General features: G+C 45.2%; 1 protein-coding gene and 1 pseudogene across 1 annotated transcript; both read right to left on the minus strand.

Moving 5' to 3' along the window:
- Window positions 1–16,145: 16,145 nt before the first annotated feature.
- On the minus strand, window positions 16,146–97,733 carry LOC146808920 (ly6/PLAUR domain-containing protein 5-like). Its single transcript, XM_085614804.1, has 4 exons — window positions 97,658–97,733; window positions 84,991–85,173; window positions 82,703–82,849; window positions 16,146–16,372 (listed from the first exon to the last, which is right to left on the minus strand). Exons 1-4 carry the CDS (start codon window positions 97,731–97,733, stop codon window positions 16,146–16,148), a joined length of 633 nt encoding a protein of 210 aa, XP_085470930.1.
- LOC146808921 (cytochrome c oxidase subunit 6B1 pseudogene) lies at window positions 68,556–68,833 on the minus strand (annotated as a pseudogene).
- Window positions 97,734–144,179: the final 46,446 nt, after the last annotated feature.

Raw genomic sequence — 144,179 nt, forward strand, 5'->3', positions numbered from 1 at the left:
GCATCATCCAGGAAGTGTCTCGCAACGCCGAAGAAGCGTGTCACCATCGCAGCCATTGTAGCTGACGCATTGCACCGCATCAAGAGAAGAGTCTCGCATCGAGGAAGAAGCGTGGAGCCATCGCAGCCATCGTAGTTGTCGCATTGCACCGCATCAAGAAAAGCGCCTCGCATCCACGGAGAAGCGTGCCGCCGTCGGAGCTGGTGTCGTCGCATCGCGTAAAGGGGTGTCGCCGCTGCAACATCGAGCGGAAGCGTCTCGCAAATGTCGGAGAAGAGTGTCGCTGCCAAGACCTCTGTCGTCGCATCGCGTAAAGTGTGTTGCCACTGCAGCTGAAGCATCGAGTCGAGTCTTCTCACAACATCGGAGAAGCGTATCGCATCTGGAAGATCTTCACGTCTTTATTTCTTTGCACCAAAAACTTCATCGCATCAACATCGTTGCAACACTTTCGTTGCCCTGCGTGTCGCATCTAAAAGGTACATTGACTTAAAGTGTCGCATTTAAGAACTTAAGAGAACTAAGCAAAATCCTACCATCTAAAGTAACAGTATAGTGTGTTTTTGTCGTTTAATGGTCTTGTGGTAAATCTATATAAAGAATACTTATTTTTAATATAAAACCTGTGTGGTGTCCATTTGTAGTGTTGTCACTTGGTTACTGTATGTGTTCACAAATGCTTTACACACTGCCTCTGAGATAAGCCTGTCTGCTCGTGCCAAGCTACCAAGGGTGTGAGCAGGGTTTATTTTAGGAGTGTACCCCCCTACCCTGACTAGAGGAGAGGGTCCCTATTTGTCACAAGTGCATACCTGTGCCAACTAGAGATCCCCAAGTCTAACAATCCTCCTGTCGACGGGGAGCCAGTGTCGGTTTCTCAGGTGGGGGGTGATGTGGCTGCGGCGGGGGATGTTGGCGATCAGTCGGGCGGAGGCGTTTTGGATGCGTTGTAGTCGTCGTAGGTGTTTGGCTGGGATTCCTGCGTAGAGTGCGTTGCCGTAGTCCAGTCTGCTGCTGACGATGGCCTGTGTCACTGTTTTTCTTGTTTCGGTCGGGATCCACTTGTAGAGCTTGCGGAGCATGCGGAGGGTATTGTAGCAGGAGGAGGAGATGGCGTCGACCTGTTTAGACATGGAGAGGGTGGAGACGAGGATGAATCCTAGGTTGCGTGCATGGTCAGTGGGTGTCGGTGCTGCTCCCAGTGTGGCCAGCCACCACGAGTCGTCCCAGGCTGAGGGGGTGGGTCCGAGGATGAGTACCTCCGTCTTGTCCGCGTTTAGTTTCAGGCAGCTGTTCTGCATCCAGTCGGCGACGGCCTTCATTCCATCGTGGAGGTTGGTTTTGGCGGTGTGCGGGTCTTTGGTGAAGGAGAGGATGAGCTGGGTGTCGTCGGCGTAGGAGATGATGTTGAGGTCGTGTTGGTGGGCCACTTGTGCGAGGGGGGCCATGTAGATGTTGAACAGCGTCGGGATGAGGGATGAGCCCTGGGGGACGCCGCAGATGATGTCGGTGGCCTCTGATCGGAAGGGCGGGAGGCGGACGCTCTGGGTTCTGCCGGAGAGGAAGGACGTGGTCCAGTCAAGGGCCTTCTCTTGGATTCCGGCTTCTAGGAGGCGTGTCTTTAGAGTGCGGTGGCAGACCGTGTAGAAGGCGGCTGACAGGTCCAGGAGGATGAGGGCTGATGTTTCGCTGTTGTCTCGTTGGCGCCTGATGTCGTCTGTGGCGGCGATGAGGGCTGTCTCGGTGCTGTTGTTTCGTCTGAACCCGGACTGGGACGGGTCCAAGATGTTGTTGTCTTCCAGGTGGTGGGCCAGTTGCATGTTGACGATTTTCTCGATGACATTTGCCGGGAACGGTAGCAGGGAGATGGGCCGGAAGTTCTTGAGGTCCTTGGGGTCCGCCTTGGGCTTCTTGAGGAGGGCGCTGATTTCGGCGTGTTTCCAGCTTTCTGGGAAAGTCGCTGTTTCGAAGGAGATGTTGATGACCTTCCGTAGTTGGGGTACGATGGCAGCATCTGCTTTGTTGAATACGCGGTGTGGGCACGGGTCTGACAGAGATCCTGAGTGGATGGAGTTCATGACCTTGCGTGTCTCGTCGTCGTTGATGTTGGACCAGGAGGTCAGGCGGTTGGCGCTGGTGGTGTCCACAGGGGAGGTGGAATCTGGCGTAGTCGGGGTGGTGATGGTGTTGAGGCTGTCATGGATGTCGGCGATCTTGCGATGGAAGATGGCCAGTGAGTTGCACAGTTCTTGTGAGGGCGGTATGTCGTTGGCGTTGGCACTGGGGTTGGAGAGTTCCTTTACAATGCTGAAGAGCTCTTTGCTGTCGAGTGCGTTGTTATCCAGGCGATCTTTGAAGGAGGCTCTCTTGGCTAATCTGATGAGGTGATGATGTCTGCGGGTGGCATCCTTGTGGGCTGCGCGGTTTGTCCGAGGGCGTTCGCGGAGCCATATCTTCTCCAGTTTCCGGCAGGCGCGTTTGAGGTCTGCAGCTCGTCGGAGAACCAGGTGGCTCTCTTGCTGGCGTGGTTGTTGGAGGGTTGGCAAACTGGGAAAATAAGAAGGTCACTTAAATATCTAACGCTACCACAACATCGAGGAGGCTTAGCACTCCCTAATATGGTATTCTATCACTGGGTGGCCTTCCTCCAACAAATGATTCCTTTATTTAGTATCTTAACGCCAGCTACAGAGAATATTTCTTCAAGAATCCCTTCCATCTATGAACTACTGATGGGAAAAAAATACCAAGACTGTCTCTTAATCCAATTAGAGCCCAGTTGTTTAAAAAAAATTAAATTTAAAATAATTAAGAATATGTGGAGTGTCTGGTGTAAGATCTTAAGGTTTTTTAAAATCCCTAAATACAACAGATACACCCCTTTATGGTGTTCCCCGTTATTGCCCTTACTAGCAAATGATGATATGGCAACAAATGGGAAAGGGCAGGTATAAGAACAGTAGGGGATTTCTGTGGGAAAGAATTAGGGCCCGATTCACAGAACTAACTTAAGACAAAATCCTAAACTTACTACTTTTGGTCCTAAGTTTGACTTAAGACAAACTTAAGACAGACTTAAGACAAACTTAAGACAAACTTAAGACAGACTTAAGACAGACTTAAGACAGACTTAAGACAGACTTAAGACAGACTTAAGACAAACTTAAGACAAACTTAAGACACAATCCTAACTTAAGTCTGTCTTAAGTCTGTCTTAAGTTTGTCTTAAGTCTGTCTTAAGTCTGTCTTAAGTCTGTCTTAAGTCTGTCTTAAGTTTGTCTTAAGTTTGTCTTAAGACAAACTTAAGACAAAATCCTAACTTCTGTGAATACCAAAAGTAGTAAGTTTAGGATTTTGTCTTAAGTTAGTTCTGTGAATCGGGCCCTTAGATTGCAACTTCTCTAGGATTCAGAATAAATTTGGAATTCCTGAAACACATAGTTTTAAGTTTATGCAGGTTAAAATAGCTCTGAAATCAAGAAACCCTAAGATCCTATTAGAAAAAATACCACTTTTTGATACTCTCTGCATAAAGTCAGTTAAAATCGGGAAAATCCATGACTTACTCCTAAACACCCTATCTGATGACTTAGAGCACACTGAGTCCTCCTGGGCTCGAAGAATTGTTAACCCCAATGTGGACATCGATATGAGTTTGTATTTGATAGCTAAAATATTAATGTCGTCGAGCCTTAAAGCCCAAGCTTACAAAACTATTTTTAATCTATACTTTACCCCTGCTAAGCTGTTTACATGGGGAAAGAGACTCGATGATCATTGTCCTAGATGTGGACTAGGACCCGCGGATCTTAGTCACATGCTTTATAACTGCGATAAATTATCAGAGCTAAAAGCTGGAATAGGTAAATATTGGGAAGAGGTACTCGGACACTCCTTAGTTATTTCCTCTTCACTGCTTATCTTAGGCTTCGATAGCTCATTGGGGTTGAACAAATCTGCAGAATCATGCCTGTTTATTGGATCGGCGGTATTTAGAATTTTATTAACAACTAATTGGAAGGAACAGATTCCACCGTCTTTTCAAATGTGGCTTGCCAGATTTTTAGCCATATTTAATCAAGAAACTGCTATATATATAATCAGGGGTAGACATTACAGATCACGTGGTCAAAAAATCTGGCAACCCATTGTAAATTGGATGAACAGAGTGAAGGGGGGCTCATAATTTAGAATATATTCGTGATAATGGGTTTTAATATTGTATTCTATTTATAACGAAATTTGGAATAATAATCACCCTCTCCTGTAAAATGCTGCTATTACCTCAGCTGCTATTTCTTTTTTATACATGGTCAGACCTAACTATGATACATTTGTACACATGTATTTGATATTATCGCTTTTATTTGTACTGTGTATAATTTATACTGTTGCTATGTATTTATTTGTCGCTGCACAATAAAAAAAATAAAAAATAAAAAAAAAGAATTTGATTCATAAACATGCAATTCTTTAAGCTTTTGTAGAATGGATACCAATTCTAATTTGTTATGTATACCGCTAGCTGGCATTGTAATATTCTCTAACTTATCAAAGCAATACCTACAGATAATCTGTTCTGTGGATAAATCAAATCTTTCCTCAACAAATAAATATGCACCAAATTCTTGCCAAAAAAAAAAGGAGGGTTTCTTGAGCGGGGCAAGGGTGTTGGCGCAGTCCTCGATCCACTGTCTGAGGTTGCGAGCTGCAGTGTCTGGGTTGGTGGGGTCGGTGGGTGGGTTCTGGGCGAGGGTGGTGATCAGCTGGTCTTCGGTGACTTTACTCCAACAGCGGCGAGGCAGCTGTTGGGTGCGGTGGTGCGTGGTTGGCTTGCTGAAGGTGGAGTGGATGCAGCGGTGGTCGGTCCAGTGGAGTTCAGTGGTGTGGTTGAAGGCGACGTGGGTGCCTGTGGAGAAGATGGGGTCCAGTGTGTGGCCAGTGGTGTGGGTGGGTGCGGTGACGAGTTCTCTTAGGCCGAGGTTGGCGAGGTTGTCGATCAGGGTGGCGGAGTTGGCGTCGTTGTTGTTCTCGAGGTGGAAATTCAGGTCCCCGAGGAGGAGGTAGTCTGTGGAGGTGATGGTGCGTGGGTGCTGGCAATGTCGGCAATGGAGTCGCTGAATTGTGCTCGGTGTCCGGGTGGTCTGTAGATGAGTGTTCCTCTGAGGGTGGTGGTGGGGTCGGTGTGGATCCGGAAGTGCAGGTGTTCAGCGGTGTTAAGGGTGTCACCTGCGTGGGTGGCGGCATTGAGGGTGGACTTGTGGACGATGGCTATTCCTCCTCCGATTCCGTTGGCGCGATCCCTGCGGGTGATCTTGTAGCCATCCGGGATGGCTGTGGCGATGTCGGGTGCCAAGGAGTCGTTCCACCAGATCTCGGTCAGGACGGCCACGTCCGGGGCGGATGTGTCGAGCAGAACCCAAAGCTCGACGGCGTGTTTGCGTGCAGAGCGGGTGTTGAGGAGTATGCAGTGGAGGTGTTTGGGTCCGGTCCTTGGAGGTTTGGTGGTTCTGTCGCAAGTGAAGCTGCAGGTGCGACAGGTGAAAGGTCCGTGAGTGAGTTTCGGTGTGGCTTGGAACCAGGTGTGGTTTCAGCCGGCGTTGAGTGCGTGAAGGGTGCTGGCGTCATAGCGGAGTCTGGTGGTGTGGCGTTCGCGGGGTCCTGGGGTTCTGGCGCTGGGCGCGGTCCAGGTGCAGACGGGCTTGCCTTTGGCGCGCCCGCTGCACGCGGCCTCCATAAGAGGTCAAAAGTGAGGGAGGAGCAGCTGGGAGGCGGGAGCGGGGTGGCCAATGGGTGTCAGGGGTGCGGGGTCGCAGGGACGCAGCAGCGGGAACGATGGAGTGGGAGATGGTGGCAGCAGGAGCAACGAGGCAGCTGGCGGCTGTGTGGTGGTATGGGGGCGACCTGCCTGCGAGCAGGGTCAGAGGTCGCTCCTGCACCCCTGCACAGCCCCCTTTAGAGGTAGAAAGGGAGGGAGGAGCAGGTGGGAGGCGGGAGCGGGGTGGCCAATGGGTGTCAGGGGGGCGGGGCCACAGGGACGCAGCGGCAGGAATGAGGGAGCGGGAGACGGTGGTGGCAGGAGCAATGAGGCAGCTGGCGGCTGTGTGGTGGCGTGGGGGGCGACCTGCCAGCGAGCAGGGTCAGAGGTCGCTCCTGTGCCACTGCACAGCCCCCTTAAGAGGTAGAAAGGGAGGGAGGAGCAGCTGGGAGGAGGGAGCGGTTTGGCCAATGGGTGTCAGTGGGGCGGGGCCACAGGGACGCAGCGGCGGGAACGAGGGAGCGGGAGACAGTGGCGGCAGGAGCAATGAGGCAGCTGGCAGCCGTGTGCTGGCGTGGGGGGTGACCTGCCTGCGAGAAGGGTCAGAGGTCGCTCCCTGCGACCGTTCCAGGCCATACCAATGGCCTGGATGCACTGCTATTATAATTTTTAGCTTTTATTAATTTGTTAAACTGAGGTGACCGAAGTGCTCTACTGAAAATAGGCAGAAAGGGCCACCATTGCAATTACCCAACACACCACATACATCCAATCCACACCACAGAGTTCCACATCGTGCCACAAAATTGAACAGCACAATACATAATTAAACTACATAACTTACGACTACACAACATAAAATACCATTCCACATAATTACGCTCCATGACACACAATCACACTCCACATAATCCCAGTACACTCAAAAGTACATAATTACTATCCACACAATGCCACTGCACACCATACTACATAACTTCCACACAAATAAACTAAACACCACACAATTCCACCCAACACAATTCCACAACTAACAATTCCAACTCAACTCACATAATTTCACTCCAAACCACATACATCCAATCCAATCCACTCCAAACCAAAACACATACATAAAAGACATTGCCATTTACAAGTCTAATAATTCTTACAAATGCGAGACCTATTGCATTGCAAATTCATGTTCATTCCTAGCAGCATTGATAGCCGAATGGAGAGCACTCTGCAGAAAAGGCCAAATTGCTTGGGCCGGACTGATCTCTGCACCCAGACTGCACCCTAACAAAATGCAGCATGGGACGCAAACAAATTTATTACACATGCTATTTGTTTGAAAATGCAAGCACGCCAAGCAGGCGCAGTGCACATGATGGTAAAACATAACAAGCATTTGCAATGCAAATAGGTCTCGCATTTGTGAGTTAGAGATATTGGCATTGTAAATGGCAATGTTTTTTACCTACACGTTTTATTTTTGGAGTGAATGTATGTAGTGTGCAAAATCCCTTGGAAAGGTCCTGCACTTCGTAATAAATATATTGAAAAAGACGCAAAGTGTGGATTGTGTCAACATTTGCTTGGCACATACCTCATGGGTGAAGTGTCGCCACACATGCACACCGCGGTGCTTTACTAATGCGAAACTCATTAATAAAAGTAGTGCTTACAGACTAACCAACGCGATCGAGATTGGAGCATGTGAATCCGAATCCCGGCTTCTCTTTCATTTTCTAGACTATTTGACTCACTCTCCTGCGTCTTGGTTATCCCCCAAACACTGGGAGGCACTGAAGTTTGCCAAGTGGGCAGGGGGGCTTCGGGGGTACATGAAAATGTATTAATTGCCTAGTTGTCAAAGGTCGCCCGGTGCTATTAGTTAAAAGTGTGCAGATTTCATTAAGATATTAAGAGTACTTTACTCACATCTATGAGAAAATCGACATTAACTAAACAAAATGCCAGAATGCTTGTCAGTTTTTACAGTGTTTTAGACAGTACTGGTTGCTTAGTTTCATTACATTAATTTTTGTATTTACTCTTTTACACAGCATCCAAAGTAGGTTACCTAACCCCAAAGCCCTGAGTTGTTAAATGACCCATAGAAGGGAGTGTTTTACAGTTGAGCAAATGTGTCCAAATGTAATTTTGGTAGTGCCATGGAATGATCAGCCAATGAGGTACTCGATGAGCAGGTATTTAACTACACGTTCAAAACATACGGTATTGTAGCTGCTGTTTGTTTGTACACAACCACCTCTCTGAATGTGTTTATTAACACAGAGCTTCATCTACCAGACAGTGCTCACAGAGAGGCGACTAAAGCACAGAACAAAATGTATTCATTTATCCTGAGTGTGAAGGCACCCGGAAGGCTTAGTTGCCCGCCCGGAAAGGCTAGGGATCCCAGCACTTCTATAAACTCTGCCGTGCTCCTTTGCAACAGCAGGGCACAGCTTAGAATCTGCCGCTTTTGCTAAGAATAGATGAGGGGGATGAGGTTGGGGCATGCGGGAGTTGCCTGCAGATTTCAAGGTTATTGAAAGTGATGGTTCTGACGTGAGGCAATGGAGACTGACTTTGTCTGTTTGTCTGCACCAGTCTATTTATCTACCATCTACCAGGCTCACTGTCATGTATCCATTCATCTCTCTTTGTTAGAGGTGCGTGAGCCAATATATTAAATGTAAATATGTTGTAAGAAAGAACATCTTCTCACTGACAAGGGCGCACTTAATATACAATGAAACACGTTGGTTTCTTCTTCAATTTTCTTTTATTTTTCAAGATTTTTTAAATTCCAAATGATAAGTTGAAACTTTGTCAATTCATATTAACGATCATATTCATCGTTCATTTCCAATTAGGTGAAAACAAATTTTCATGACAACCTTAGATGTCCACCCAATGCATTTCGGGTCAAAAGAAGTCTGACCCTTCCTCAGGGGTCTAAAAATAAATGAGACAGGACCATTAGCTTCACTCAAGCATACAGTCTAATGCAAATTAATCAAAAGTTTAATATACATGTAACCGCTAATTCAATTACATTCTACATGATCGTTAACTCTTAAGGTCAAAACACTGAAGAAAACTTTAGTGGCTGAAATAATATAATACAGAGTGCCTAGTGGCTGCAAAACTTGTGAATGACAGTGAACAGGTGATATTGGTAATACAACAACCTGCATCTAGTGAGGGAACATCAGCAAAAATAGTGGTGTTAGCTTCACTCAGCGGTGTTAAAAAAAACAAGTGTAGAACAAAAAACAAGTCTGAAAAGCTAAAAACGATAACTATTTAAACTTACTTGGGACACAAAAGGTCTCTACGGCTGTTGGTGTTACGCACTCAGCGTGTAGCGTTCATGCTGAAATCAGTGGCTAGTTAAATTGTGCGGGATAGGTCTATTTATATCACATGGTGCAGCAATAGAAGTTACGCTGACATTGGCTCACGAATGAACCAATGCGAATGGGAGGCTATGGATAAACCAATCGTTACGCGCACCAAAAATAAAGCTATCATTGGCTCACGAGTGAACCAATGTAAATGAAAGAAGGCATTGTAATATACAAGAGGTATATTGATGACCTATTTTTGATTTGGAAGGGATCTCGTACACAACTTGAAAACAACATCACCAACTTGAACACACATAATGATCGGATTAAATTTACTCATTGTATCGAAGAAAAATCTATCGCATTTTTGGATGTCATTGTAAAACTTGATCAAAATCTAATCTCCACTCAACTTCACATCAAAAAGACTGATAAAAACTCCAGCTTATTATTCCAAAGTTTTCATCCTGAACCATTGAAGAAACATCCACCTACCTCTCAGTTCAAAAGAATGAAACGGATTGTATCTAATCAAGAAGATCTAAAAATCACTCTTGAGAAACAAACAATGAAATACAGAATGAGAGGTTACCCTGAAAGTGTTTTACTAACATCCCTTGACAAAATATCGTTGCAATCAAGAGATGACCTTCTTCAACAACGTATCACTAATGCTAAAGAAATGAAGAAAACAGTATGTGTATTAAAATACTCCACTGAATCACACAAAATACAGAAAGCTATCACCAAACACTGGAGAATCATACAAATGGAACCAGATCTAAATAATCTATATGATGACAAAATCACTTTCGCTTTTCAACGCTCTAAAAATCTTAAAGAACTGTTGAATATTCCCAAGAAATCAACACAGAATTGGCGTGGTATGCTTCAATGTCAAAATTGCACTCATTGTGGGAATGTCATCATTGGTAAAGAATTCACCCATCCTACTAAAGGTTACCCTATAGCCCTCAATCACACAAGCACCTGTGACACAGTGAATTGCATTTACGCTATCAAATGCCCGTGTGGCAAAGTATACGTGGGACAAACCGAGCGCAAAGTGAAAGTTCGTATTACTGAACATAAGAGCAATATCAGGATGAAGAATTCGAAATCATCTGTAGCAAATCATTGGATGGAAGCAGGTCACCAAATATCACAACTACGTTTCACTATACTTGAAACGATTCCACAACGCCGCGACATGGATCCCACTAAACAAAGACTACGAGCTGAATTTTTTTGGATTAAGAAATTAAATTGTTCACATCCTTCTGGGATTAATGATCGTATTGAATATACGTGTTTCTTATAAATCGCAATTTTATTCATTCTGCATTGGTAATGGGCATCCTTTGGTCCATACATTATGTTTTTGACATTCTCAGACATTGATCTGTTAACTCTGTTGGTATTTTTCATTTCTTTGTATGTTCAACTTTATTGTACACTTTTCCCGTACACAAGTGAGTGTAAGAATTCTTAGGCTACCGCAGTTTCAGCTTTACTTCGTGTGCGCGTAACTATTGGCTTATCCTTAGCCTTTCATTTACATTGGTTCACTCGTGAGCCAATGATAGCTTTATTTTTGGTGCGCGTAACGATTGGTTTATCCATAGCCTCCCATTCGCATTGGTTCATTCGTGAGCCAATGTCAGCGTAACTTCTATTGCTGCACCATGTGATATAAATAGACCTATCCCGCACAATTTAACTAGCCACTGATTTCAGCATGAACGCTACACGCTGAGTGCCTAACACCAACAGCCGTAGAGACCTTTTGTGTCCCAAGTAAGTTTAAATAGTTATCGTTTTTAGCTTTTCAGACTTGTTTTTTGTTCTACACTTTGTTTTTTATAACACCGCTGAGTGAAGCTAACACCACTATTTTTGCTGATGTTCCCTCACTAGATGCAGGTTGTTGTATTACCAATATCACCTGTTCACTGTCATTCACAAGTTTTGCAGCCACTAGGCACTCTGTATTATATTATTTCAGCCACTAAAGTTTTCTTCAGTGTTTTGACCTTAAGAGTTAACGATCATGTAGAATGTAATTGAATTAGCGGTTACATGTATATGAAACTTTTGATTAATTTGCATTAGACTGTATGCTTGAGTGAAGCTAATGGTCCTGTCTCATTTATTTTTAGACCCCTGAAGAAGGGTCAGACTTCTTTTGACCCGAAATGCATTGGGTGGACATCTAAGGTTGTCATGAAAATTTGTTTTCACCTAATTGGAAATGAACGATGAATATGATCGTTAATATGAATTGACAAAGTTTCAACTTATCATTTGGAGTTTAAAAAATCTTGAAAAATAAAAGAAAATTGAAGAAGAAACCAACGTGTTTCATTGTATATTAAGTGCGCCCTTGTCAGTGAGAAGATGTTGTTTCTTACAACATATTTACATTGGTAAAGACACGCTGGGACTTCGTGTTTCACAAGGTGCGCCAAAACTATAGTGTTAAACCGTTTACATATCTTGGAGTGCACGGGGATCACACATTTTTACCAATATATTAAATAGCAGGTAGAGCCACCCGGGGACGAGCCAAGCATATACGAGCCAGTGGGCGAGCTGTGAAAATTATTGGCATGTTAATCATACAGTAAACATGATGTAAATGTGCCATAATGTCTCAAAAAAGTATATTTCTTTAGCGTGTCACCGAAGTACATAAGATTATAGCACTGAATTGAGAGGAAGTTGTTAAAAGTGCTTGTTTTAAGCATGAGTTAAAACACTGCCGCTACTCCGGCCCGACAACGATGCCATTTGTGAACTAAGAGGCATCAGTTGCCATGAATACCCTGAATGTTACCTAGAGTCTTATTATATTTAGAGTAACATTAAAATCTAGCTCATTAAACACGAGACATTTTTGTACAGCACGCATCTTGAACTCGCATAATTCAAGGTGGCAATAATAAAGATGAAAACGGAAGTGCCGGCAGGCAAGAAAACACGAACAGGAGTGAGGGGGGTGGGGAGGGTGAGAAGTCAGACTGAGGGAGGGGCCGGTGGGGTGGGGAGACAGGGACGAAAATAGTGTTAGGAGTAAAGGGACTAGTAGCCGTGGAAGGATACAAATAATGAAGGAGGAGGGACTAACAAGCCTCAAACCAATCGGAAGGCAGCATTTAAAACAAAAGCTAATGGGCAGAGAGTGGGCGGAGCTTCCACGAAGCTTCCACACTACAGTATATACTGCATGCCTCGCAAAGCGATGGCAGCGCATTCGCGCTGCAACACTAGGCGAGACCTAAAAATAAAAAAACCATTCAGCATGGCACCGGTCCATGAAGCGGACACCGTGCAATGAAAGAAAGTTTGTTTACACACGCTATTTGATGGAAATACATGCGGGCGCTGTGCCTACGACGGTAAAACGTAATCATTTTTTCTTTTATATTAAACGTGGGTTAAATTAAAAGCGCGGCTAAGAGATAATGAACAAGCACAGTTAGAATCGACCTAGAAAGTGCTTGCTATTCGAAGGATGACTGTAAGTGTGTTTCTGGGGAAAGCGTTGTACGGCTGTGCGGAGGGAAGATTGATGTGGTTGCCGATGTAGGAATACGGAAGTGACTGGATACATGAATAGATCCGTGGGTGAGTGAATGGATGAGTGCGCAGCAGGGGCAGTTGTGTAGAATTGCTTCTTGCCTCCAACATGTCATACACCTTCCTCTATGCATGAACACAGTCACCCATTCTTTCATCTATACACCTCATATGAAAGAGAGGTATAACACCCTATGCATGTGTTTGTTAAAACAAGAATCCTTACAGGTGCACCCCAGGTACCTAGATCTAGCCTCATCTAGTTTGCCTCACTCACAGCTCATCTCACAGTGGTTGGCGAAACAAGGCTCCCTTGATGACATCCCAACAGCATCACTGGCTGAACCTGATTCTCATCTATGTAGCCTGTTGGCCACTGTTATGGTTTGACTCTATCCTGGGTGACACACAACATGCCTGCTCTTCTGCTGGGGTGCTCCCAAGAGCTAAAAGGTACTGTCCTCCTAGGAGGATCCCTTCACTCACCCGTGCCTCTTCAAACTCTCAACAAGTATCTTTTTCATGCAGAGTACTCTCACCCAACAAACTGTCCAACTAGGAGGCTCCCTTCACTTTCCTGTGCCTCGTCAAACTCTCAACAAGTATCTTTTTCATGCAGAATACTCTCACCCAACAGACTTTAGGCATTCCCACCCACCTGCTTGATCAATTGCACACTCACTCTTTTCAGAATTAACAGTCAAATCCTGCCCATGAAGCAGTGGCATAACACAAAATGATGGGGAGCTCCTGCAGAATGTGATGAGGAGACCCTGTGTCTCCCATATCTCACTGTGCCCTCATACGTATCTCACCAGGGTGTTGGGCTGAATGGGGGCTTGCTGGAGGAGTTGGGGGCTCCTGAAGCAAAGGGGGGCCCCCTGCACTGCAGGGGCAACCAGGGCCTGTATTATGCCCCTGCCATGCAGTCCACCTTGCCTTCCTTGCTGAGGGAATACTTCACTTTACCCATCAGTGATGCCTTTAGAATAAGGTAATAGTAAAAGTCAATATGGCAATGGTTTTGTTGGTTGATAGGTGCAAATGAAGGGTCAGAATCACTACCGTCCCATCTCTTGGTTCCCATTCCCAGCCAAAATACTTCCAAAAGCCCTCAGTCGCCAACACACTGAATGCCTGGAGAACAGCCAATCTGGACACTGCACTAACCACAGCACTGAAACTGCCCTAATCGCTGCCACCAATGACATCAGAACCCACCTCAACTGAGGAGAGACGTCGGCCCTGATCCTCCTCGACCTCTTGGAAAATTTCGACACTGTGTCCCACCCCACACTCAACAAAAGACTTCACCACATCGTAATCTAAAAAGACACCCTCAAATAGCTTGCCTCCTTCCTCACCGAAAGAGCCCAGAGAGACCTGCTAACTCCGTTCACCTCGGAACCCAAAAATATAATCTTCGGTGCTCCTCGAGGCTCATCATTCAGCCCCACCCTGTTCAACCCCTACATAGCCCCCTTGGCCCACATCGTCAAAGTCCAGGGATTAAACATCTTACCCTATGCAGACGACAACCCACTCATCCTGTCGCTCTCGGAAGACCCCAACAACATGACAGCCAACTTCTGCAGGTGTATGATGAGAGTCGCCGACTGGATGAAAGACAACTGCCTGAAACTCAACACAGTCAAGATGGAAGAGCTGGTCTTCTTCAACAACACCTCCCCTTGGAACGACTCCTGGTGTCCCACGGAACTAGGACCCTCTGCCACTCCAACAGACCATGCTTGGAATCTTGGCATCATTCTGGACAGCAGACTCACCATAAAAACCAAGATCAACGCAGTCACATCTGCCTGATGCTCACTCTTTGCATGCTTGAGAAAATCTTCAAATGGTTCCCCATCAACACCAGATGCACGTCAATCAAGCCCTAGTCACCAGCTGTCTGGACTACAGAAACACACTCTACACAGTAATCACCACTAACCTCCTGAAGAGACTGCAAACGATACTGAACTCCGCTTCTAGACTCAACCTTGGCCCCCATAATGGACCCACATTATCCCTCTCCTCAAAAAGCTTCACTGGCTTCCCATACAGAAGAGATGTCAATTCAAGATGGTGATCCACACCTACAGGGCCCTGCACAACGAAGGCTCAGCCTACATCAACCACCTCCTGATTTTTCACCAAACTTTCCAGACACCTCTCCCTCGTGCACATCCCCCACATCCGCTGAAGCAACAGAGAAGGAAGCTCCTTCTCCTATCTCCCGGCAAAATCCTGGAACAACCCCCCCTGTATCTCTGGACTGCTGCCTCTCTCCTGGAATTTTTAAAGGTATTCAAGAACTGGTTGTTCACCAGAACCCACCTAAAGCAGCATCAACCTCAGCACCTGGATACCCTCACAAGTGCTTAGCCGCAGTTTATAAATCCTGCTTGATTGATTGAATGGCAGAGTAGCCAGTGGGCATCATGGATCTCTGGGTTGGTGCGGGATGGTGGGTTGTGTGGCATGGCATTTCATATGTCATGGAATAAAATAAAAGAACTTTAAAAACTCGGGAACTATGGTAATAGAAGTGTTAGATATGTGACTCATCTTTTGTAAGTGCATGTGCATTTCTATACTTTTCAGATAAGCTATTGTGTTCATATCAAAATAATCAGATTAATTGAAATGTAAAAGAAATTGCTTGTTTTTAATGTTTATTGATAGGGAGACCATTCAGTGCCAAAGCTGTGCCTTATCCTTATGTATTTTGACAGGAAAGAATGATTCAATTACAATGACATATAAACCTTAAAAATCTAAACATGTTAAACAATATGTTACGCTTCCGACAATCAGACTGCAAAAGGATAGGAATAAATTTTAGAATTAAGATCAAAAAGCGAGTTGAACCAAATTAGTCTCTATGTTCCCTACAGTTTTCAATAAATACTGTAACATACAGTAATACACCTTAGGTTTGCAAGACATTTGAAGGGTCTGACAAGCAAAGTGTTTAATCTATAATACTTGAATGGATGACTTAACTAGGATTAACCTCAAATATTTAAAATACTCAATACTGAATAGTCTGCAGATGTTTTAAGGCTGGCCAAATATTTAGTGAGTTAAACGCTTAATGCTGGCATCTGCCGTGGATTTGAATCCCTGAAATCTGATCTCAGCCTTTCATCCTTAGGCATGAACCTTTCAAAGGTGCTTGCTCATTGATAAATCTGTCAAGTTCATCATGGTTTTGGTGTGCCACTGGCAATGAAATCTAGGAACGTGCTCTTATGTTCATCTTGCTGGTCCTGTCACATGTTTAAAGGAAAGAGTCCTACTTGATTTGAGTCTTGGTGTCCAGACAACTTGCTTTCCTTGCAATGCGCTTGACCGAATCTTCTTCACCGGTCACAGCTCGCATTTTACCGGTTAAAATGGGATTATCTTCTTAAAAATCATTTTAATTTTTTGGATCAGTTCCTTGTGTTTTCAGATGTCCTCTATAAACTGGTAATGGCCAACAGGGCAGCCGTTATGAATGGGGCAACATATATGGTTTCGCGGAGGCCTCTATTTGGAATGGGTGTATTGCAGAGGTTATCTTGACAGCAGGAGCCTGATTCATTGCGATTCAAATACTCGCCAATAACCCTGGAGAATCGCGCAGGGCACGGCGTGCTAGAGCATTTCCTTACAAAGTAGGATAGGGTGAAGTTGTGTTGGGTACCTGCAAGAATGGACCAGAAAGAAAAGTAGTTAAAAAAATGGTCTGTGTCAGAAAAGTATATATCCAACATGCTTCCATAAAGTACCCTTGGGTATGGGCTACTGGCGCCTTGAAATGTACCCACAAGATAAATGAAGCTTGACAACAGTAGTACATATACTTTTTGTTGTAATTATCTATATCTTTGTTTGTGAAGTGCCAGACTGGGATCCAGCTGTACATTCTTGGATCAGGGAAAACAAACATATACCCCTCATTGGCAGAGCCAATAGATCTTGGCTAATGAATATAGCTATTAGCTTTGCCAATGTCTTTTGGCCATGTTGCAGAGCAGCCCGGCGGCTGTGTAGTATGGCAAAAAGTTAGATAAAAGTGATACGATGCTGTCAGCACTGGCAGCGCCATTGCGCTTTTTTCTCATGGCGGGTAAGAGGGCAACACAGACAATGGGAGGGTGGAGGCTGCGACTGAAAAATCAACACAAACAATGGAGAAAGGAAGAAGATAAAAAAGAAGCAACATAGACAGGAGGAAAGAAGAAGCAGCAACATGGACAACGTGAAAGAATAAGCAGCAACAATGACATCAAGGATGAAGAAAAAGAAACATCATGGACAACGAGGAAAGAAAAACCAGAACGAGCAGTGGGAGGGCAGCAATTAAGATGAAACAAGCAGTACTTGGTCCTTGTTTCAGCGGAAAGATCAGGAAGTGAAGCTGACACAAGCTGGCCAATTAGGAGGCAGCAAAGAAGAGTGACAATGAAGGTAACAAATGGTAAGCAATTGGCAGCCTTTAAGCCCCTTGTAGAACACAGTACCCCTCGCTGCAAAAGCACTGGGGAGACTGCTACGGTGTCCGTCTGGGCCTTCAGAAATGTAAGATGTCTATATAGCAAAAGGTCCACAGACCAAACCATACCAGCACTGCGGGCTCATATTGGTCCCCTATGACCGGTCAGGGTGATTCAATGCACTGTATAGGGGGTATACAGCCTATCATGGGACTGGTCCTTGCTTCATTCTGGCAAATAATTACATGCATGTACTCACAGGAAGTGCCTTTTGTCATTGAATCTGACTTCACTGACCCAAACACCAAGATGTCCCTTCAGAGAACTTTGCATGTATTAAATAAAATGTTGGAAGTGTAGTCGATGGGCATGGGAACTAAATGGAGTAATACAAAACGAAAGCTTACATAGCACAAAAAGGATATTAAAATACCGATAATAACAGAATGGTTGTGCTAACTACTATGTTTTCCTTCGATGGTATAATGGGGTCTTCATCCAGCAATAGCTAGTATATCCTTTGTATTCATTTTAAAATGCAAGACCTGCTGATGTCACAGATTCCAGAATGGATACTGCATTGAAGTATTTTCATTTTCCATCTATTCCAAGGAGATCGAGAATTAAGGTATTTAGGAATGCAAGTGAATGTTTTATTGAAAACTGCCTGTCTTAGATCACCTCTCAACCTGTCACTCACTAAGTCCCTGTGGGATCCAAGCAGCATGAAAAAGCACAATAAAACATGGGGCATTTCAATATGAAAACTTAAGCCTTAAACTCCCCTTTTATTACATATAAATCTCCCCTAAGGTAGGCCCTAGTTAGCCCATAGTGCAGGGTGCTGTGTAATCAAAAGGTAGGACATACACATTTCATTTTTGCATATTCTGGTAGTGAAAAACACCCACATTCATTTTTCACTACTGTGAGGCTTACCCCTCTCATGGGGTGACATTGGGAATTCCTTATTACATTTTTAAACTGTAATTCCTGGTTAAGAAGGAGTGGATCTGTCATGGTTCATATCATTGGCATACTAAACTTGAATTTCTACCATGTTCCCTGGGATAGTTATGATTATAAGGTGTCATGATCAAACTGCCCATTCTGGCCTAAGAGGACTGGTAGCCTTGCAACAGTGAAAAACCAAAATGGTTGTAATTCACTATTAGGACATGCCACACACACCAGGGCATGTCCTATCTTATACTTACAATGCACCATGCCCTTGGGCCTACCATAGGGGTGTCTGATTTGAAGAAAAGGGAAGGTTTATGGACTGGCAAGTGGGTGCACTTGCCCAGTCAGCATGGCAGTACCGGACTGCACACAGGCTCTGCAATGGCAGGCCTTAGACACACTTTTACAGGCTGCTTCTGTGGATGGCACAACCAGTGCATTTGGATTACCAGCCCTGGGCACTCCTCGTGCACTGTACTAGGGTCTGACAGGTAAACCAAACCAGCCAATCATGGAATCACTAATCCATACATCAATTTATAATAGGGAGAGGATATGCACTTTAGCACTGATCAGCAGTGGTAAAGTGCCGAGAGTCATAAAACAGCCAACAGGTCAGAAAAAATATAGGAGGAAGGCAAAAAGTTCAGGGATGACCCTGCAAAAAGGGCCAAGTCCAACATCTAAGATAGTCCTGAGGTACCCCATATGGCAGGGTGCTGTGTAATCAAAAGGTAGGACATGTAGTTTTCAATTTTGCATGTCCTAGTAGTGAAAAACACCCAAATTCGTTTTTCACCACTATGAAGCCTACCCCTCTCATAGGTTAACTTTAGGAATTCCTTATTACACTTTTAAGCTGTAATTCATGATTGAGAAATAGTAAATCTATCATGTTTCATATCATCTGAAAGATGATGATAAATCGTCTTTACTGTTTAAGTCGAATTTATTACCATTTTACAAATGCCACTTTTAAAAAGATAGCAAAAGACACACAAATGATGGACAGAATGCAGAACAAATAAAAACATTCACCCTCAGTCAAGAAATCTGGGTTAAATCCATAATTCTTTTGCTCACCATGCCACCCCAGTTTAAACCTAGCCATATGCAAATCAGTCTTGACCCTGTGCCTCATGGGAACAGTCCAGCCCGAACTGCCAAGCCAGGTCCTTCCTGGACCGGAAACAAGCATTCTAGGACCGGTTTTGGGGTTTCACCCCTCATCAGCCAGGATAGCTTGATTCCAGTGGCACAGGGAGCCCAGGACCCACGTCTGGGCATACCTGGCGCACTTAGGGCGAGAAAGCAAAAGACACACAATTGATGGACGGAATGCAGAACAAATCAAAACATTCACCCCCAGTCAAGAGTTCTGGGTTAAATCCATCATTCTTTCGCTCACCATGCCACCCCAGTTTAGACCTGGCCATATGCAAATCATTCTTGACCCTGTGCCTCATGGGAACAGTCCAACCCGAACTGCCAAGCTAGGTCTTTCCTGGACCGGAAACAAGCATCCTAGGACCGATTTTGGGGTTTCAACCCTCATCAGCCAGGTTACCTTGATTCCAGTGGCACAGTGAGCCCAGAACCCACGTTTGAGCAAACTGGTGCACTTAGGGCGTGAAAGCAAAAGACACATAAGCGGTGGACGAATGCAGAACAAATCAAAACATTCACCCCCAGTCAAGAGATCTGGGTTAAATCCATCATTCTTTTGCTCACCATGCCACCCCAGTTTGGACTTGATCATATGCAAATCAGTCTTGACCCTGTGATTCATGGGAACAGACGAGCCCGAACTGCGATGGCAGGTCCTCCCTGGACCGGGAACAAGCATCCTAGGACCGGTTTTGGGGTTTCACCCCTCATCAGCCAGGATAGCTTGATTCCAGTGGCACAGTGAGCCCAGGACCCACGTCTGGGCATACCTGGCGCACTTAGGGCGAGAAAGCAAAAGACACACAATTGATGGATGGAATGCAGAACAAACCAAAACATTCACCCACAGTCAAGAGATCTGGGTTAAAGACTGATTTGCATATGGCTTAGTCCAAGCTGGGTTGGCGAAGTGAGCAAAAGAACAATGTATTTAACCCAGGTCTTTTGACTGGGGGAGAATGTTTGCATTGTCAGCATTCCATCATCATTTGTTTGCTGTAACACTTTTTGCCCTAAGTGGGATGGGTATGCCCAGACGTGGGTCCCTTGCTCAGTGTGCCATTGGATTCAAGCTAGCCTGGCTGAAGAAGGGGGACATACCCTGAAACCAGTCCCAGGATGCTTGTTTCCGTTCCAGGGAGAACCTGGCCTGGCAGTTCGGTCTGGACTGTTCCCATGGGGCACAGGGTCAAGACTGATTTGCATATGCCTGTGTCCAAACTGGGGTGGCATAGTGAGCAAAAGAACGATGAATTTAACCTAGGTCTTTGTACTGGGGGAGAATGTTTGCATTGTCAGCATTCCGTCCATTTGTTTGCTGTAACACTTTTTGCCCTAAGTGGGATGGGTATGCCCAGACATGGGCCCCTTGCTCACTGTGCCACTGGTTTCAAGCTAGCCTGGCTGAAAAGGGTGACATACGCTGAAACCGGTCCCAGGATGCTTGTTTCCGGTCCAGGGAGGACCTGGCCTGGCAGTTCAGTCTGGACTGTTTCCATGGGGCACAGGGTAAAGACTGATTTGCATATGGCTGGGTCCAAACTGGGGTGGAATAGTGAGCAAAAGAATGATGGATTTAACCCAGATCTTTTGACTGGGGGAGAATGTTTGAATTGTCAGCATTCCGTCCATCATTTGTTTGCTGTAACACTTTTAAAAAGATGACAATTTTCTGCTCTTAGACATGTGTTCCTGCAGCCTGTCTCCAATACACGTCTGGGGTGGGTGACAGCTGTACTTTGTGCATTCCTTCTAGTCAGAGACACACAAAGGGAGGTTAGACGTGCCTTATGGGCCATTCACATCCTGATGGGTCATCCTGGCCAGGATGGGAGGGAAGAGTTGACACACCTAAACAGGCTATGTCCTGCCCCAACACAAAGGCCTGCATATCCCTCTGCAGTGAGTCTGGAGACAGGGCTGAAAGAAAGGACCACTGTGCACTTCAAAGCGCCTTCTTTGAAGACACCCTCACTTCAAAGGCACAACTAGTTATAAGTACTGGACCTCTGACCCTACCAATTTAGACACTATTGAACGTGTGTAAAACTCTGCTAGAAAGAAGGACTGCGGTGCTGCTACAAGGACTGCCTCTCTGCTGGACTACTGCTCTGGAAGAACTGGTTTTCTGCTGTGCTGCCCTACCCTGCTGCTTGCTATCTTCTGCCATTCTGAGAAAGAATTGGGCTAACTGACTTGAGCCCAGAGGAATCTCAAAGGGCATGCTGGATTGCCTCTTGTTCTCAGACTCAGGGATATCAAAATGTTGCCCCTTGCTCCTGTACCTGATCGATCGTAAGTGGATCCAGGTGCTTGCTCCAGTGGAACTGACACATTCTCTGCTGCATGAAGCCGAACCAACGCATCACAATTTTTGTGGGAACAGAACTGGAGCATCACACTTGGAACCAGCGCATCACCATCAGAACCGACACATCTGGACCACTGCATAGCCGCAGTTGTAGCAAGAGCATATCTACGCATCCCCAAATCTGCCTGGAGAAACTCAATGCATAGGCTTCAGAACCAATGTTTCTCTGACCCAGCGCTTGGTCTTCAAAACCAGGGTATTGCCATCGGTGTGTGGAGAAAATCGATGCATCACCTCAACCTCGGGATCGACACTAATACATTGCCGAGCTGCACCGCACAATTCTCTGTTACGACCAGGACCAAGGTGCGTTTGTTCAGCAGGCCTTGCATGCCTCCCGTATCCGGCCCGCACTCCATCGCGGTCGGCCTAGACTCTTGACTTTGCCCTGGTCTGGGGCTTCCAGATAACCCTACAGGCGCTTATTGGTTCTAAGCGCTATTTTTACAATTATCGTTAACAATTCATATCTTGACTTCTACTTATTGGATTGTTGTCATGTTGGTCTTGATTAATTTAAAAAATCACAAACTATGTTTTCTAAACTAGAGTGGAGTTTTTTTGTGCTGTTTTTACCATGCTATTGTTTGAAGTGTTGCGCAAATACTTTACAGATTGCCTCTTAAGCTAACCCTGGTTGCTCTTTGCCAAGCTACCAGAGGGTGAGCACAGGTATGATTTATGACTTACCCAGACAAGGATTGTGGTTCCTGCTTGGACAGGGTGCAAACCTCTGCCAACCAGAAACCCAATTTCTAACAAGATATAGAAGGCTGTCGACCAGATGACCCCAAATTAAAACATAAAAAGTGCAAAGCGGATACCTTCGCTTGAAAGGGAAACAAACGATTCAATACGTTGAACAGCTGCGAGAATGCAGAGCAGGAAATGGCTGCCATCCTGTGGTTATATTTGGTATTACTGCTCACAATAGGTATTGTATTGTATTGTATTTCATTGTATATGGTTTTTATAGAGCGCGACTATCAGGCGACGGGTTGATGGAGCAGGGTTTTTTTCTTTAAAACCGAGTACCTGTTTCATTTTCGCATGTTATAATTAAAAGTACTACTGATTAATTAATAACTACTAAAAAGTTTGTCGAGTTTGGTTTAATCAATCTTATTAACAGAAGAATTACACGTGGGAACGCTATTGCATGGCTAAATTAATAAAATGAACTAAGTTAGTGTGCAAATTGACGAAATAGATGTTGCTTATGTGATGGTATTGTGTTTTGCGCTTATAATTAATATGCATTAATGGCTTTAGATGTTGCAAATGGCTAGATAAATACATACACATAAGGGTATTAGCAGGGGAATAACACTGTATAATCATTTCCGTGCAGTAATTCTGTTTTATGTCTTATTTCACTTAAGTTGACCAATGAGGCCTACCAAAAGATGGCTACCATCCGCAGCCTGCATTCGAGTAGATGGAAATTCTGCAAGGAAGCTTCACACTGCCTGTGACCTTGCACTTTTGATGAACTGAAAAGCCATGATCATGACGACAAGCTCAGGAAGTCTGCCAAGTGCCCTGAACATGGAATTTGTTGCAAACCTGAAATATTGAATTATGAACTTGTAATGATCCCACAACTGGGATACAATTTATCCAAAAGAGAAATCCGTAGAAGTAACGAATTAGTTATGGACCCCTTATTTTCTATTCATTATTTGGAAGGATCAATGTGTGAGAAAATCTCGCATTGTATTTCAATGTACCAAGACGACATTATTTTCCGCCATTCATCCGTTTTGCTCGATATGTTTCTAACATTTTAGAATGTAATTTTAGTATAAATATTAGTAGACTAGAGAGGTCTAGCGCCACTTCTTCCCGAACTGATGATCCGAGGTCCCGATGCTGACGGAGAGGACGGTGACTCTACATGACGGCTAGAAACTTTGATTGTCTTTCTGAGGACCGGTTCTGACTTAGGATCTGACATTTAGCCAGAATAGGTAAATATGAGAGAAATGGTTTTGCATTCAATTGGCTTTTCATACAATTTTAGATAAACAAATATTCTGTTTGAATTACTGTGTCGGGTGGTTATTTATGGTCATGTTTATTGAATTTATTTGTTTATTGTAAAGAAATGTTTTTCACCAGATCCATAGCAACTAGTAGATGCCATTGAGCTCAGAGTACATGCAGATTGGTTAGGTATCAGAAAGTGTTTCCCTTATACATGGCACGGATAAGAGTGGTAGGATGAATGTTGGTGTAATGGGCCCCACCAGCGTGTGATGTGTGTGTGCGTGTGTGACTGTGAGATCACTCCGTCCGTGGAAGTAGAGGGGATTTGGAAGCTCCGATCTGCACCAGTTTCTTGGTAGCAGAATGATGGTTAACTATTGTCTTGATCTGGTGAATTTGCATGTATATAGGCTTGTTGATTATTGATTGATATTTGTACTAACACTATATGTCGAAGTTGTATTGAATTTTATGTATTGTGTACGACTTCTGGGACGTAGGGAGTCGGTGACAGTTCCGTAGTAGGGCAGAGGGAGTGCTGCTCTCGTAAAAAGGCGGGATTGTTGGCCCTGCATGCAGACAGGGGAAAACGTGTGACAATTGAAGTTGTGCGTCGCATTGTCTGGGTTCGATGAGGTAGCATCGCCGTGTGTTGCCATTAGAAACATATTTTCTGTGTGAGAGAAGTGTATATGATAGCGAAGGTTATCTGTGAAGTTCTGGTCTTAGGTCTCAGGGATCCGTATGGCATTCCGTTAAAGCTTATCACTAGAAAGGTAATAGGTATTCTCTGAGCTTGTTAGAAGGACAGAGCAGAGGTAAGCGCTGTTTTGTTAACGTGTGATATAATTCTGTAGTAGGACAGACTGTTCGCTGTTCTCGGGAAAGACAGAATTCTGTGTGAATGTACTACATTTTCTGGTGCGTGAATGAGAAGGCATTCTGGTTAATTGTGAAACTATTAGGAGCATTCCGGAGAAAACAGTTAATTGGTGCTTGTTAGAAGGGTAGAGTAGAGGGATGGGCTACTTTATCAACGGAAGTAACGATTCTGTAGTAGGGCAGAGGTAAGCGCTGCTCTCGGGAAAGGCAGAATTCTCGTGGAAAAGGTCTTTTGCTGTTCTGTGGCTAGCGAAGCAGACAATGGAGATGTTTGTATGTTGTAACTAACAGACTCGTAGAAGTTGAAACAAAGTCTACCGAGTAGTTTTGTAAAGGAGGGGTAGACGAGAGAGACAGGAGACAGGAGCAGAAGCTACTGCAGCGACTGCTGACGTCAGGAAGACCGCGCTGTGATTGGACAGTGGGTTAGACCGGTGGAAGCACGGTGATTGGTGTGCTAGTGTACGCCGCGCTAGGATTGGGAGACATACAGGGTGACGTAGACGCTCCAGGATTGGTGCGCTGGTGTGAGTCGCGCTGGGATTCGTGGACGGAGTCAGTGACGTAGACGCTTCAGGATTGGTGCGTTGGTGTGAGTCGCGCTGCAATTGGACAAGAGATCGTACAGTTGTAGAAAGGACGAAAAGTTGCAGGAAATAAGAAAATGTATTACCACGCAGAGGACAAGAAAAAGAAATCCTTGTTTAGTAAGGTTAAGAACTGGTTCGACAAGGATAAGGATATTGTGACTAGGGAAGGACAGCTACTTCCCCCGATAAGAACCCCTGCATCCTTGATGGTTGCGAAGTATGGGTATCATACCTGTATTTGGTTAGATAACTGGGTGAAGTATACGAAAGAGGATGGAGTTTTAGCTTTCCCAGAACATGGCTCATTTAATCTGGCCATACTGAGGAATTTACGGGAACGGATGATGAGTCTAGAGCCTCGGCCTAGGCCGACGCAGTTTGAGGCATTGACTTAATGGGAAGATGAAATGCATGAACGAGAAAAACAGAGAGGTGGGGGAAGCTACAGGCATATGTTTGGGCGAAAGTATGATCGGGAAACCCATCATGACCGAATGAGACGATGGCGTGATGCCAGCATGACTGAGGGATTATATCCTGTAAAAACAGCAGAGGAGACGGAAGGGAGAAAGTGTACAGAGAAAGAACATAATGTAGAAACAAGGAGATATGGGGCGAATGAGTCTGATGACGATGTCCTAGAGGACATGCTCTATAAAAGACCACCCCCGTATAGACGAGAACCAGAAGTAGGAACAGCAGTGACCCCAATGAGAGACACCCTGCGGATTATTAAGACAGAGGGTACTACCCCTGGGTTGAAAAGCAGTTGTTCTCTGGCGGAAAGAGAAAGAGAGAGAGAGATAGAGAGAGAGAAAGAGAGAGAGAAAGAGAGAGAGAGAGAGAGAGAGAGAAAGGAAGAGAGAGAGAGAGAGAGAGAGAGAGAGAGAGAAAGAGAGATAGAAAGGGAGAATGAAATTGAGGATGAAAAGACCAGAGAACTAGCAAGAACTACCTTTGAACTGACAGAGAAAATCAGAGAACTGACTAAAAATCTTGAGGCAGTTACAGTGCCTGTGACAGTAGGCCCGGTTATGCCGATTTTTGACAAGCAGAGGACGGGCGAAAGTGGTTTGACAGTTCCATATGTGGGCAATAGATTGGTTGTTCCTCCGGAGCAGGCAGAAATGAGAACAGGAGAAACACAGTGGAGAACGGGAGAAAATCAGTGGAGACATACCATATGTGGAGGAGAATTGAGTGTGCAGACTAACTCAAGTTTGAATTCTGGATGTGTGGAAACGAACAGAGGATCAATTTTAGAACCACAAAGAGTGACAGAAACAGGGAGTGCAGAGAAATCCATGGGAATAACTGCTGAAGATTTGAATGATTGGCTGAAGGTTTTGCAGAGGAAAGAGAAAGAATCCCAGGGAATTGATGTAGCTAGGTTACGTATGGAAATGGAGGAGATGATTGTAGGAACAATCCCTACAGAAACGCTGAAAAATTATCAGGAAGGGGAGATCCTCTTCCTGTGCAAAAGCATCACATGGAGAGCAAAGAACATACATGACAGGTTGAAAGGAGTAGCCAGTGAACTGGTAATTGACATGGACAAGGTAAAAGCTTTACAAAAGCCTTACCGAGTAGATTTTACAGGTAAGGACATTGAGAATCTGAACAATGCAGGCCGAACCGGACAGATCAAGGAGATGATTGCTTTGTTGAGGAAATGGGGAGATGTAGAAAGATGGAAAGATAGATGGTACAGAAAGCGAGAGGATGGGGCAGATAGAGCTTACTCAACATTCCCTCTGAAAGAAAAGGAGAAATCAGTGACAGCTTACCCCATGAGGTAGATCCCAGGAGGTGGGTACGTACATGTCCCATGGACCAGACAGGATATTTTGTCCTTTACAAATGATTTCCCTCGACTAAGGGAGAAGCCCGTCGAGTGGTATAGACAGGTTGACAGATTTGTGAAGTTGTCAAAGGTGCTGTGGATTGACCTGAATAGTCTGTTTGATATAATTGTACCAGCAGACCTGTGGGCAGAATGTAAAATAGTCATAGACTGGCCCACTAAGGAATACCCAAGAGATCCAAAGACAGGAGCACCAGATCCGGAGGTCATGAAAAAGTACGAACAGGTTATGGCCTTCTTGAAAAATAAGGTACCCCCCAAGGAAACAGACTGGGTTAAAATAGATCGAACACATCAAGAAGTGAAAGAATCAGTCTATGCTTACTATGAAAGACTAATACTGGCTTTCAAACAGTTTAGTGGAGATGAACATCTGGTTGATAAGGACCTGAGGCATTTTGTATATAGATTTGTGTATGGCTTGCGACCTGAAATCAGTGAAATGATCAGGCAGCATACCGTAGACTGGCAGAGCAAAAAGAATGATGAGATCCTGAGACATGCAAAATACTTCAGTGATGAGATTGAGGCGAAGCAAAGGAAACTGAAAGAAAAGGCAATGTGGGCACAAGTGAAAGTTGCAGAAAGACAGGAAGCTCAGTTGGTTGAACAAGCAAATAACCCAGGAAATAAACCCAGGTTTGGTTCAGGAAAAGGGAAAGGAAACATTGAGGAAGCCAAGAAGAAGTTCCCATGTCACAACTGTGGAAAATTAGGGCACTGGAAATCCGAGTGTAAGAATCCACCGTCTACTAATGATGACAATCCATCATTGAATTCACAGGTGCAGAGTGAGGGGTGTGGTCAGCAGCAGCAGAAGGCTGTTAAGCAGCAGAATCAGGTGCCAAAACCACCCTTGCCACAGAGGAGAGGATCCCAGAAGTACAGCCAAGAGTCGGGGTTCTACGATGAAGAGCAGGTAAACAGGCCAAAACGCGCAAGCACTGTAGCTCAATATTGGCTGAAAAATGAGGGAAGTGACTCTGAGGGTGACTTCTGACGGTGCCGAAGAGAGGAGGAAGAGTGAATACTTGGCGCAACTCTAGAAATAGATCAGGCAGGACCTTTTGTAGACGGAAAAATCAATGGTGAAAGTGTTACTTTTCTAGTTGACACAGGAGCTACCACAGGAGCTACGAGATCAACTGTCAGGTCAGCTGATATAAAGAATCTTCCTCTCTCGGATGAAGCAATCCAAGTAGTTGGTGTGTCCAACACACAGATAAAGACTCATCTTACTGAACCAGTAAGGGTCAGAATAGGGAAATTCTCAGACATGCACCGATTTGTGGTGTGTGACACTAGTCCAGTGAACTTGCTAGGCAGAGACCTGCTGTGTAAGATGAATTGCACTATTTTCTGTACTCCAGATGGAATAACCTTTGAAACACCAGATGAGGATGTCCTATACAGAATGTCCATGGATAACAGGGAAAGTGAGGCTTTGGGGACATATGCTGTATTTAATACAGATGCATTACCCCCAGAATTGAAACAGACAGTGAAAGCAGCAGTTTGGGATTTTACTGGAGAAGATGTGGGCCTGATGAGAAATGTAGATCCAGTAAAAATTACTGTAAAAGAAGGAGTGGTTTACCCAAACATTCCACAATACAGACTGACACCTGAAATAATTGAAGGAATAACACCCATAATTGAGAAAATGATTCAGCAGGGGTGTTAAGGGAAATATTGAGCAGCCCATGTAATTCACCAATAATGGGACTGAAGAAACCTAATAGAAAGTTCAGAATAGTAAAGGATTTGAGAAAAATTAACAAGATTGTTGTGTCATGCTGTCCCATTGTGCCAAATCCATCAGTAATTTTGTATCAGATTCCCCATGATGCAGAATGGTATACCGTAATTGATTTGTGTCATGCTTTCTTTTCAATCCCGTTGCATCATGACAGCCACTCAATATTTTCTTTTAGATTTGGAGAACGGATTTTGGCATGGTGCCGAATTCCACAGGGGTATACAGAGAGCCCTTCAATATTTAATCAATTGCTAAAGAAATCTCTGGAAAGTCTAACAATGCCTGAAAATTCAGTCTTGGGCCAGTATATTGATGACCTGCTTGTGTCATCAAAAACCCGTGAAGCATGTGAAGTAGACACTATTGCTTTACTAAATCACTTGGCAGATGGAGGATTAAAGGTATCTCCAGCCAAATTGCAATTCTGCAAGAAAGAAGTCCAGTATCTGGGACATAACATTGAGAAAGGTCTGAGGAAAGTGACCATTGACAGGATTAAAATCATTAGAGGAATGAGAGCCCCAATGACACAAAGAGAAGTGAGAATGTTCCTGGGAATGGAGGGTTACTGTCGTCAGTGGATAAGTAACTTTTCCCTGATTGCCAAGCCATTAATTAAATTGACCAAAAGTGAGGTGAAAGACCCATTAGAACTAAACCCAGAAGAAATGGCTGCATTTAAAGAGTTAAAGGACAGATTATGTGAAGCCCCTGCCCTAGGAATGCCAGATTACGAAAAAGAATTTGAGCTGTATTGTAGTGAGAGAAATGGATGTGCACTTTCAGTGTTAATCCAGAAACATGGACGCCTGAGAAGGCCAATTGCCTACTTCTCATCAACACTTGACCCAGTAGCTGTGGGTTTACCAGGTTACCTAAAAGCAGTAGCTGCTACCTGTAAAAGTCTGGAACAAAGTGAGGGAATCATAATGGGATATCCTGTGCGGGTATTCGTACCTCATGATGTGGCAATCCTTTTAACAAGGAGCCGGACATAGTTCATGTCTCATAGTCGGCTGACTAAATATGAGAAAGTCATTCTTGGTGCAACCAATGTGAGCCTGGAGAGATGTGTGAATGTGAATCCAGCGACACTGTTGTCTGATGCTGAATGTGTGGGAGTGAGAAATGAAGTTGCTCATGACTGCCTGGATGTGCTTGATTACTGTACAAAACCAAGACCTGATATAAGAGATCTGCCACTGCCTGAGAGTGATCATGTGTTGTTTGTGGATGGATCATGCTTGAGAACGGATGAAGGAACATTGAGGGCTGCATATGCTGTGTGTATGGTTTCAGGAGTTGTGGAAGCATCACCTTTGAAAGGAGTTAAATCCGCTCAGGTGGCAGAATTGGTGGCACTAACAAAAGCCTGCAAAATTGGAAGAAATGTGAGAGTGACTGTGATGACTGACAGCCAGTATGGCTTCGGAGTTGTCCATGATTTTGGCCAGCTATGGCTACAAAGAGGTTTCCTGACCTCAAGTGGAACTCCCATAAAGAATGCTGAAGAGGTTGGAAAATTGCTGGAGGCGATACAGCTGCCTAAAGAACTAGCAGTAGTAAAATGTGCTGCTCATGGTCAAGGTGATGATTTTGTCACCGTTGGGAATAAATTCGCCAATGACATAGCACAATACTGTGCCAGAAACAATCATTCCATTAACCGGAGTAAAGAAAGAGAAATATCTTCTTGTTCCTTAATGTTTACTAATGAGGTGGGAACCTGGGAGGAAGTGAAACAGCTGCAGGATGAGGCAGGAGATGAGGAAATGAAAGATTGGGTGAAAGCAGGTTGTGCACCTAGAGAAAAAGATCATGTGTGGGTCTATAGGGATGGAAGACCAGTCATGCCAAATAGCATGCTATCAACAATGGCAAGGATGTATCATGGCCAAGGACACCTGGGGAGGGATGCTATGATAAGGGCTTTTAAGCAGACCTGGTATAGTCCAAAATTCAGGCTGATAGCAGAGAGTCTCTGTCAGAGATGTCTGATATGTCAGCAATTCAATCCTGGAAAGAAAACAGTGGTGAGCCTAGGAACAATAGGCAGAGAGGGAGGACCCTTCACAAGAATGCAGATAGACTTCATTGAAATGCCCCAAGTCAACAGATTGAGGTATGTCCTGGTGGTGGTCTGTTTGTTCTCCAGGTGGGTGGAGGCATATCCAACAAGAAGAAACGATGGGATAACAGTGGCCAAGCTATTGTTAAGAGAGTTCATCCCAAGGTACGGGTTCCCAGTAACCATTGAATCAGACAGAGGAGGACATTTTTATAATGAAATCATGGGTCTGATCTGTGAAGCATTGAGTGTACAGCAGAAGCTACATTGTGCTTACCGACCAGAAGCTTCTGGTGTGGTTGAACAAATGAATGGTACCATCAAAAACAGAATTGGCAAAATGTGCTTAGCCACAGGAAGGAAATGGCCCGATGTCTTGCCTCTAGTCCTGATGACCATTAGGTCTACTCCAGACAGAACAACAGGTTTGAGTCCACATGAAATTATCATGGGACGTGCTATGAGACATGCATTTGTACCAGTCAACAAGCTGATGACTATAACTGATTACATGATTTTGGATTACTGTAACGGCCTGGCTGACGCAGTTCATTCTGTGTTTCACCAGGTTGTAGAAGACGCCACCACACTTGAAAAGAAACCAGCTCATGATCTGAGCCCAGGGGACTGGGTAAGGATATAAGTCCACAGAAGAAGGAATTGCCTGGTTCCAAGGTGGGGAAGGCCAAGACAAGTCATTCTGACCACAACGACTGCTGTGAAGTGTGCTGGAGTGAAAAATTGGATACATGCAAGTCACACACTGAGAGTTCCAAATCCAAGAGACAGCACTGGAAAAGAATACTTTGAAGAATCAGATTCCAGTGATGATGCAGACAGCGAGACAGTAAGAAGGGAAAAGAATCCTGAAAGTGGGGAAAGTGAGTCAAGAGAAATTTTCATCCCACCAGAAGAGGTTCTGAAAAGGACAGTGCAAACCGCAGAGGCAAGTTCAGATTCTGAAGAAGTGCCTGAGGTTCTAACTAACAGTGACCAACACAAAAAGAAAGAAAGAAAAGAAAAGAACATTCCAACAGAAGTGACACCTGAATCAAATGAAGATATTTGACAAGTTCCACCTGAGATAAATATTGAAGGAGAAGGGACAGACAAAGTCAGAGAGGGACAGATTGCGGAAAAACCCCGAGGAGGTGTAGGGAACATTAACAACAAGCTAGGTGAAGGGACAAGTAGACAGCAAGAAGATTGCGTGTCGGAGACCCGAGGAGGGACAGAAGTAGGGAAATCTCAATTGGTGGAAAAAGAGACTGTTGGAGAAAAGGAAGTAGTTGGAGAAAAGAAAACTGTTGATGAACAAGAGGCAACTGAGACAGAGTCTGATGAAAGTGACAATGAGATACATGGAGGACGAGTTCTAAGGAAAAGAACTTGGCTTGGAGAAAGAAATAATAAAGAAGGAAGACAAAAGAGAAATGCTAAAGGAGATCTTTGGCACAATAAGATAAAGAGACTGAGGTATAGACTGACACGAGTTAACTCTTCGAAAGCTGAACAAGTGAACGAAGTGTCAAGTCAGAATCCAACGAAAGAAGAAGAAACAAAGATATCTGAGGGAACTAAAAGAAACAGAAAACCAAACCAGAGGTATAAGTCACCAGAATGGACGTATGTGGCACTGCCTGAACAAGGAGAAGAGGCAGACAGTCAAGGAAGTCCAGAGGTGGCTTTGCTGAAAGTGGTTGATGAAGAAGAAGCTGTGGGAATCCTGAGAGTTATTTTGTCCGACATTGGAGAAGAAACGAATGTTCAGGACTTAATACAGTTCGATGATGATGAAGAAACAGTGAAAAGTGATGAAAATCCAAATTGAATAGATCCAAAAAGAAGTTTGGAGAAGAAAGAAAATAGTAAAATTAAACTTGTAGATTGAAATAATCTGTTAGGTACTTGCTACCCTAAAGTTCGGTAGTGGAGTAGAAGAGGCTAAGTCAAAAGACACGGTCAAATTAACCAAATGGCTAACACTGAGAATAATAAAAGCAGATGTACCTTTCTGAAAAGATGGTGCAAGATGTGCTGCTGCTGTACAGGATTATTAATGCTGCTTTGGAGCGTGCTTGCTCTACTGATTTCTTTTAGAGTAACTATAGACACTTTAGAAGGACATACTGAGAACAGGACTAATATAGGGAAAAGTTCACAGAAAATAGTACCAACTAGAACTAGCAATGTACATATACATAAGGATAGGTCAATTAATGATTTTTCTAGCAATGTTTTTTCTAAACTGTTGTATGAATACGTAAAGACGATGGAAGTAAGGGATTGCTATGTTTGCATGCAATTACCTGCCTCTGTTTCGGAAGGAGTGACTTATCATCATCTTCCGGCTACGTATGGAATTTCATGTAGTGTGTTGATTAGTATATTTTACCAGTTAGGGAAATTAGATTATAATATGTCTAATGTAGATAATATTCTTGGGCAATTGCCTATGAATAAAGAACTGAATCCTGCAAAAGAAGCTAACACTTTAGGTGAGATTTTTTTAGAAACTAAAGAATTAACATTAGAATATGTATTTAGGAACAATTTAACTTGCAGTTTGAAGGGAGAAGAGAAGAATTTTCTAGACATGGTTGAGAGAAGAAGGTTGAACATGCACAAGAAAGCAGAAGGGCATAAAATGAGTGAAACCATGTGGGATATTGAGAAAGAAAAAGAATTGAAAAATGGAGCCAGTCCAACTATGGCTATAGATGCACCACAGAAAGGCAAACTATGCATTACCAGGAAGAGATCCCAGTATGATTATTATTTCATAGGGACTAGTGAGTGCCATGATACATACTTTATTGCAACCGGATGGGGATTTAGAGGAGGAGAAGATCCAGTTTTCCCGGGAGTTTATTATATTTGTGGGAACAAGGCTTATTACAGGTTGCCTGACCATTGGTTTGGCACATGTTATGTTGGCCTGGTCTTTCCAAAGATTTTTCATATGGATAGAGCAGAAAATGCTGAACAAACTAATCCATTAACACGCTATAGAAGAGAAACATGGACAGAAATTGTAGGAGATATTTTTGGAGCTTTAATTCCAGCAGTGGGAATTTCTTTAAATGCCTTTGGCATTCGGAAGCTGTCAACAGTGGTGGATCACTTGTCAACAAGCACCGCTGGAGGCTTTCTTTTGGTTAATACAGAAATGGTTGCTTTGCGCGCTATGGCAATGCAAAATCGACTTGCCCTTGACATTCTTTTGGCAAAAGAGGGTGGAGTCTGTGGAATGCTGAAAGTTCAACATTGTTGCACTTACATTCCTGACGAAAGCAAAGATCTAAAAGTTTATATCAAGAATATTACTGATTTGTATGAAGAATTAGTACCACTGGAAGCTGAAAGTATCTGGACTAAAATGGCTAATAAGATGATTGCTATTAAGAATTTTGTAGCTAAAATAGGTAGTACCATTTTTGGTAAGATATTATTTCCATTAACATGTGTAATTGTTGCATTATTGATCCTTAGATTAGGGTGTATGTGTTGTAGATATAGAAGAAATAAAAAGAAAATTACAAAAGAAAACGTTATAAAGAGACAAAAGAAACCAGAAAGAGATCCACAAGAAATAGAATTAGAAGAATTGAGGGAAAGCCTGTATATAGAAACTAAGAAAGAAGATGAGTTGGAAACAAGGGTTTGAAAAATGAACAAGAAGATATTTTGAATTCTTCCAAAAGGGGAAACTAAATTGATTTTTGGGGTTTTGATTTTTGTGGTGATAAGATATCACCAAAGGGGGGATTGATGAAGCAGGTTTTTTTTCTTTAAAACCGAGTACCTGTTTCATTTTCGCATGTTATAATTAAAAGTACTACTGATTAATTAATAACTACTAAAAAGTTTGTCGAGTTTGGTTTAATCAATCTTATTAACAGAAGAATTACACGTGGGAACGCTATTGCATGGCTAAATTAATAAAATGAACTAAGTTGGTGTGCAAATTGACGAAATAGATGTTGCTTATGTGATGTTGTTTTGTTTTGCGCTTATAATTAATATGCATTAATGGCTTTAGATGTCGCAAATGGCTAGATAAATACATACACATAAGGGTATTAGCAGGGGAATAACACTGTATAATCATTTCCGTGCAGTAATTCTGTTTTATGTCTTATTTCACTTAAGTTGACCAATCTGGCCTACCAAAAGATGGCTACCATCCGCAGCCTGCATTCGAGTAGATGGAAATTCTTCAAGGAAGCTTCACACTGCCTGTGACCTTGCACTTTTGATGAACTGAAAAGCCATGATCATGACGACAAGCTCAGGAAGTCTGCCAAGTGCCCTGAACATGGAATTTGTTGCAAACCTGAAATATTGAATTATGAACTTGTAATGATCCCACAACTGGGATACAATTTATCCAAAAGAGACATCCGTAGAAGTAACGAATTAGTTATGGACCCCTTATTTTCTATTCATTATTTGGAAGGATCAATGTGTGAGAAAATCTCGCATTGTATCTCAATGTACCAAGACGACATTATTTTCCGCCATTCATCCGTTTTGCTCAATATGTTTGTAACATTTTAGAATGTAATTTTAGTATAAATATTAGTAGACTAGAGTGGTCTAGCGCCACTTCTTCCCGAACTGATGATCCGAGGTTCCGATGCTGACGGAGAGAACGGTGACTCTACATGACGGCTAGAAACTTTGATTGTCTTTCTGAGGACCGGTTCTGACTTAGGATCTGACATTTAGCCAGAATAGGTAAATATGAGAGAAATGGTTTTGCATTCAATTGGCTTTTCATACAATTTTAGATAAACAAATATTCTGTTTGAATTACTGTGTTGGGTGGTTATTTATGGTCATGTTTATTGAATTTATTTGTTTATTGTAAAGAAATGTTTTTCACCAGATCCATAGCAACTAGTAGATGCCATTGACCTCAGAGTACATGCAGATTGGTTAGGTATCAGAAAGTGCTTCCCTTATACATGGCATGGATAAGAGTGGTAGGATGAATGTTGGTGTAATGGGCCCCACCAGCGTGTGATGTGTGTGTGCGTGTGTGACTGTGAGATCACTCCGTCCGTGGAAGTAGAGGGGATTTGGAAGCTCCGATCTGCACCAGGTACCTTGGCGCTATAGTACATGACTCATCATCAAACGGTAGGGGGAAAAACAAAAATACGTCAAGTGGGACAGTTCCAAGACCGTCAAGCTCTAGGGAACAGCCAGGTTTTAATCTTCTTCCTAAACTGCATTAGATCATGAGACTGTCTAAATTCCAAAGGAAGGCTGTTCCAGAGCGTAGCTGCAGCAAAGCTGAAGGACCTACCCCCTGACCTGACTCTCCGAATCTTCGGAACTTTCACCAGACAAGCAGTGGCAGAGCGGAGATACCTTGTTGGTGTATACCATGTAAAGGTCTCTTGAAGGGGTATGGGTCCAAGGCCGTGCAAGGCCTTAAAAACCAAGCATAAGGACTTAAACTAGACCCTCTGCATTGAAGGCAACCAATGAAGCTCTGCAAGGGCCAACGAGCCCGATGAACGTCGTGGTTTCATCAGAGCCAGTTCAGCCGCCACAGTTTGAACTCTTTGAAGACGTTCAATCATAATCTACTGAGGATGATACTACCAATGACCAGTGCTCTGGCCGTCACTGGTAGTACCGGGAGAATCTTCCTCAGAGCTCTGATCAGAGAAAAACAGTTCCCTACCACCTTGTTTACATGCATTTCCAAAGTTAAGGTAGCATCGAGCATAACTCCTAAATTACGTACAGCTTTGACCGGAACCATAGTAGACGTGGATGAAGGGGGCCAAAGATTTCCAGGAAAAGGGGGAGAAACCCTCCCTGTAGTACAGTATAAAACTTTGGTCTTATCTGAGTTAAATTGAAGTGAGTTAGCTCTTAGCCAACATGCAGTATCCTGCATGCAATCATGGAAGGCTGTCAAAGGAATCAACTGATTTCTCTCTAGGGAAAATAAGATTTGGGTGTCGTCGGCGTAGTTCACCAACTTCACACCATGTGCCTTTATAATTTCAATCAGGGGTCGCATATAAACATTGAAAAGAATAGGGCTTATTGCCGATCCCTGCGGGACGCCATGGTGAACATTGGAGAACTTAGATTGATATGGCGGGTGAGAGACCGCCTGACACCTATCAAAAAGATAGGAGCGAAACCTCTCTAGAGCCATCCCAGACACCCCAACTTCTTCCAGCCTGGTCAGCAAAATATCATGGTTGACCGTGTCGAAAGCGGCAGACAGGTCAAGCAAAATGAGAATGCCCAATTGCCCCCTGTCTGCCCGCAATTGGAGATCATCTAATACGGTCTTTAGAGCAGTCTCAGTTCCATGGCCAGGTCGGAAGCCAAACTGAACTAGCCTTAAGTTGGATTCCAGGAACTTAGACAAACTTTTGCTGACCAGTCGTTCAATGATTTTGATCGGGTATGGTAGAAGAGAGATTGGTCTATAATTAGCGGCGCAGGTCGGATCCAAAGTCATTTTTTTTCAAAAGTGGGGTAACCACTGCCCGTTTCCAACCCACTGGAACTAATCCAGAGGCTAAAGAGCTGTTACAAATCTGACGCAAAATGGGAAAGAGTTCAGAAAGAGTTCAGAACCCAGCTCCTTCCAGATTTTATGTGGAAAAGGATCCAAAGGGGATCCTGAAGACACATTTGCAGCAGTTCTATTAAAAATCTCCTCCGAGAATAGCTCAAAGTGGTTCAAGACGGATGTTAGGCCTATCTCTGTCCTTTTTACCTGTCCCGGTAAAAATAGGTTGATTATATAGTGACATCAAAAATATGTACACCAACAAAAATTGACACAAATATATTTTTTATACCCAGCACAACAGCAAAACAAAGTGGTGTTTACACTACATTGAGAACCTGTACCAGATGGTCTTCAGCAGGCAAGGAGAGTGGAAGAATTAGTGCTTCAATTCAGCATGATATCCCTAGACTTGACCCTATCATTAACCTATCTGATTATGATATGACCCTAGCAGAAAGGAAGGTGTTGGGAAAAGGTCTATCATTTGTCCCCACCGTGAAACCAGACTCCTTTACAATCAAACTGGAGATGCAGAAATTCTTTCGGAAGATAAGGTTGAAATACTACTTCAGTAAGAATATGTACAACCCTCTGCTCACAGCAACACCCTTTAGACCTACATCCACCTTCACGCCTGGGACGTACTTAATGAGCCAGAGGATTTTGTCCTTTGAACAAATTGTTCTCCAGAAAACTATGAAACTCTGGGAAGACAAGAAATACATTAAATACAATATTAGTAAGGACGGGAAGCTGGCACTGAACACCCTTCGCCAAAAACAATACCATCATTATCAAGGCGGCAGATAAGGGTGGAGCGGTGGTGGTATAGAACACTGTTGACTAGGTGGACGAGATTGAACAACAGCTGGGAGTAAGGGAAAGCTATCTTCCCACACCCCAAGATCCTACGGGTGAAATCAGATTACTAATTGAAAAGCTGACGGAAAAAGGAACCAAGGAAGGTTTTTTGAGTATACCTGAGAAAGAGTTCCTGAACAGCAAAGAACCAAGAATTCCCACAATATATACTCTCCCGAAGGTACACAAACACCTAGAGAAACCACCAGGGAGGCCGATTTTTTCTGGTTGTGGTTCTGTTCTCGAACCCCTCAACAAATTTATTGATCATTTCTTACAGCCCTAGTTGACGGAGACAAAATTGTATGTGAGAGATACGATGCACATTATCCAGCTCCTGGAGGGTCAAGCATTTGACTCCCAAAACCAGCTACTAGTGACACTTGACGTCTCCTCTCTTTATACATCTATACCCCAGGCTAAGGCTCTTGAGGTGGTAAGGATTACCTTGGATAAACGCCCAAGACCTATTGGATTCCAACAGACTTCTTAATTACCATACTAGAAATTGCCATGAAGAAAAAGTACTTTATATTTAAAAAACAGTATTATTTCCAATGCAAAGGCGTTGCGATGGGTGCCACCTATGCCCCAAGCCTGGCTAACGTCTTTATGGACAGTTATGAGGAGCAACACTTGTACAGTGACAATAACCCATTCATCAACTCTATAGCAGTTTGGAAACGCTATATCGATGATGTGGTGATGATCTGGACCGGTACTGAAGAAGAACTCAGAAGCTTTGAACAGTGGCTGAATGGCAGGTCACATGATATCCAGTTCACCATGAACTTCAGTGATGAGGTCATCGACTTCCTGGACCTGACGTTTCGAGTTGACGAAGGTCTTCTATACTGCGACCTATATCGCAAACCAGCGGAAAGGAATACGCTACTCAAATACGAGTCTAACCATCCCCGCAATCTGAGAGACAACTTGCCATATGGGCAATACTTGCGACTGAGGAGGAATTGTTCATGCAGAGATGACTTCTTCAGAGAGGCAGATTGTCTCACCAAATGACTAAGAGACCGTGGATACCCAACAGGTCTGCGTAAGCGAGCAAAGAAGCGAGCATGGTACTGTCCTAGGGAGCAACTATTGCAGCCCAAGGAGAAAAAGACTGGAACAGAAAACATTGTGTGTGTCACTACGTTCAACTCAAAAAGCAATGACATAAGAAAGATCATAAAGAAATACTTGAATCTGGTAGCTGATGACCTGAAAACCACTGAACATCCCCTGTTCGCATTCAAGGAACATCAGAGACAATGTGGTCAAAGCCTACCTTGAACCACCCAAGCCACTTGATTTGAGGAGTCATTTGGGTCTCCCTCTGATCACTGGACAGCACAAATGTGGCTCTTGCAAAGCTTGCCCACTCACCATTGAAGGGGCCACATTTGCACACAACAACCAAATACACAAGGTGTCAGGGTTCACCAACTGCAACAGCATCAATGTTGTGTACATAATCCTTTCTTCGTGCAATACACCTTCTGTAGGACAAACCACACAAAAGGTGAAAACACGCATTCTCCAACATATGAGTAGGATCAGGTGCAAAGTGCAGGGAGCACTCCTAGTGGAACACTTTACCACACACAACCATCCCCCAGAGAGTATCAGATGGAGGGTACTTGAGAAAATCTGCCCCCATCCCAGGGGTGGTTCAATAACAGCTACATTGAACCTGAAAGAATGCAAGTGGATCCACTTTCTTAACTCCGTTGTGTCTGGCTTGAATGAGCATGAGGAAACAGCGAGACAAATGGGGCAGTTATAAAAAAAAGGGGTACACTCTAGTATGTCAACACTGAATGGCCAGTGCATATATCACCACACCCAACATCACTTTCCCTTTGCACTGGAACATGACATTTGTCCATATTTTACACGTTGTGAACCACCCATGCTGAATTGCCAAATAATGTAATATAACTTGTTTGTATAGGTTCAAGAAGATTTAGCATATCTTGTTAAATTAATGCGCCATTTTGGCAGCCGTGTGCACTGACTACGCTGATGTTATATATGTTGACACACTGATAATACATCTCACGTTGTTTTTAAGCAGATGTACATGCTCCTTTTGGTGTTAAATCAGCCTATTACATAGACTGAATTGTATTTCTCCCCCTTTGTCTTCCTTTCAATTACATGATCAGGGCACATGCTTAATTGTCAAACAATGTATTACAACTTGTGTGTATAGGTTCGATATAATGTTGTAACATATCGTGTTAAAACCACTCGCTATTATGACAGCCGTGTGCACTGACAGCATTGATGTTATATAACTCCATGATCATGGCGCGCGATGTAATAATATGCCAGAAATGTTTTCCTGATTGTGATTTAGTTCTTAACATTGCCTTTTTAAAGTTTTGGCCACTCCATTGTGCCATCACTTTGTACATTTGCCACTAGCTCGTCTAACAGAAAGCCCTGACAATAGGATTCGGGAGCACCAAACTCACTCGATTTTCATGGTTGCTTAGCAACCGGCCTACACTTGACGTAACAGCAGCGTGCACGCTGCCTGGTACGCCGTTTTTGAGGTAGACTAGCAGCTCCTAGACAGTAGGATTTACCCTCTGTGTTGCAGCAGGACTAACGCCTGCTCCTCTGTAGCCGACTTATTCCGCCATTCAACTTGGACTTCAAGTGAGCCGCCGCATTGTACGAAGTTTTGTTAGCGCGGTTGTTCTATAGAGTGGCCAGTGTTTACTTCAAGGAGGAACACATATTGTGTACCAATTGTTACGCGCTCACAGGCTAGTCCTGGAAGAATTAATCACCAGTGCCACCGCAACGCATATATTTTGTTAGCATGGTTTTTCACTTTGATGGTTCACAGAGTAGGACCCGGTTACTACTCGTTGAAGTGTGGGCAGAGCTTACTCCCTGGGAGGATTTTTAGACACTTTAACTATCACTCCTCCCATCTTGGAATGATTTTGCCCCAATGGTCGGATATCATGCTAGGTAACCATTCACTATAAGCATTACCAATCCGACACTCAGGATGCCTGTAATTGTGCTTGGCCTCATCGCGCTGCACCCATTAATTTCGCTCGGTAACCATTCACTATAAGTATTACCGACCCTCATGACAGGCCATATCCTTCACTTAGGATGCCTGTATTTATGTTTGGCCTCACCGCACTGCACCCATTGATTTTTCTCGGTTGACAATGAGCCACAGCTCAGTGGATGATATGTGTCCTACACACACACCGCTGTACGCTGTTCTTTTACACTTAAATATTATGCAGGGTCACGCTATTAGGCTCCACTTAACTCACCTTGAATAATGAGCCCGCACCTGAACATTTTACATATTTATTCAACCGATCAGCGCTCCCACTGACGCAACGCACATCGTTCTATTTTACAGCCATTCACATGCCAAGGTCCTTGCAGAAAACTCCTGCCAGGAGCCACTTAGGGGCACACGCAGCCAGAACCAACTTTGGTCAAGACTAGGTGAGTGGTCCACCTGAGTCTCCCTTCTTTACACATCGCTAACATAAGCGATCCACACGCCTGACAATCATGTATCTTTTATCCATAGGCTGCAACAAGTTCCCCCCCTGCAGACAGTCCTGATGAAGACCCGTAGTGACTACCGAAAGGAGCACATCGTGGGTTGAAACGTCGACGATACAAGAAGGCTCAGCCCAACCAAGGCCCTACATACCAAAAGGAGCATTAATAGCAACCAGGGCTCATGGTTATGAGTATGGCCAGTAGAAACGTTGTCCTGTCCCCTGTATATAAATCCTGAGCCACCATGTATATACTGCACAAATTGTTTTTTCACTCAAGCACATATGTCACTTGAGCACCATATATTTCACCCATTGCAAACAGCCATTTTTGTATCTTTGAAAAATGAACATATTTGAATGAATTAATTTGGATAAAATACAAAGTGGATATGCATTAAGGTGCCGATTCCGATCCTGGAAAAATTTCCCCCGTACGAATCGTATCCGGATTTTTTTCCGTACGATTCGTACAAGTAGCGTACAAACTGCCAAGTACGATTCGCATGGGAAAAAGTCCATACGAATCGCATTGGGAAAATTTCCCCACACATCCTCGGGTCGGAAAATGTGTCCGACACATCCCCGGACGATTTACCGTACGAATCGGACAAATGAAGTCCGACCGCGCAAGTACGATCAGTCCCGTCCTTTCGATTTTACAACCGTATGGAAAAAACACCGTACAGACCGAACTCCTATAGCAACCATGGAGACATGTGCCCGCATACGCGATGAACACCCCACCCCAGACCCCGTATATACGCGCTGAACACCCCCCAGCCCTCGTATGTATGCGCCGAACCCCCTCCCCAGCCCCCGCATGTACGCGCCAAACGCCCCCCGGCAGCGGATGTATGCGCCAACCCCCACCAGTGTATGTACGGAGCGTACCCCCACCCGTGTATGCATGGAGCGTACCAACTCCCCACCCGTGTATGTATGGAGCGTACCCCCACCCGTGTATGTACGGAGCGTACCAACACCCCACCAGTGTATGTACGGAGCGTACCCCCACCCGTGTATGTACGGAGCGTACCCCCACCAATGTATTTACGGACCGTACCCCCACCCGTGTATGTGTATGAATGGAGCATACCCACAACCCACCAGTGTATGTACGGAGCGTACCCCCACCCGTGTATGTACGGAGCGTACCCCCACCCGTGTATGCATGGAGCATACCAACTCCCCACCCATGTATGTATGGAGCGTACCCCCACCCGTGCATGTACGGAGCATACCAACACCCCACCAGTGTATGTACGGAGCGTACCCTCATCCGTGTATGAATGGAGCGTACCAACACCCCACCCGTGTATGTACGGAGCGTACCCCCACCAGTGTATTTATGGACCGTACCCCCACCCGTGTATGAATGGAGCGTACCCACAACCCACCAGTGTATGTACGGAGCGTACCCCCACCCGTGTATTTACGGACCGTACCCTCACCCGTGTATGAATGGAGCGTACCAACACCCCACCCGTGTATGTACGGAGCGTACCCCCACCAGTGTATTTACGGACCGTACCCCCACCCGTGTATGAATGGAGCGTACCCACAACCCACCAGTGTATGTACGGAGCGTACCCCCACCCGTGTATGTACGGAGCGTACCCCCACCCGTGTATGCATGGAGCGTACCAACGCCCCACCAGTGTATGTACGGAGCGTACCCCCACCCGTGTATGTACGGAGCGTACCCCCACCAGTGTATTTACGGACCGTACCCCCACCCGTGTATGAATGGAGCGTACCCACAACCCACCAGTGTATGTACGGAGCGTACCCCCACCCGTGTATGTACGGAGCGTACCCCCACCCGTGTATGCATGGAGCGTACCAACGCCCCACCCGTGTATGTATGGAGCATACCCCCACCCGTGCATGTACGGAGCGTACCAACACCCCACCAGTGTATGTATGGAGCGTACCCCCACCCGTGTATGTACGGAGCGTACCAACACCCCACCAGTGTATGTACGGAGCGTACCCCCACCCGTGTATGCATGGAGCGTACCAACTCCCCACCCGTGTATGTATGGAGCGTACCCCCACCCGTGTATGTACGGAGCGTACCCCCACCAGTGTATTTACAGACCGTACCCCCACCCGTGTATGAATGGAGCGTACCAACACCCCACCAGTGTATGCACAGAGCGTGCCCCCACCAGTGTATTTATGGACCGTACCCCCACCCGTGTATGAATGGAGCGTACCAACACCCACCAGTGTATGTACGGAGCGTACCCCCACACGTGTATGAATGGAGCGTACCCACACCCCACCAGTGTATGCACGGAGCGTACCCCCACCCGTGTATGCATGGAGCGTACCAACACCCGTGTATGTTCGGAGCGTACCCCCATCCGTGTATGTCCGGAGCGTCCCCCCACCCATGTATGTACGGAGCGTACACCCAGCCCCCCCTGTATGTACGGTGCTAAACACCACCACCGATGGACGGTGCGGACCAACACCCTGCCCGTGTCTGTACGCACCCTACCCCAGGCCCCTACACCAGCACCCTCACCCAACATCGCGCATGTACGAGTCGTACTAAGCCATAGTAAAGGACAGCACTGTACAACAACATGGCCCATGTACGCACCGTACAGACGCCAAAAACACTCGTACTGAACCAGGACAAACCAAAACAACACAAGGAGAGTCAATTCGATGCACACAACACCACAAAACATGTCCAACAAGCCCAAATACATCCTATACACTGACCTGCAACTGCCACACAGCTAAACAGAGGCCCAAAACACAACCACTCCTTATAACACACCCACCCAAAGTTCAAACACAGCCACACCCACAAATGGACCAATAAAAAGGCCCAACACACACAAACCATGATCCTTTGCAACAGGACCACTACTGCCAGACCACAGAGACAACGCACTGCACCATACTACATCCATCAATACACCTTACACTTGCACTCCTTCACACAACCACCATCACAAACACCCCCTCATCACATTCACACACACACACCTTCACAACCACACTCACACACCCACAACCATCCACACCAACACCCCCACAACCATCCACACCCACACCCCACACCATGCCCACTAACAAGAGTCCAAAGTTCACAAAGGAGGAGCTGGAGGTCCTTGTCGACGAAATCGTCAGAGTCGAGCCACAGCTCTTTGGAACATTGGTCAGACGGACCAGCATATCCGAAAAATCAGCCATGTGGCAGAGGATTGTCAATGCTGTGAATGCTGTTGGGGCCACCAGAAGGACCATGCATGAGTGCCAAGCCAGGTGGTACGATCTGCGGAGGACGGTCCGCCGCAAAATGACAGACGATCACAACCAAGGGAACATCACTGGAGGAGGGCCGCCCCGCAGACCGGTACAATACCATCCCTGGGAGGAGAAGGTGATGGCCACGCTGCCGCCGGTGGGAGTAGACGGAGTAGAAGGAGTCCGAGAGCCTGGTGAGTACACAAACAACTCACCTCACATGGGGGGAACGCCATACACAACCAAAATACCAATCATGCACGCAACCCCCCCAAAGGCAGCACCGGACACAACCACACTCCAAAAACACACACATGCCACTAGCGCCTCCATGCCCCATGCCCCAAGCAAGGCCATGCCAAGTCACAGGCCACACAAAACACCAACACAAGACAGGATGTCCCCGATGCTAGGAGGGTGGCCCTTAAAACTAACATAGAGCAACTCTGAAGCACTCAACAATGCCCTCACCCCATATGGCCTAGGGCACAGCCATACAAACAGTGTGTCCCCACACAGTACTGTGTTGCCTGCAAATGGTGGCCGCGTTGCATGATGACATGGGTATGAAGGCACAAATTTGCACATAACAGCAGCTAATGAAGACGCATCACTCTGAAAGAGTGTCCGCACACACCGCCACAGCAGCAGCGCAGACTCAGAAACTCCGCCCAATGGGTGCCCGGAGATAAGAAACAAACCCACATGAACAAGCCAATGGCCCTTGAAAGACCTGCAAACTGTGTGTGCCCAGGAAGCTGGGCTGAGGTGACAGAGGGTGACACACAGAGGGAGGGAGAGGGGGAGAGAGAGGGAGGGAGACAGAGGTGGACACAGGGAGACAGACAGAGGGAGGGAGGAGGGTGACAGAGGGAGGGAGAAAGGGAGACAGAGAGAGACGGACAGAGGGAGGAGGGTGACAGAGGGAGGGAGAAAGGGAGACAGAGGGAGACGGACTGAGGGAGGAGGCTGACAGAGGGAGGGAGAAAGGGAGACAGAGGGAGACGGACAGAGGGAGGAGGCTGACAGAGGGAGGGAGGGAGAAAGGGAGACAGAGGGAGACGGACTGAGGGAGGAGGCTGACAGAGGGAGGGAGAAAGGGAGACAGAGGGAGACGGACAGAGGGAGGAGGCTGACAGAGGGAGGGAGAAAGGGAGACAGAGGGAGACGGACAGAGGGAGGAGGCTGACAGAGGGAGGGAGAAAGGGAGACCAAATCACCCTTGGGTGGTGTGGCCATGTCCGCTCGTCAGCAGGTGGACTGTGTGCATGTAGACAAGGTTTGGCAGTGCGTGAACCCCCCCTTTAACCTTTGATAAACACTGGGCCATGTGTCAATCTGTGCACGAGTACATCCCTGCTGCAGGCACAAACCTAACCTTACACCCAGTATACCCACCCACTGTGCTTGTCAGAACCCTGTCACAAATGCTTAAGTTACCTACCTGCATTGCCAAATAGCATGGAAAAAACACCATTTGGCCACGTACAGTGCAACACGTAAGGCGGCTCTGCATGGCTTGATATGCCCGCTCACTACACTGCTGACTGCGTCCCAAAAAGATGCATCAACTAAGATTGTGTCACACATAGGTAAAGTGTCGAAAGCTGTGGCCAAGGGACATACCCATGCACAAGTGCACTGTGAGAGGAATGCAAGCCAAATCCAACCACCCAGAGGAACTGTGCCAACTCAAAAATGAATGAAACATGGATGTCGCATATAACACAATTAACATTGTCTCTCTCACACACAGGTTAACGTCGTCGATCTCCCCCCAACCTTGGGGGGGAAAACTCACAGGACCAGGCTCTGCGTGAAGAGGACCCCACCGGCAGCGACGACTCTCACCACTCCGTGGATGACCCAGACCAACCTGGCCCCTCTGGTGTCCAACCACCTGCAGCACCTGCGTCAGGTACAACTGTGCCAACCACCACCCCCATTCCTGCCACATCCCAGGAGACACCCAGGAGCCCTGCCTGCACACAACAACACAGCCAGTCTGTCCAGGAGGGACAAGGTTCTCCGGGCACCCAGGAGGAGGCAGGCGACACCGCAAATGCCATCCCTCAGGGGTCCCGGAGACCCGATGTGCCCACAACGGCAGGCCAGGCGCAAGTGGGCAGGGGTGGTGGGAGTGGAGTATGGCGGAGGTGCGAACCTGACCAGTTGGCTCAGGAACCGGTAATGTCACACGTCAGTAACATCCTGGACACATACCGGCGTGACACCAGGGGCATGGTCCAGTTTGCGTCCACCCTCACAGACATCAAGGGGACCCTCGAGGAGATGAAGTCCCTGCAGGCCGAGCAACATGCCTGTCAACAGCGACACCAAGGACGGATGGAGGCAAGACAGGCTGAGCTCGTGGTGGTGCAAACGGACATGACCCGTGTACTCCGTCGGATTGCCGAAAACATGGGCAACCCTCCCTGTGCCACCAGGCGAAGAACATCACCACCCACAGGGAGGGATCAGGAGGAGGAGGATTCATCCGACGGAGCATCACAAGCATCGTCACGGCCTGCTTCTGAGGGTCCCCGCAGGAAGGTGGGTCGTCCACGCAAAAGACCGTGAGAGTCAGCGGAACATCACCATCTCCCAGGTCACCTGGCCTGGCACCTGGCCCTCTGGCCCAACAGCAGCACATCATCACATGACATTCTCTGCCACATGGACTTGCTGGTCACTGTCTGACCAATGTTGACAAAGACTGTGGCATAGACTCTGATGACTTCCAATGGCAAGGATACCAACTCCCCCTGTGAACTTTGGATTCTACACTCCCGCAAAGCACCTCTTGTCATCCCCCCAAACACGTACCCCACCACAAATAAAAATCATCACAATCACGAGATGATGCCGTCATTTTGCATTATTCCACTACATGTGTGTGTTGTCAAGTCAAACCATGCCTAATTGCAGAAGTAACTCCAACCATCCATACCCTGGGGTCTGAGTCTGGCACAGGACACACATGGGTCACAATGTATCATCCAATACAGACATGGAGCACCATACTCACCCGTGATGGGCCCAACCAGCTGAGGGGGTGCCCGCACAACTGTGCCTACAGACCTATTTAGAAGAGCAACAGTAATGGGCAGAGGTCAGGGGTCATGTGGAGTGTCCTGGGGTGCTACTCCCAGGTATGTGTAGACACGTGGCAGAACCATGTCCTGCAAGCTTGAGTCTGGTGGATGTGGAGAATGGTGGGCCGGCCAAGGTTGGATGCATGGAGATGGCACAATGGGGTGTTGGATCACAGTGCCACAAGGTTGTGTTGTGGTTGTGGGCTGCATCCTGAGTGTGTGCGTGGAATGAGAAGGTCATCCTGCAGCTGACAGTGATCCATTCCCCCCATCTCTGTTGGACGTTGATGTGGCCTGGTCGCCGGATGTAGAAGCAGAGCTGTGCAGATGCACCCTGGATGTGGACAAGTATCATGGGAGTTGTAACGCACATGTCCGTAGAGTGCAGGGTAGGATTAGACACGGATGTCGTAGTTGACCTGGGGGATGGTCTCTCTTGCCTTGAGGTGGATGGAACTGGGGATCTTGTGCATAATGCAGAGTGTGCTGCAGCATGAGGCACAGATGCTGCTGATCAGCATGGCACATGTCAGCAAGCAATCCATGATGAACACCAGCTCGTTTGCGTGGACACTGGGTGCCCTTGCTGCAGGGCCTGCAGCAGCATGCGCCATGTCAAGAAAACAATGCCACAGGTTGCACACACAGACAAGGATCTCAGGAAGGAACTATGCAAAAGGTGTATGTCAAGGAAGGAATGTCTGGTTCAACATGGCACACACACACACAATGGATGCACATGCAGCACAGTGGCCGTCGTGGAGACTGACATGCCACAATACCTACACAGCCATGGACATCATGCACAATACAGATTCTAATCCCTGACAAACAGCTTGCATCTTGCTACTCCACAAATAGACTCATATGCACCATCCCTGAGAACTATGCCAGACATGCCGCATGCACAGTGGCAACAGACCACCATTGACAGAGAAGAGGCACCTTGGAGGCAGAGGGACACCTTTATTAGTCATGTGTGTCGGAATGCTAATGCAACTCTGTCAACACATACACAGGTCATGTGGATGAACACGTGGGACCAACACTGGCACCCCCCTTTGCACCACAGATGCTGGAAATCCATAGAACTGGCACACAAGTGACGGGTTACAGCTAAACACCCCTGCTGCTCACGGAGAGGTTGCTATACACCATTGAACACCTAATGGGGAATACACACACCATGTCAACCCTGTGCAACCCGTATGTTTCCGAGGGCAGTGTTACACACATTGATGGCTTCATCACAATCCACAATCCCATTACAGATGACTGTCACCAAGTCTGACCATCAATTCAGGTGAATTCAGCTCCATGTCATGTGCCCCATGGTGATTCTACATGTATGTAAAGTATCCAAACATGAACAGGAGCAGTGCACACACATTCAAAACAAATACCACTCCCAAAATGCCGTGCTGCATCCCTTACCCTAAGGAGATTTTCAAACTTGTCCGTGCATGTAACGCTGATTCAGCACATGTTGCTGTGTTCATGAGGAATAGCAGGAGCACAACAATGCCACCAGCAGACAGCATGCGCAAGTACCTGTGGATGAGAGACACACCAGAAGTCAGCCAAAAGAAGCACATCTGCATGCATGTGCATGTACTCGACACGTATAAGGTTGTCAACATGCTAGGTGACAATGATGACTCTGGAAAAACATTCTTCTATTGCACCATCACTCGAGTGACACATCCAAACACACCTCTGACTCACTTGGCAGACATGCAGATGGGCACACACATTGCAACACATGCCACACACGGCCCAATGCGTGCACACTCAGACACTGGAACTCACCACTAAGCAAAGAAGTTGCGTATGAGCCGACTCCGGATGTCCTCTACCGCCTCCTCCTCCTCCACATCACTTGCCTCGTGACCAAGCCCTTCATCCTCCACGGGTGGATGGTCCTGCTCATCTGGATCCAGGATGAGTGGCACAGCTTTCTCCACTGCCATGTTGTGCAGCATGCAGCACACGAGGAAGATCTTGCAGACCTTCACCGGTGCATATGGGAGTGCGCCACCGGTCTTGTGGAGGCAACGGAATCGGCTCTTCAGGAGGCCAAACGTCCTCTCTATCACTCGCCTGGTCCGCCCATGGGCGTTGTTGTAGCGGTGCTCGGCAGCCGTGCTGGGGTTGCGGAGAGGCGTGATCAGCCATGGCATGTTGGGATAGCCTGCGTCCCCTACATGGAAACATCATGGACAAAAGTGGGTCAGGAGAAGCAGTAAGACAGGAAGATGACGTTAAATACAGGACTGCCAGAGTATACCCACCAACAATACATGCTCGTTCGTTGCGCAGCTGCAGCATCATTTCAGGCACCCTGCTACGCCTCATGATGTAGGCATCGTGTGCTGATCCTGGAAAACGAGCACAGACATGTGAAATCACCATGTTGGCAAGACACACCACAAGGGCATTAATGGAGTGGTAATGCTTGCGGTTCCTATACGTTACCTCCTGTGCCTGTGGTGGTACCAAAGCCACATGTGTTCCATCTATGGACCCAATGACATGGGGCATCACTCCCAGGGCATAGAACTCACGCTTGACACCTGTCAACTGCTCAGGAGTTGGGAATTTAATGAACTCATCCAGGTGATCCAACATGGCCTCTAAAAAATCATGCAGAACACGGCTGAACATGGTTTGGGACATGCCACCAACATGAGCAATGGTATGTTGAAAGGTACCCGTGGCAAAGAAATGTAGGGCTGCCATCACCTTCAACTTGGGTGTCAGTGCAGTAGGATACCTGTGTAGCGGTTGGAGGTGTGGTGCCAGCCGTGTCGTCAAGTCCTCAATCAAATGTTGGGGGAAGTGGTAGCGGCGTATACAGTCATGTTCCCTCAGGTCAGCCAAGTCCGGAATTGGTCGAGGGAGAGGCGGAGCCCTGCAGTGAATTTGAAGGGACAACGAAGAGTGAGTACTGTACACCACCAATGTCAATGTACTGAGCACATGTTCAACAGGCAATACACATATGCTACATACAGAGTCAGGTCTGTGCAATATGCCCTGGACACGTATGTCAGGCAGGTGACACTCCTACCAAGAGCCAGCTACAAAAGTTGATTCTCAACCTCAATATGCCATGCCATGAAACTAGCTGTGGGCCAGTGTAAGTGAACAGGCAGACGCATTACAGGAGTTACAGACATCCACATATGTGCAGAAAAAGGATGTTTATTGTACAGACAGGTTGCGGAACACTAGAGGCACAGGTCACATGTCATAAAAAAAGGACAGACCACACACCTTGCCATGAAGGAGTACATGTCAAGACTGATCACACATACATTGACAGTATGCAGATAAGTCCTTGTTTTGGAACTCCGTGTCGATGCATACATACACACCTTACGTCGGATTACACATGTGGGCTGGTGTGCGTAACAGTGTTCCATGCCCATCTACACACAGACACATGTTGGTTGCAGCAACTGCAGATGCATTTGACCACACACCTACAGCAAACCTATGGGAACACATGACACACACATGACATAGTCACAGCGTGCAACGCGGGCATTCACATGTCAGGGGTAATATTCCGTGTACCTGGCATCAGGGGACAGTTGCCGGTGTCGGTGACTGTGCCATGCCAGTGACGCATGGCACAACAAGTCTGTACTAGATGCACACAGGTCAAAGGAGTGAAGGGGATGTGTGGCACATAGGGCACCATCACACATGACATGTGTACACAGCTCATCATACTTTTATTAGCTTCACACCTCAGGAGTAAAGTGCCACATCACAGCCTGACCCACCTGTGCCTGACACATGTAGTACTGCACAGACAATGCCTTGATGTCCAGCCTTGGCCAAGAATGACAGCTCTATTCCTGTCTGTGTGCCGCCTGTCACCACTGTCAGGTGTGAAACGCACCGTACATATGCACTGAGGGCGTGTGTAGGGTCCCTATCACTATGGGAGTGCTGGCGTATGCGTACGCCATAGTGATACGGACCGTACACGCGTGTGTAGGGTCCCTATCACTATGGGAGTGCTGGCGTATGCGTACGCCATAGTGATACGGTCCGTACACACGTGTGTAGGGTCCGTATCACTATGGGAGTGCTGGCGTATGCATACGCCATAGTGATAGGTCCATACACGCGTGTGTAGGGTCCCTATCACTATGGGAATGCTGGCGTATGCGTACGCCATAGTAATACGGACCGTACACACGCCCTTACGGTCCGTATCACTATGGGAGTGCTGGCGTATGCGTACGCCATAGTGATACGGACCGTACACGCGTGTGTAGAGTCCCTATCACTATGGGAGTGCTGGCGTATGCGTACGCCATAGTGATACAGACCGTACACGCGTGTGTAGGGTCCCTATCACTATGGGAGTGCTGGCGTATGCGTACACCATAGTAATACGGACCGTACACACGCCTGTATGGTCCGTATCACTATGGGAGTGCAGGCGTATGCGTACGCCATAGTGATACGGTCCGTACACGCGTGTGTAGGGTCTGTATCACTATGGGAGTGCTGGCGTATGCGTACGCCATAGTGATACGGTCCGTACACGCGTGTGTAGGGTCCCTATCACTATGGGAGTGCTGGCGTATGCGTACGCCATAGTGATACGGACCGTACATGCGTGTGTAGGGTCCCTATCACTATGGGAGTGCTGGCGTATGCGTACGCCATAGTAATACGGACCGTACACACGCCTGTACGGTCCCTATCACTATGGCGTACGCATACGCTAGCACTCCCATAGTGATAGGGACCCTACACACGCGTGTACGGTCCGTATCACTATGGCGTACGCATACGCCAGCACTCCCATAGTGATAGGGACCCTACACACGCATGTACGGTCCGTATCACTGCATTTGGGGTGCCCTAGGGCCATGGAATGGACCGTACCTGTGTGTAAAATTGAAATAACATACAGGACACATGAGGGACAAGTATAAGGGCCTAAATGCATGCTGGTTGTCATGGAGACCGAGTTTAAAGTTTGAATTATTGCATCAGGTGGCCAGCAGAAGTCGGTTGGAAACAATATACTTTGTTGCAAAGTGGTTGTTGACTTGACATCATGCTCAATTTTTTAAGCATGCAAAGCCACTCACTGGGGTAGGTTTAAAGGGATTGGAGGAAACGTAGGATGCTAATGTGACTGACCAATCACTCTGTACTCCTGTAAATCAAACAGGCCAGCAAGGCAGATATAAGGCAGCCAGGTCCCATGAGAGAGCACTTGCCTGCACATCCTTTCATTCCACAACACTGCTGCTGCTCGTGATTCCTCTGGCACCATGTCCAGGTCTGTGGAGAGGGCCCAGCCATTCACCATGGAGGAGAATATGGCGTTGGTGGATGTGATCCTCCCACAGTACACCATGCTGTATGGTCGACCAGGGGAGCAGGTGAGTGCAGACTCCACTAGCTTAGCCTGTGCCCCTTTTTAGTGACAGTGACTTCTGGCATTGTGTCCCTGTGTGACAGACATGCAATGTTGTATAGAGTGGGTCCCAGGGTGGGGAAGGCCTCATGTCTCCCATGCAGCGCATGCTGTAGTTCCTGTGTGCACTCCTCACTTGCATTGTGCTTACTGTGACAATCAATGCATGGTGCATGCCACATTCTGCCTGGCTACTCCTCCTGGGAATGTTGTTGCTACAGTCTCGATGTGATTCTGTGGTCCCCCCAGTGTGACAGGTGACAGTACCCATGGATGTGTGTTTGTTTAGTGTACCTGTGCTGTGAGTGTCCAAATGATGTGTTGGTCCCCTGGACATTGGTGGTTGTGTGTGTAAGTTCCCTGTCATGTGGGTGAGTGCATATGGGGAGTGTTGCACACCAGCTGCATGAGGGATGGATATACCCTGCCCATGTGATGTGAGCAGGGAGCAGTGCTGTGTGACTGCTGTGCTGAGCCAGCCCCACACCTGTGACACCCCCCAGTCTAGTGGCACATGGGCAGAGTGAGGTTTGTACCCGCAGTTGGCAATGGCAGGTGATTGTCCTGTGCCTGTGTATGTCTGTGCACTCTGCTGAGGTTGCGTCAGTGGGCTGGGGCATGTGACTGCTTTGAGGTGCTGTCCATAATCCTTGTGTAGCTTGTGATACACAGTGTGATCCAGGATCATTGATTGTGTGGCACCCCTCATGCCACCTGTGTACTTTCAATGCCACGTAGTGCATTTGTCCTTCCCCAGAGGATAATGTCCCTATGACAAATGTGCAATGAATTGCCTGCATACCATGGCCTGTTCAAACAAGACAAATTGTTAATATGTGTGTCTCTGTGTCATTGCTCAGGTGAATTAATGTAATCTCACTTTTGCATCCTCACAGGTAGGCGTCCATGCCAAGGGGGAGATATGGAAGCAAGCCGTCAGTGCCGTAAGGAAGACGGAGGGTCGGAAGCGGCGCCTAGCCCAGGTGAGGAAACGCTGGCAGGATGTCCGGTGCTGGACAAGGAGGATTGCACGGGTCCTGCTGGGGGACTCACCTGAGAGCCACAAGAACCGTGGGCGCCGGCGTCTGACCCACATCCATAAGAGTGTGCTGGCGGTGGTCTTCCCGACTTGGATAGGTGCTTACAGGAGAAGCAGCAGCAGGAAGGGGGTAGGTACATGTGTGTTTGTTGTGTGTCACCAGCTTTTGGAATTGCGCAGTTGCATGGATACACTGCCAGGGTTCAAATGTGCAGTGCATAACCAGTTCCCCAAAGTAAAACGGTGCTGTTCTTCCTCCCTTCCCCTCCTTGCCATGTGTTCCCTGGTATGTGTGTAGTCACTCTTGCATAAGGTCACCTAGGCTGGCAGTTAATCCAAGTGCCCAATGCTTGCAGCATCATGTGTGGGGGTGGAGTGTAACAGGTTTTGGAACCTTGGCTGTGCCCTGGCCAGTTCAGTCATTGTGGGGTCCATGTCAGTTGGCACTGATGCAGAGTCCCAACATAGGAGTGTGTCTTAAAAGTGTACTGCCTTCCAGCATGCATGTCCAATGTTGTGCCCTCTGACATGATGTGCATGAGTGGGAGTAATGCATAGTGCAGGGACGGTTGCTTCAGTTGCAATCATACCCATCCAGGACCATGGAGGAGTGTGGCCACTACCGTGCCCTGGGGCACCTTTTCCTAGGTATCATGTGTGTCATCCGACAATGTGGACATTCTCTGTGTCTTCGACATAGGTTGGGCTCTGTGGCATTGTACCCTGGCCTCATCTGTATTGACGTAAACTGTGCTACATGTGTCCACTGTACAGTGTGACCCAATTTTGCTTGTGCATACTCACAGTGGGCAGTGCCTGTGAATGAATGAATTTTGGGACTTCTATAGCGCATGGCTGCCCGGAAGCGTCCCAGCGCTGAGATTGCAGACAAACACCTGAGGGTAGAAGCAGACGGGGAGAGGGGAGAGGTTATTGCGGAAAGAGGTGGGTTTTGAGAAGTTTTCGGAATCTCATGTGATTAGGCTCAGACCGGAGTTGGATTGGAAGAGAATTCCAGAGGGTTGCGGCGATCACCGAAAAACGGCGTCCACCAGTTCGAGCTCTTTTAATTCGTTGGACCTTTGCCAAGTTGCCCTGCGCTGATCGTAAGGGTCTGTTAGGTAGGTATGGGCAGATCATAGATTTCAACATTGGGGGTCCTTGATTTTGCATGGCTCTGTGGGTGGTACATAAGGTTTTAAATTTGACCCTTTCTCGGATCGGCAGCCAGTGCAATGCCTTTAGGGCAGGTTTGGCTGAAACTCTGCGGGATGTTCCCGTGAGTATCCTTGCAGCGGCATTTTGTGTTCGCTGCAGGACATTGAGCGTAGCTTCAGGGGCGGCCAAAAAAAGGGCATTGCAGTAGTCTAATCTTGACAGTATTAGACCTTGCATGAGCATTTTTTGTGAGGTTGTGGGGAGTAGTGGAAGAATCTTCCTAGTTGATCGAAGTAGACCAACACAGGTGCCGGCTATTTTTTTTGCCTGTGTTGTCATGGAGAGATTCTGTTCCAGCCAGAACCCTAGACTTTTAATTTCAGTCTTGGGCTGGGGGAGGGGTCCTAGGCATGAAGGCCACATCGCAATGGGGAGAGATGGTAGTTGTTGTCCCAGGAGCATAAGCTCGGTCTTTGAGCCGTTGAGCTTAAGCCTTGAATTGGACATCCAAACGTATATGCCTTCTAGGCAGTCATGGAGGTTTTTGATTTTTTCTTCTTCAAGTGAGAATGATACGATCATTTGGGTGTCGTCAGCGTAGGTGACGGCTTTTATCCCAAATGGGGTGACCACATCCTCCAGGGGGGCCATATATGTGTTAAAGAGTGTAGGGCTCAGTGAAGAGCCCTGTGGAACCCCGCACTGGAGGGAAAGAATATCTGATCGAACGTTCCCTTCACAAACCTGGAAGGTACGGTTTTCTAGGAAAGATGAGAGCCAACAGAGTGCAGTGCCTCTCACTCCTAGCTCAGATAGTCGTTGGATAAGGATCTTGTGGTCCACCGTATCAAATGCAGCGCTTAGATCCAGGAGGAGCAGTAAAACCGATCCCCCTGAATCCAAGATACATCTGGCCTCCTCTACCACTTTCAGGAGGGCTGTCTCGGTCCCCTGGCCTGGACGGAAGCCTGTTTGTGAGGGTCGAAGGAGATTATTGGATTCGAGGAAGGCTGACAATTGCTGGTTGCCTGCCATCTCTGCGATCTTACTCATGCCAGGCAAGAGGGAGATCGGTCGGAGGTTGGATAGATCTGAGGGGTCGTGGCCTGTTTTTTTCTGTAATGCCTTGACCATGGCATGCTTCCAGCTGGGGGGGACCACTCCTTGGCGCAGCGATGTGTTAATAAGGTTGGAGGCCAGGTGAGAGATGGTAGGTCCAACTTGTTTTAGGATTCGAATGAGAGCAGGGTCGTTGGGGGAACCACTTTTCAGGTCTGAGAGGGCTTTCAAGAAGTCCTCATTGGACAGTTGATTGAAGCTGTCCAGGGTTGGTCTCGGGGTGGGGGGAGGGGGGTGCAATAGGGGGTTTGTTGTCTGCTTTGGGCGGAAGTGATTGCAGAATGTTAGTGATCTTGTTCTGGAAAAAGCCCGCGATTTGGTTGCATCTGGCTACTGAGGGTTGTTGAAAAGAGGGGGGGTTGGGTATTTTGAGAAGTTCTTTGACTATTTTGTAAGTCTCTCGGGATGAGCTGGATGCAGTTTTAATTTTTTTGTCAAAGAAGGAGATTTGGGCTGATTTTCGCGCTGCTTTGTAGGTCCTCATTGCTGTTTTATACTCTTCCTTGATAAGGGGGTCCCACTTTTTCCTCCACTTTCTCTCATGGATTTTGCAGATTTTTCGAAGGTTCCTGAGTTCTTGTGAGTACCATGGAGATTTAAAGGAGTTATTTTTCTTTTTTAGATCTTGTTTAGGGGCGATTATATCCAAAGTGGAAGTGACCCAACTGGTGAAGTTCTCGTCTGCTTTTACCGGGTCGGGGAGTGGCTGAGGAGCGGAGCGGATTAGCTCCTGTGTCCAGCGCTCAAATGATAGTCTAGACCATATTCTATCGTGTACTCTGGGGATTGGTGTTTGGGCCATTTTTACTGGAGTTTTCCAGGTGAATGGGATGAGAAAGTGATCAGTCCAAGGGAGAGGGATCACAGGTTGAACCTCAGTTTTTGGCAGGTTAGTGAAGAGAGGGTCCAAAAGATGGCCTTTTGTGTGAGTGGCCTCTGAATTAATTAAATGAAGATCAAGTGCTTTTAGTTCTGAGGTGAGGTCCCCAGCAGTTTTGTCTGTTTTGTCCTCAAAATGTAAGTTTAAGTCACCGAGTACGATGAAGTTAGGGGTCGAGGTGCAGGAGGAAATGGTGGACTCTAGTAGTGAGCTAACAAAATTTCCTAGGCTGCCGGGTGGACGGTATATTAGAGTGCCCGTAAGGGATTTATTAGGAGTTATCTGAATGGAAAAGTGGGTGCTTTCGCAGTCCTCGATACCTCCTTCTTGTAGCCTGCATACAAAGGAATTTTTGTAGACAATCGCTAGTCCACCTCCTTTTCCCTCCCTTCTGTTCTGATATTGTATAAGGTGGTCCTGGGGTAGCATGTTGACAATGTCCGCTTCGGAGTGGGACGTTAGCCAGGTTTCCGTGAGAAAAAGAATATCCAATTTTAAGTCTTGGATCAGTATTTTGTCTTGGAACGACAATCTGATGATTGTTGATTGTCAATGATATATGTGGACAGGCGCACCAGGGGTAGTTTGTGTACAATCAGGATTTAGTGCAGCCCATGTGTTTTTATCCCAGAGTAAGAGGTGTAAGTACTTCCTCTGTCTCAATCACATTGTCTCAGGTAGGGGGTGGTTTGTGCGGGCAAGGCCTACATGTCCAAATCTGAAGTCTCCCTGCTAGGTCTGGCCTGTGCGTGATGTTTGTCTGGACATACACTCAAGGTGCAGTGACCCAGTCATGTTGGGCATGTTTTAATGTATTAGCTTTGCAGCATGTGCAAAAATTCAATAGACATGGTTCCTGCTCATCCCTTTTTTGGCAACGCTGTGTGCTACAGATGCTGTGCACGATTGTCCCCAGAGCCTGGCTCCTCTGTCCAATTTGATATCAAGTAATTTGCTGTTGGGTCATGCTCTCCATTGTTTCTCAGTGGCATGGTGGGTCAACCAGCTGTGTGTTGCAGGGCCTACATATGTACCTTGTATTGTAGATGTTACTCATGTTGCTTTTCAGGCTATGCACTGTGACCTATGTAGATTTGACTCATGTGACATATGTATACAGGTGTCTGATCATTTCCTGTCTCTTCACCTTGCCCACAGCATCGTCGGGGGACTCCGAGGGAGACACTGGCACGGACCGTGAGGAGGGAGCAGGCACCAGTGGCAGCAGTGCTGTCTTGTCTGGCGCATCGAGTGGCACAGAGGCCGAGGGGAGTGAGGCGGAGGACCTGTCCAGTACCACCCCCGAGTATGACGCTGACGGGTCCGAGGCTGAGCTCCCAGAGGGGGCGGAGGCTGCTCCCACAGCTGGAAGCAGCACTGGATCTCTACCCGCCCCCTCCATTCCCATCACCGGCCTCCCACTTGCTCTGGTCCCTTCCCGCCGTGCTAGTTCACCACGTGTCTCCTTCTTGCCAGGCACCGCACCCCCTGCCCCGGTCTCCACTGCTGCCGTGAATGCCGAGTCTGTGGACATCCTGCGCCAGTTGCAGGTTGGTCAGACTGCGATGCTTAATGTCCTCCATGGCCACACACGAGTGCTCACCCAGATGGAGGCATACATGGAGGGCATCTCAGCTGCGCAGTCTGACCAACGCCAGTTGCTGAGGTCCATAGACTCGGCACTGACTGCAGCAGTGGGTCTCCTGCAGCGCTACGTCCCCCCCCTACCCCTGCACCATCCACACTTCCCACTCCCATGCCTGTCCAAAGCACACCCAGACGTACCCCTGCACGCACCCCACCAGACACAGGCACCACACCACCAGGGAAGGCCAAGCGCACACCTCCTGTCACGCACACACAGGGTGAAGTAGGCACACCCACTGGGTCGGGGGGCAAACGGAAGACACGCAGCCACAGTGGGAGTACACATTCATCACAACTCACTCCCTCCAAATCCACTCCCCTCAGCTCTCCTGGCCAAGATTCCACCAAAGAATCCTTCCTGGCCGCTCTGTTCCTGAGCCCCAGTGTGACACCACCCCGCAAGCGGTCGAAGGAGTCCCCGGTCAGGGTAGTTGATTCCCCCCCTGTCCACACCCTCCCCCAGTAGCGCTGTGACCCATCCCTTCGACACCCCCCTCCTTGGGGCCTGTGGTTCCTTCGGGTGCAGGGGAGACGCTGGAGGACCTTGCAACCGTGTGCAGCGCCATTCTCACCTCCACCTGAAGCGCTGACAGGATTCTACAAACCAGCGGATTTAGCGCTGTTTGGGACAGCATTCTGTCAGGGACGCCATCGCTGCTCTTGCGAGGCCACGCCCACCTTATAGGCCACGCCCACACACCCCGCCTATAACTACAGCGCGAAGCACCAGCGCGTCAGTTGAACTTTGACCTCTGAGGCGGAAGCCGGAGGAGAAAACTCGCAGAATTTTAAAAATTGCTTAATGTTTTGTTGTGCTTTTAAATTCACTCGCACTCTCACCTGTGCTTTCTTCTGGGCTGAAGCGCTGACAGGATTCTACAAACCAGCGGATTTAGCGCTGTTTGGGACAGCATTCTGTCAGGGACTCCATCGCTGCTCTTGCGAGGCCACGCCCACCTTATAGGCCACGCCCACACCCCCCGCCTATAACTACAGCGCGAAGCACCAGCACGTCAGTTGAACTTTGACCTCTGAGGCGGAAGCCGGAGGAGAAAACTCGCAGAATTTTAAAAATTGCTTAATGTTTTGTTGTGCTTTTAAATTCACTCGCACTCTCACCTGTGCTTTCTTCTGGGCTGAAGCGCTGACAGGATTCTACAAACCAGCGGATTTAGCTCTGTTTGGGACAGCATTCTGTCAAGGACGCCATCGCTGCTCTTGCGAGGCCACGCCCACCTTATAGGCCACGCCCACACCCTCTCACTTCAAATGTGCTTTCCACGCAAGCGCAGCGGACGAGCGCAGCGGGAGCGCCGACTGCGCGCCGAAGTCGCGCACAAGTCAAGCCCGTCTGCGCCCATCCGCGACCAGCCGGGACCCGGGGCCACAAACCCTGGCTCCCACTCTATCCAGAGTAGGACTTACAGCTTGGCGGCCTTAAACAGCATAGGCAGGACTGCCACTTCCCAGTGTTCCCATATTTATGCTCCCACAGAGCTACCCGCCCGATGTCCGGGGTGCAAACACTCTTTCCGCAAATCTCCGTTGGCCGCGTCACAAAAGTACAGTATGTACGTGCTAAATTGTCGCTCCTTACCAAAACACAGCACACAGATTGCCATGCTGCTTGAGGAGAAAAAGCCAGACGCGGTTTTCCTGACTGAAACGTGGCTCACTGTTCATTCTGAGCCAGATGTGGTTCTAGCCCTACCCGTAGGCTACCATATCCTTAGACTGGATAGACAGGTAGGGAGAGGCGGAGGTCTGGCGATCATATTGAAGAACCAATACCGATGCCGCACTACAGTAGAAACTATCTCTGAGTGTGAAAGTGTAGCATTCTGCATAGAGTTCAACGCAAACAGCTCCTTCTCAGGCACCCTGATCTACCGCCCCCCTGAGCCTGTAAAAATGTTTCATAGGGTTCTTCCTGAAATTATAGCGGAAAGAATCCTCTCTTCCGCCAACTACACGATCATAGGGGACTTTAATCTCCATTTTAACTCCCCCTCAGACCACGTTGCTCAGGAATTACTAGACGATCTGGAAGCTCTCCAACTGTTCCAACTGGTTGCAGCCCCGACCCATGAAAAAGGCAACCTACTTGATCCTATATTCAGTAACTGTCTGGATATAACTGTTGATCAACCTATTCCTCTTCCATGGACAGACCATTTTTTGGTCCCGTTTACTTGGGTCACACCTAAAACCTCCAAAGTACCTCCTCAAGTCACCACTAGGAGGAACTAGTCAAAACTCCCTTTGGAAGTCTGGCTGCACAACCTGGACTCCACTCGCCCGGCACCCTGCCTAGACCCTAACGTGGCAAATGTTAACTATGAAAGTTGGATCAACCACTCGCTAGACTCGATCCTCCCGTCTCATAGATCCTCCTCGAAGAGACTACAGAAATCTGCCTCTTGGTTCTCTGACTCTCTAAGACAGTTAAAACGCCGTTGCAGGCAACGAGAGAGAGCCTGGCATTTAGACTTCCTCCCAGACAAAAAGGCCTCCTACAAAGAGGCGATTAAAGCCTACAGAGAAGGGATCAGAGCGGCCCAGGCAATCCACTACGCTGAGAAAATTTTAGAAGCGAAATCAAAGCCCAAAGAAATTTTCCAAATTATAAAGCAATGTTCCAGTGCCAATACGGCACCCCCTCCTAATAAAACCCAGGACCAATGCAACGAGCTTGCAGATTTCTTTTATAATAAAGTTTTAAAAATGTATTCTTCCTTTCCAACTACAGCTACAACCCCGGATGTGATTAATCCACCTCCTCCCAGACTACCTTTCCACCCTGACCAGCCTTCTCTCGATCACTTCCCTCCTCTGGACCTCGACACTTTAAGCAAAGTGGCACGACAGGTCAAGTCGGGCTCTCCCTGTGATCCTGCCCCTCCAGAAGTCCTGATGCAGGCTAGCAAAGCCACCCTGCCTGTAATTCTGGATCTTCTAAACTCGTCCATATCTGCCTGCTCTGTCCCCACAGCTTGGAAGCAGGCCATGGTACGGGCGCTTTTGAAGAAACCCAGTCTAGACCCAGATGACCACTCCAGCTATCGCCCCATCTCACTTCTCCCCTGGGCCAGCAAGGTGCTAGAGAAATATATAAATGCACAGCTGGTCCAGTTCCTGGAGGAGCATTCTCTATTACACACATCCCAGACAGGCTTTAGACCAAAGCATGGTACGGAAACCGCCTTGTTAGCGGTCACCGAAGAAACTAGAAGGATATTGGATCAGGGAGGATCAGTGGCAGTGATCCTCCTTGATCTAAGTGCCGCCTTCGATACGGTCAGCTATACCACCTTGCTGGACCGTCTCCATAACATCGGAGTTTCAGGTGATGCTTTAAGGTGGTTTGACTCCTTTCTGTCTGGGAGGTCGTTTCAGATCTTCGACGGTGAGACAATGTCCTCTACCAAACCCTTGAGCTGCGGAGTACCACAGGGCTCCTCCCTAAGCCCGGTTCTGTTTAACGTGTACATGGGGCCGCTGGCGGGTGTCGTCGAACCGTATGGCATTAAAATAGTGTCATACGCCGACGACACCCAGCTTGTGGTCTCGCTGGCAACTGGGAATAACAGGCATTCCCCAGCCAATCTGTTAAAATGCCTAGAGGACGTCAAGGGATGGATGACCAACTCCTCCCTTAAACTAAACGGAGAAAAGACGGAGCTCATGCTCCTAGGTCCAACCTCTCCTGTGCCTTTTACCTCCTTATGGCCCAGTACTCTGGGACCCCCCCCCTCCCCTAAGGAAAGTGTAAAGAGCCTGGGAGTGTGGCTGGACAACAAACTCTCCTTCTCCACCCAGGCCACAAAACTGTCTGCCTCATGTTTTGGTTTACTTAGAATCTTGAGGAAGGTTCTCCCGTTACTTTCCTTAGAGGCAAAAAAGGTGGCTGTACAAGGTCTCATCCAGTCTCGCCTGGACTCAAACAATGCTTTATATGTGGGGGCTCCTGAGATGACCCTCCGAAAATTGCAGATTGTGCAAAATTGTGCAGCACGTTCTCTGCTGAAAGTCCCGCGCACCCAGTCGGCTAGACCTGTTCTAAAAAGTCTCCACTGGCTGCCAGTGAGGCAGCGAGTGGCCTTTAAGGCACTGTGCTTGTCGCACTGCGCCTTCTGGAAAACGGGCCCAGCCATTAACAACGACCTTGTCATCCCCTACCAACCTAACAGAAACCTTCGTTCGACGGAGGCGTTCCTCGCCGTTGTTCCCAGAGTGAAGCGAGCCAGGTCTGGGGGCAGGCTGTTTTCTTTGAATGCCGCCAGGCTCTGGAATGCTCTCCCCCTTTCACTCCGTTCCAACCCAGACCTTCTCTCATTTCGTAAAAACTTGAAGACACTGCTGTTCGCCAAATCCTGCGCACCTTAGCTCCTCTTCCCTTCACCTCTCTGTTTAACTCAGCGCTTGGACGCCTACGGGCAGCAACCGCGCTTAATAAATATTCTTCCAATTACCTTTGGCGCTGCCCCACCCCCTGTGGTGGAGTCCTCCGTCCCTGCACCCACAACACCTACCCTTGCCCCTCCTGTCCCTGCGGTGCCTGGTCCTTCCCCCCCACATGATGCCCCCCCCTGTGGAAGCAAAGGAGGTATGAACTGTGCAGGCAAGCTAGGGAACACGCGTCCCTATGTGTCCCCCACCAGGAATTTGACTATGGACTGCCCTATGGGCCTTGTACATATTGAACTTTTAATAACAAATGTTTTTTAATGCTGAATAAAGCAATGTTTTTTTCCCTTTGCACACTACTGCTTTTCTGGTATTGCTGTTGGTGGTGCTGCTCCATGATTTGGGGTGGGGATAATGTGTTAGGTGTCTGGGAAATGTAGTGGTGTGCTGCTCATGGGGTGGACCCTGGTATCTGTGTGCCATCACAAGGTATTTGCTACATAACTTTGTTCATGTGTGTCCTTACTGCATGGTGACATTGTCCCAAGGTGTGTTCCTTCCTCTGTGGCCCCTGACATCTTCCCTGCAGGGTGTTTCCTTAATGTTGTGCTGCGCTGTGTCTACATATCCTTGGTGTGTGACGGATCCGTTGAACTTTGGCCATGCATGCTGGGCAATGTCTCCACCTGCATCATTTGTGGCATCCTTGGTGGTCACTGTACTTGTGTGTGGAGTATATTGAAGTTACTTCATGTGGACAGGTTCCCTTTTACACACTATGCATGTGTGTACTCCCAGCCTCGCACACATGTCACATGTTCTGCAGGGTCTTTGAGCACCTGACTGACAATTGTGGGCATTGTATCTGTGGGTACTGCACCCTTTTCTTTCCATGGGCACTGCTGGGGGGACTCTGCACCCACCCCTCCTGTGTCTGGGCACTGCTGGGAGGACTCTGCACCCACCCCTCCTGTGTCTGGGCACTGCTGGGAGTGATAGCCACCCACCCCTCCTGTGTCTGGGCACTGCTGGGAGGACTCTGCACCCACCCCTCCTGTGTCTGGGCACTGCTGGGAGGACACTGCACCCACCCCTCCTATGTCTGGGCACTGCTGGGAGGACACTGCACCCACCCCTCCTGTGTCTGGCCACTGCTGGGAGGACTCTGCGCCCACCCCTCCTATGTCTGGGCACTGCTGGGAGGACACTGCACCCACCCCTCCTGTGTCTGGCCACTGCTGGGAGGACTCTGCGCCCACCCCTCCTATGTCTGGGAACTGCTGGGAGGACACTGCACCCACCCCTCCTGTGTCTGGCCACTGCTGGGAGGACTCTGCGCCCACCCCTCCTATGTCTGGGCACTGCTGGGAGGACACTGCACCCACCCCTCCTGTGTCTGGCCACTGCTGGAGGACTCTGCGCCCACCCCTCCTATGTCTGGGCACTGCTGGGAGGACTCTGCACCCACCCCTCCTGTGTCTGGGCACTGCTGGGAGGACTCTGCGCCCACCCCTCCTATGTCTGGGCACTGCTGGGTTGACTCTGCACCCACCCCTCCTGTGTCTGGGCACTGCTGGGAGTGATAGGCACCCGCCCCTCCTGTGTCTAGGCACTGCTGGGAGGACTCTGCGCCCACCCCTCCTATGTCTGGGCACTGCTGGGAGGACTCTGCACCCACCCCTCCTGTGTCTGGGCACTGCTGGGAGTGATAGGCACCCACCCCTCCTGTGTCTGGGCACTGCTGGGAGGACTCTGCACCCACCCCTCCTGTGTCTGGGCACTGCTGGGAGGACACTGCACCCACCCCTCCTGTGTATGGCCACTGCTGGGAGGACTCTGCGCCCACCCCTCCTATGTCTGGGCACTGCTGGGAGGACACTGCACCCACCCCTCCTGTGTCTGGCCACTGCTGGGAGAACTCTGCGCCCACCCCTCCTATGTCTGGGCACTGCTGGGAGGACTCTGCACCCACCCCTCCTGTGTCTGGGCACTGCTGGGAGTGATAGGCACCCACCCCTCCTGTGTCTGGGCACTGTTGGGAGGACTCTGCACCCACCCTCCTGTGTCTGAGCACTGCTGGGAGGACTCTGCACCCACCCCTCCTGTTTCTGGGCACTGCTGGGAGGACTCAGCGCCCACCCCTCCTACGTCTGGGCACTGCTGGGTGGACTCTGCACCCACCCCTCCTGTGTCTGGGCACTGCTGGGAGGACTCTGCACCCACCCCTCCTGTGTCTGGGCACTGCTGGGAGGACTCTGCACCCACCCCTCCTGTGCCTGGCCACTGCTGGGAGAACACTGCACCCACCCCTCCTGTGTCTGGCCACTGCTGGGAGTGGTAGGCACCCACCCTTCCTGTGTCTGGACATGTACGCTCGGGACATACACGGGTGTGGGTACGCTCCATTCATACATGGGTGGGGGTACGCTCCGTACATGCACTGGTGGGGTGTGGGTACGCTCCATTCATACACGGGTGGGGGTACGCTCCATTCATACACGGGTGGGCGTACGCTCCGTACATGCACTGGTGGGGTGTGGGTATGCTCCAGTCATACACGGGTGAGGGTACGCTCCGTATATACACTGGTGGGGTGTGGGTACGCTCCATTCATACACGGGTGGGGGTACGCTCCGTACATACACTGGTGGGGTGTTGGTACGCTCCATTCATACACGGGTGGGGGTAAGCTCCGTACATACACTGGTGGGGTGTGGGTACGCTCCATTCATACACGGGTGGGGGTACGCTCCATACATTCCCGTACCCACGATCTGCAGGCCTGGGTATGTACTGTACCCAGGCCTTCAGAGCGTGGGTACGGGTCGTACCATGCCCACCCCTACGTCACCCCAACAATGGCAGTACGGCCCGTACCCAGGTTCTTAAGGCCTGGGTACGGGCCGTACCAGCAGTGTTGGGGTGATGTAGGGGTACGCGTGGTACGACCCATACCCACGCTCTGAAGGGATGGGTCCGGTGCGTACCCCTACGGCACCCCATTGGGGGTCTGCACCGTACCCAGGCCTTCAGAGCGTGGGTACGGGTCGTACCACACGTACCCCTACATCACCCCAACAATGCTGGTACGGCCCGTACCCAGGTCTTTAGAATGTGGGTACGGGCCGTACCGCCATTGTTGGGGTGATGTAGGGGTGGGCGTGGTACGACCCGTACCCACGCTCTTAATGCGTGGGTACGGTACGTACTGGTATTGTTGTGTTGCCGGTTCGTGTCAACATCCACTTCCGTTGTGGCGGACGCTTGCGTTGCTGGACACGCCCCCACCCCCTCGAGGTGACCAGGTCCTGCAGGTCCGGTATGTCCAGGGCATGTGTGATTTGTGACTTGGGTGGGGGTTATGTGTCCTGCCCCTGCCCCCCCCCCTTTGCCCCTGGGTGTTGTTCTGACCTTCTGCAGCGTCTGCGTCGGTTCCTGTAGAGCAGGTGGACTGCTATGAGTGTTGGGATGACACGTAGGTTCGGGTCCATGGCTGTCCGTCGCGTACAGGTGCTCCTTGTGCGCGTCGTCCTGATTTCCCGGCAGTTTTTGGCAGCCGGAGAATTTAATCCGTGCGGGGTGACGTCGGTGCGGATCGTACTTCCTGGTTCGTGGAACGCAGCCTGAAGGCGTCCCGACGTCACGTCGGAGCTTTCCCGGATCACATTTGTATGTAGATTTTCGTCGGTCGGTGTTTTGTACGAATCGTACGGAAATAGTGTTTCCATGTGAATCTTATTTGCATTTTTGTAAAGTTTTTTGACCGGGTACGAGTCGGACGGAGAAAATGCTCCGTTCGACGGTTCGTACCCGGTTTCTCCAGGATCGGAATCGACCCCTTAATGTGTTATTGTGATTATTCCCGATAAATTTGTACATGTGTATAGGCGTGTGCGATATCCATGCCCTGTGAATAGTTGGGCTTTGCGATACTTTGTGCGCATATGAAATAACTCTTGGGAACCCGACAGAACCACTTTTTTGATAAACTTTATACCCAGGTTCTGAGGGACACCGGGTCGCCCCGTTTGTTATTTGAATCAATCACATCCGGAGCAGCGGATGGGCACTGATTATCTTGAATCAATCTGTGCACCACAGACAGGACTGTAAGTGACGTTCAGGCAATTAAGGAGGCTGCAAAGAAGAGGGACACTGGAACCAACAAATGATAAGCCATGGACGGGCTCCTAGCTATTTTTTGTAAATAATATTGACTCATGCGCTAGTGCATGATGTCATAGGCTCTACCCTGAAAAGGAAATATCCGGGTCTGGTAACTCAATATTCAGGTCTAGTGGCTCAGTGGATAAATGTATCCACTCCAGGGATCTGTGTTTGACCCCATGGTCAGGTGTTCAAATCCTAGTGAGCCCACTGAGCCACTGGTTGATAAAATGAGTGTCAGTGAGTTGGGTAAAAAATAAACATCTGTTATTTGTTAATAGCTCAAAAATACCTCAATGTGTGCAAAAATTGCAGTTTTTTGTTTTTAAGAGCAGCACATTTATTGATTTCGTTCTTTAGCTTTGTATAATTGAGGGGTTCACCTTGGCTCAAATGCTCTATTTGCACATTTACTTGCTTTATTAATTCTTAAATTTGATCCAACAGACTATCACAACCAATAAAGAGAATCATTAAAACTAAGTGTTCAGCATTGTCAGACATTGCTTAATAATTTTCTTTCTTTGTAGCAATCTTTTGCTTAAATCTTCCCTGGAAATTTGCCAGCTGCTATCTCCTCATCCCATTTCGTCACCAACGAGACAGGACACAAGCATTTGTACACTTTAAAATACTATTCACAAGGCTTGGTATCCACTCATTTGCATTATTACATTGGTAGTAGTCACGATAATTTTGATAGCAGTTCCTTGACTGGTTAATATTTGGAAAGTGGGCGTCAAACGGTGCAGTTTTGAAGTTCTCAATCTTGGTCAGGATGTCATCTGCCATGTTTCACAGTATTGTTCTCCCCCTGCACCACCAGGTCAGAGTTAATAGCGAAAAAAAACTCAATGTTTGTAAAAATAGCATTTTTTAAGAACTAGTTGCTCACTTTTTGTAACATCCTTTCTGGTGGATACTCTTATCCAACTGCAGTTTCTCACTTTGTGAATATCCCCAGGCACCAGACTGGATTCGGAAACACGAAAAGCAGCGCTTGTGCACACCGGTAGGCGGAACTGTGCAACTCCGCACTGACTTTCTTCCACCCTGGAAGTGATGAATGGAGCCACATGTAAGTACCACCCATGTGCACTGTTAGGTTCCTTCAGAAGCTTGTCCATGTCCTGAGAAGCAGAGCTCATCAGCAATTTGGAAGGACCAGTGTACAGAGTACTATGTTAGGACCTTTTGAGATGGAAAAGGAAACCATTCGACAGAACAGGGAGGTCAGAACAAGGTGAGGAATCTGTGATTAGAGTATCCACCAGAGGGTGTTACCAAAGGTAAGTAGCTTGCTTTCTGATGGATACTTCTAATCGCAGATTCCTTAGCTTGTGAATAAATACCAAGAGCCCCACAGTAGTCTGTGGAATGGCTCAGATTAAAAGGTCCTGCAGAACTTAATGGTAAAATTCCCTTCCCGAAGGACTTAACTGTCTGAGGCAACAGTGCTTTGTAAATGTGTGCACAAATGTCCACATAGCAGCCTGACAGATATCCAGGACTGGCATTCTATGTGCCTACGCAGTGGTAGCAGCCTTAGCTCAGGGGAATTGAGCCCTCAGACCTCGTGGCAGCTGCTTCTTAGCCAATAGATAGCAGACTTTAATACAGTGAACTATCTATCTTTAGATGGTCCACTTCTGCACCACCTTACCCTTCATTATTCCAGAGAACCCCACAAAGAACTGATTTACCACCCAATAGTCCTTGGTATGAATGATGTAGAAAGCTAAGCACTCTCTCAATGTTCAAGAGGTGTACTCTCTCCTCCTCTTTCAAGGGATGAGGTGGAGCAAAGAAGGTAGGAAGAGTGATAGCATGTCTGACATGAAAATATGTCACTACCTTCAGGAGGAATGCAGCACAAGTTCTTAACATGTGCTGATGTTATTGCTACCAGAAAAATCCTTTTTACAGTCAGGAGGGGTAGTGGACAACTGTGCATTGGCTGAGAGTGGTAACTATTAGGAAATGTGTTGCTAACTTTAACAAAGCCCATCACAACAGTTGAACAGGGACGGCTGGTCCGGAAAACATAAAACGACAGAGAGGATTGACCATGTTACCTTGAAAGTCTTAAAGTTAGGATGTTTCTCAGTTTAGGAGTAGTAAAGTTAAGACTCCTAACTTTATGACTCCTAAACTGTGAAAAATCCTAACTTTAAGACTTTCGGTATTCACAGAAGGCATTTAGGAGTCCTAAAGTTAGGACTCCTAACTTCTCTGAATACCGAAATGAGTATGTGCCTTCTGCGAATATCAAAATGAGTAAGTGCCTTCTGTGAATACCAAAATGGTAGTAAGTTTAGGATTTTGTCTTAAGTTAGTTCTGTGAATCGGGCCCATAGAGTCAGAGTCACAGGGTTTGAGTATTGGCTGTGCAGCATAGGGATTGGGGCAGCCTCAGACGAAGTAAAGACAAATTCATACCACAGTAGGTTGTGGATCCCCTGTCAATTTCCAGGGGACCCGGCGAAGATTTTGGCACTGGAATCAAAGTTGGCATTTATGCCAGTGGGGAACCCAAAGCTGGTTCAAGCGGCACAGATGGTGCCAAGATTGTAACCCAATTTTAGGCCTTTGCAGATCTTCGCGGCCAAAAGGTGCGCCAGAGGGAGCTGGAACCATACTAAACATATTCAGCATGGTCTCTCTAAAGGCTTTCATCTGCTGAAATATCACATATGGGCCTTGAAATGTGGAGTGATCGGGCCAAGGAATTGGCTTTTCTGTAGAACAGGAGTTAGGTACAAAGTCACCCTTGTGCTTTTTTCGGAGATCGAGAATGGAGGGAAGCGTCCAAGCTGGACTTCTACTTCTTTTTGGATTTACCCCAAAACTTCATTCATGATGAACCACAGGAGTAACTTTGGAAGCTGGTCTGCATGCTCTACTTCGATCAGGAGCTGCATCTGTGTGAATTCTTGTGGTGTTTTGCCACATACAGCTTTTGTTTACTTTCTTAGATGGTTTTTGAAATCATCTGGGCACGGTTGTCACAGAACCCAAACAGGAGAGATGCACCTCATGAAAATCTGTGACAGTACATCCTAGGTTTAAACCTTGTAGGTTTAGAGGGTGACGTTTTCTCTTGCGCACTGTAAGAAGTTAAGAGAAAAAAAGCTTTCAAAGGGTGAATAAAAAAAAGAAAAACTCCAGATCAGAATCTGAAGGCAAAAAGAGAAAGTAATTGACGTAATCGTGTATGAGGGATGCTTACATGGTGCTATGTTTGTCACTTCCTGAGTGGAACTAAGTCAGTGCAGAGCTGGACAGCACCACCTGTCCACATGCAGGATGACTGCTTTTTAAGGTTACCTAATTCAATCTGACACCTGGTGATATTTACCAGTTGATGAATCTATGGTTAGATATATTCATCAGAAATATACATGTTATGTTATAATGGTAAAGAGACCCAGACGTGGGTCCCTCGCTTACTTTGCCTTGGATTCAAGCTAGCCTGGCTGAAGAGAGGTATTATCCTGAAACCGGTCCCAGGATGCTTGTTTCTGGTCCAAGGAAGACCTGGCTTGGCAGTTCGGCCTGGACTGTTACCATGACGAACAGGGTCAAGACTAATTTGCATATGGCCGGGTCTGAACTGGGGTGGTAAAGTGAGCTAAAGAATGATGATGGATCCAACCCAGATTTCTGATTTGGGGGAATGTCTGAAAAGTTTCAGTGCTCCATCCATCATCTCCTTGCATTAATTCATTTGCCCTATATTGGCAGGGTATGCCCAGTTGTGGGTCTCTTGCTCAATTCACCACTGGATTCAAGCTAGCCTGGCTGATGAGGGGTGTTACCCCGAAACAGGTCCCAAGATGCTTGTTTCTGGTCCAGGGAAGACCTGGCTTGGCAGTTCGGGCTCAACTGTTCCCATGAGGAAAAGGGTCAAGACTGATTTGCATATGGCTGGGTCTGAACTGGGGTGGCGAAGTGAGCTAAAGAATGATGATGGATTCAACCCGGATCTGTCACTGGGGTGAGTGTCTGGAAAGTTTCAGTGCTCCGTCCATCATCTCCTTGTGTTTGCTTTGTTCGCCCTAAATTGGCAGGATATGCCCAGAAGTGGATCCCTTGCTCACGTTGCCACGTTGCCACTCTCCCTAGATGAATTTTGGGCCACACCGCACCTAGATTATGCGTCTTTAAGAGTTTTTTAATGCTGATTGGTACTCATCCCTCGTAGCCTGATTAAAGTCTTTGTTCCATAAGCGCTCATAGCGCTTACATTGCTTCTTGAGGGCGGCTAACTCCTCAATAAACCAGTGCGCCATAGGTGCGGATCTGCGACTGTCCTCTCAACAACAGGAACAAGTGAGTCCAATGATCCAGCTATCCAATCGTTGACATCAATGCTACAAGAAGTAACACAGCTATCAAGCTTATGGCGATTTGCGGCAAGAGCATTCATAAAACTGGCAGGAACAATCCTAGACTAGTTCCTAGAACATATATATATATATATATATATGTATATTCCATAAACAATACGGGTCCTTCTGGGATCGGTCCCGTCGCCAGGTGGAGCGTCCTCCGGGTTGCTGCCGGAGGACGCTCCACCTGGCGACGGGACCGATCCCAGAAGGACCCGTATTGTTTATGGACTATTATCGAAGGGATCGTATGCCGGCTGAATCCGTTAAAAAAGAACTTTTCCGGGAAAGGAGACCGTGGATTACGCTGCAGCCACAGACTGGGGAGGTAAGCCTGGAGCTGCGGACACGTCGACTGGGGGACGCTCGTACACTTGTGTGCGAACGAACTTCCGGGTTGACGGGGACGCTTTAGCTTCGTTTCTGCCTACCCGTAATGTGAGCTAGCATGCGGGGAACATAATTGACAACGTGAATACTTATTCATGTTAGCGTGAGTACTCGCACTGATTTGTTGGAAGTGTTCATTTTTCCACGAGACTCCAGGAGGTTATTCAGCACCAGGAACTGCCTATGAGATTGCATATAATAGAGAGTTAAGGAGCGGTATTCTACAACCGCACATTTCCTATCTATCGTGACGTGTGTAACGTTGGGTAGACTTTGCAGAACTGTGTCTCAAGCACTGTGCAACCAAGATGGATGATGAGGAAGGCAGACGGAGAGAGGCACTAACATTATTTGCCAGAGCACCAGGCAAAGGCACAAAAGTAAACACAGCAACTGAAAAATCCAATGAAAGTTTGTTAAACACGAAATTAAAAAGATATGAGAAACTGAAGAAACAAGAAACCTCTAAGTGGTGGGAGGCGATCTCCCTACAAGATTACATGGATAAAGATATGATACCACGTGGACTAAGGATTTATATAACTCCGTCACATGAATCACCAAATCCCAAAATGCTAGACGACTGGGCAGCCAATTCTGCTGCCAGTTCTAAAAATATGCTGGGCATATTAGTGAAATATGCATGGGAAGATCGGGAAGTCATTATCAAAGAACTTAAACAGCTTGATGATGAATTCAGCAGCAGCACAGAACAAGAGAACATCAAAAAGTTTAAAGATGATCTTAAAGGAAGATTAAAAAAATATGAAGACAACATCAAGTTCCGCAAACAGAGAAAGTTGCATAGGGACTGTGGCGACTATAAGAGTGGACGGATTTTAACATACAGTCCAAAATATGACCACTTATATAGTCAAGAAACTGTTCGTGAAGATGACACTACTAATCCCGGTGTTCCACCAACCACTCAATATCATGTAGATGTCAGTGATACAGACACAGACATGTCGGGGACAACAACAAGCAGCACCTCAGATGTGGAAATTATTTCAAAGCCGGCAACTTTTTTAGACGAGTTCCGGGTGCTGAGAACACGTCGACAAAAAGAACAGTCGCAATCAACACCCCAAGGAGTGAGAGGACAGAGTCGGGGGAGAGGAAGAGCAAGAGGCAGACCCGCTCAAAGAAAAAACGCCTCAAACGAAAACAGAGGAGCATCAAACAGAGAGCCAGTGGGAACCAGACGTGGAGGCCAGAGAAGAGACAAATAAACATGGATGAATCAATGGTAAATCAAACAATTATCAATTTATCATCGAGAACATTGACTCATAAAGAAAAGACTACTTTATGCTTAGGACTGACCTTTTGTCCAACCGAGTTGTTTAATTACACTAATACGAGGGTTGATATTTTCAAATTTATTCGTAAATTGAAGTTAAGAAAATGGCACTCCTTATTTAACAACAAACAAACTTCAAATGTGACAAATATATCTGATGAAGCCAGCAATTTTTCCAATTTAACTGTAGGCGATGCAATTGTACTAGAAACTGTATATGATTTGGGTGGTGTAACAAACAATGATGATGATGGTACACACTCACAGTATATAAGCACTGACAGAGCAGCTTGTACCCCGTTTAAGCCCAAATCTATCTTTTGTCCAGTACTCCCACACGACTCATTGGATACTTTCCATGATGTTGTTAACAGAGAGCTGAACAAATACAAGTACAAAATGATACAGACTAGAAATGTGAGATTCAATTTAACTAAACAACAAAGGGATTTCATTACCTCCCTGGCTAAAGATACCAGCGTCATCATTAGACCATCAGATAAGGGAGGTAACATTGTACTCTGGGGAAGACAACTATACATTGAAGAAGTACATAAACAACTTAGCGACAGAAATTTCTATGTTTCTAGTAGCATTACAGAGTATAATTTGAGCATAACCAACACATGGGAAAAGCTGTCTCTCTGGCAAGAAACTGGGTTACTTACATGGCCAGAATTTTGTTTTCTCAAAAAGGATTACCCTAAACTCCCTATAATATACTTATTGCCTAAAATTCATAAAAACGCAACTAAACCACCAGGGAGACCTATCGTCTCATCAATAGGTAGTGTCAATGAAAACATTTCCAAATACATAGATCATTTCTTGAGGGAATATGTCACATGCCTCCCCTTATATACGAGGGACACGAAAGACTTCCTCAACAAAATTGAAGATGTCAACTGGGCCAATGGGTATCTCCTTATTACTATGGACGTAAGTTCACTATACACTATCATTAATCATGACCAGGGTATAGAGGCTTGCTTACATTTCTTGAAGAAACGTGACATAAGATATCTCGAACATACACATATGATTATTGATATGCTGAAAATGTGCCTAAGTAATAACATCTTTATGTTTGATGGTGATCTTTTCAAACAAATACGCGGGACCGCGATGGGTTCGTGCTTTGCGCCGAGCTTTGCCAATTTGTTCTTAGGCAAATGGGAGGAGGAGATTCGCAGGGATGAGAATCTGCAATCTGGTTTCAATTCAGTTGTGGTTTGGATCAGGTACATCGATGACTTGTTTGTTATCTGGAGGGGCACGGAACCTGAGGCACAGGCCTTTATTGATAAACTCAATAGGAATTCATACAACATCACACTCACTTCAAACATCAACAGAGAAAAATTAGAATTCCTTGACACTTTGGTTATGGTAGAACAGGAGAAACTAGTCACCAGTTTGCACAGGAAGGAAACAGCTGGTAACAGTCTCCTCCATGCCCTCAGTGCTCATCCGGAAGCTCTTAAATGGAGTATCCCATTTGGAGAGTTACTGAGAGCAAGGAGGAACTGTAGCACTGATGCCATGTACGAATGTGAACAAGAAAAGATGCTTATCAGGTTCAGAGAACGAGGGTATCCAGAATGAGCTCTTAGCAGAGCTGTAGATAAAATGAAACCACTAGATCAAGCACCCTTGAAACAAAACAACCTATATCCAGCGAAGAAACAGTAACCAGAGTAATCACCACTTTCAACCAGGAATCTGAAAAAATCAAGAAAATACTGGCAGACAACTGGAAAATTTTAAAAACTGACAATGTAATTGGTTCCAGTATAGGAGATAGACCCCTCATCACTTATCGGAGAGGGAGGAGTCTTAAAGACATCCTGGTAAAAGGCGACATCTCTGAAATCCCCAATAGAAACAACTACAACCTTAAAGGTTTCTATCCCTGTGGTCACTGTAGGGCTTGTAAATCTAGCCACATGGTACAGGACTTTGAGATCCCAGGTAGGAATCAAAATAGAAAGATTGAACAATTCCTAACATGTAGCACCAATTTTGTGATATACATCTTAGAATGCCCGTGCCAACTAAGGTATGTCGGCAGTACGACATGTATGGTCAAGAAAAGAGTTCAGGAGCACCTACGGGCCATTACCAACAAAGATTTACATTACCCGATTGCCCGTCACTTCCAGGAGAAACACCAATCTAATAATTCTCTGTTGAGATTTTTTGCCATTGAACAAATTAACATAAGCAAAAGGGGCGGAAATAGAAAGCTAGCGCTTTGGAAAAAAGAATCGAAATGGATTATAGAACTGGAAACTAGATTTCCAGGAGGACATAATCTTGATGAGGAACTAGCAAGCCATTTGCATGATGATTAGTTCTTGTATATATTGAATGCTGTGATTATATCTTAGAACTGTATTGTAAATATTGTGTTTTTAACTGTGTGCTCTGTTTTGTTGTTGTTTCAGGAGGAAAGGAAGGGACCCTTCAATGGCACTGGTGGGCATAGAGTTCACGGGCACCCTACCCTTTTCTTCATCAAGAATCACCTAAGCACTCTCCATCAAGTAAAGTGACAAAACTAATGTTTTATCTTTACCTTCTTAGATAGTTATATTTATCCACTTTTGTCTTGGTTTTCACTGTTTGGGACTTTTTGATTTTGCAAAGCTACCTGGGGTAGTGTCTACAGGATTCATGGAAGGTATTTGCTCAAAGCCACTAGAGCGCTTGTAATATGGGTCCACCGTTTGTATATAATCAACACAATTGTTGTAAAGGCACTTGCCTGTTAAATACTAAGTTATGTCTGAACTTTATTGAGGTTCAAGCAATTGACACACAAGTACGTGCAATCGTTGTTGAACATCCTTTTTTAAATAAGAGATGTCTTGTAGGAATTTACACCTGCTAAAAAGTTGAGAACAACCACATATACAATATACTAATTTATTGATTTTTGTATTTTATGTTTTTGACTCTAGTTGTACACAATATATGAATTGAATAATGTGGCAACATGGTTAATCGATGACAAGTTTATTATTTGACATGCCTGTAGATACTTATGTGTAGTTCTACACTGTGTGTGATACTATATACTGACTGTGGTTACTCTTCCAAGATGGATGCCAAAAAACGGAGCTGAAAGGGTTGCTCCAAATGTAGTGCCTTTTTTATGTTTACTGTTTACTTATACACACCACGTAGCACTGTGAAAATCGTGTGATCAAGACACTTTCAGTGTCGAAACGCGTAGCGGTTCACTTTATTAAACCTCTATGGTTGCAATGGACTCCCGAGTGAGCGTTATTATTTGAGAAAACTGTTGTACATATATATGTATATATATATATATGTACATATATATATATATATATGTATATATATATATATATATATATAATATATATATATTATCTACTGGCGGTCGCCAGTAGATAGTTATAGTTAGGACCGTGTTTCCATAGGAAATCCGCAACATTCTATTTGGAATACCTTTGGCGCCGGTTGACGAATCCTCGCGAAATTTTCAAAATAGATGGGGCGCTCCGCTCCGCTCCTATCCTGAAAGTCTTGGGGGGATTCGTCAAGCGGGGGCTGAGAAAAAAGGGGGGTCCCAAAACGCGTTTTCCCCATGCAATTTTCCATAGGGACATTTAGTCCAAGGTACAGCCCGAACGGCTGAACAGAATTACTTGAAATTTGGCAGAGAGGTAGTCCTCAGGTCAGGGAAGTGCCTTTTGCAGGTCTGGTGTCAATCTGTTCAGTAGTTCCTGAGAAAATCAAAAGTAAAATCATATATATATGTGGGCGGAGCCTAACCACACATCTCATCCTGAGATCTGATTGGCTGTCAGCCCTTCATCCAAGAATTGCTGGCAGCCATCTTGGGACCAATATACATGATAGCACCTCATTAAAAAGCATTGCAGTTAATAGAAGGTTTTAAGACTTTAGTTACATTATAAATCATTTGTTGATGGTACCATACTCATTTTAGGAATTGTGGTATGTTCTAAGGTGATTTCACCATGTGAAAATGCCTTCTGCTGGGATATCATGATTGAGAGAAAAATATTTTCTCTTGCTTTTCCCACAGAGGTTTGGAAGGTGATCAATAAGCTAAACTGAGAGCTTATTTTCTGTAAATTCACATTATCTTTCTCAGTCATGTGAGAATGAAGTCTGACATTCTCAGTAAAACATGTACATCCAACAAGGGCAGAGACTGTCAGTTGATTCCTTTGTGTTCTACTGCAGCTTCCCAGAGTGTTCCAAAGAACAACTAGAGCGCTAACAGTCCTACTTATGATAAACGTATGGCACACCTGAAGCCATCTTGCTTGGATTAAAGTGGTAACTCTTAAAATATTTAATTTAAAAAGGAACAAAATGAGGGGGTTCATTTTTCCATAAAAAGTATGATTAGTGCTGCAGAAAGAAAAATTAGGGCACATTTTGAGTGACTTCTTAAATCCTCTTCTATTTCATTAAAAAATTCTGACATGCAGACTGAAACATGCACTTTCAATACCAGCAGCAGTTTTCCCTGGTGAGCAGTAGCTTTACTACAGTGATCTAATGAGCAAAAAGAGTGCTAACATTCTGAATTTATGGCAAATGTGTGACACATCTGAATGTCTTCTTGATGGAATCAAAGTAAAAAACTGAAAGTATTTCCTACTGAGGAGACTGCAGTAAATGAGGAAATTAGGAAACTTCATAACAAATAAGTCTCCCAAGATGGCCACCAGAGACAAAAGAGCCCAAATGTAGCCCAAATATCACCCAGATGTAGCCCAAGTATAGCCCAATGACAGAATGTCCCAGAGTGTTCTTAAAAACAACTAGAGCGCTTACTGTCTTCATTATGACAAAAGTATGGCACACCTGAAGCCATCTTGATTGGAATAAACTGGTAACACTTAAAACATTTAATTTAAAAAGGAACACAATGAGGGGGTTCATTTTGCCATAGAAATTCTGATTAATGCTGAAGAAAGAAAATGAGGGCACATTTTGAGTGACTTCTCAAATCCTCTTCTATTTCATTAAAAAATTCTGACATGCAGACTGAAACATGCACTTTTAATACCAGGAGCAGACTTCCATGGTGAACAGTAGTTTTACTACAGTGATCTAATGAGCAACTAGAGTGCAACATTCAGAATTTATGGCAAATGTGTGACATATCTGAATACCTTCATGATGCAATCAAAGTAAAAAACTGAAAGCATTTCCTACTGAGGAGACTGCAGTACATGAGGAAATTAAGAAACTTCATAACAAATAAATCTCCCAAGATGGCCACCGGAGGCTCTTTTGTAGCCCAAAATCACCCAGATGTAGCCCAAATATAGCCCAATGACAGAAGTGTGCAAAACACTTATTATTTTGTGTTTTTGCAGTGTTATATAGTGCAGACTTGTCAGGTATTGGAGTGCTTTACATGAGCATTGGTTACATCACACAAGAACAAATTCATTTTGGTTGTAGACATGGGGAGACTAAGTGATTTGACCAGAATCAAAGAATGTCGAGCAGAAGCAGAAACTCCAACCTGGTTTCCCAGTTGCAAAGTCTGCAGTTCTGGAAGTAACACCACATCCTCTCCCCTAAGTGCAACATTTAATCAAGTGGTCAACTGGATAAAAAAACATAAAGATAACAAATAGTTTAAAAGTGCTTTGTCGCTATTTGAAAACTCAGAAAATATGTCCTTATTTTAGTCTTTTAGAGCACTAACCATAATTTTGATGCCAATAAGACCCTCTCATATATGTAATTTCTAAAGGAAATGCTCTAGGTATTACAGTTTTGATTACATCAAGATGACGTCAGGCGTTCCACACTTTTGTAATAAATATAGAATGTTAGCAATCTAGTTGTTCATTAGGATACTGTTGAGAGGCAGAGGCCAGGGGCACGGACTCTGAAAATTGAAGGCAGGTAGGAGGGTGCAAAGGCAACAATTTAACCACACTGAGCAGGCAGGAAGGGCAGTGGCAGCACAACAGACTATGGAGGGCAGTGGAAAGGGGGGCAGGGGCAACAAACCAACAATACAGGACTTGCAAGAGCGGCTGTGGCAATGTAATAGACCATTGTGGGCAGAAGGAAGAGGCAATGGTAGTACAACCATACATGCCAACAGACCCGATTCAGCCAGGAAACGTCCAATGTTTTTAAGCTCAAATGGGCTTTATTTGATCTGTCTCCTGTCTACAATCTCCTCTTTTTCAATGTAACTCAAAGGGGAAAATCAATACCCCAGTTTTTTTTCAAAATCTCCCTCTTACCAAGTTCAAAATGTTCGCAAGTATGGTACATTGGATCATGGAAGGAAATGGGGTAGGGACATGGACTTGGATAACAGAGGACAGGAGGGACATGGAGAGGTGCCCCAAACTGACCCTGCAGGGCAGGCATCAGGGTTTGCAGCAGCACAATACACCACACAGGGCATGCGGGACGGGAGTGCAGCACAACAATCCATAGAAAGCAAGAGGGAGGGGACAGGACCATGCACATGGACAACAGAGAACAGAGGGGCAAGAGGCAATGGTAGCTAGCTGACCATAATGGACAGACAGGAGAGAAAGCTGCAGCATAACAGACCATAAAGGGCATGAGGGACGGATCAGGGGCATTACAATGGAACAGACAAGCCAGGAGGGAGGGAGTAGGGGTCTGCACATGTAAACAGAGGGCTGGGGGCAAGGGGGCAGGGCAGGAGCAGCAAGATAGCCATGGAGGTCAGGCAGGATGGGCACTAGAAGCAAGACACACCATGAAGAGCAACAGTGAGACTGTGATGGCATACACACAGACCATGGAGGGAAGGTGGGAGGGGGTCAGGGGCAGCTAACTGACCACACAGGGAAGGTGGGAGGGGCCATGGCAGCACAGAAGACCATGCATGGCAAGTGGGAGGGTTAGTGGCAGCACAATGGCTATGATGGGCAAGAAGGAGGGTGCAGGGGCATGCACAAAGGACGATGGAGGATAGAAGGGAGGGTCAGGACCTGTGCACAGACAAGAAAGTTCAGGGGAAGGGGCCTCACAACAGACCGCACGGGGCAGGCAGGAGGAGCAGTTGCAGCACAACAGACCAGGGAGGGCCGAAGGGTGTGGCAGTACAATGGACCATGTAGGACAGGAGGAAGAGGATAGGGGCATGTCATGTGGACAGGCAGGGTGGAGGTGGCGAGGACAGGTTACAGTCATCTGACAATGCTAGGCAGGTGGGAGGGGAGTGGCAGCTCAACAGAACACTCAGAGTAGATAGGAGTGGCAGGTCCATGGAACATGGTGGGCAAAAAGGATGGAGCAGGGGCATGCACAAAGACATTGGAGGGCAGAGGGAAGGAGAATAGGGGCAGCAAGCTAAGCACAGAGTTTAAGCAGGAGGTCAATGATGGGGCATAGAATTGGGCAATGGAGGGCAGGAGGAGTGGACTGGTACATCATACTAACTTGAGGGCAGTGGCAGCACATCAGACCATACATGGCAGGAGGGAGGAGGCTAGTCCATGGATTCACACAACAGAGGTTTTGTACAAGTGAAAAGTCCAGCTAACTATAACACCCCTGAAACCTATGGTTTTTTCAGTGAATATATATAAAAATATATATTACCTACTGGCAGTAGCCAGTGGGTGGCTATAGTTAGGACCTAATTTCTATTAAAAAGCTGTTTTTGAATTGCTTATATCTTTGGTGCCCGTGAATGACTCTTTACGAAATTTTCCCAAACTAGTACGCTGCTCACTTGAGTTGCTGTCTGGAACGTTTTGGGTGGTCTGAGAAGCTGGGGCTGGGAAAAAGGGAGGGTCCCAAAATGCTTTTTCCCCATGTTAATTCCCATAGACTCTTTAGCCATGCCTGCAGCCCAAACTGCTGGATGGATTTGAATTTGGCAGAAAGCTAGCTTTTGGTCCGCAGATCGTGTTTTTTGTGATTTAGTGTAACTCTGTTCAGTAGTTTTTTAGATTTTAATCGGGAAACATTGTATGTATAGGGATGCAGTTCCTCCACGGATCCACCAGTGGAAGATCCATTAATCCCTGCATGAAAGCAAGGTCTTGATTGGCTGGCCATACCTTCACAGAAAAGTTGCAGCCACCATTTTGTTTGTTGCATGGCTGGGGGTGGGAAAAGAAGGATGCAAAAACAGATAAGGGGTCAGTACACATGTATCCTGACCCCATAGGACACATAGAAGGAACCATTAGGGAGCCCTTATGGGCAAAACATTGTCCACTTTTTTCTAAATGTCTGATTCGTAGATGCCCCGCAGGGCTCACTGTGGATCCCTTTGTAAAATCACAAAGGATCCGCAAATCCAGATAAAAATGACAAAACGAAAACCCCACTGCATTCAACCCTATGCTTGGTTTTCTGTGCATGTGGTAGGATTGCCAGCAAGGCCAAGCCCTGCGGCCAAAGCCCCACCACACATGGTCAAAAGCTGTGCATGGTGCAGGGTTTATTAATGTGCATGCTAAAAAAATTACAGCACCTTATTCTGGTTTATACTTTTGTGTTTTTATATAATGTGCATACACACACACACACACACACATATATATACATATATTACATTAGGTGATTTACCTAGAGCTACTGTGCCATTCCCTTGATAACAGACTTGAGAGCGATCCGGGCATCTCACAACAGCAGCGTTCTGAGAGGAGCACTGATCCTCCGAGGTACTGATGCAGGAGTAACATTCCCGATCGCCAGGGGCCAAAGAGCTATTGCCTAAAAGGAAACAAAAGGAAACATATCCCTTATCGTCCCAAGCTGATATAGCATGTTTATATCAGTGACATCCAAACACAGAAACACTAACTAGGAAGAACATAGGTGGACATGATGGTGGCCCTAATGTTGAAGGTCCATACAGTCAATTCTGTTTCCTGGCTACATATAGGATTGGTTTACCAAGATTTACACTCTCATTGCTACATGGCTTTACATCCACATTACCCTTACAAAGGTCCACAAAGCTGTTTATATGAATAGGTGTGCCTTCCTGCTGGATATTCAGGAATATGTCACAGCTACTCTGAGAAAAAAAACTTTGTAAAACAGGTCACAGGATTTTTGATTGAAAACGTTTTGTCACTATGTGTTCTAGTATAGTTTATCTACCAACTTATTCCTCATCAACCAAAGCACATCATCCCTGAAGGACACTTTTCTATTTCAACTGAGGGATTTCTGGGAAATGTTTCGAATCATGTCAGGTGCATCTTCACACACACAAAATGTTTCACAGGGCTCCAAATTGTATCTTCTGATCATTCAAACTTTGAAAACGAGTCAATGAAAAAAAAATTCTTTGGGTTACATCCTCTAGAAAGATGTTTGATAGGTAGTCATGCATACGCTCATTTACCATAATTCTGTGTGTGCGACAGAACCACTCCAGAGACTCTGTTCTGCATTGATCATTAGTTCACACTAAACTCATGCAACGCACCACAGCAAGTGAACTTACTGTTTTGCATTGCGTGAAAGGAAGAGAGCAGAAATGCACCATATTTACTAAGATATGGCACACTTCTGCTCTCTCTTTGTGCTGGCACACTTGAAGCATCCTAGCGCCACTACAGGCAACCTTGCATCATGCTACTAGGGTACAAGCATTGTGGTCAGGTTAGTTGTTGTGCTGGAAGGAACACCTTCCTGCACAAACACTATCCTGTGGCTTACACGTTTTGTATGTGTGCTGCAGAATGGTGCAAACATGCAAAGAGGAAGCAACAAGTAGTAAAATATATATTTCACTTTGTTACGCAAAGGACCATTCTGGCGCAAATTCAGGTTAACTTGCTGTGGAAAATACGGGTTTGTATCAAAATATATGAGGGGATGCACAGGAACACAGATGCTCCACTATTCTGGCACAGTGTAATGCAAGGCATTGCATACCTTTGTGGGCGAGCAAGGCCATGCAAACATCAATTTGCGTGGCTTCGTAAATGTCACTAAAGCACTGCCACTGCCTTGCGTCGACTAGCATGGCGTAAGGACAATGCAAGTGCTTAGTAAAACTGGCCCTAAATATCTAACACCTATACTATGAGCAAATCTCAGAGTAGACCTGATCCACTTTCTTGATATTGGTTAAAGGTACGCACTGAAGCAGTAGTCCTAATTCTTTGTTTATGATAATACAAAGTACACTTGATTTACTTGTGCTTTTACTCATATTTGAGTTTAGTGTGCATATAAAGTAGTTAAACAAAATACAACAATAATCACTTAGTTGTACCACAGTGACATCTAATGCACCCTGCTTGCAAGAAACTTAATTTTTATTACAATCTAATTTTTGTTAAAGTGGATGATTTTAGAATGAACTGTTGTAACTTGTGTTTATTTTTTTAATAAATATGGCTTGCATAAAAGTGTGAGTCTGCCTTAAGTCTAACTTTGTTATAGTTTTTTAAATGTACAATATGTAAAGAAACATTAAAAGATATTTGGTTTAGGCTACTGACACCATGTTTATTTGCATTGGCATTCATGTTTCTTATAAATAAATAAAGAACATAAGGAGATTATTGTAGCAATCTAGAAATGGATTAAGACAATGAATTCCTTCCATACAGTAGTGCATAGCTCTGTTGGACCTTTCAGCTTGAGTGAACTTTTCTTTAGTTCAGTTAGATCTGCATGTTGAGAAGTTATGTGTCGGTTCTTTAACTAGTTTTCTTCACTGACTTGATTCCTATTAAGTGCCACAATTAATGGGCCTTTCATAAATGAAACTAGTCAGGCATAATCTTATTGTATTCGTTTTTCAACCCACAGGGACCCTGTTGTGAAATGTACCTTGTATTAAAATTTTCCAAGTGAATATGTAGGAATTTTGTAGCTGCAAAAAGAATTACCAGTCTGGTTGGCGGGTGGCTTGTGCCAGAAGTCTTCAGTCACCAACGTATTACAGAGGTCTTCAGAGCAGGCGTGATGTTTGTGACGGTCATGTGAGGTGTTAGATCTATCTGTTGTGAACTCGACGTTGTTTTGTGTGGCAACGTCACACCCCTTTATTGTCGCTGACACATTTTGTTTACCTGATGTAACAGAAAGACAAGTGTGAAAAAACAAATATCAATGGAGTAGATAGCAAAAACAGAGGCTCACATATTCATTAGAGGATAGGAAGAAGAGATACACATTATTTAACCAAAATCAACATGGGGTTCGCGCCCTTTTACTCACTTCTAATAAGATAGAATTGTTAAGGGCAAATACCCATAAAAGGAATCTCTCTCACACACACGCACAGATTAACACTGACGAAGTTGGTGTACTCAACATACTAGCTGCCATAGACATAATAGACAGCAGGTCTAGAAACTGAAATTCACAGGAGTTAAAGACTAGGGAGGCTGATTCACAAACTGCATTTTCGTGTATGTATAGGAGTATTACAAAATTCACATATCTACGCGTGGCGGTCTATGCCTCCACCACTACTATGATTTCTGTGAAGAGATCGTCAACCCAACTGCAAAGATATTCACAAATGTAAGTATATGCAGATAAAGGTAACATTGTGGCATCCAGTAGTGACATCCGGGGTCTAGTCTGCACCTGGGCATACGTGAGAGGGGCAGCTGGAATAACGCACTATGCCTATTCCATACATATCAGTTGCCATACTGGTTCCATCCAATCTTTGGTGCGGCCTCTCTTTGCCATGGCCAGGGATCAGCAGTGCAGTCCTTAGCCCTTCATCAAGTGCAGACGTGATCTGAGGTCTAGGTGATAGGGGTGGAATACTTATGCCCAGAACCTGTCCTCTGGGAATGCAGTTGCTACTAGCCAATGGGCTAGCATGTCCTCACCCACCTAATGACAATTTCCTACAAAGGGTGGCATCTAGCTATCTCAGGATGCAATATTCTGCCCTCTCCCAAGATGGCTGAAACCGTCTCTTGGTTTGTGGAGCTTGGTAGCCCACCCTAGAAGTGTGGCTACCTGATGGCTCTACACGCCCAATGGAAAAGTGGTTGGGCAACTGTTTACCCCCTCTGTCCCCTACACCAACCTGTCTACTGGAATAAAAGGTACGCCCCTCTTGTGTGTTTTACCACCAGTTGCCCTTTATAGCTGGCTTCCCCTTTAAAGTGCAAACTTTGGGCTCACACTGTGTTTGGTCTTCCTGCCAGGGAGAGCTAACACTTCTTCCAACAGCAGGCCTGTTGTGTTTCTTCCTTAGAGTCATTCACACATCCTCCCAGGAGGGCAGAAGGCTGTGTTGTGACCAGCAACGGCAAACAGTCACTGGAACTTTGGGTAATAGAGTGGCAATTTTCCAAAGGTGCAAATTACATAAACGCTTTTTTTGTCAAAGTTTTTATTAGCATTTATACAAAAAACAGAACAATATTGGCATACTACAAGAACACTTCAGAATGTAATGTACTATTTGACAACCGCTTAATCCCTCCTCCCCTCCCCGTAGGCTCAATCAATTACCCTAATGCTGGATTTAACACCACGTCATGTAGGAGGCATAACAATGGTATGTTCTCTTCACTGTGGAATGTGGAACCCTCCTCGTCTCTTTCCTCAGTTACACGTCATGCACTCTCTACCGCCATTCTACGGTCCTGCTCACAGGGGTATGGTATCTGGGGGGTCCAGTAGCTCTGTGGGCATTGCCGCTTAGGCCAGTAAGTCTTCTGCAAGTGTGTTATCGCTAGGCGTTTTGCGCACCTGGCACTCTTCTGCATGCACCCATTCTGGCATGTCTCTCACCATTCTGCCATCGTGGGAGCTGCTGTGGACATCCATCTAATGGCAATGCTGCGTTTGGCTGGTAAGATGTCCAGCAGGAGGAACTTCCTAATCAGTTTCTCTTTATATCTTTATTGAAATCCGCCCAAACAGGCATTGCCCCACATGCCATTTTCCTAAAAGTTACATTAAATTTGACTTGAGCTTCATCTCAGGTTTAATGCAACACTACAGTTGATACCTTGAAGTACTACGTGTATTAGTCCCATTCGGAAGATTGCATAGCTGAGTTGCCTGTGTGTAACCCTGTACTCGTCAATGGGGCTACAAGTCTTTTTACAGTAAAAACTAAATTTGAGGATTTTTACAGCACCCTGCCTTAGGGTTCGATAGTCCTGCCTTAGGGGTGGCATAGATAGATAGATAGATAGATAGATAGATAGATAGATAGATAGATAGATAGATAGATAGATAGATAGATAGATAGATAGATAGATAGATAGATAGATAGATAGATAGATAGACAGACAGACAGACAGACAGACAGACAGACAGACAGATAGATGGACTTTGTCATTATTTTAAATTCCAATGTCGAGATAGCCGTTAGAAATATGCTCTGCCAGCCAGCCATGGCGAGCTGGGACTTATGTTTTCTTTGTTACAATCATGGTCCAAATATTGCAAGGGTAGTCTCAGAATGTAATAAAATGGGAATCGCTCATCTGGCTATTAGAACACTTACTATGCCACTTTCTACAGACAATACATTTTTGTAAATGTACATAATTTATGTGAGCAACAGCAAAAAAAATACAAATGAAAGAGGTGGGCCATTTTCAAACAGCATTATCACATATTCAGGAAGGATGGAGGTACCCGACGAGAGAGACTGCACACTGAGAGACAGTTATACTAACAATTTGTGTCATGGTTGCACCACATTTGTGGCGCAGCCCTGACGCCAAATCCATGTTGGGTTTTGAAAAGCCTCAAATCTTTGCATGGCTTGGAATCATATTTGAATCCAACAGTAACACAAGGCAGCACTTACCTCTGCCTTGCGTTACTTTGCGTCCGGTAGGCGCTACATGGGTGGAGCATGGGCAAGGGTGTGTGTGTTGGCCCTAGACTGCCTAAAGAATGCCAGAGCTATGAGAAAGCAGAATTGCACTATATTTTATTAGATATGGCACATTTATGACGGTGCTTGATTTGTAAACAAAATGTAGTGCTGGGGCCCTCGACAGGAGGACACTGCAGCTTGCACCATCCCTTGCCCCTGGCAGCGCTGCCAATGACAGCACTAACACACTACTAAACATCACACTCTTAAAAGTGTGACAATTCATACTATTACAGGGCCCCAAAACTATAAGAATGGCTTTGGAGGCAAATATTAATCATTGACAGTGTAAATTGAATTAGCAAACAGATGTTGTTGTGCTCGTACCTAAATTTGGAAGACACCAAGCCAGCTGCATCTCCTCGCTGCCAATCTTGTTAAAAACTGCTTTTTGCACATTTTACACATCATCTTATTTGCTGCTATTTAATTTTAAAAATGTCCTGTTTCATTTTCATCTGTTTTAATAGTGCTGACCTTTGCTGAATTCGCTCTGTGGTGGGAGGTGGGAATCGAACCCTGAGTGTGGGAACTTGCTTTCAATTAGTGACCCGCCATTTTTATTTCACGGCACGGTCTAGTTGCTAAGACTGGGGCCTACAAAACGGGACGCTGCGCGAGCGTGCTTGAACCCGTGGTAGTGCAGCCAGCTGCATCTCCTCGCTCCCGATCTTGTTAAAAACTGCTTTTTGCACATTTTACACATCATCTTGTTTGCTGCTATTTAATTTTAAAAATGTCCTGTTTCATTTTCATCTGTTTTAATAGTGCTGACCTTTGCTGAATTTGCTCTGTGGTGGGAGGTGGGAATCGAACCCTGAGTGTGGGAACTTGCTTTCAATTAGTGACCCGCCATTTTTATTTCACGGCACGGTCTAGTTGCTAAGACTGGGGCCTACAAAACGGGACGCTGCGCGAGCGTGCTTGAACCCGTGGTAGTGCAGCCAGCTGCATCTCCTCGCTCCCGATCTTGTTAAAAACAGCTTTTTGCACATTTTACACATCATCTTATTTGCTGCTATTTAATTTTAAAAACGTCCTGTTTCATTTTAATCTGTTTTAATAGTGCTGAACTTTGCTGAATTTACACTGGGGCCTACAATACGGGACGCTGCGCTAGTGTGCAGCGGGCACGTGTAGCGGGCGCGCCTAAGGCAAGCCGGTCTGTGCCCGTCAGCGTCCCGGAGGCGTCCGGCGCCAGAATCGCTGCTGCTCACACACCTGGGAACCTGCACCCTAGAGACCATCGCCTATGTTACAGCAGAAACAGTCTACTGGCAATAGGTAAGTGTGTGAGCTGCCGCTCCCACTTTTCTCTTGGTGCTGACACTAATGGCCTTAGTTGTATAGACTGCAAGTGGGCGGCATGTCCCCCCTCGGATGTAGGAGGTCACTGACTTCGGCCAAACCCGCCCCCAAGGACAGGATTCTGGGAGTGCAAATGACCTAAAAACAATACTCCTGAACACACGCTCCATGAAAAAGCATGAGTTTCAAATGTATGACCTTATCAATGATTTTTAACCTGATATCATGTTTTTGACCGAGACATGGCTAAATGAAGGCTCCAATCCCATGCTTGCCAATGCAATCCCTCCTGACCACTTGATAATTTGGAAGGATATGCCGGGTGGTCGGGGTGGGGGTGTGGCCATTATCTATAAAAGCTCCTTGTCTTGCATATCTCTTCCTACGGCCGGCCGGTTCTTGGAGTCCTTAAGCAATGCTGTTGCGCCTATTGCCATGAAATATAAGCAATGCATGGTACTCAGTGACATTAACATCCATATGGATCAAGTCACTGACCCCGAGTCCCTGAAACTATATGAATCCCTAAACATCTTTAATCTGACTACTCATGTCTTTTCCCCTACACATGAAAAGGGCCACATCCTTAACCAACTGTTTTCTACGGACAGGATTGAAATGGACCCTCCATCCCCCATTATCTGGTCTGACCACTTCCTACTTACCTTTAGACTACGCAAAGAATCAGCGCAGTCTCAATCCCACTGCAAAACACGTGCCACAAGTTTCAGGCCTTTCTATCAGCTGACTCCTTAGGCATTAACCAGAGTACTTGAAAAACACCCTATCCCCTTCAGTGGCCACTTAGAGAGCGACGTTCGCTCTCTAGAATATTGGCTAGAGGTACGTGCGAATGAACTTACCCCCCTTAAGACCAGAGTGGCTAAAAGAGGTAGAGCCTCTGCCCTTGGTTCGCGGTGGCTCTCAGGAAAAGCAGAAGCACTTGCAAACGCCTTGAGAGAACCTGGAGGAAGAATTGTAATCCCTCAGATAAAATGGCATATAAACTGGCTCTAAAAGCTCACTACACCAAAGACTGCGAGGAAAAAAAGAGTTTTCTATCCTCTAAAATCGACCAAGCTGGGAACAGTAGCAAAGAACTGTTTAAAATTGTCAAAGATTTCTCTTCCCCCAGTGCCACTACCGGCCTATTTACCCCTACGAACGAATAGACCAATCTGATTGTGCAATACTTCTATAAAAAAATTATTCAAGCCTCACTTGGGGATCTCCCCGCTGTTGTGGAGGGTAGGTCAGACGGGGTCCACCCCTGTTCTTTCCAACGCTGGGGGCACCCTCCTGCAATTCCCCCCCCCATAATGCTGGCAGACTCCCTAAAAATACTGGAAACCCTGAAATCAGGCTCCCCCTCTGATCCCTGTCCCGCAAAAACACTAGCATCTATTGCTGAGGTGATTAATCCAGCTGTCAACCGGGTTCTTAACCTCTCTTTAACTGAGGGTTTGGTGCTGACAGCTGGAAACATGGGAAAATCTTACCGCTTTAACAAAAACATCAGCTGACCCCTCTGTTGCTAGCATTGCTGCCTTTTTTCTCCAAGCTTTGGAGAAATATGGAAATGTGGTTTTCGCTGATTTTGTCGAGGCCAATAATGTTCTACATCCGAGCCAGTCAGGGTTCAGAGCCATACTGGAAGTTTCAGAGTCCATCAAGACTACCCTTGATAGTGGAGACAAGGCCGTACTAATATTATTAGACCTTTCTGCGGTTTTCAACACCGTGCCCCATGCCCTTCTTTTGCAGAGACTTCAGGGCTGTGGCATTGGTGGCACGGTTCTTCGGTGGTTCACTTCTTACCTGGAAAGCCGCCAGCAAACTGTCTGGTCCCCCCCTTTTTCGGCCCCTATTTCCCCGTTGAATGTTAGTGTCCCACAGGGATCTATCCTGAGCCCTACCATGTTTAATGTGTTTATGGCACCCTTGGCGCAACACTTAGATGCTAAAGTAATATGTTACGCCGATGATAACCAGCTTCTGTTTACCTGCGGAAAGGATATGCCCTTGAATCGGACCATGATAAACACCTGCTTGTCTGAAGTGTTTACTTGGTTTAAACAGAACCAATTGTTGTGTAATTCTGAAGAGTCAGAAATCATTTTTTTGGGACACAACCCGGGTGAGGAATGGCGCAATTGATGGCCACAGAATATGTCTCCCCCTGCTAATTTAGCTACCACCATTAAAAATCTTGGAGTGAAACTAGACTCGGACATGTCCATGAAGTCTCAGGTCCAAGCAGTAGCTGGCACATGCTTTGGACTACTGAAAATGCTGCGGAAGTTTCTTCCACCATAGCTGCCGAGGTTTCAGATTGCAATGTGTGACATTTTCATAATTCCAGTGTAATTATGAGTGACATTTCAATGCCTATGAGTGACACTATCTTGCGGGCAAAAATCAAGCAATGAAGATGAGAGGCACATATACATTTCAGAGATTCTACCCATTTGAGCAACGAGAAACTCTAAGAACATCATAGAACTGCTGCACGGCACCGGAAATGCAAGGGTCCTAACCGGAGACACACTGTGCGACTGCAGGCTGGCAAGCACTGCTGCTGCTCAGAAGATGATCTGTTCATGACCACACGCTAGCCTAAAAAGCACATTTTATGGCATGGGTCAATTGGTTATTGAAACTACCCTCACAACCCTAACCCTTCTGCATCTGTCTCCCACCCCGAGAAAAATACCAGTCTTGTGTTCTCATTCTAACATTTTGCAAAGGGTAGACATGATTCTTAAATGCAACTTTACACACCCGACAATTGTTATAATTGCTTATGTGTGATATTGATATGTTTTCATTGTGTGACACTGCGAGTGGCACTTCCTCGTGAGTAAATCAAAGCAGTGACTCTTATTATTTGCGTGCTGCGGGGGTGCCATAGATTGCCTTTACAGTGTTAGGGCCCGATTCACAGAACTAACTTAAGACAAAATCCTAAACTTACTACTTTTGGTATTCACAGAAGTTAGGATTTTGTCTTAAGTTTGTCTTAAGACAAACTTAAGACAAACTTAAGACAAACTTAAGACAGACTTAAGACAGACTTAAGACAGACTTAAGACAGACTTAAGACAAACTTAAGACAGACTTAAGACAGACTTAAGTTAGAATTTTGTCTTAAGTTTGTCTTAAGTGTGTCTTAAGTCTATCTTAAGTCTGTCTTAAGTCTGTCTTAAGTTTATCTTAAGTTTGTCTTAAGTTTGTCTTAAGTCTGTCTTAAGTTTGTCTTAAGTCAAACTTAGGACAAAATTCTAACTTCTGTGAATACCAAAAGTAGTAAGTTTAGGATTTTGTCTTAAGTTAGTTCTGTGAATCGGGCCCTTAGTTATTCTTCAGCGATTGTTTAACACTCGTTGAGAACTTGAGAATTATTTCTTGCCAGTAGCCCAAAAGGCTCTGCTGGTTTTGCGGCAGAGGAGACTGGCCTCGGAGGACAACGATCTGCTCTCTGAGTCAGACCGGCTGGGACCGAACTGATGTTTGGGGGAGGGGCGCAGTCAGCTCTTCGCAGGGGTTAAAACATCCTGCCAACACCACTTAAGTTTAGAGGCAGGCACAGCCCTGGGCAGCTCAGGAAAAAGAACCAAACTGCCCGTTTCTGTTTGAAATTTTTGCACTACTAGTGCATAGCAATAACGGTCTGGGGTGCCTTGCCAGCGTTTAATAACAAGCATTTGCAATGCAATCGGTCTCGCCTTTGTTACCTTATATGTATTTAGCTATGCAGAACATTAGCCTGCGTGTTGAAAAGTGTGAGGAAAGCTGGACACAGGAGACATTAATAGCACTTAGCATGAATGAATGTACCTCACGACAGGATCCAGAGAGGCGTGCGAATCACCAACTCCAGGTATTAGTGAGAAATGCTCTTTCCCCTTGTGTTCGCCATTACAAAGCACAATACGCTCTGAATTTTTCACCCTGAGGGTGAGGGCAAAAATGGAGAGCCCGATAGGGACCTGTCTCAACACCTGCTAGTTAGAGCTGGTGCTGAGCACCGGCAGGACCCGGCCCACTTAAATTACTGATGCTTTCTCCTATAAAGATGAATAACCAGTGCATTGCACCTCCACATGAACATCTTCTGTCCATGATTCTGCTGTTTAGGTCTCGCCTACGGAGCGTGCAAGCGCTGCGAAGGAGGGGACCTTTTGCAATCGATCACCACTTTAGCCTAAACCCGTGCACGTTTTGCATTGCTTTGTATTGCAACTCGTGCACGTTTGGCGTTTCCCTTGCGGGAGCGAGCAGAGGAGCCAGCTGTTAGCAATTATCGCCCGCAGCTGCTCTCTCTCGTAAGGTAAACGCCAAACGTGCACGAGTGGCAAAACAACCCAATGCAAAACATGCACGCGTTTAAGCAAAAGTAAACGCTGTGCTGTCTGGTGGCCCCTGTTACCATGCTTGTTTAAGATGGCTTCATCAGCACTCGCTCCCCAGTGCTGCCGGGCTGTTCTCTGCCTGATTTCGAGTGTACAATAGTCTCACATGCATTTCAAAGCAGGAGGAATGACACACCCTTACAGCCAACAGAAAAAATACTAAGAGTAAAATACTGCTGTGAGCTGATGCATTAGGTGGATGGTAATCTCTAAAGCATATAGCTCAAAGTTTCAGAACAAAAGAAGCCAATCGCTGAAGGAAGCTGAACCAAATAACCCTTAAAATAAGTGTAAAATGCAGTAGGTTCACAATAAATGACGCAAGCTCTACCCCCGGGGCAAGAAGACAAACTGAATTCAAATTATGTACAAAAGCGCCAGTGGGAGTGCTCTTAGGTTTCCACAGCGCTCAGGCTCACACCCTCCCCCACCCCATGAATGATTATAAGGGGTGCCAGCAGAAATGCAATGGCTGACACGACCAGCCCCCAGACACCGAACCACCAGTTCACACCTAAAATAAACATAAATATCATTGGCTGAAGAGGTAAAAGTCGACTTATAGCATTTTAATTAATCCTTTTCACATAAATACAGAAACCGTGGAAAAAGCACTGTAGCCAATTTACTTCATGTGGACAACTGGTGTAAGGCCCTATTGGAGCTTGCTCGTGAGCGCGCCTGGAAGAGACTGCACGAGGCGCAGCAGACTTACTGTGGGTGTGGGGGAAGGTGGCAGCAATACACACAAATGCTGCTCTGCCAAGGCACACTTCCTCCCCAAGAAACGGAGCTTCATTCAAAGGCAATCTGCATAATGAAACCACTGCACACGTCACACGTCTGCAAAGGGGGAGCTGCAAGACAATCAAGAGCAGTTACTTCAAGAAAGAGGCCTTGGTAATCCAGGCACGTGCCTGCTTCATTGGAGACTAACACTGCTTCAAGAGAGCAAAGGAACCCCTGCTGGAAGGAGCTCACCACCATTGTAAGTACCCACGGCACAAAGACCCAGGATAACAGGAGCTCTGAGTAGTGTGCACTTGGAGTGCTGTCTTCCTGCGAGCTAACAAGAGCCACCCTGCTCTCAGTGGGAGTCTTGGGAAGGATCCCCCCTCCCTGCACACTTTCTTCATTCACTCCTGCATACTCAGAAGTGTTGGAATTTGAAATGTTCAAGTGGTTCATAACTACACATCATCACAACCGAATCACATCCTACCACAGACAAGCAGATCTTACAATCATCTGAATGCAAGAAAAAGAAACCGCGTAGATGTCAACTGGCCCTGAGTCATGAGCCTAAGATGCTCCTGGTTTCTCACCCAACAGTACAAAGCATGCTGGGAACTGTAGTTTCACTTGAACCCTTCTAGCATCTGCATACACTTCCTAAGAAGACTGAGAACCTTATTTCGAGTTTGGCGGAATGGGACAAATGACCACCTGGAAATAAGACATCCAGTGTTCTTGGCTGAAAAAACAGACTAATTGGATGTCACCATAATGAGCCAGGGCATCAAAACAAAGTGACGGATGGACTGCTTGAATTTATCTCAGCCTCTGGCAATCGCTTGGGGCCACATCCCAATACATTGTTTTTCGCCCACCATGCCACCTCAGTTCAGGCTGGACCGTTCCCATTGGAGCAGGATCAAGACTGATTTCCATAAGGCTGGGTCACAAAACCGAGGTGCATGGTGTGCAAAATAACAACGGACTGGGATGCGGCCCATAGTAATTAACAGGGAGTGAGATAAGTTCAAGCATTCCATCCATTACTTTTTGTATACTTTAGGGTGTTGCCTTAAGTGGGACAAGTATGCCCAGACGTGGGTCCAGTCACACAGTGTCAGTGGAGCCAAAATATACCTGGCTGATAAGTCCTAATCAGGGCAAAACCGGTCCTAGATTTCTTGTGTTTCGGTTCAGGGAGGACCTGGCCTGACAGTTAGGGCTGGAATGGTCCCACTGGAGAAGGATCAATACTGATTTCCATATGGTTGGGTCCAAACTGAGGTGGCATGGTGCCCAAAATAACAATGGATTGGGATGTGGCCCCCCAAGTAATTACCGGTGGTTGAGATTAATTCAAGCATTCCATCCATCACTTTCTGTGAACTTCATAATGGCCTAGGTTCATTTAACAAGCAAGCAATGGTGAGAATAAAAAAAGTTATAAATACTGAATTATTCAACATAATGCAGTGTAGTACTTTGGGCTGCATACCACTATGTTTTTTACTCACTGTACCACTACACAAAAGAGTGCCAGCCATAAGCAAATATGTCTTGGGAGCCCCCAAAAGTACCAATCAAGTCTGAATCACTAGCCACACCACTTTTGTATGGGAGCTTAAGAAACCTCAAATGTGTTCCAGTCCTGAAAGGCCTCCGAGAGGTACAGCTTTCATCCTATGCCAAATGGAACTTCGGCTCCAATGCCTGGGCATTCCAGTCCCACTTCGGGGTACTCATTAAGTAGATTACAACACAATTGATGGAATGCTTGGGCCCGATTCACAGAACTAACTTAAGACAAAATCCTAAACTTACTACTTTTGGTATTCACAGAAGTTAGGATTTTGTCCTAAGTTTGACTTAAGACAAACTTAAGACAGACTTAAGACAGACTTAAGACAGACTTAAGACAGACTTAAGACAGACTTAAGACAAACTTAAGACAAAATCCTAACTTAAGTCCGTCTTAAGTTTGTCTTAAGTCTGTCTTAAGTCTGTCTTAAGTCTGTCTTAAGTCTGTCTTAAGTCTGTCTTAAGTCTGTCTTAAGTCTGTCTTAAGTTTGTCTTAAGTTTGTCTTAATATAAACTTAAGACAAAATCCTAACTTCTGTGAATACCAAAAGTAGTAAGTTTAGGATTTTGTCTTAAGTTAGTTCTGTGAATCGGGCCCAAAGAATTCATCTCAGTCACTGGTAACTATTTTGGGCTCCATTCCATTGGAAGTTAAGCAATGATGCCATCACTGAGGGACAGGATGTCTCCTTTTTGGGTGAATAGGTATGGATGGCTTATACACAAACTTGCCTGGTCAATAAAAACACTTGAAACATTTACTCGAGAAAAACAAGCATTGGCATATCCAATAGGTCTCGCCTTTGGGACCTTATAAGTATTTAGCCATGCAACAGTTGATGTTGTTGAACCAAGGATATTGTGCTGCATAACTAAATACTTATAAGGTCCCAAAAGCGAGACCTATTGGCTATGCCAATGCTTGTTTTATTATGACAGATTGCCATTTTTATTTGCTGCTCTGTGTTTAGCAGTAATCATTAACCCGTAATAAATTAGCTTAATTCTTCACATTTCAATTCTGATTGGCAGTGTTTAAAGACATAATCGATTCCTGGCAACAGAAGGACAACAATCACTGATCACCTTAGACAAACTTATTTACATAGCGCCATCTGCCATAGGCCACTGTGCATCTTCCGTTCGACATTTTGTTGAGAACAACTTTGAGATGTGGAAGCGCCTGAAGCTCCGATGCAGCCTGGCTTTGTGATGGAGAATAGGATGAGCTGTTTGTTTTGTTTTTATGTATTTAAATTACGTCTTCCAGGTGTGGTAGTCTGGCGGGCATGCAAGCCAGCTGCTTGTCTTCCATAATGGCTCGGACTAGACCAGAAACAAGGTTTATCACACTTTGTTGAGCCTTATAAACACAAATCAACAAATAGCAAAAAAATACTTTCTGAACGGGCATTTTCTTTCTGTGGCATGAGGCATAAAGAAATTGATGGAATCTGCATTGCTCGTACTCAAAGAAGCAGTAATTACAGTGTGGCTAGTTAGCACAGCAGCGATGCTTTAGAATCTTACAACAGTCAGTGCTGTGCCAGGTGCAGCAGGTCAAGGTGGAACCCAGGCACTGGTGAGGAGGAATACGACGGCTGCCTGGCTAATACCAGGGATCCCTACAGGGGGTGGCAGTAATTCAATTACTGTGTTCAGTTCTGACATTCCGTGAAAAAGGACAGTGAAGTTCCCGCCCAAGTACATCACCATCGCCAAACCACATCGTGCAACTGGCAAGCCTCCGTAGTAGATATTTAGACAAAAACTGTAACTTCCAGCCACTGCTGTTTATACAGTGCTGCAATGTATTTCATATTAAAATGATGTGAGGAACTTGAAAACAAAACTTCACATACAACAATTAACATAGTTAAACGCATGACTGCCAATTTTCAGGTGGCTACTGAGGCGAATGCATTTATTGTGACACCTGAGCGTGAACAGCAATTTATAGCTCTTGGGCCTTCATAATTATTCATATTTAATTTAAAACATTACCACTGAGATGAGGAGCAGGACAGTGATCGGCGCGGCCCTCCTTCTCGGCGCCTACTGGTTACGGGGTGGTTTCAGAGCAGGACAGGGTGTAAAGCAAGGAACATCAGTGCTCGGCGCGGCCCTCCTTCTCGGTGTGTACCGAGGTGGTTTCATGGTGCCCATGAAGTTTCTGGGCCTGTACCACGCCTCCAGCCTCTAGCAATTATGGAGATAGAGGGGACCGAGAATTTGGGTTTTCTCTTGACTATCTCGGCCCATCAATCTATTGCGGGAGTAATAATCTACCGCCCTCCGGGACCGGCGGGGAATTGTTTGGAGTCCATTAGCCACGTTATATCCCCTATGGCGGCTAAATACTGTCACGTTCTGGTCCTAGGTGATTTTTATATCCACATGGATAAGCAATCTGATCCTGATTCCATGAGACTACGTGAATCCCTTGATATTTTCAACCTGATTCCGTACGTCTGTGTTCCCACCCATGATAAAGGGCACACATTGGATCAGGTCTTTTCATCTCACCAGATTCAAATTGACACCCCTCTCGCTCTAACCTGGTCTGACCATTACTTGGTCGGTTTTAAAATCCGTAGAGAGCCCGTAAGGTCCCAATCTCTGGGCAACTCCAGTGTCAGCTATAATTTCAGGCCCTTTCATTTGATCACGCCAGAGGCAATACAGTGCGCCATGAGTTGCCTCCCGATCCCCTTAAGTGGTAACCTAGAACAGGATGTGCAGTTCCTAGAAAGCTGGCTACAACTCCAGGCTTTGGAACTTGCCCCCTCGTCTCCGAAGGTTGCTAAATCCACCTGTGCCTCTGCCCCTTGGTTCACGGAAGCCCTAAGGGATAGTAAAAGGGTGTGTAAACACCTGGAAAGAGAGTGGTGTAGAAATTATAAACCCTCTGATAAATCTATTCACAAATTAGCGCTGAAAGATCATTATAGGAAAGTATGCGAGGGAAAGAAACTTTTTCTCGCAACAAAAATTGATCTGGCGGGCAACAAAAGTAAAGCACTTTTTAACATTGTAAAATGCTTCTCTTCCCCTACGTCAATTAGTACTCCATTCGCTCCTACCAGCGACTGGACCAGCCGCATGGCTTGCTTTTTCCACGAAAAAATTAAAAACAGTCAGAACTCGACAGTCGATAGACCCAAAGGCTGCCGGTGGACCCCCGTTGATGTCTGTCCCCGCAATGATGCCTCCTTTTCGGCGTTCCCTGTGATCACTTTGGAGCGTTCTCTAGCACTTATGAAAGCTCTGAAATCCGGCTCGCCATCTGACCCATGTCCAGCTAAAGTGCTGTCCTCAAAAGCAGAAGTGATTAACCCTGTAGTGAACCCGATCCTGAACACCGCCTTGCGGGATGGGCTTATGCCACCAATGTGGAAACATGCCAAGATTCTTCCGCTGCTTAAAAAACCTACAGCAGACCCCGAGGCTGCCAGTAACCATAGGCCCATATCACTTCTGCCTTTTTTCTCCAAGGTTTTGGAGAAGTATGTCAATGAAGTTACAACGGACTATGTGGAGACTAATCATTTGTTGCACTCTAGTCAGTCAGGTTTCAGAGCTAATTATAGCACCGAAACAGCCCTGCTAGAAGTTGCGGAGACAATCAAAGCTACACTGGATAGAGGAGGTAATGCGGTCTTGGTATTACTGGATCTCTCCGTGGCTTTCGATACCATGCCCCACAATAGACTACTGCAAAGACTTAGGGAGAGCGGTATTGGTGGCACGGTGCTGCGATGGTTCATGTCTTTCCTTGCTAACCGCTCACAAACGATTTGGTCTCCTCCGTTTGCCGCTGTGATTCCACCCATGAATGTTGGGGTCCCACAGGGCTCAATATTGAGCCCAACTTTATTTAATTTGTATATGGCCCCCCTCGCCCTTCTCGCTGAGAATATGGAGCTAAAATAGTGTCATATGCTGATGACACTCAGCTGCTGTTTACGTGCGAGAAGGGTGTAGAATTCAACGGCAACTTAATCAATACTTGCCTCTCTGAAGTCTTCTCTTGGTTGAGACACAACCAACTAAAGTGTAACTCTGAGAAGTCAGAGATCGTTTTCTTTGGTCCACGTCAGTCTGAAGTTTGGCCTTCTTGGTGGCCTCAGGAACTGTCACCCCCCCCTCGTCCTCTGTCACCATTGTGAAAAATTTAGGGGTCAAATTGGATGCGGCCCTCTCGATGAAGGCCCAAGTCCAAGCGGTGGCTGGGGTTTGTTTCGGGATGCTGAGAATGCTGTGAAACTTTCTCCCCCTGCTCTCAGTCCCCTACAGGAAAACAGTCAAGTCTGGACACCACCAGGGCCTGGACTGATATGTTAATTCCCTGTATCTGGCCCTTCCTGAGTATCTTTTGGGCCGATTACAGGTGATTCAGAATATGGCAGAGAGGGCCATTTTTCTATCAGGGCCTAGGACTCATACTACCCAGCTTCTGTCCTCGCTTCACTGGCTTCCGGTGCGGAAAAGAATACGTTTTAAAGCCTTGGTCCTGGTTTTTAAAGCATTTCACAAGATTGGAGCTCCCTACCTGAGGGAAAGATTTCAACTTTATACCCGCAGCGCACCCTGAAATCTTCCTCTCAGCTTCTGATCTCAGCCCCGAAGGTCTTGCTCTCCCGGGTAGAGGGTAGATCTTTCCAGGCATTGGCTTCCCGGCTATGGAACAGTCTTCCCTTCTTTCTTAGACAGATTCCGGATCTACTTACCTTTAGGAGGGGTCTAAAAACATTGCTCTTCCAGCAGTGAGGGTCGGTGTAGTGGAATGCTTCATCTGATGTTGTGGGGTCTGTTAGACCTGGCACATTGGCGTGGGTCTCCCTTCCATGTTTTCTGTTGCCTCATGTATTTTTGCTGGTGTTAGTTGCTCAGGGCACTGTGCCACTGCTGTCCAGTGCCACAGTGCAAGTGCTCCCTACTGTAAAATAATGTATGATTTGTGATTCCATGATTGGTTGGTTTGGTATACCTGTCAGACCCTAGTACAGTGCACCAGGAGTGCCCAGGGCTTGTAAATCCAAATGCTGCTGGTGGGCCTGCAGCACTGGTTGTGCCACCCATGTGTCTAAGGTCTGCCATTGCAGAGCCTGCATGCAGTCTGGTACTGTCATGCTGACTGGGCAAGTGCACCCACTTGCCAGTCCCTAAACCTTCCCTTTTCTTCATATCAGACACCCCTATGGTAGGCCCAAGGGCAGGGTGCATTGTAAGGATAAGGTAGGACATGCCCTGGTGTGTGTGGCATGTTCTAATAGTGAATTACAGCCATTTTTGTTTTTCACTATTGCAAGGCTACCTGTTCTCCATAGGCCAGAATGGGCAGTTTGGTTATTACATGTTATAATCCTAACTGACCCAGGGAACATGGTAGAAATTCAAATTTAGTATGCCTGAACTCAGGATGATAAAATACATCTTTTAGTGAAGTTGGTTTTAACATTCTGTGTTTGAAATTGCCACTTTTAGAAAGTAGGCATTTTCTTGTCTAACCATTCAAACCTGCCTCTGCTAGGTTGTGTATTCCCTGTCTGGAGTTTTGAGTGACAAGGCTGGGGAATTCCAGGAGACAGAGTGAGGTGTCCCAGTGGTGAATAGGGAGATCTGCATCTAGATGGGTGGTAGGAGTAGCACCTGGGACCTGAATAGGGCTGTGCCTTCCCTCCACAATGCTGGCTCCACCTCCTGTGGTGCGTCTGATGTCTCTGCCCTTCACTCTGAAAGGAAAGAAGGAGTCATGTCAACAAAGTGCTCCAGGACTGACCAGAACCGGTTTGAACAAAGCAAAGGTCCCTCTGACCTCAGAGGACAAAGGATTTTGGGGTATAAGTATTGGGACCATGATCCCAAGAATTTAGATCACTTTGGGAAACAAGAAGAAACTCTGCTGAGGAGAGGAACCAAGAAGAAACTGAGGAGAAACTATCCCTGAAACTGAAGGATTGGCCTGCAGTGGTTGCCTACTGCCTACTGCCAAAGAGAGGAGAAAGGAACTTTGTGTGTACTTTTGCTCAACTTGTGAAGGATCTCCAAGGGCTTGGAAAAGAGCTTGCCTCCTGCTGAAGTCTCAGGAACAACAGACTTCACCCCCCAGCTCCCCAGAGTTCTTTGGAAGTGCCTGCTGCTGTTGTCGGGCCTTCTGAGGGACTGCGAGTCGCAAGGAGCCGGAAGCGCGACTCAAGAAGGAGAAGCGGGCCGCCATCGGAGCTGTTGTCGTCACATCTCATAAAGTGTGTCGCCGCTGCAGCATCGCATCGAGCGGAAGCATCTCGCATCATCCAGAAAGTGTCTCGCAACGCCGAAGAAGCGTGTCGCCGTCGCAGCCATCGTAGCTGACGCATTGCACCGCATCAAGAAAAGCGCCTCGCATCCACGGAGAAGCGTGCCGCCGTCGGAGCTGTTGTTGTCGCATTGTGTAAAGGGGTGACGCCGCTGCAGCATCGCATCGAGCGGAAGCGTCTCGCAACGTCGGAGAAGAGTGCCGCTGCCAAGGCCGCTGTCATCGCATCGCGTAAAGGGATGTCGCAGCTGTACCTGACGCATCGAGTCGAGTCTCCTCCCAACATCGGAGAAGCGTGCCGCATCTGGAAGATCTTCACATCTTTATTTCTTCACACCAAAAACTTCATCACATCAACATCGTTGCAACACTTTCGTTGCCCTGCGTGTCGCATCAAAAGGTACATTGACTTAAAGTGTCGCATTTAAGAACTTAAAAGAACTAAGCGAAATTCTACCATCTAAAGTAACAGTATTGTGTATTTTTGTCATTTAATGGTCTTGTGATAAATCTATATAAAGAATACTTATTTTTGATATAAAACTTGTGTGGTGTCCATCTGTAGTGTTGTCATTTGATTACTGTATGTGTTCACAAATGCTTTACACACTGCCTCTGAGATAAGCCTGTCTGCTCGTGCCAAGCTACCGAGCGGGTGAGCAGGGGTTATTTTACGAGTGCACCCCCTTACCCTGACTAGAGGAGGAGGTCCCTTTTTGTCACAAGTGCATACCTGTGCCAACTAGAGACCCCAAAGTCTAACAGGGTCTCTGTTTTCTCAGCGCCGGGACACTCTGGGGAGTAGCCGTGCGATCTATAAATATTAAATAACATAACATACGACTTGAAGCAGAGTCCTCACCGGTCAAGCCTTTTTGCAAGCAATTCAATAGAAAGGTTAATCATGGGTTGCAGCAATGCCGATTGTTTTACTTCCAACGATGTTGTTTGTTATGGCTGTGAACTCTGTTGAAATTTGCATAACAGATGATTTTATTACAGATCCAGGGTTTGGTTTCTTGCTTGCATTCATATCAGTTTCAGCTAAAGCGTACTTTAATCACACTCTCCTGACAAGAAACGGGTCCTTATCAGTTATTAGCGATAAAAGCATGCCTTATGCAAGTTCACCAGGCTTGTATTTTATTGCAAGTGGGGCAATTTGCATCTGTCCTTGGCCCGCCTGGTGCGGTGAAAAAACTTGCTGATGAGCCGAAGAACCGGTCCTGCCCATGACTCAGCGTATGTATGCTGTGACACTGGATACACCCGTCACAGCCCGGAGCAGCACCGCAGACAGTCCCATCTCCCGCACAGGGACCACCCGCTCCCTGCAACATCTGTAGTTCAGTGAAAGTTTATTTTACCCTTTCAATACTTTCTAAAGTGAGACAAACACTTTAACAATGGCGTCAGCGCAAAAGAGACCCGAGGAGACCCCCCTGAAAGTGACCACTGTTATGCCGGCCGCTGCTTTGGGTGTTGTTACATTGTAACGCACTAGCGCGCCCACTGAGGGCAGGCCCCACCCGGCGGGTGTCACTGTCTCCTCTCGGTATTAGGCACAGCGACTACCTTGGCCCGGTGACGTCAGGCCTGGGCTGTAGTCTGAGTGACTCAGCCACGCCAGCGCCGCGGGCTGGAATTTCAATGCAGCAGACTAAGATTATATGCATTTGTAGCAGCAGTGTGTGCACACGATTAAGGGTTACTGACTGAGCCTGCCTGTGCTGGTGGCAGCGCCCATGCCGGCAAGTCTGCGGGGAGCAGCAGAGCCGGCGCAGGTCCCAGCACGCATGCTAGCAGCCTGGCATGTTGGCCAATACTTCGGTGCTGGTACAGCAGAGAGACCGCATTAAAATACGTGACAATGCATTTCAGTGCGGTGACGCGGAACGCCACACTGAAATGCGGTAGAGTCACGCCTGAGGCGCGATACTTGGCAGACCTGTTCCACTTCTCCCAGTCCCCCATAGGAAAATAGTGGTCCAATCATTGATTATTTCCCGCCTTGATTATGTGAATGTCCTGTATTTAGGCCTTCCTGATTATCTTCTGGGACGATTACAGGTGGTGCAAAATGTCGCAGCAAGAGCCATTCTAATGGTCGGCTTCAGGACACTCATGACTCCACACCTGAAGTCTCTACACTGGCTTCCAGTGCGTAAGAGGACTCATTTTAAAGCCCTGACATTGGCCTATAAGGCCTTTCACAATACGGGGGCCTCATACTTGAGGCACCGAATACAGCAGTATGCTCCATCTAGAACTCTGAGATCAACCACACAGCAGCTCTCGATTGTTTCGAGGTTTTCTCGGTTCCGTCAGCGTGGACGTTCCTTTCAGGTGGCAGCCGCTCGACTCTGGAACAGCCTGCCCCCATCTTTACGCCAGGCTCAGGATCTTCTCAGCTTTAGATGTGGCTTAAACCTGGCTTTTTTCACAATAAGCAGCAGATATATGTTTGCTGGCATCGCTCTGTCACTGGTTCTCGTTTTTCAGCGCTGGGACATTCCTGGAGTAGCCGCATGCTTTACAAGTGCCCAGTTACATTACATTACATTACAACACTACCATGTGGCAGCAGTCCTAAGCCCTGGTGCTGGCAATTAAGTGCTGGTGCTGAGCACCGGAAACCACCGGCTCAAATTAAGCTCTGATTTATGATCCCCACCTTTCATGCACATAAGTGCAGCAAGTTACTTTGCTGTCTTGCATTTAGTGAAAGGTTAGTAAATGTGCCCCTGAGATTCTCTATTTAACCTTCACTGTTTGAGCTACGCTTGTTTTGAAAAAATTTATTATTTGGAGTATGAGTATTTGACAGCAGTTGACTTTTTTTTGCTGTGAGAGCAGAGTGCTGTCAATAGCTCAATGCTGGTTGAACAATTGGCTGGTGCCATTTTAGAATGTGAAGATTGACTTACTTTTTTTGTCAGCTGAAGGAGGAAGCGGACAGGAAATGGGAACACAGGCTGCACAGATCCTCGCAGACAACCCTAGAATCAGCCAAGCTAACAGCCGAAGATGCTCCTTCTCACAGCTGCCGGCCAAAGCTTGGAATGACCTTTTCCTGCACCTCAGGACCATCTCATTGCTCCAGCAATTCAGGGAAGGACTCAAGACCTGGTTGTTCAAATGAGCAGTTCACCACAAAGGAGCTGGCAACTCCAGCGCCTGAAGACCCTCACGGGTGATGTGCAGCGCTTTCCAAATCCTTGATTGATTGGTTGTTGTTGTATAAGAAAACTTTTCTCCAGAATTATTCTCATCAAAGAAGTTGTGTGATGGTTCTGAAATTAGATGCCATTAATGGATCCACCAATTAAGATGACTTGAGATGGGCATCGGGAATCAACCGATTTAACAACTGGCAGACAAGAAGACAAAAGGGAATGTTCTAGATTGATCACACTTACTAAGATGTGGGTTTGGGGGGCATTGGCAGTCCTGGAGTTGTTGAGATGAGTCTTCTGGCCCTCATGGGTATCCCTGTATCATGCTCATTGACTCTATGGCACCTGCGGGTGTTCTGGTGTGGCTCTTGGCTGTGTTCCCTTTCATGGTGCAGGTAGTTGTCCTGCTTAACACCAGCAGAAAGCAGGTGTAAAATCCCTGGTGCTAACGTGTCTTATCGCCGGAATTTGTTTCGCATTGCAATTGGTGTGAAAGTTGTGATGTGATTTTTTTCGTGTGCACAACAATATACAAACTGAGCAGTGTATCTCGTCAAGATCCAGCACCTGATGCACTATTCCCAATCAATATAAATACAATGAGATTTCTTAACCCCTTCGGTGCTCATGACGGAACGGTTCCGTCATGAGCCACGGTTGAGCTGTGCTCATGACGGAACCGTTCCGTCATGACCACGCCCGCGCAAGAAACCGTCAGCACAGCGGCGGAATTTGCGCAGCATGGAAGGGGTTAATAGATTTTGTGTGTACACTGTAAGTGCAGCCAATACCTCAGTGCAATACAATACAGGATTTTAGTATTTAGAATAAATCGCAAAGGTGCACCTCATGTCTTTTTGCACGGGAACGGCTACTCTCCATTTCATTATCAGCACTTTAACGGAAGTAAAGTTGAGATAAATCTAACACACTATTCAGAAGTTGGTGCAAACTGCAGATATCACTAGTATTCCAGCGATAAGTGCCCCAAAATTTAACACCATGGTGGACTCCATCAAATAACAGTAATAAGAACAAGAAAGAGTCACACAGCAGTTAAGAGAACAACCAAAAACATTATTAATTTTTTTTCAAACTTTATTTTTTATAATAATAAATATATAAACGATAAACTATTTTCAAACTTTATTTTTTATTAACATAAATATAAACAATAAACTAATAAATAAAATGTAACAACAATAATACAAAACAACAAGGCGGAACACTCCTGTGGGAACCACGGATGTCGACGACAGACCTGGAAAATCAAAAAGATTGTTAAAAAAAAAACAACATGGTATTCTCAACAAAATACCACAAGAAACAAATCACAGATATATAAAATGTATACAGCTAACAAAATGTTATAAGTTTAACTTACAAAAACTGTAAATGTTGCCGCTTTAAAATATTTACCGAATCTGGGGATTTTTTTTTGCAGAAGGCACCACACCCACAAAGTTTTTCTTCAGTGGTGAAGAAATTTGTAACTTTTTCCAAGGGGCAAACAAAGACCAATGCCACCTTCTTCATTCGCAAGATTTGCCAAAGAGTTCTGTTACGAGGGGATCCTAACAAAAAATACTCGTGCGGCACAGCAAGTATGATGAAACACCTAAGGACCCTTCATCCAAACAATCGTGCACGAAAAGAGTGCAAACAGATGAGAAACACTCCTGTTCTGTATCTGTAAAAAAGAATCACAAATAAATGTATGTTTATAACTTTCAAATTTATACTATTCCATTACTGTACAAACACATTTTATATAAAAACGGACTAAGAAACTATAGCCCTGAACCACAAGTGTGACGATCGTTAAAACACTACATGCATAGTGCATACTACTTTGAAGCAGTTCATGCCCTAAAGCCTACCTCACTAAAAGACTACATGCTAACTGACTAAATGATTACAGTACTATAAGGAGACACACTGGGTGAGTGACAGGGTGTTTGCTAGAAGAGTATGAATACTAACTAGGGAATTGAAGGTGTGAAACACAACTGTGTAGGTGATTAGAGGACTGTATCAATACTGCATAGGCATTTAAAGCAGTCCATGTGCTAAGGCCTGGCTCACTGCATGACTACTTGGGTACTGACTGAATGATTAGAGTACAGCAAGGAGAGTGCCTAGGTGAATTTATAAGTGCTAGGCTTTTCGCACAGGGAATGGATTAGTACTTGGTACTGAATGAGTCAATAGAGGAGTGCAAAGGCAGTCACAAGTACTGGACTGTATGGATACTGACTAGGAAATTGAAAGTGTGAAAGACAAGTGTCTATGTGGTTAGAAGACTGCATGCATAGTGCATAGGGGTTTGAAGCAGTCCATGTGCTAAGGCCTGCCTCAGTGTATGAATACTTAGGCACTGACTGAATGATTAGAGTACTGCAAAGATAGTATCTTGGTGAATTTATAAGTGTTTGGGTTTTAGCACAGTGAATGGATTAGTACATGGTGCTGAATGGGTCACTAGAGGACTGCAAAGGGAGTGACTGGGTATTTCCTGGAAGTGTATGGATACTGACTAGGGAATTGAAGGTGAGAAAGACAATTGTGTAGGTGGTTAGAGGACTGCATGCATAGTGGATAATGGTTTGAAGCAGTCCATATACTAAGGCCTGGGTCACTGGATGAGAACTTGGGTACTGACTGAATGATTAGAGTACTGCAAGGAGAGTGCCTGGGTGAATTTATTAGGGTTTGGCGCAGTGAATGGATTAGTACATGATGCTGAATGGGTCACTAGAGGAGTGCAAATGGAGTGACAAGGCGTTTGCTGGAAGTGAACGGATACTGCCTGGGGAATTGAAGGTGTTAAAGACAAGTGTGTAGGTGCTTAGAGGACTGCATGCATAGTGGATAGGGGTTTGAAGAAGTCCATATGCTAAGACCTGGCTCTGTGCATGAATACTTAGGCAGTGACTGAATCATTAGAGTACTGGAAAGAGAGTGTCTTGGTGAATTTATAAGTGTTTGGGTTTTGGCACAGTGAATGGATTAGTACATGCTGTTGAATGGGTCTCTAGAGGACTGCAAAGGAAGTGACAGGATATTTCCTGGAAGTGTATGGATACTGACTAGGGAATTGAAGGTGTAAAAGACAAGTGTATAGTATGTTGGAACACTACATGCATACTGCATAGACATTTGAAGCAGTATATTTGGTACTTAGAAACTGACTAAATAATCAGACTACTTCTAGGACAGTGCTGAGGTAAAACCTTTAAATTTTCAGTTCTGCCACAGTGAACAGAATAGTACATGGTACTGCACCTTAGTGTCAAACCCTGACTCATTTTATCAATGCATAAGCAAAGACTAGCTTCTAATGCTACTAAAACTTGACAACATGAGAGGTTTTAAATTAGTTATCTGTCAGCAAATACATGATGTTACCAAATGCTTCTCTCACAGTGGTTCTCAAATGCACACAGACTCACAGTGCGATTCTAGGCAACAACCACTATACCTAGGAGTTTACCAAAAATCATTCACCACTGTGGAAGTGGTAAGCGAACTGCACACAATCTTCATATTTCAGGACTGCACTTTTATGTCAAAGCCTGACTCATATAATCAAAGCATAAGCAAAGACTGGCTTCTAATGCTACTAAAACTTCACAACATGACCGGTTTTAAAACAGGTATATGTCAGCAAATACACGATGTTACCAAACGCTTCTCTCACAATCCTTACCCAAATGCACACCGACTCACAGTGTGATTTTAGACAAGCAACACTATCCTAGGAGTTTACCAAAACTCATTCACTACTCTGGAAGAGTTAATGGTACTGCACACAATCTACATATTTAAGTACACCACATCAGTGTCAAAGCATGACTCATTTAATCAACGCATAACCAAAGACTGGATTCTAATGCTACTAAAACTTCACAACATGACAGGTTTTAAAACAGTTATCTGTCAGCAAATACATAATGTAACCAAATGCTTCTCTCACAGTGATCCCAAATACACACTAACTCACAGTGTGATTCTAGACAAGCACCACTATCCCTATGAGTTTACCAAAACTCATTCACTACAGTGCAAGTGGTAAGGGAACTGCACACAATCTACATATTTAAGTACACCACATCAGTGTCAAAGCATTACTCATTTAATCAACGCATAACCAAAGACTGGATTCTAATCCTACTAAAACTTCACAACATGACAGGTTTTAAAACAGTTATCTGTCAGCAAATACATAATGTTACCAAATGCTTCTCTCACAGTGATCCCAAATACACACTAACTCACAGTGTGATTCTAGACAAGCACCACTATCCCTATGAGTTTACCAAAACTCATTCACTACAGTGCAAGTGGTAAGGGAACTGCACACAATCTACATATTTCACAACTGCAATTTACTGTCAATGCCTGACTCATATAATGAAAGCATGAGCCATAACTGTCTTCCAATGCTACTAAAACTTGACAACATGACATGTTTTACAACACTTATCTGTCAGCAAATACACGATGTTACCAAACACTTCTCTCACAGTGGTTCCGAAATGCACACAGACTCACAGTGTGATTATAGACAAACAACACTATCCCTAGGAGTTTACCAAAACTCATTCACTACAGTGGAAGTGGTAAAGGAACTGCACACAATCTACATATTTCACGACTACACTTTAATGTCAATGCCTGACTAATTTAATCAACGCATAAGCAAAGACTGGCTTCTAATGCTACTAAAACTTGACAACATGACAGGTTTTAAAACAGTTATCTGTCTGTAAATACACAATGTTACCAAATGCTTCTCTCACAATCCTTACCCAAATGCACACAGACTCACAGTGTGATTTTAGACAATCAACACTATCCTAGGACTTTACCAAAACTCATTCACTACTGTGGAAGGGGTAAGGGGACTGCACACAATCTACATATTTAAGTACAGCACATCTGTCTCAAGGCATGACTCATTTAATCAACATATAAGCAAAGACTGGATTCTAATGCTACTAAAACTTCACAACATGACAGATTTTAAAACAGTTATCTGTCAGCAAATACATGATGTTACCAAATGATTCTCTCACATTGATCCCAAATACACATTAACTCACAGTGTGATTCTAGACAAGCACCACTATCCCTATGAGTTTACCAAAACTCATTCACTACAGTGCAAGTGGTAAGGGAACTGCACACAATCTACATATTTCAGGACTGCACTTTTGTGTCAAAGCCTGACTCATTTAATCAAAGCATAAACAAACACTGGCTTCTAATGCTACTAAAACTTGACAACATGACCGGTTTTAAAACAGTTATCTCTCAGCAAATACACAATATTACCAAATGCTTCTCTCACAATCCTTACCCAAATGCACACAGACTCACAGTGTGATTTTAGACAATCAACACTATCCTAGGAGTTTACCAAAACTCATTCACTAGTCTAGAAGAGTTAATGGTACTGAACACAATCTACATATTTAAGTATAGCACATCAGTGTCAAAGCATGACTCATTTAATCAACGCATAACCAAAGACTGGATTCTAATGCTACTAAAACTTCACAACATGACAGGTTTTAAAAAAGTTATCTGTAAGCAAATACATGATATCACCAAATGCTTCTCTCACACTGATCCCATATACACACTAACTCACACTGTGATTCTAGACATGCACCACTATCCCGAGGAGTTTACCAAAACTCATTCACTACAGTGCAACTGGTAAGGGAACTGCACACAATCTACATATTTCAGGACTGCACTTTTCTGTCAAAGCCTGACTCATTTAATTAAATCATAAGCCATAACTGTCTTCTAATGCTACTAAAACTTCACAACATGACAAGTTAAAACAGTTATCTGTCAGCAAATACACGATGTTACCAAATGCTTCTCTCACAGTGGTTCCCAAATGCACACAGACTCACTGTGTGATTCTAGACAAACAACACTATCCCTTGCACTATACCAAAACACATTTCTTCATCTAGAAGTAGTACTACATTTTAGTATAGAAACATAACATAACTCATTTCACAAGTTCATAAACAATGACTGGTTTCTAATTCTACCAAAATATAAAAACTGCACAGTTATCTGTTTACAAACACATGAAAAACACAAATGCTTATCACAGAATGGTTTCTACATGCACACACATTGTAGACGAAAAAAGTACTACCCTACCTTTCAGTGTAGAAAGTTGTCATACAACCAATGATTTCTTGTCGTTTTTCAAAAAACGTTGCCGTGGATCCGCGCACCCACCGCGAGAGAATCCGTGCATCCAACGCGATTTCCCCGTGTTTTTTTTTTTAAAAAAAGGGGGCCCCAGGGGGTCCTTCTGGGACCCCCTAAGCACCTCTAGAGGGTCAGAGTATTTCCACTCTGCCCCCCTTTATATGTTTTACACACTTATTCCCCTTGCATCTTCAGCCTCGCTTCTACCGAGGCAGAAAATGGCTGCCAACAGTTCCTGGTTTCGAATGTAGAGAAACACTCGACAGCCAATTAGCATTCAGCGCGCGATCGGGAAGGTGTGCGCTCGGTTCGTGGAGGGTGCGCGCTCGGTTCGGGGAGGGTGCGCTCACGGTGCGGGTACGGTCCGCGGATCCTCCGCGGCCATAGATATCACTAACTTTTTTACCCTAATTTTTTCAGGAACTACTGAACAGATTCACACCATATATGTAAAAGGCATGAGTCCGAACTGAGGACTACCTCTTTGCCAAATTTGGTGTCATTCCGTTCAGCGGTTCGGGCTGTAGCTGCGACAACAGATCCTATGGGAAATTGAATGGGGAAAACGCGTTTTGGGACCCCCCTTTTTTCTCGGCCCCCGCTTGACGGATCACCGCAAAACTTTCAGGGTAGGAGCTGAGCGGAGCTGGCCAAAAGTTTGGAAAATTTCGCGAGGATTCGTCAACCGGCGCTAACGTTATTCCAAATAGAATGTTGCGGATTTCCTATGGAAAATAGGTCCTAACTATAACTATCTACTGGCGACCGCCAGTAGATAATATATATATATATATATATCATCCAGATACCGTCAGGTCCTTCCGGGATGCAAACCCTTGTCAGGTGGTGCGTTGTCCGGCGGACCCACAGCCGGGTAATCCAACAAAGTTCATAGAACAAGAAAAAACGCACTCTCAGAGGTTGATCGTATTTTTACTAAACCATCGTTACGCGTTTCGACACAGCAGTGTCTTGGTCACACGATATCCACAATGTTTTCAAACAACCATATATGCACCTAGACATAGAAGAAGTACTACCATATTCCTGGATCTACAGTATTGCAAATGGTCGCCATTTTGGAACGGGTTACAGACTAGAGCTCATACTTGAGTTCATGCGTGTTTTCTAATCGATAAAGCACAGAAATATTTTTCAGAACAAAATGAATCAAAGTACTTTTACAGTTCATACATATTGGCATACTTCATTGACATTGGATTTACCCCGTGGTCCAAGTTTCTCGTATTACGAGATAATTGAATTTGCAAAGCTTTATCGATTGTAACAGTCACGATAACAAACCAGGGCTTCAGCAGCCTTGTGCCCCAGTTTAAATCAGCATACCAGGCGGACTAGTGCCGTCATCCGGATCTACGTACTGTTAAGTGAAGGTAGGTGTCTTATGAGCATGCTACAAGCCTCAGGAATTATCCAGACTCCGTGCCTTAATGGTGACCATTGAGGACTAGTGCCTCTGTATTACATATGCTCATGTAGACTCAGGAAATAACTCCACACCAGATATATTAACAGCATAATAGCAAAATTATAGTGGGAGACAGTGGTACTTCCAACTGAAAGTCCTTTTGTGCTGCAGCCGAAGGAATTGGCAGTGCAGGCAGTCCATTGAGCCTAAACTAAATGTGAAAAGATCTGTGCAACTAAAAATAAAGAACAGTGAATGACATAAGTGCAGTTCTTATCTTATTGGGCGTGTAGTGGCATCCTCATGAAGAAAGGGGTAGGGAACCGGTGCCGTATCCGTGAGACGTGAATGGTCCCTTCCTTTCCTCCTGGATAATAAAAGAAACATGATAAAATTACAAATAGCCCAAGAAGAATATTATTAGCTCAAAATACATTTCTACATTTTTTTCAAAATTTCCATTTTACTCTAAACAACCTGAGAAATGCTATGGTTGCTATGCAATATCATGAAGAGTCACCATAAATGGCAACAAAGAAAAGGCAATAAAGGGCATGAAAAAATAGGTACACAATTTCAGTCATCATGTAAATGCGTTGCCAGTTCCTCATCGAAATTGTGCCCCCCCGGAAACTTAGTTTCCAATTCCATAATCCATTTCGAAATGGATTATGGAATTGGAAACTAAGTTTCTGGGGGGGCACAATCTCGATGAGGAACTGGCAATGCATTTACATGATGACTGAAGTTGTGTACCTATTTTTTCATGCCCTTTATTGCCTTTTCTTTGTTGCCATTTATGGTGACTCTTCATGATATTGCATGGCAACCATAGCATTTCTCAGGTTGTTTAGAGTAAAATGGAAATTTTGAAAGAAATGTAGAAATGTATTTTGAGCTAATAATATTCTTCTTGGGCTATTTGTAGTTTTATCATGTTTCTTTTATTATCCAGGAGGAAAGGAAGGGACCATTCACGTCTCACGGATACGGCACCGGTTCCCTACCCCTTTCTTCATGAGGATGCCACTACACGCCCAATAAGATAAGAACTGCACTTATGTCATTCACTGTTCTTTATTTTTAGTTGCACAGATCTTTTCACATTTAGTTTAGGCTCAATGGACTGCCTGCACTGCCAATTCCTTCGGCTGCAGCACAAAATGACTTTCAGTTGGAATTACCACTGTCTCCCACTATAATTTTGCTATTATGCTGTTAATATATCTGGTGTGGAGTTATTTCCTGAGTCTACATGAGCATATGTAATACAGAGGCACTAGTCCTCATAGGTCACCATTAAGGCACGGAGTCTGGATAATTCCTGAGGCTTGTAGCATGCTCATAAGACACCTACCTTCACTTAACAGTACGTAGATCCGGATGACGGCACTAGTCCGCCTGGTATGCTGATTTAAACTGGGGCACAAGGCTGCTGAAGCCCTGGTTTGTTATCGTGACTGTTACAATCGATAAAGCTTTGCAAATTCAATTATATCGTAATACGAGAAACTTGGACCACGGGGTAAATCCAATGTCAATGAAGTATGCCAATATGTATGAACTGTAAAAGTACTTTGATTCATTTTGTTCTGAAAAATATTTCTGTGCTTTATCGATTAGAAAACACGCATGAACTCAAGTATGAGCTCTAGTCTGTAACCCGTTCCAAAATGGCGACCATTTGCAATACTGTAGATCCAGGAATATGGTAGTACTTCTTCTATGTCTAGGTGCATATATGGTTGTTTGAAAACATTGTGGATATCGTGTGACCAAGACACTGCTGTGTCGAAACGCGTAACGATGGTTTAGTAAAAATACGATCAACCTCTGAGAGTGCGTTTTTTCTTGTTCTATGAACTTTGTTGGATTATCCGGCTGTGGGTCCGCCGGACAACGCACCACCTGACAAGGGTTTTCATCCCGGAAGGACCTGACGGTATCTGGATGATATATATATATATATATATTATCTACTGGCGGTCGCCAGTAGATAGTTATAGTTAGGACCTATTTTCCATAGGAAATCTGCAACATTCTATTTGGAATAACGTTAGCGCCGGTTGACGAATCCTCGCGAAATTTTCCAAACTTTTGGCCAGCTCCGCTCCGCTCCTACCCTGAAAGTTTTGCGGTGATCCGTCAAGCGGGGGCCGAGAAAAAAGGGGGGTCTCAAAACGCGTTTTCCCCATTCAATTTCCCATAGGATCTGTTGTCGCAGCTACAGCCCGAACCGCTGAACGGAATGACACCAAATTTGGCAAAGAGGTAGTCCTCAGTTCGGACTCATGCCTTTTACATATATGGTGTGAATCTGTTCAGTAGTTCCTGAAAAAATTAGGGTAAAAAAGTTAGTGATATCTATGGCCGCGGAGGATCCGCGGACCGTACCCGCACCGTGAGCGCACCCTCCCCGAACCGAGCGCGCACCCTCCACGAACCGAGCGCGCACCCTCCACGAACCGAGCGCACACCTTCCCGATCGCGCGCTGAATGCTAATTGGCTGTCGAGTGTCTCTCTACATTCGAAACCAGGAACTGTTGGCAGCCATTTTCTGCCTCGGTAGAAGCGAGGCTGAAGATGCAAGGGGAATAAGTGTGTAAAACATATAAAGGGGGGCAGAGTGGAAATACTCTGACCCTCTAGAGGTGCTTAGGGGGTCCCAGAAGGACCCCCTGGGGCCCCCTTTTTTTAAAAAAAAAAACACGGGGAAATCGCGTTGGATGCACGGATTCTCTCGCGGTGGGTGCGCGGATCCACGGCAACGTTTTTTGAAAAACGACAAGAAATCATTGGTTGTATGACAACTTTCTACACTGAAAGGTAGGGTAGTACTTTTTTCGTCTACAATGTGTGTGCATGTAGAAACCATTCTGTGATAAGCATTTGTGTTTTTCATGTGTTTGTAAACAGATAACTGTGCAGTTTTTATATTTTGGTAGAATTAGAAACCAGTCATTGTTTATGAACTTGTGAAATGAGTTATGTTATGTTTCTATACTAAAATGTAGTACTACTTCTAGATGAAGAAATGTGTTTTGGTATAGTGCAAGGGATAGTGTTGTTTGTCTAGAATCACACAGTGAGTCTGTGTGCATTTGGGAACCACTGTGAGAGAAGCATTTGGTAACATCGTGTATTTGCTGACAGATAACTGTTTTAACTTGTCATGTTGTGAAGTTTTAGTAGCATTAGAAGACAGTTATGGCTTATGATTTGATTAAATGAGTCAGGCTTTGACAGAAAAGTGCAGTCCTGAAATATGTAGATTGTGTGCAGTTCCCTTACCAGTTGCACTGTAGTGAATGAGTTTTGGTAAACTCCTCGGGATAGTGGTGCATGTCTAGAATCACAGTGTGAGTTAGTGTGTATATGGGATCAGTGTGAGAGAAGCATTTGGTGATATCATGTATTTGCTTACAGATAACTTTTTTAAAACCTGTCATGTTGTGAAGTTTTAGTAGCATTAGAATCCAGTCTTTGGTTATGCGTTGATTAAATGAGTCATGCTTTGACACTGATGTGCTATACTTAAATATGTAGATTGTGTTCAGTACCATTAACTCTTCTAGACTAGTGAATGAGTTTTGGTAAACTCCTAGGATAGTGTTGATTGTCTAAAATCACACTGTGAGTCTGTGTGCATTTGGGTAAGGATTGTGAGAGAAGCATTTGGTAATATCGTGTATTTGCTGAGAGATAACTGTTTTAAAACCGGTCATGTTGTCAAGTTTTAGTAGCATTAGAAGCCAGTGTTTGTTTATGCTTTGATTAAATGAGTCAGGCTTTGACACAAAAGTGCAGTCCTGAAATATGTAGATTGTGTGCAGTTCCCTTACCACTTGCACTGTAGTGAATGAGTTTTGGTAAACTCATAGGGATAGTGGTGCTTGTCTAGAATCACACTGTGAGTTAATGTGTATTTGGGATCAATGTGAGAGAATCATTTGGTAACATCATGTATTTGCTGACAGATAACTGTTTTAAAATCTGTCATGTTGTGAAGTTTTAGTAGCATTAGAATCCAGTCTTTGCTTATATGTTGATTAAATGAGTCATGCCTTGAGACAGATGTGCTGTACTTAAATATGTAGATTGTGTGCAGTCCCCTTACCCCTTCCACAGTAGTGAATGAGTTTTGGTAAAGTCCTAGGATAGTGTTGATTGTCTAAAATCACACTGTGAGTCTGTGTGCATTTGGGTAAGGATTGTGAGAGAAGCATTTGGTAACATTGTGTATTTACAGACAGATAACTGTTTTAAAACCTGTCATGTTGTCAAGTTTTAGTAGCATTAGAAGCCAGTCTTTGCTTATGCGTTGATTAAATTAGTCAGGCATTGACATTAAAGTGTAGTCGTGAAATATGTAGATTGTGTGCAGTTCCTTTACCACTTCCACTGTAGTGAATGAGTTTTGGTAAACTCCTAGGGATAGTGTTGTTTGTCTATAATCACACTGTGAGTCTGTGTGCATTTCGGAACCACTGTGAGAGAAGTGTTTGGTAACATCGTGTATTTGCTGACAGATAAGTGTTGTAAAACATGTCATGTTGTCAAGTTTTAGTAGCATTGGAAGACAGTTATGGCTCATGCTTTCATTATATGAGTCAGGCATTGACAGTAAATTGCAGTTGTGAAATATGTAGATTGTGTGCAGTTCCCTTACCACTTGCACTGTAGTGAATGAGTTTTGGTAAACTCATAGTGAGGATAGTGGTGCTTGTCTAGAATCACACTGTGAGTTAGTGTGTATTTGGGATCACTGTGAGAGAAGCATTTGGTAACATTATGTATTTGCTGACAGATAACTGTTTTAAAACCTGTCATGTTGTGAAGTTTTAGTAGGATTAGAATCCAGTCTTTGGTTATGCGTTGATTAAATGAGTAATGCTTTGACACTGATGTGGTGTACTTAAATATGTAGATTGTGTGCAGTTCCCTTACCACTTGCACTGTAGTGAATGAGTTTTGGTAAACTCATAGGGATAGTGGTGCTTGTCTAGAATCACACTGTGAGTTAGTGTGTATTTGGGATCACTGTGAGAGAAGCATTTGGTTACATTATGTATTTGCTGACAGATAACTGTTTTAAAACCTGTCATGTTGTGAAGTTTTAGTAGCATTAGAATCCAGTCTTTGGTTATGCGTTGATTAAATGAGTCATGCTTTGACACTGATGTGGTGTACTTAAATATGTAGATTGTGTGCAGTACCATTAACTCTTCCAGAGTAGTGAATGAGTTTTGGTAAACTCCTAGGATAGTGTTGCTTGTCTAAAATCACACTGTGAGTCGGTGTGCATTTGGGTAAGGATTGTGAGAGAAGCGTTTGGTAACATTGTGTATTTGCTGACATATACCTGTTTTAAAACCGGTCATGTTGTGAAGTTTTAGTAGCATTAGAAGCCAGTCTTTGCTTATGCTTTGATTATATGAGTCAGGCTTTGACATAAAAGTGCAGTCCTGAAATATGAAGATTGTGTGCAGTTCGCTTACCACTTCCACAGTGGTGAATGATTTTTGGTAAACTCCTAGGTATAGTGGTTGTTGCCTAGAATCGCACTGTGAGTCTGTGTGCATTTGAGAACCACTGTGAGAGAAGCATTTGGTAACATCATGTATTTGCTGACAGATAACTAATTTAAAACCTCTCATGTTGTCAAGTTTTAGTAGCATTAGAAGCTAGTCTTTGCTTATGCATTGATAAAATGAGTCAGGGTTTGACACTAAGGTGCAGTACCATGTACTATTCTGTTCACTGTGGCAGAACTGAAAATTTAAAGGTTTTACCTAAGCACTGTCCTAGAAGTAGTCTGATTATTTAGTCAGTTTCTAAGTACCAAATATACTGCTTCAAATGTCTATGCAGTATGCATGTAGTGTTCCAACATACTATACACTTGTCTTTTACACCTTCAATTCCCTAGTCAGTATCCATACACTTCCAGGAAATATCCTGTCACTTCCTTTGCAGTCCTCTAGAGACCCATTCAACAGCATGTACTAATCCATTCACTGTGCCAAAACCCAAACACTTATAAATTCACCAAGACACTCTCTTTCCAGTACTCTAATGATTCAGTCACTGCCTAAGTATTCATGCACAGAGCCAGGTCTTAGCATATGGACTTCTTCAAACCCCTATCCACTATGCATGCAGTCCTCTAAGCACCTACACACTTGTCTTTAACACCTTCAATTCCCCAGGCAGTATCCGTTCACTTCCAGCAAACGCCTTGTCACTCCATTTGCACTCCTCTAGTGACCCATTCAGCATCATGTACTAATCCATTCACTGCGCCAAACCCTAATAAATTCACCCAGGCACTCTCCTTGCAGTACTCTAATCATTCAGTCAGTACCCAAGTACTCATCCAGTGACCCAGGCCTTAGTATATGGACTGCTTCAAACCCTTATCCACTATGCATGCAGTCCTCTAACCACCTACACAATTGTCTTTCTCACCTTCAATTCCCTAGTCAGTATCCATACACTTCCAGGAAATACCCAGTCACTCCCTTTGCAGTCCTCTAGTGACCCATTCAGCACCATGTACTAATCCATTCACTGTGCTAAAACCCAAACACTTATAAATTCACCAAGATACTATCTTTGCAGTACTCTAATCATTCAGTCAGTGCCTAAGTATTCATACACTGAGGCAGGCCTTAGCACATGGACTGCTTCAAACCCCTATGCACTATGCATGCAGTCTTCTAACCACATAGACACTTGTCTTTCACACTTTCAATTTCCTAGTCAGTATCCATACAGTCCAGTACTTGTGACTGCCTTTGCACTCCTCTATTGACTCATTCAGTACCAAGTACTAATCCATTCCCTGTGCGAAAAGCCTAGCACTTATAAATTCACCTAGGCACTCTCCTTGCTGTACTCTAATCATTCAGTCAGTACCCAAGTAGTCATGCAGTGAGCCAGGCCTTAGCACATGGACTGCTTTAAATGCCTATGCAGTATTGATACAGTCCTCTAATCACCTACACAGTTGTGTTTCACACCTTCAATTCCCTAGTTAGTATTCATACTCTTCTAGCAAACACCCTGTCACTCACCCAGTGTGTCTCCTTATAGTACTGTAATCATTTAGTCAGTTAGCATGTAGTCTTTTAGTGAGGTAGGCTTTAGGGCATGAACTGCTTCAAAGTAGTATGCACTATGCATGTAGTGTTTTAACGATCGTCACACTTGTGGTTCAGGGCTATAGTTTCTTAGTCCGTTTTTATATAAAATGTGTTTGTACAGTAATGGAATAGTATAAATTTGAAAGTTATAAACATACATTTATTTGTGATTCTTTTTTACAGATACAGAACAGGAGTGTTTCTCATCTGTTTGCACTCTTCTCGTGCACGATTGTTTGGATGAAGGGTCCTTAGGTGTTTCATCATACTTGCTGTGCCGCACGAGTATTTTTTGTTAGGATCCCCTCGTAACAGAACTCTTTGGCAAATCTTGCGAATGAAGAAGGTGGCATTGGTCTTTGTTTGCCCCTTGGAAAAAGTTACAAATTTCTTCACCACTGAAGAAAAACTTTGTGGGTGTGGTGCCTTCTGCAAAAAAAAAATCCCCAGATTCGGTAAATATTTTAAAGCGGCAACATTTACAGTTTTTGTAAGTTAAACTTATAACATTTTGTTAGCTGTATACATTTTATATATCTGTGATTTGTTTCTTGTGGTATTTTGTTGAGAATACCATGTTGTTGTTTTTTTAACAATCTTTTTGATTTTCCAGGTCTGTCGTCGACATCCGTGGTTCCCACAGGAGTGTTCCGCCTTGTTGTTTTGTATTATTGTTGTTACATTTTATTTATTAGTTTATTGTTTATATTTATGTTAATAAAAAATAAAGTTTGAAAATAGTTTATCGTTTATATATTTATTATTATAAAAAATAAAGTTTGAAAAAAAATTAATAATGTTTTTGGTTGTTCTCTTAACTGCTGTGTGACTCTTTCTTGTTCTTATTACTGTTATTTGATGGAGTCCACCATGGTGTTAAATTTTGGGGCACTTATCGCTGGAATACTAGTGATATCTGCAGTTTGCACCAACTTCTGAATAGTGTGTTAGATTTATCTCAACTTTACTTCCGTTAAAGTGCTGATAATGAAATGGAGAGTAGCCGTTCCCGTGCAAAAAGACATGAGGTGCACCTTTGCGATTTATTCTAAATACTAAAATCCTGTATTGTATTGCACTGAGGTATTGGCTGCACTTACAGTGTACACACAAAATCTATTAACCCCTTCCATGCTGCGCAAATTCCGCCGCTGTGCTGACGGTTTCTTGCGCGGGCGTGGTCATGACGGAACGGTTCCGTCATGAGCACAGCTCAACCGTGGCTCATGACGGAACCGTTCCGTCATGAGCACCGAAGGGGTTAAGAAATCTCATTGTATTTATATTGATTGGGAATAGTGCATCAGGTGCTGGATCTTGACGAGATACACTGCTCAGTTTGTATATTGTTGTGCACACGAAAAAAATCACATCACAACTTTCACACCAATTGCAATGCGAAACAAATTCCGGCGATAAGACACGTTAGCACCAGGGATTTTACACCTGCTTTCTGCTGGTGTTAAGCAGGACAACTACCTGCACCATGAAAGGGAACACAGCCAAGAGCCACACCAGAACACCCGCAGGTGCCATAGAGTCAATGAGCATGATACAGGGATACCCATGAGGGCCAGAAGACTCATCTCAACAACTCCAGGACTGCCAATGCCCCCCAAACCCACATCTTAGTAAGTGTGTCCCTGTGGCCACTGTCTTAGCATGATAGGCACGAGCCCTGCAACATCATAGTGTGCTGTCACCTCAGCGTTGGCAGTGAGCCTGGATGTGTAGCTACGTACGCATCCTCCTGCATGCACAACTGGCGTGTGCTGGTCTGTTGTTCACAGGTCAGTGCAGGGGTGTGCCTATCCGGCAAGGGGAACGGGGTGTCTCGGACATGTCCGTGTACAGGAAGTGCGGTAAGTGTGTCTCTGTGTTCTGGTGTGGCCTGTTACAAGAGCCGCAGCAGTCGATGTTGTAAAGTGACATGCACCACCTCCAAACGGCACTGTGATGTTGTTGTTGGATTGTAGCAGGACATGCGCAAATAGGCATTACAATGGCGTGCCGTACGAGTGCACGAGATACAACAGCTCACCGTACAAAAGTGTGGGGGCTCGTGGGAGGGAGGAGCAGCCGTTTGGCAACATAACACACAGTGAACTCGACCATGTGCCACATGCTGGGCATCTCATCCATGATGACCACGGTCCCACAACACCAACGACTGGCCTTTGTACACATCCTGTATGAATGCAGCGTGGTTTTCAATTCTATGCTCGTTCAGTGGTGTGATGTTGGCAGGTTGTGTGACTTGTGCTCCTTGTTGGTGTGTTTCATTATGGCCATTGTTAGTCTATATGTGTGTTGTACTTAATTGTGCATGTGTGCCATTTTGCCCATCTCCCCCACTCCCTGCTTCTTCCTCTTCCTGGTGCTGTTGTGTGGCTATAATTTTGTTGCTGCACACATAAATACATGTAAAGAATAAATTAGAATAGTTCCTTGATTCTTTTAGGTTTCAAAACTTCTCTATTGGTTTCTTTTCAATTTTCCATATGAACCGTTTTTTTAAATATTCAACAGCACATAGAAGTCAGAAGTGCAACGTATTCTATCAACACACTTTCTAGAACATTCTACAATACGTGCAGGTTAAAAGTTCATCAATTTTTTAAAACTTTACGATATTTTTTTTCAACCTTTTCTTGAACATTTAACGACACATGCAGGTTAAAAGTTGACGATTGTTTTAAGTTCGAACAGTGCCTTCCAAATGCAAGTAGCAGGTGTGGTTGAGCTGAGCAAATTTTATCCTATGATATGTAGTCCACGTTGAAACTGCTTTTTCTTAACCAATCACAAAGATGCTTTTCCACAAAACTAATGTGCACCCTACTTTTAAAAAAGAATGCTTTTCATGATATCTTCAGAGATAAGTTATAGATAGGAATTAGCATTTAAAAAACCTTTGAAATTCACTGAAAAAAACCAAAGGTTTCAGGGGTGTTATAGTTAGGAATTGGCATTTAAAAAACCTTAGAAATTCACTGAAAAAACCATTGGTTTCAGGGGTCGTACAAAACCCTAGAAATTCCCCTGTTATAGTTAGTTCAGCTAACTATAACTAGCGCCCCCGCAATGCACTGCTGATGACGTCACATATTACATCACTCATGACATGGTCAGTGACATCACTGATGACATCACTGATGACATCTCAAATGACATCACTGATGACATCACTGATGACGTCATCCATGTGATAAATTAGTGCATCTTCTCACACCCTAATATAACCTTTGATACACCGACTCAAAATTTCAGACGGCCAATTTGACAACCATAGATACTCCAATACCAATAACTACTCACCCACTCATTGACTTTTAGGTCTACATACATCTCCACTCACTCACCTGTACAGTCACTCATACTTACAGTCACTCTGTGAATTTATACACCTATATAGACACTCACACACCGCCAATCATCCATTGAGGTACTGACAAATCTAGTCAGTCATGCAAATAATTAATCACAGTAAAATTTACTCACCTATACAGTTAAAAACACTCAAGTTCACTTACTCATAAAAATACTAACAAATTCTGTGTCTTCCTGCAGAAAAACAAACAGCACATGACACAGATATCCTTGCACTATGGCGCATACAGCCACTCCCAAAATCACACACTCTCACATATAGATAGTTATATACTCTTACACACATATACACTGCGTTTCACATATGTAGTTACTGACACATGTACAACTGAGATATACATTCAATCACTACCACACCCATACATACACTCACCCATCCATACAGTCCATCACAGATGCACTCTTAAAAACATGCACCCACTGAATCACCCACTCACACATCTAGTCACAGAGTCACACACACCCTACCCACACAAACACTCAGGCACCCATACAGATACTCAGACAACCAATCAATAACCCATATAGACACTCATATAGCTATTCACAAAACCATGCAGCCACTTATACACCAACACACAGACACATACAGACATTCACACAGGTTAGTCACTAGTCTGCAGTAAGATACATTTAATGACTCACTTATAGACTCAGTTACGCACCTAGAAAATCATTCATTCACACACTTGTACACCCACTTATTTTTCAACAGGCCTTTCCCTATATATATTAAACATAATAAAACTGTTCAGAAACACATACTCAATGGATGACGTCATCAGTGATGTCATCAGTGATGTCATTTGAGATGTCATCAGTGATGTCATCAGTGATGTCACTGACCATGTTATGAGTGATGTAATATGTGACGTCATCAGCAGTGCATTGCGGGGGCACGAGTTATAGTTAGCTGAACTAACTATAACAGGGGAATTTCTAGGGTTTTGTACGAGGGAAATGTCCAGCTAACTATAACACCCCTGAAACCTATGGTTTTTTCAGTGAATTTCTAAGGTTTTTTAAATGCCAATTCCTAACTATAACGCCCCTGAAACCTTTGGTTTTTTCAGTGAATATATATATATATATATATCAAAGTAACTTCAACTGCCACTCAGATTGCCGCAAGGAGCACGGACCACAGGTAAGGTGCAGATTTATATTTTAATCACATTTGTCCATCGTAGCGTTTAGTAGCATTACGCGTTTCGGCACCAGGAAGTGCCTTGATCACATGATGCGCATGTACCAGATGCAATCTGTTTTATACACCAGCATTTTTTTCTATTCACATTTGCATAGTTTTTTTCACCGTTTTTTTCTCCTCTTTTTCGCTTACTTCTATGTTGTTAGCCCTTAAAGTGACAAGTGCTCAGTGCATATTTTCGCATAGACATAGACAAAATATTTTGGCTGTTGTTACAAATGTGCAAAATATATAGAATAAAATATCTTTTGACATGATAGCGTTTCAGTGATATTGGTAAAAATACATAAAACTTTTATACATGGTAATTGACATAATATATTAAAAAAATATATTAAAAGCATTATTCATGGCATCCAGATTTAAATATCTTTTTTACAATGCTTTGATGTAGAGCTTACAATCATATAATTTTGCATTCATTATTGCGCCAAAAATTGTTTGTTTATTTAAAAACCATGCTAAAATATTTAAATACCCAAATATATAAATATCCTACTAAAATCCTAAGAAGTTGCCTAAAAAAGTGTATAAAAAATTTGTAAAAAGTGTGTACAAAAAGGTTTGTATAAATGATATGTGTAATACAAGCATTTGGTATTTATCTGAAAGAAAAGGGGGGGGGTGGGGAGAGGACTATTGCCACTGCAGATTTATATTATTGGTTGACAGTTCTAAATTAACCAAATATTAACCCTAATCTCGAAATTAATATTAACATTTCTTTGTATTCAAGTTGGGTAAAAGAAGCTAAAACCTTGATTTTATAGGCATGTATAGAGTTCCTCTGTGATGTTTAAGCCTCCAGGTTGTTTGCTGTCTAGTTCTAAAATATATCTGGTTTCCAACCTTCTGAGTGCTTTTTCCCTGTCACCTCCTCCTTTGTATGGAGGGATGGCATCGATTAGAAAGTATTTCAATTCCTTGGGGTCTGCGTTATGTTTCTCTGAAAAATGTCTCGCCACTGGATAAGTTGTATCTTTGTTTTTAATGGCCCTGATATGTTGAAGTATGTGTTTATGTCCCTGTAAGATTGTACTTCCCACATATTTAAGGGAACAGGGACATTCCAACACATATATCACAAAATCAGATTTGCAGGTCAGTGCTTTTTCTATAGTTCTTTCTTCTGAACTGAAGGGAGTAGTGTAGGATGATTTATTTACTCCGTGTTGACATGCCCTGCATGTTTTACAATGGATAAATCCTTTCCTTTGTGATAGCCAGGTATTTTTTGGTTGAGTATAAGGATCATTCTTGACCAGGACATCCCTCATTGAGGTAGATCTAGTGTAGGTTATGGATGCCTGTTTGGGAAGAGTATGGCCAATAACGGGATCATCAAGAATTAGTGGCCAATTTTTTCTACTGATCTTTTTTAATTGTTTATCCTGTTTACTGTATCTGAGGATAAATCTAAACACAGGAGGTTGTAAAGCTTGTTCTTTCTTTTTGTTAACTCCTCCTATTAGGTCTTCCCTGCTTTGCTCCATACTTTTAGTAATGGCCTGGTCAATAACTTTGTTAGAATATCCTGTGGCTCTAAATCTGCTAGCACAAGCTTGTGGTGCTTCTGTTAGTTCCTCTTCTAAGCTGAAAATCCTTCTTAAACGCAGCATTTCCCCATAGGGGATACTTTGAATAAGAGGTTGCGGGTGAAAACTGCTGGCATGCAGAATTGAGTTGCCTGCCGTGAGTTTTCTGTGCAACTTAGTTTCCAATTTATCTGCCTGGACATAAATTTCTACATCTAAAAAATGTATGGAAGTGGAACTAATATTAGATGTAAAATGCAGATTAAGATCATTTGTATTTAACTCTGTAATAAAATGTTCAGCTTCCTGCTCATTACCATGCCAAATTAAAAACAAATCATCGATGTAACGTAGCCAACATTTAACGTTAGTTTGAAAAACTGCGGTGTGTTGTTTTAAAATTACCAGCTCCTCCCACCAGCCCATGTGCAAGCAAGCATAGCTGGGGGAGAAGCTGGCTCCCATAGCTACTCCGCGTTGTTGTTTATACGGCGTATTCTGAAACAAAAAGATATTGTGATGTAGACAAAACTCAACCATATTGAGCAGCATTTTGTTATGTTCAAATAGCTCCATTGTTCTTTTTCCCAAAAAGTATTGGAGAGCTCTCATGCCATCTTGATGATTGATCGATGTATATAAAGATGTTACATCCAGCGTTATTAGCAAAAAGTCATGTTGCCAATTTATATGTTTTATTTTATGGAGGAAGTCACTTGTGTCTCTAACGTAGGATGGCAAGCTCTGTGCTATGTCTTGGAGAAAATAATCTACATATTGGGAAGTCTTTTCAAGAAGACTATTGCATGCCGAGATTATGGGTCTTCCTGGAGGTTTTTGTGCATTTTTGTGGATTTTGGGTATAAAATAGAGAATGGGGGTCACTGGTTTGTCATTCTTAAGGAATTTAAATTCATCCGCTGTAATTAGTCCACCATTTCTCCAGGTTGCCAGTTTCATGTTATATGTAGCTTTAAGTTCCATTTGGTCACTTCTGTGATAGCGGGCCACGTCAGACAGTTGGGTCATGGCTTCTTGTGTATAGTCTTGCTTACCCCATAGAACTAAATTTCCTCCTTTGTCCGCATTTCGGATAATAACATTTGGATTGCTTTTTAGTTTTTTGATCAATTGGTGATATTGTAATTCCATTTGGTTAATTTTGTGTCTTTTAGTTTTTTGTACTGTATGGTTGAGTTTTTTAATTCCTTTTATCAGCTGTTCTTGAAAAATATCCAATGAATCCCTTATTGTGATGGGATTACATTTAGATGCTGGATTAAAGGAGGTGGTGGGTCTGGTCATCGTAATATCAAGATCCGTGATGGGTTCCTGAGTGCGGTTATGTATATAGTCTATTCGCTGACATTACATTCTAGAAAACAATGAACATATGTACAAGTAGCTGTCAGAATGTATGCACTGTATAAATATATATATATATATATATATATATATATATATATATATATATATATATATATATATATATATATATATATATATATATATATATCCAAAATCCACAAACGCTTCTTCCGGACAGCTGGCACCCTTGGAAAGTGGCGTACACGCCGGCGAAGCAACCGGCAAGACTATCATCAAAGTACAAAGATACGTGTGCTCTCAGGTAAGTAAACGACACATCCGAGTTATAGTAGTGATCGGGTTTATTCCATAACGCGTTTCGACTGCGTCCGCAGCCTTGCTCACATGGAACCGTGTACTGGAAAACTTGATGCAAATGTATACAAAGGACACAACCTAAAAGGGCAGTGGAGTCAAAATAGGACTAAGAGAAAGAAGGCGTCCGCCATCTTAGAAAGGTCAACATTGGTAAACATAGTGAAAGGCAAAATGCAATGCAAATTCACAATAACGTAATGCAAAAACGACCAAAAGTACATTTGTACGAAAGAACATACTCCACTGTAACATATGTGATAGGTCGAATGACCGCAAAAAGTGTATGGCTCGAAAAGCAATAATTTGTCGGAGCACTTGTAGATGTCTCACAGTAAACTCAACGTGAAATGAATACCTAGTGGACTGCGAGTATCGTAATACTACGTCTTACATAATTGGGAACACTAGGCCAGTGTGGAAGCACTGCAAAGTAATAAACTTCCACTTTGCATAGTATGGTTGCTGAGTTGCCAGAAGAAGGGGGGAACTGGACCCCTTACGACTATATACAATAAAGGATGTTATGGTGATAAGAAAGAGTCAGTGATGGTATACTCAACTGAGCAGTGGTTAAATAGTGCAGACCAATGTCATGTCTTGTGCTCGTTGCACGAAGTGCACAGTTGACCCTAACATAGTTCATGGGGAAGTAAATCCATGATCTGAAGTACATGCATAGTGCTCATACAGTGCAAGACATAAGTCTTTCAAATCATGAGGAATAAAATAAGCAGTGTGCCAAGATAGGAAACAAGTTAAAAAACATGTTAGAAAGACAGTGATGAGCAAGTGCCCTGGGTCAAACGATAACCAAAAACCACTTATCCTGTTGCTCTCAAAGCCCTTCTTGAAGTGTCCAGTTGTAAAACAAGTGCCCCAATTCTCTAAGTGAAGGTGAAGACGTGACTCCGAAGAGAAGGTTAGGCACCTGTGTAGTGGTTAGGTGCCTTCCTTATCTCCTGCAATTCAAAAAAACATGAGATGAACATTAGCTGACAAGTAAGAGAAATATATATATATATATATATATATATATATATATATATATATATATATATATATATGTATATATATTACCTACTGGCGGTCGCCAGTAGGTAGTTATAGTTAGGACCACGTTGCCATAGGAAATCCGCAACATTCTATTTTGAATAACTTTTGCGCTGGTCGACGAATCCTCGCAAATGTTTCAAAATAGGTGGGGCGCTACGGTCCGCTCCTACCCTGAAAGTCTCGGGGGGATTCGTCAAGCGGGGGCTGAGATAAAAGGGGGGTCCCAAAACGCGTTTTTCCCATGCATTTTTCCATAGGACCTTTAGACACAGCTACAGCCCGAACGGCTGAACAGAATTACTTGAAATTTGGCAGAGAGGTAGTCCTCAGGTCAAGGAAGTGCCTTTTGTAGGTTTGGTGTAAATCTGTTCAATAGATTCTGAGAAAATAGCCTTTAAATCAACATATATATCTGAGCCAGCTGACGGTGCGCTTACGGTGCGCTTACCGTACGCGTGGCGCGCACGGAACGAACTGCGTTAAGTGGGCGCGCACGCCACGAATGGCGTAAAGTAACTTAGCATTTAAAAAACCGTACAAATTCACTGAAAAAACCATAGGTTTCACACACGTTATAGTTAGGAATTAGCATTTAAAAAACCTTGCAAATTCACTGAAAAAACCATAGGTTTCACACATGTTATAGTTAGCGGAAATTTTACTGATAAAAAAACAATGAAATTCCCGCGTTATAGTTAGTGCAGGCAACTATAACTCACGCGACCGCAATCTTCTGCTGATGACATATGTGTCTTTATGAAAAAAAAATATTTGTAATACATGTATAGCTAAAAATTTATGGAAGAAGACATGGGCAAATAAGTGTCTAAATACAGTATTAGCATCAGCAGAGGATTGCGGTCGCGTGAGTTATATTTGCCTGCACTAACTATAACGGGGGAATTTCATTGGTTTTTTATCAGTAAAATTTCCGCTAACTATAACATGTGTGAAACCTATGGTTTTTCCAGTGAATTTGCAAGGTTTTTTAAATGCTAATTCCTAACTATAACGTGTGTGAAACCTATGGTTTTTTCAGTGAATATATATATATATATATATAATCTACTGGCGGTCGCCAGTAGATAGTTATAGTTACAACCTAGTTTCCATAAGAAATCTCAAAATTCTATTTTGAATAACTTTGGCGCCGGTTGACGAATCATCGTGAAATTTTCAAAACTAATGGGGCGCTCCGCTCAGCTCCTACCCTGAAAGTCTCGGGGTGATTCGTCAAGCGGGGGCCGAGAAAAAGGGGGGGTCCCAAAACGCATTTTCCCCATGCATTTTTCCATAGGACCTTTAGACAAAGCTACAGCCCGAACTGCTGAACAGAATTACGTGAAATTTGGCAGAGAGGTAGCCATAAGGTCAAGGAAGTGCCTTTTGCAGGTCTGGTGTCAATCTGTTCAGTAGTTCCTGAGAAAATCAAAAGTAAAATCATATATATATGTGGGCGGAGCCTAACCACACATCTCATCCTGAGATCTGATTGGCTGTCAGCACTTCATCCAAGAAGTGTTGGCAGCCATCTTGGGACCAATATACATGATAGCACCTCATTAAAAAGCATTACAGTTAATAGAAGGTTTTAAGACTTTAGTTACATTATAAATCATTTGTTGATGGTACCATACTCATTTTAGGAATTGTGGTATGTTCTAAGGTGATTTCACCATGTGAAAAAGCCTTCTGCTGGGATATCATGATTGAGAGAAAAATATTTTCTCATGCTTTTCCCACAGAGGTTTGGAAGGTGATCTATAAGCTAAACTGAGAGCTTATTTTCTGTAAATTCACATTATCTTTCTCAGTCGTGTAAGAATGAAGTCTGACATTCTCAGTAAAACATGTACATCCAACAAGGGCAGAGACTGTCAGTTGATTCCTTTGTGTTCTACTGCAGCTTCCCAGAGTGTTCCAAAGAACAACTAGAGCGCTAACAGTCCTACTTATGATAAACGTATGGCACACCTGAAGCCATCTTGCTTGGAATAAACTGGTAACACTTAAAACATTTAATTTAAAAAGGAACACAATGAGGGGGTTCATTTTGCCATAGAAATTATGATTAATGCTGAAGAAATAAAATGAGGGCACATTTTGAGTGACTTCTCAAATCCTCTTCTATTTCATTAAAAAATTCTGACATGCAGACTGAAACATGCACTTTTAATACCAGGAGCAGACTTCCATGGTGAACAGTAGTTTTACTACAGTGATCTAATGAGCAACTAGAGTGCTAACATTCAGAATTTATGGCAAATGTGTGACATATCTGAATACCTTCATGATGGAATCAAAGTAAAAAACTGAAAGCATTTCCTACTGAGGAGACTGCAGTACATGAGGAAATTAGGAAACTTCATAACAAATAAATCTCCCAAGATGGCCACCGGAGACAAAAGAGCCCAAATGTAGCCCAAAATCACCCAGATGTAGCCCAAATATAGCCCAATGACAGAAGTGTGCAAAACACTTATTATTTTGTGTTTTTGCAGTGCTATATAGTGCAGACTTGTCAGGTATTGGAGTGCTTTACATGAGCATTGGTTACATCACACAAGAACAAATTCATTTTGGTTGTAGACATGGGGAGACTAAGTGATTTGACCAGAATCAGAGAATGTCGAGCTGAAGCAAAAACTCCAACCTGGTTCCCCAGTTGCAAAGTCTGCAGTTCTGGAAGTAACACCACATCCTCTCCCCTAAGTGCAACATTTAATCAAGTGGTCAACTGGATAAAAAAACATAAAGATAACAAATAATTTAAAAGTGCTTTGTCGCTATTTGAAAACTCAGAAAATATGTCCTTATTTTAGTCTTTTAGAGCACTAACCATAGTTTTGATGCCAATAAGACCCTCTCATATATGTAATTTCTAAAGGAAATGCTCTGGGTATTACAGTTTTGATTACATCAAGATGACGTCAGGCGTTCCACACTTTTGTAATAAATATAGAATGTTAGCAATCTAGTTGTTCATTAGGATACTGTTGAGAGGCAGAGGCCAGGGGCACGGACTCTGAAAATTGAAGGCAGGTAGGAGGGTGCAAAGGCAACAATTTAACCACACTGAGCAGGCAGGAAGGGCCGTGGCAGCACAACAGACTATGGAGGGCAGTGGAAAGGGGGGCAGGGGCAACAAACCAACAATACAGGACTTGCAAGAGAGGCTGTGGCAATGTAATAGACCATTGTGGGCAGAAGGAAGAGGCAATGGTAGTACAACCATACATGCCAACTCAAAGGGGAAAATCAAAACCCCAGTTTTTTTTCAAAATCTCCCTCTTACCAAGTTCAAAATGTTCGCAAGTATGGTACATTGGATCATGGAAGGAAATGGGGTAGGGACATGGACTTGGATAACAGAGGACAGGAGGGACATGGAGAGGTGCACCAAACTGACCCTGCAGGGCAGGCATCAGGGTTTGCAGCAGCACAATACACCACACAGGACATGCGGGACGGGAGTGCTGCACAACAATCCATAGAAAGCAAGAGGGAGGGGACAGGACCATGCACATGGACAACAGAGAACAGAGGGGCAAGAGGCAATGGTAGCTAGCTGACCATAATGGACAGACAGGAGAGAAAGCTGCAGCATAAGAGACCATAATGGGCAGGAGGGACGGATCAGGGGCATTACAAATGAACAGACAAGCCAGGAGGGAGGGAGTAGGGGTCTGCACATGTAAACAGAGGGCTGGGGGCAAGGGGGCAGGGCAGGAGCAGCAAGATAGCCATGGAGGCCAGGCAGGATGGGCACTAGAAGCACGACACACCATGAAGAGCAACAGTGAGACTGTGATGGCATACACACAGACCATGGAGGGAAGGTGGGAGGGGGTCAGGGGCAGCTAACTGACCACACAGGGAAGGTGGGAGGGGCCATGGCAGCACAGAAGACCATGCATGGCAAGTGGGAGGGTTAGTGGCAGCACAATGGCTATGATGGGCAAGAAGGAGGGTGCAGGGGCATGCACAAAGGACGATGGAGGATAGAAGGGAGGGTCAGGACCTGTGCACAGACAAGAAAGTTCAGGGGAAGGGGCCTCACAACAGACCGCACAGGGCAGGCAGGAGGAGTAGTTGCAGCACAACAGACCAGGGAGGGCAGAAGGATGTGGCAGTACAATGGACCATGTAGGACAGGAGGAAGAGGATAGGGGCATGGCATGTGGACAGGCAGGGTGGAGGTGGCAGGGACAGGTTGCAGTCATCTGACAATGCTAGGCAGGTGGGAGGGGAGTGGCAGCTCAACAGAACACTCAGAGTAGATAGGAGTGGCAGGTCCATGGAACATGGTGGGCAAAAAGGATGGAGCAGGGGCATGCACAAAGACATCGGAGGGCAGGGGGAAGGAGAATAGCGGCAGCAAGCTAAGCACAGAGTTTAAGCAGGAGGTCAATGATGGGGCATAGAATTGGGCAATGGAGGGCAGGAGGAGTGGACTGGTACATCATACTAAATTGAGGGCAGTGGCAGCACATCAGACCATGCATGGCAGGAGGGAGGAGGCTAGTCCATGGATTCACACAACAGAGGATAGGGAGGAGGGGGATGGGGCAGCAAGCTAACTGTTCAGAGAAGGCGGGTATTAGGAACTTTATTGTTTTTAAAACGTGTGTCTGTGCGAACTACTTAAAATATGAACAAGTATGCACCATAATCTCACTTTTATTCAGGAAGAAGAGGACGTTTGTGACTGTGACTCCGGGCTCACTTGGCAGAAACACCCCCTGACCCTCCACCCCCTATCGCAAAATGTAATGCCCGTGAAAAGGGTAGGTGAACACAGTGTTATATAGAACATAGTCCTGAGAGCACGATTGAAAATGAAAACTAGATATAGTGTATGGTATAAACTATGCACCAAAAAATGTGATATAAGATGAACCGGGCGTGAAATATAATATACAATACATCGTGCGCAATGACAGATTCATTGGAGAGTGCGAGATAGCACAGGCACTAGCGCGTGCTATGCGATATGCGCCTTGGAGTGTAATATGCACAGGGCAGTGTTGTGTAACCTAACTAGTCTCTAAAGTTGTAATATAAAATATGTGCTGGGGAGTGTAACGTTGCATATGCACTGTGACAAAGATATGGATTCCAGATTGTAATATGTATGGCATAGCACTGTGCATTATAACATAGGCATCGAGGAAGGCACGATAGATGGGGCAATATAACCCGTGCGAAGACAAGTGTGGCATGACATATTCACGGGGTGGTGTTACAGTGCACATGGGCTAGAGAGTGTCATAGCATATGCACTAGGTAGTGGAATACAACACAGAGGTGTGTGGCACTCAGCAGGCAATGGTGGGTGTAACACAGCATTGGGCTCTGCCAGGAGCGCGCTGTGACTCTCAAGTGATGTTCGTCCCCTTTCCAGAGAGTAAAATAAAAAGTATTACACATCCAGCAGTGGATGTGTGTTTTATTAACCGTGAGGGGGGTTTCTTGCATAGTTTTGGTCGAATTTTTGTCGAATTCCCTTTGAATGGCTTGGTGTGCATGTGTATTAAATGTGCCCGTCAATAGCTACCCATGTTTGTATAAATAAACAACTAGGGTGTCTACCGGGATTAGGCACGGTAGGGCATCAGACATGTCAGAGCTTCACTAGTGGTGTAAATGCATTCCACGTGGATTCATTGTATGCATAGTCGCCTTTTAATGAATATCCCGCAAATCGTCATGGTGATAGGTACGTACGGTTTGTCCAGCATGTCCTAGGTGTGTCTCTAAATATATATTTTTTCAAAATAATAAAAAACAGTGGCCGGCCCTGGGGATTGGGGTCAAAAAAATATAATTAGGAGACAGACCCTGGGGGATGGGGTCGTCAGGGCCAATAAATTAGAATAAGAAGGGGAACCACACAGCCCCCCTTCTTAAAAACTTAAAATAAATAAAAGACTGGCATCGTGCTGGAGGCCACGCCCCCTCCTTGCAGCACTCTGCAAACGCGCCCCCTGGCGAGTTGTAAGTTGGGGAATTAATTCCTCTTCAATACTGAGGGTCCCTGAGGGCCAATTAGCCCAACAGGCATCTCCAGTATGCGCCAGGGAGCTGTGCTGCAGACAGGTGTTCTGAGGCCAAGCCCCTTTTTACACCTCTCTGCAACGCAGCTCTGTGGCGCTTACTGGAGGCACCTAGTGGTCTAGTTTGACCCTAGGGACCCTTAGGATTCAAGGGGACTTAATCTCTCTACTTAGAACAGCCACAGGACGCGTTTACACAGTGGTGAAGGGAGGGGACGGGGCCTGAGGTGACGTGTGCAAACACGCACTATGGCACATTTTAAATTGGGGATATAATTTCCCTTCAATACTGAGGGCCCCTGGGGGCTAACTAGCCCACCAAGTGCTTCCAGTAAGCGCCACTGAGCTGCATTGCAGAGAGGTGGTCCAGACCGTGCCACATTTTACACCTCTCTGCAACGCAGCTCTGTGGCACTTACTGGAGGTACCTAGTGGGCTAGTTGGACCCTAGGGACCCTCAGGATTCAAATGAACTTAATCTCCCAACTAAAAACGGACACAGGGCGTGTTTACACAGTGGTGAAGGGAGGGGACGGGGCCTGAGTTAACGTGTGCAAAAATGCCCTGTGGCCTGTTTTAAGAGGTAGTTTTAATCCCCCTGCCCTATTATATACTAGGGGCTTACAGAGGAGGTCATGCTAATCACAGGGGGACCCCAACACATAATGTTCCCTAGTGTATGTAGGTGTTTTCACTGTATTCTAAGTGTCTTTTAACTTAGCACTGGCTCTAGGACTGGTTAGTCAGACTCAGTTACCACCAGTATCCGTCTGAAAAAGTTGAGGGTACAGGATGATTTTGCAACAAGGCTTCTTTCTGCTCTTCTTTTTGTTTTTTCTGCACGTTATCCTTCTTCCTGCACTTTTCTTCGTCTTTGAGGACTTCTGTTGCTTCTTTCTGCACTTCTTTTTTTTCTTTCTGTGCATTTTTTCTTCTTTCTTCACATGTCCTATCTCTGTAGGCATAGTTATAGATTAGCATTTAAAAAACCTTTGAAATTCACAGAAAAAAACATAGGTTTCAGGCACGTTATAGTTAGGAATTAGCATTTAAAAAACCTCAGAAATTCACTGAAAAAACCATAGGTTTCAGGGGTGTTATAGTTAGCTGGACTTTTCACTTGTACAAAACCATTGAAATTCCCCCGTTATAGTTAGTTCAGCTAACTATAACTCGCGCGCCCGCAATGCACTGCTGATGACGTCACATATTACATCACTCATGACATGGTCAGTGACATCACTCATGACATCACTGATGACATCTCAAATGACATCACTGATGACATCACTGATGACATCATCCTTGTGATAGAGTGGCAGACCTCCTCTCACCCTAATATAACCTTTGATACACACATTCAAAAATAGAGACTAAAATTTTCAAAACAATAGACATACCAATACCAGTTACAACAACCTCTTCAGTAATTCTAAGATCCACATACACATCCACTAATTCACCAACAGTCCTATACAGTCACTCATACATGTACTCACTAATCATATGTACTCATACACCTATACATCCTGTTACACAATGCCACACATCCATAGAGTTACTCACACACATAGTCACTCATGCTAATAAAGGATCAAACATACATTTACTTGCATATACAGTTATACACACACCACCACACTTACTTCTACGGAAACTTACACATACTTAGTCTTTTAAACAATCACTTATAGAAACACATACTTATTCATACAGGAACTCTTTCAATCTCTCACTCTCACATATACTCACTTATATACGTCGTGTCTTCCTGTTTTCTTTCCCTCCGTCTCATCCGGAAAATCTCACGTTTTTTCACCACTGATGCACTCAAAACCATAGTCCTGGCTTTAGTCATCTCTCGCCTCGACTATGGGAATGGCCTGTACGTGGGCATTCCTGCCTACGAGTCTCGACGCTTACAGGCCATCCAAAATCAAGCTGCCCGCCTTATTTTCTCCCTTCCCAAATCCTCTCACATTACTCCTGTCCTTAAATCTCTTCACTGGCTTCCTATTCGCTTCAGATCTCTTTTCAAATTAGCCTGTTTTGCCTTTCGAGCTTATTCCCGCTCTGCCCCTGCCTACATCACCTCCCTTATTTCATCCCACGTCCCTAGCCGAACCCTCTGTTCTTCTTCTCTTTCTCTTTTGCGCATCCCCCGTTTCCGCAAATCCAGAACTGGTGGTACTCACCTCTCCGTTTTGGCCCCCCAGTTCTGGAACAGTCTTCCACTCCATATTCGTTCCATTCCCATTTACACCCACTTTCGAAAAGCCCTCAAAACTTTTCTTTTCACTCAGGCCTTCTCTTCATAGGTCCCCCGGATCCCCTCTGTGAGCTTTGGCCAGGTCCCCAGCACCAGGAAGCCGCTTGGTCGCAGTGCGCTTTATCAAATATTTTTTTCATTTCATTTCATATACACCAATAGTCACATATACTAGTTTAAAACATATGTAGTTACTCATAAAGACACTATTGAGACAGTCATTCACTCACTAACACACCCATACACACACTCATCCACCCATACAGTCCTGCACACATGCTGTCTTCAACACATACAAACAGTGAGTCACTCATTCATGCACCTATGCACTACGTAATACCCCCCACCGAACCATGCAGACACTCAGACTGATACTCAAAAAACCAACTAATAACCTATATAGACACCCATGTTGCTACTCACCAATCCATGCAGCCACTTATACAAAAAGTGAGAGACTGATACAGATATGTACATATTTAAACATTACTCACTAAGCCATGTATTCACTATGATACACTTAATCAGTCAGTTACACAATCAATTTTTCAAAAACAAATCCATTTAGACACTTATATACCCATTTATTCTTCCATCGACCTTGAGATATACATATATAAAACATATTTAATTTTCAGAAAAATACACATTCACTGGATGATGTCATCAGTGATGTCATTTGAGATGTCATTAGTGATGTCACTGACCATGTCATGAGTGATGTAATATGTGACGTCATCAGCAGTGCATTGCGGACACGCGAGTTATAGTTAGCTGAACTAACTATAACGGGGGAATTTCAATGGTTTTGTACAAGTGAAAAGTCCAGATAACTATAACACCCCTGAAACCTATGGTTTTTTCAGTGAATATATATATATATGTAAACTGAATAGTCAGATTCCTGTTGGATTTACTGCGATTCATTCATGAATAAAACTTCATTTCTTCTAATCTACATGACGTTTCTTGGATTGTTTGGATTTACATCCTGATTTACCTCACTACATTAATTGGCGATGCTTGGATTTATCGTTTGAAACCACGCATTTAGAAAAAAAGATTGGATTGTGACCCACCGACCTTGGATGATCGTCAGAACTTCGAGTTATCAACGTGAAACTTCTCTTTTAAATATTAGTTGTGGCTCTGTAAGTACTGTTTACTCATTTACTCAATTCATTTGTGCCTCGTTAACAAAAAAAACGGAGAAGCTCACCGTTTCCTAGTCGCGCGCTGCTTACTTTCAAACGTGCAAGCATCTCCGCACCCAATCTTCCCCGTGCTCCTCAACGCGCTCAACACGCTCTTCAACGCGTACGGATGACCTCAAGCGTTTCATAACGCGATGATGTCAGCACGTTTTGGCGGCCATTTTTAAAGATTGGGAAGATTTTCATTCACTATTATAGTGGCTACGCGCTAAATACAAAAAGTAAATGATCGGTGTAACCGAGTCTAATTCAAAGGGACCGTCCTCAAGAATTAAAAGGATATGTGCAGTAGGTTTGTTTGGGACAATTTATAATTGGACATATATATTTCAGGATCATTTAAAGCCCTCCATTAGGCTCCCGGATGAGATTGTGCAATGTCGATAATGCTCCCCGCTGGTGCCGATCAAAGAGGAACGTTACCTCTCTGTTGGTTCCTGTAACACTTTCAGGCAGCGCGATCCATCCACGGCCGAAGCCGCCGCGATAATTCATTATCCACCACTTGCTCAGATTCGAGGCCGCAACTCACCCGCAGGCGGCTCACAAAGCCCTTAAATGATCCTGAAATGTCATGCAAAAACAGAACCCACTTTAGGGAAGTGAAATGGCCCAAAACTACATATCCCAGCAGGCACTGGTGAAATTGAACTTTATTTAAAGAGAGACCAATGGTGGTCGTGAAAAAGCATGCTGGGAAGAGTTGGCATAAACGAACTCTGATTCCTTGCGTGAGGCCTCTGATGAGAAGCGAATGGGCTTCGAAACGCGCGTCAGGCCAAAGGATTAAACACTGCGATGGGAAACTGCAATGAGCTATACAAGGGCTTTGTGAGCCGCCTGCGGGTGAGTTGCGGCCTCGAATCTGAGCAAGTGGTGGATAATGAATTATCGCGGCGGCTTTGGCCGTGGAGGGATCGCGCTGCCTGAAAGTGTTACAGGAACCAACAGAGGTAACGTTCCTCTTTGATCGGCACCAGCGGGGAGCATTATCGACATTGCACAATCTCATCCGGGAGCCTAATGGAGGGCTTTAAATGATCCTGAAATGTCATGCAAAAACAGAACCCACTTTAGGGAAGTGAAATGGCCCAAAACTACATATCCCAGCAGGCACTGGTGAAATTGAACTTTATTTAAAGAGAGACCAAAGGTGGTCGTGAAAAAGCATGCTGGGAAGAGTTGGCATAAACGAACTCTGATTCCTTGCGTGAGGCCTCTGATGAGAAGCGAATGGGCTTCAAAACGCGCGTCAGGCCAAAGGATTAAACACTGCGATGGGAAACTGCAATGAGCTATACAAGGGCTTTGTGAGCCGCCTGCGGGTGAGTTGCGGCCTCGAATCTGAGCAAGTGGTGGATAATGAATTATCGCGGCGGCTTCGGTCGTGGAGGGATCGCGCTGCCTGAAAGTGTTACAGGAACCAACAGAGAGGTAACGTTCCTCTTTGATCGGCACCAGCGGGGAGCATTATCGACATTGCACAATCTCATCCGGGAGCCTAATGGAGGGCTTTAAATGATCCTGAAATGTCATGCAAAAACAGAACCCACTTTAGGGAAGTGAAATGGCGCAAAACTACATATCCCAGCAGGCACTGGTGAAATTGAACTTTATTTAAAGAGAGACCAATGGTGGTCGTGAAAAAGCATGCTGGGAAGAGTTGGCATAAACGAACTCTGATTCCTTGCGTGAGGCCTCTGATGAGAAGCGAATGGGCTTCGAAACGCGCGTCAGGCCAAAGGATTAAACACTGCGATGGGAAACTGCAATGAGCCATACAAGGGCTTTGTGAGCCGCCTGCGGGTGAGTTGCGGCCTCGAATCTGAGCAAGTGGTGGATAATGAATTATCGCGGCGGCTTCGGCCGTGGAGGGATCGCGCTGCCTGAAAGTGTTACAGGAACCAACAGAGAGGTAACGTTCCTCTTTGATCGGCACCAGCGGGGAGCATTATCGACATTGCACAATGTCATCCGGGAGCCTAATGGAGGGCTTTAAATGATCCTGAAATATCATGCAAAAACAGAACCCACTTTAGGGAAGTGAAATGGCCCAAAACTACATATCCCAGCAGGCACTGGTGAAATTGAACTTTATTTAAAGAGAGACCAATGGTGGTCGTGAAAAAGCATGCTGGGAAGAGTTGGCATAAACGAACTCTGATTCCTTGCGTGAGGCCTCTGATGAGAAGCGAATGGGCTTCGAAACGCGCGTCAGGCCAAAGGATTAAACACTGCGATGGGAAACTGCAATGAGCTATACAAGGGCTTTGTGAGCCGCCTGCGGGTGAGTTGCGGCCTCGAATCTGAGCAAGTGGTGGATAATGAATTATCGCGGCGGCTTCGGCCGTGGAGGGATCGCGCTGCCTGAAAGTGTTACAGGAACCAACAGAGAGGTAACGTTCCTCTTTGATCGGCACCAGCGGGGAGCATTATCGACATTGCACAATCTCATCCGGGAGCCTAATGGAGGGCTTTAAATGATCCTGAAATGTCATGCAAAAACAGAACCCACTTTAGGGAAGTGAAATGGCCCAAAACTACATATCCCAGCAGGCACTGGTGAAATTGAACTTTATTTAAAGAGAGACCAATGGTGGTCGTGAAAAAGCATGCTGGGAAGAGTTGGCATAAACGAACTCTGATTCCTTGCGTGAGGCCTCTGATGAGAACCGAATGGGCTTCGAAACGCGCGTCAGGCCAAAGGATTAAACACTGCAATGGGAAACTGCAATGAGCCATACAAGGGCTTTGTGAGCCGCCTGCGGGTGAGTTGCGGCCTCGAATCTGAGCAAGTGGTGGATAATGAATTATCGCGGCGGCTTCGGCCGTGGAGGGATCGCGCTGCCTGAAAGTGTTACAGGAACCAACAGAGAGGTAACGTTCCTCTTTGATCGGCACCAGCGGGGAGCATTATCGACATTGCACAATGTCATCCGGGAGCCTAATGGAGGGCTTTAAATGATCCTGAAATGTCATGCAAAAACAGAACCCACTTTAGGGAAGTGAAATGGCCCAAAACTACATATCCCAGCAGGCACTGGTGAAATTGAACTTTATTTAAAGAGAGACCAATGGTGGTCGTGAAAAAGCATGCTGGGAAGAGTTGGCATAAACGAACTCTGATTCCTTGCGTGAGGCCTCTGATGAGAAGCGAATGGGCTTCGAAACGCGCGTCAGGCCAAAGGATTAAACACTGCGATGGGAAACTGCAATGAGCTATACAAGGGCTTTGTGAGCCGCCTGCGGGTGAGTTGCGGCCTCGAATCTGAGCAAGTGGTGGATAATGAATTATCGCGGCGGCTTCGGCCGTGGAGGGATCGCGCTGCCTGAAAGTGTTACAGGAACCAACAGAGAGGTAACGTTCCTCTTTGATCGGCACCAGCGGGGAGCATTATCGACATTGCACAATCTCATCCGGGAGCCTAATGGAGGGCTTTAAATGATCCTGAAATGTCATGCAAAAACAGAACCCACTTTAGGGAAGTGAAATGGCCCAAAACTACATATCCCAGCAGGCACTGGTGAAATTGAACTTTATTTAAAGAGAGACCAATGGTGGTCGTGAAAAAGCATGCTGGGAAGAGTTGGCATAAACGAACTCTGATTCCTTGCGTGAGGCCTCTGATGAGAAGCGAATGGGCTTCGAAACGCGCGTCAGGCCAAAGGATTAAACACTGCGATGGGAAACTGCAATGAGCTATACAAGGGCTTTGTGAGACGCCTGCGGGTGAGTTGCGGCCTCGAATCTGAGCAAGTGGTGGATAATGAATTATCGCGGCGGCTTCGGCCGTGGAGGGATCGCGCTGCCTGAAAGTGTTACAGGAACCAACAGAGAGGTAACGTTCCTCTTTGATCGGCACCAGCGGGGAGCATTATCGACATTGCACAATGTCATCCGGGAGCCTAATGGAGGGCTTTAAATGATCCTGAAATGTCATGCAAAAACAGAACCCACTTTAGGGAAGTGAAATGGCCCAAAACTACATATCCCAGCAGGCACTGGTGAAATTGAACTTTATTTAAAGAGAGACCAATGGTGGTCGTGAAAAAGCATGCTGGGAAGAGTTGGCATAAACGAACTCTGATTCCTTGCGTGAGGCCTCTGATGAGAAGCGAATGGGCTTCGAAACGCGCGTCAGGCCAAAGGATTAAACACTGCGATGGGAAACTGCAATGAGCTATACAAGGGCTTTGTGAGCCGCCTGCGGGTGAGTTGCGGCCTCGAATCTGAGCAAGTGGTGGATAATGAATTATCGCGGCGGCTTCGGCCGTGGAGGGATCGCGCTGCCTGAAAGTGTTACAGGAACCAACAGAGAGGTAACGTTCCTCTTTGATCGGCACCAGCGGGGAGCATTATCGACATTGCACAATCTCATCCGGGAGCCTAATGGAGGGCTTTAAATGATCCTGAAATGTTATGCAAAAACAGAACCCACTTTAGGGAAGTGAAATGGCCCAAATCTACATATCCCAGCAGGCACTGGTGAAATTGAACTTTATTTAAAGAGAGACCAATGGTGGTCGTGAAAAAGCATGCTGGGAAGAGTTGGCATAAACGAACTCTGATTCCTTGCGTGAGGCCTCTGATGAGAAGCGAATGGGCTTCGAAATGCGCGTCAGGCCAAAGGATTAAACACTGCGATGGGAAACTGCAATGAGCTATACAAGGGCTTTGTGAGCCGCCTGCGGGTGAGTTGCGGCCTCGAATCTGAGCAAGTGGTGGATAATGAATTATCGCGGCGGCTTCGGCCGTGGAGGGATCGCGCTGCCTGAAAGTGTTACAGGAACCAACAGAGAGGTAACGTTCCTCTTTGATCGGCACCAGCGGGGAGCATTATCGACATTGCACAATCTCATCCGGGAGCCTAATGGAGGGCTTTAAATGATCCTGAAATGTCATGCAAAAACAGAACCCACTTTAGGGAAGTGAAATGGCCCAAAACTACATATCCCAGCAGGCACTGGTGAAATTGAACTTTATTTAAAGAGAGACCAATGGTGGTCGTGAAAAAGCATGCTGGGAAGAGTTGGCATAAACGAACTCTGATTCCTTGCGTGAGGCCTCTGATGAGAAGCGAATGGGCTTCGAAACGCGCATCAGGCCAAAGGATTAAACACTGCGATGGGAAACTGCAATGAGCCATACAAGGGCTTTGTGAGCCGCCTGCGGGTGAGTTGCGGCCTCGAATCTGAGCAAGTGGTGGATAATGAATTATCGCGGCGGCTTCGGCCGTGGAGGGATCGCGCTGCCTGAAAGTGTTACAGGAACCAACAGAGAGGTAACGTTCCTCTTTGATCGGCACCAGCGGGGAGCATTATCGACATTGCACAATCTCATCCGGGAGCCTAATGGAGGGCTTTAAATGATCCTGAAATGTCATGCAAAAACAGAACCCACTTTAGGGAAGTGAAATGGCCCAAAACTACATATCCCAGCAGGCACTGGTGAAATTGAACTTTATTTAAA

This window comes from Triturus cristatus, chromosome 7 (assembly GCF_964204655.1).
Source record: "Triturus cristatus chromosome 7, aTriCri1.1, whole genome shotgun sequence".
Taxonomy (NCBI): Eukaryota; Metazoa; Chordata; class Amphibia; order Caudata; family Salamandridae; genus Triturus; species Triturus cristatus.

Coding starts and splice junctions, on each gene's coding strand:
- LOC146808920 (XM_085614804.1), bottom strand. CDS start 97,733: ATGTGGTTTGGCGATGGTGATGTACTTGGGCGGGAACTTCACTGTCCT. Junction 85,174..97,657: donor GAATGTCAGAACTGAACACA/GTAATTGAATTA, acceptor CTGTTACATCAG/GTAAACAAAATGTGTCAGCG. Junction 82,850..84,990: donor GCCACCCGCCAACCAGACTG/GTAATTCTTTTT, acceptor GTTTCCTTTTAG/GCAATAGCTCTTTGGCCCCT.